The sequence below is a fragment of the Uloborus diversus genome, chromosome 6 (assembly GCF_026930045.1).
Source record: "Uloborus diversus isolate 005 chromosome 6, Udiv.v.3.1, whole genome shotgun sequence".
Classification (NCBI taxonomy): Eukaryota; Metazoa; Arthropoda; class Arachnida; order Araneae; family Uloboridae; genus Uloborus; species Uloborus diversus.
Window position 1 is genome coordinate 150,403,853 of NC_072736.1, and position 144,179 is coordinate 150,548,031.

At 33.7% G+C, this 144,179-nt stretch overlaps 2 protein-coding genes across 2 annotated transcripts in view; one reads left to right on the top strand and one right to left on the bottom strand.

Moving 5' to 3' along the window:
- The first annotated feature begins 5,613 nt into the window (after window positions 1–5,613).
- On the top strand, window positions 5,614–105,644 carry LOC129224119 (uncharacterized). Its single transcript, XM_054858529.1, has 9 exons — window positions 5,614–5,904; window positions 80,816–81,038; window positions 86,096–86,178; window positions 87,529–87,627; window positions 91,317–91,421; window positions 95,677–95,742; window positions 96,433–96,565; window positions 103,983–104,207; window positions 105,125–105,644. The coding sequence occupies exons 1-9, from the start codon at window positions 5,845–5,847 to the stop codon at window positions 105,163–105,165; spliced, it is 1,035 nt and encodes a 344-aa protein (XP_054714504.1). The 5' UTR covers window positions 5,614–5,844; the 3' UTR covers window positions 105,166–105,644.
- Window positions 105,645–117,215: 11,571 nt separating this feature from the next.
- LOC129224034 (TOM1-like protein 2) overlaps window positions 117,216–144,179 on the bottom strand; it is a 40,535-nt gene continuing 13,571 nt past the window's right edge. The window contains exons 7-16 of the mRNA XM_054858432.1: window positions 144,051–144,179; window positions 139,979–140,057; window positions 138,417–138,520; window positions 136,432–136,504; window positions 132,128–132,236; window positions 130,322–130,364; window positions 130,169–130,219; window positions 128,640–128,679; window positions 126,024–126,150; window positions 117,216–120,165 (exon numbers count right to left, since the gene is read on the bottom strand). The exon at window positions 144,051–144,179 is cut by the window's right edge and continues 24 nt beyond it. Coding sequence (XP_054714407.1) covers window positions 120,162–120,165; window positions 126,024–126,150; window positions 128,640–128,679; window positions 130,169–130,219; window positions 130,322–130,364; window positions 132,128–132,236; window positions 136,432–136,504; window positions 138,417–138,520; window positions 139,979–140,057; window positions 144,051–144,179 — 759 coding nt within the window. The 3' untranslated portion in view covers window positions 117,216–120,161. The remainder of the gene's footprint in view (window positions 120,166–126,023; window positions 126,151–128,639; window positions 128,680–130,168; window positions 130,220–130,321; window positions 130,365–132,127; window positions 132,237–136,431; window positions 136,505–138,416; window positions 138,521–139,978; window positions 140,058–144,050) is intronic.

The following is a 144,179-nucleotide window of genomic DNA, read 5'->3' on the forward strand; positions in this document are numbered from 1 at the left end:
ACTATTGCAGTTTTTTGCTTTACCATTTTGTCTTTGATTTAAATATAACAGAAATGAATTTTTCGAAACGTACTCAACTGTTCATTACTTCAAGAAAAACTAAATCCCAAACAGGGAAAAAGAAAATCTTGTGAAATCTTTTTCTAACAAAGTTGTAAAATTTATCGTTCCTGATATCATACTTTTAGCGACTTTAATCTTACGTTGATCTATACGTGATATGATTTTAATTGTTTTTGACTTAATATAAATGCATGTGAATCGCTTTACTGTATTCTTCAAGGACAAGACAAAATATGATCTGAATTTCTTTTCCCCTGTTCCGACTTCAATTCAAACTCTGTGTGGAAGTCTCTTGAGACTTCCATTAATTCCCCATCCCCTACACCATGGGCACCCTTATGGAGGGGGGGGGGGGGCAAGTGGGGGCTCATGATACCCCCTAGAATATTGAACTTCCTTGCTTTTAGTAACGTTTTCTTTGCAAAAATGTAAAAACATTTCTTCTCCAGCCATTAATGTATAAGTTATTAAAAATGTCAAATTTTAATAACTCTAAACTGTACTGAAATAGGATTCTATGGGGAAAATATGTCAGGCTTTAAGGAGTGAGGGAGGTATATAAAATTGTGACAGTTTGTTACAAAGGGAGGGAGGAGGATACAAGAAGTGTGATATCACATTTTTTTTATCGGAATATGTTTATGAAAATAACGACACATGTGACGAAGAAAGAAGGGCATATAGGCGGCGCCCATATGCAAAAATTTTAAGGGGGGCTCAGATTCCCCCTGACCCCTCCCCACCCTTAAAATTTTCGCATATGGGCACCGCCTATATGCCCCTCCTTCTTCATCACATGTGTCGTTATTTTTCATAAACATATTCCGATAAAAAAAAGTGATGTCACACTTCTTGTATCCTCCTCCCTCCCCTTTTAACAAACTGTCACAATTTAATAAACCTCCCTCACTCCTCAAAGCCCGACATAATTTATTAGCAGCATCTAACCAAAGCATCACTACACCGTCCGTCCTAAATTAATTACTGCATTCGAATGCTTTTGCCCTCATTACTGGGATAAATGCCAACAGTCTTGTCTAGTGGTCAGAGAAGTTTGAATGTGACGGGTAGGTCCCGGGTTCGAATCGCGGCTCGAACATTGATGTATATACTTTCTATCTCCTTGTCCTTCCTTTTTGTGAATGTGTTCTTGTGCTATGAATGGTTGCCGACCCTTTAAGCTTTACAGCAGGAATTAGTAAAAAGTCAACCAATTAGTGAAAAACCAGTTTTATCTCTTCTCAATGCTATAAAAGGGTCCTTATGGCATGTGTATGCTGTGAAAATTTGACTTCACACCAAATATATAGTACAGTTGGAAAAATGAAGCAGAGCACCCCAAATCGACTGTTTGGCTGGCATATGACAACAACAGCACTGATATTGATAATTTTGTGTTTCTTCCAGGTTTTTCAGAGCATAGTTTGTCAAAAAGGCAAACGAAAAATCTCACCTTCATGGTCTTAGAAGTTTTTGAGTTTAACATAATGAACTAGCCAAAAATATCACTTTTTAAAAAAAAAAAAGAAATTTGGCCCCCTCCGCCCGTGTCACAAAGCGTCATATATCAGAACCAGAAGACCCAGTAGAGAGGAAAAACTTTCTTCTGACGCATGCAAGGGAATGGGCACGCGCTCTTTTAACCCTGGTAAAAAAAATTGAAAAGATTTTTTTTTTTTTAAGAATTACGTTCACATGGCTCGATGAGGGATAGGCTTCTACACACAATGCACTAATAAACAGAAAATTGCAATTTTTGGACTTGCATTCTTCTGACTCTGAGGTACAGATACTTCACCGTACCATTTCCCTCTTTGTCACATGTCACGCTATTTTTTATATATGTAATTGTCATAAAAAATGCGTGATGTCATACTTCTTGTTACCCCCCCTCCAAATGTCACAAACTGTGATAACTTAACAAACCTCCCTTCCCCATTCAAACTGTGACACAATTGTTGACGGTTAAAATTCTGAGAAAAGTAAGCTACAGGCGTATTTTTGTTTTCACCCCGCCCCCCCCCCCCCCCAAAAAAAAAAAATCTACAGACTATCAAAGAGAAGGCAATCTAGGATATATTTTACGCTTTTGTCACTAGCAATGTTGACGAATTTTTTAAACTGCTTTTTCTGTGGAGCAGCTCACTACAGGTATCAATCGTATAACACGGTTCAATCGTTCCGTGTAGTATCGAAAACGTGTTATACGAGACTTTTTAAAAAATAACATTTTTACTTATTTTTAATACTAATTATGCATGTGCATGAGAAAAACCAGGTTAAGATGCATCGTGCTATATCGAAACCATGTTCTGTGTTACATCGAAACCGTGTTATACGACACTTAGAAATAATGTAAATCGAGGGATGTGTATCGTGTTGTATCGAAACCAAGTTTCATAAAACCAAAGTAAAAATTTATTAGAGTTATCCACCATTAACAGAATGTATCAAACAAAAATGAAAATCCATCTTTTTTAAATATAAAATTCGAGTTATATCAAAACCATAAAGTATTAAATTTAAGTTTCGTACCGTGTAATATCGAAACCGCGTGTTGGAATAATCGCAAATTTGGTACCGTGTAATATCGAAACGGTGTTGTAAAAAGTACCGTGATATACGAGGGATGCCTGTATATTCTGATGCAGGGTTTTTGATGTGAAAGATAATGTTTCTTTTTATTTCAACCAAGCTGCACCATTTAGGATATGATGGAAATTTTGCACTCTGAACTCTCATCAGAATTTTGTACTTCAAGCGAAACTGAACCACAGCAAATTCCCTATTTAGGAGGTTCAAAAGTCGCAAAAATGAACTTAATGTCTGCAATTCCAGTTTGAATCTTTGTGAGATCTCTTGTATAGGAAAATAACTTGATGTTTGTAATTTGATTTTGAATATTGATGAGAGCTCTGGTATAACGAAAGTTCAAAAACCCGAACTGATTGGGACCATAAGTTGTTCGAAATTTCGAAAATAACCAAGGAAATAATGCTTAGGAAAGTAGTATGTCAATTAGTTCAATAACGTGGTCATGCAGTATGAAAAAACATAACCTGTAGTGCAGCACATAACGCAACAGTGTGTAATGACATTTTTTAACAAAAATTGATTTTCATTGCTTCGAACATAAAGGAAAAAGTAGGGTGTGTCGTAAAGACACAAAAAGAAGTGAATATTACAGGGAAACATTTTAATTATTCATGAAGTTTTGAATAACAAAGATTGTGTTTATCATTCATTTAGTTACTTAAAATCTATCCACATGTGTCACTGTGCATCATTTTCTTCGTTCTTAAGAAGAGAAATGATCGTTTTAGTACACATTCTAATGTTGCCGCACTGCACAATCAAATTGATAATCACACTGACTCAATTCGGCAGAGCGCTAAGCGTCGAACCCATCGGACCCCGGGTCAAGTTTCGGCCAAGACGTTTCAGGCATATTCACAACAAAATTGTATATTTTGATGAAGAAAATAGATTATAATCAACGAGAACACAAAAACAATAGAATTGCGATGGTTATACACACGTGTTTCAACAAATGCTCTGCTGATTATTAACAACTATACTCAACGCAGTACACGCAACCACTGTCAACGAGAAAGAAAAAAAAAGTGAGAAGAGCACATGGGCGACTTTTCGTCACGCAAAAGAAAACTATGCCACTACTGTCTCAAAAAAGTTCACTAATCAGAATTTCAAAGCCCTCGCATAAATGAGAAATGAAAAATTTAAAGTGGAAAATATTTACAGCACTGTATATGTACTCTGTGAGAAACTATTAAACAATAATTAAACAAAGAAAATTAAATAAACGTATAGAAAATACGAGTATACCGACTCCACATAAAGAAGGTTAAATTAATTTTTGTCAGGAAAAACTGAATGAAATTCACTATAAAAAATAAACACTTTTCGTCTGAGATAGCTTTGGAATGTGCTTACGAAGTTTTGACGGTGCAAATTTTAGACTTTCGGATTCTCTACTTTCTACTGTAACATCGTTTTTAAATCCGCGAATCCTTTGGGCGCACACCGTATGTGAACAAAAAAAAAAAAAAAACCAAATCGAAAGTTCAACGTCACTTCAAATGACAGGGAATCATGATTAATTATTAAATAACTTAATAATTCTCGCTCAACATTGACTTCATCGAATGTGGTCAACAGCTATGCATGCTCAGAGGCGTTCGTGAGCTCCAAGCGGGTTAATACCCCGCGTAATGATTAATTTACTTCTGTATGATAACAAGATATCATTTTCATCGCCATAATTCATCGAAGATGAAGGAAAAAGCGCTCACGATGAATGCTTGCATGAATAAATTAAAGAAGAAAAATGTCTTCAAAAAGAATTCCCTACCAAACGAGGAAAAATAAGAAATCTCGGCGATTTTCAATGCTGTATTGGAACATACACAGCGGTATGCAGTGTCGTGTATACCTTCTAGCTTCTTTCAAAAAAATAGTGCATTTTCTTACTGATTTTTACTTTTTGTATTTCGCTTGCATAATTTTTTCAAAAATAGTAAAGAAAAAATATCGCATACCATTGTCTGATAATATAAATGTATTTTGTCTTTTGTTATTATGATCATTTATTTTTCATTACATATTGAAAGTTTTTCACAGTTTCCTCGCACGTCTGCATAGTCGGAGGGAAAATTACCGACTCCGAGAGTTTTAGAGACTCTGACTCCACAGCTCTGACAGAAATGTGGACTTTGAAGGAAAATTATCGACACTGACTCTGACTCCTGGAATTTTAACCCTTTCAACACTAGTTTTTTCTTTTTAAAATAAATTAAAAAGAAAATTAATTTAGGGCTTTAGTAGGTCAATTAAAACAGGTAAAATTGATAAAACGTTACACTAAAGTGTCAGTGTAAACATAGAAAACCAGTGGGACATGCACTCCATTAAATTTCAAGTTCATTTATCTCATAGGGTGTTTTGGAAATATCTACGGGACACATGTCCCGGTGGGGCCGAAAGGGTTAAAGCCTTCGACTCCCGACCCCTTTACTCCATAAACAGTCCGACTCCGACTCCACAGACCTGAATTTTGACAAACATGCATTTTCAGATGAAAAAAAAAAAAAAAAAACTATTATCACCTATTTTCTATGTTTATAAATTACCCTCTAAACTTTCAACGTATGCCACCCGCTAGTTTTTCTAATTTATTTTGAAGTATGCCTTCTTCTACTTTTACGACTACAGCACTGGATATCATTTTCACCACCATAACTCATCGATGATAGAACAGAAAGAAAAGGCGCTTACGAATGGATTCATCATGAATACATTAAAGTAGGAAAATGTCTTCGAAACGAATTCCCTACCCAAACACAGAAAACGGGAAAGAAAAAGAAAACTTCAAAAAACCCAGGGAAAAAGGGAATTCACGCAAACGTGCACCTTTCCAAGCAGAAATCAGGCTCCGCCTACACTCCGTTTTCGAATGTTATCTCGCGGCAAACCATCTGTTGCACAATCGGTGACGTAAAAAAGCCGCCCATCAGAGCAGGTATGACTTTACGTCGTCGTTCTACCAGATCAAGTGCAAGTTCCACCATGTGAGGTTGGAAGTTATTCTCTGGTCCATAATTTGTTACGTTCGAACACTGTTTTGGTGAATCGCCATGCTGATCGAAGGTGATCGCTGGCAGGTGGGCTTTTAAAGGAAATAGAAAGTAGAATTTGTTAAATTGGAACGTGTTGGAGGCAGATTTTTGTTGGTGTTTTTTTTTTTATTTATCGTCTGCAGCAATGGGTTGTTGTGGCTGCTCTTTAGCTACTTCAACTGTAACAGCTGTCGTTCTTGGGTTGGTAAGTACCTTGTTTTATTTTGATTTTCCTGAAATTAATAGTCTGGAAATTAATTTAATTCTCTTTTCGTGTTACCTCATTGAAGATCATGTTCAAGGTTATGTGGAGAATTTTTTTTTTTTTCATGTTTAGGATAAGTTGTGAAGAATTCATTTACGTGTGTATTCAACAAAATCATTTGAAAAGTAAAAAAGTTTCGAAGACGAAATAATCTATATGCATATATTTATTTTTTAAACGTTCTGTAATAAACTAAGCCTCCACCAGAAAAGTGACCGTTCTACTGATAATTGTGAACAATATAATGGAAACATTTTGACATTTGCTATACCAAATTTCTTTCAGCTACATGAAAATTTTATTTTTGATTTTTTTTTTTTAATTTTGTGATTAATGGAAAACAAAGAAAAAATTATGGCGTTTTTAAGATCATAGACATGAAGATGGGGGGGGGGGGGCTTTTACCCTAAAGTTGTTCGGCTGCATATCGAAGAGCAAAAATTTGTATGCGTCGTCCAGTCCTTACACCGATCAATATTTTATGCTATAAATTTTAGCTAAAATTTTTGGGAGGACGAAAATTTTCAATTTCCCGAATGAAATTATAATTTTACCGAATGATAAAATACTTTATCCTACATGCATAACATCTAATGAGAAGCAACATTAGGCATTATTAAAAACAATTTTTAAAACTTTTTACAAAAGAAAACAAGTCTCAAGGTTGCAATATTATTTCGAAATTTTCCGAATCTTCAGCAAGATTTTGCCAAATAAGGATGTTTTGGGAAGTCACAATGACCTCCCTTCCGGCCGCTCATGATGAAACCAATTTCAAATACCCAAGTGTGATAACTGCCCTACCTTCCGCTATTTTTAACAGTTAAAATTGTAACCATGCATTGAACATGTATAGCACATTCCCTGTATTTCCATAAGAAAGATTTAATATATGATGTAGTGATTACTTGAGTATAAATTTCAGTTTTTGGTTGTAACTCTTTCGTTAAATTTTATGGCACGCAGCACTAATAATCATGTTTATGATTAGTACTACTGAAGGCAAGGGGCGGATACAAGGGGAGAATCATGGGGTCTTCACCTACCCTAAACCACCGACAATATTTTTCCTGCGTCATTTTTGTTTGTCAACAAAATTTAATATTTGCATTCAAGATGGATAGATATAGAATAGTATGCAAATATATTACTTCACATTGTGTTCAATACTTTATGAATAGAATGTTAATGTTTTGCAAAAAGTAAATATTTTAAATAATCCTTTCATAGCTTCTGAAATGAATTAACGAAGTTTATGCCCTACTAAAGCGCCTTATTCCTTTCTGATTAGGTGTTTTCTGTTGACACTCAAACAGTTCCATAAATTTTTCGTACCAAAAACTCAATATTTTTCGTCAAGAATACCTAAAAAGCTAGTCTGTATCCGCCCTTGCTGTCAGGGCCGATCCTAGGGTGTCGGCCGCCCGTGTGCAAAGACCTAATGTCCCGCCCCTCAAGAGTAATTTGCATATTTTGACTAATCTTTAACGTCTATATAAATCTTTCTTTAAATTTCTATGCCAAGTTCGAATTTAAAAAAGGGGGAGGGGGAAACAGAAGAATGATCTTATAAAAAGGAAGAAATTTTTTATAGTAAGAAACTCCTTAGGTACAATTAATATCTTTGAAGAAAGTAATAGATACCAAAATTTACTAGTCGTAAAAACGCATTTTATAATCTTTCTTCGGTGACATCAGAGAAGGGACGGAGGAAGGGGAAGCATGGGGGGAGGTGTCAGGGGTTCAGGAGAGGAGGATTCCTCCAAGAAAATTATCGAAATTGGCGTATGAAAGATATTTTTAGTTAATCTTTAGGACAAAAGAGTCAAGTATATTCAAGGTGCATGGAGAAATTTTCGAAATTGACGTCAAATATCGCAATTTTAGGAACTTTTTCGAGACTTTAGGTGAAAGTAATGTTGCAGTTCTTTCCTAAAATTCTTTCAAAATTGAATTCAATTTGAAGCTATTTTTTAAGACCGTAGCTTAGGAAGGATCGGCGTTCTTCCCGAAAAATCTCCGAAACTGAAATTTTAAACCCGCAATTTTGGGTTACCTTTGTTGACGTTGCAAGAGGGAGGGAGATTCAATCGTCTCCCATCGGAAGATTTCGAAATATAAGTTTAAAACGCAAATTTAGGCCGTCTTTGGTGACGGTAGGGGATCTGGCGGCTATCCTCCGACAATTTCCAGGCACTATTTTTTCAAAAACCCGTTTTTGACTAGATTTGAAAACAATAGGGGAAACGTGAAAATATTCCGAACCAAAATATTTTTCGGAACTGAAATCCATTACAGGCTATTTTTGGGGAGGAAGGATTTTGGGGCACTTAAGCGGATATTTCTAAAATCGCAATTTTATATTATCTTTGGTGACGTTAACAAAACTGGGTAGCTTCTACGGATCTTTCGGATATTTTTCAACATTAATACCTGAAAAATATAACTATAGACTTTTGTCCACCTCACCTCGACGATTGATGGATATGCCCTAGCGCCGTGAAAAGTTACATAAACCTAGCAGTTCTCCTCCGGAATTCTTTAGAAATATAAGTCTCAAAATCGTATTTTAAGCATCGTTTGATAACGATGGGACTAAGAGCGGGCGGGGGTTCAGTGTGCCCTCACGAACTGTGTTTTTGAAACTGAAGTCAATTTCAGGCTAGTTTAGGTAGGAAGCTGTGGCTCCACGGAACCGTCTAAAAACGAAATTTTCAGGTATAGTGATTGCGTTGGAGAAAAGGGGGATCCGGGGTCTTTCCCCAAAAGTTCTTGAAACTGATGTTTGTAAAACGCAATTTTAGTTCGTTTTTCAATACGTTAAGTGAAAGGGGGTGGAATTAGGGGCTTATCTAAAGACGCTAATTGAGACTGTCTTTGGTAGTAATGTTTGTGAATGGATTTCAGGGTCCTCCACTGCAAATATTTCGAAAAATGCCAAAGCAATTTTATATGACGTTTGATGATAGGATGGGCTGTCGTCTGAAAACACGTTTCGGATTTTGGCGTCAACAATTTTAGGCTATGTTTGATTAAGTTAAGGTGGAAGAGGTGAATCAGAGACTTAATTGGGTCCTTAAGATAGATGGTTCAACCAGCGAAATTTTCCGAAATTAAAGTCCTAGAAACGCAATTTTAAGCCTTCTTTAGTTTCGTCAAGGAGGTCGTGGCATCCTTTTGGATCTTCGTTTTGGAGCTACATTTAAATTTGCTTCCCGGGGCAAGGACGCTGTCCTCCTACCTGATCTGAAACCTGGCAGTTCAATCAACATTTTAATCGGAAAAATTGTCGTAAAGGGAGAAGAGTACAACAATTTAGTTCATCATTCATATATGTTATTCTCAAGGGAGTCCTAATTGTCCACTTTTTCTCCACGCATCCACGATTGTTAACCACAGAGTTTGTTACATAGTTTGTTTGAAATGCTTGCGAGAGTATCTAATCAGTATAGCTTTTTTTTAATAAATAAAATATGTCTTCATTGTTTAGGTCTATAAAAGCTTGGGGGGGTAAACATTAGTGGCCGTCCTCGGAACTCCTTTCAGACGTCACCATTTCATGCTTCAGAAGGGGGCCTTTCCCCTCCCCTGCATCCATGCCTGATTACCGGTTCTGTCACAAACTTTGCAACCAACACAATGTTCCCTAACTTTCTATTTTTCTTAAACTATGCTATGCTGTCGGGAAATCGACACATACTTTGACAATAGAACATTTAAAAATCAGTATATTTATTCTACTTATTATAAGTTATCTTGTGAGAAATTCTAGAGGAATTTTGCTTGATTATAAGAACTATGTGATGCGACCTGCGGCCGCCCCTTGCTTTGGCCGCCCTTGTGCGGCGCACACTCTGCACACCTGCTAGGATCGGCCCTGCTTGCTGTAAGGGTAGATAACCGGTAACTAGTATAATAAAAGTGTAGTGCTATTAGCACTAGGCTGTTATTGGTACCATAAGCATTCGTCACAATACCTGTTTACATGGTCGGATTTAAGAAGTGGGGTTTAAGGGTTCAAACACCCCCCGAATTTTTTAAAACTATCTCAAAGTATGTTTTTTATCACATTATTTTGCTAAAAAAATGTATTATTACTGAGTTTCTTTCTTTCTTTTTTTTTTCAATTTCATTTAAAAAATGACATTATTATTAATGAAAAATTGTTCAAAATAAGAGCTTTGTCTCCAGTATTTATTTTTATTGTAGTTATTGCGAAAATCATCTTTTGAAAAACAATAGAGTGTTTTCGTTCAGATTTTGAATACCTGAGCACAGAAACATCAAAATTCTTTTTATTTAAAAGTGCCTAGCTCTATATTTAACACATTTTACAAAGGTAAAAAAAAAAAGCATTACTTCGTATACTCGTAAATGAGTACACACATCCATTCTTTTGAGTTATTAAAAGACGCCTAGAATTTAATGTGGGTAAAGTTAGGTGATCTGAACATTTTTTTTTTCATTTCATTGACACGTCACCTTTTATATTTGCTAATGTTAAATCCCGTAAAGTAGTCTCCCATCATTCAAATAATTTATCGTTATAAAAATCAGTAGAATATACGAATGAAATCGAACTTTATTGATCATGTAGATTTCATGAGAAATGTGTTGGTAAAATCCTCCCCGAAACAAAAGTCTGGTTACGGCCCTGCCTGGTTATTAATATTAAACGTAGAAGTAACAGATTCGAACTGCATACCATCATGTGTTAGTACACATGATCGTCCTTTCCCTTAGGAAGAGAGTGTCCAGATTTGGCACCATCTCGCCGAAGAGCGATGACGACCCCCCAAAATATTAGAGTTTCAAGAATAAGAGCCCCCCAAAACGAAGAACGCAGCCAAAAACACTTCCTCCCTAAAATGTCGTGTGCCCAGTCTGCGCCAAGCTCCCCCCCCCCCTCCTTTGCAGGCACACCTGTATACAGGCCCGACGAGGACGAGAGGCCATGTCAGCCAAGTAGGAAACTAGGGGCCCGGGACTTAGGGGGCGGGGAGGGGGGGGGGCGGCGACACTGACGCAAAAAAAATGGAAGAACGGAAAAGGGAGGGAGGGGGGGGGGACTCTGAATAAGAGAAAACGTAAAATGTACTCTTTTGATATTTACTGTTGCGGCACTTAAAATAGAGTCAATAGTTTTCTAGTAAGCAGTTTTTATTTTTTTTTTCTTTGTTTCCCCACTTTGTTTTTTTCCCCTTTTCTTTTCTTTTCCCTCCCTTTTTCTTCTCCCCCCCCTTTTTTTTCTTTCCCCTCTTTTCTTTTTTTTCTTTTTTTGGGGGGTTGGGGGGGGGCGGGAGAGGCCCGGCGATATATAACTGACAAGGGGCCCGCCTTGAGTCTCTGCGGTGTAAATCTTTATATTTTAGTCAAATTATCGAGTTCGGCGTTTGTCCAGACAAGCTCATAAATAACTCGTGACAAGAGAAATGTATCACGCCTACCAAATAGGTACCAATAGCGAAGGAGTGCAATGCAAACAGTCTACATCCTACACTCACAAAGTTTACTGACACGACAGTACGGTCATTTAGGATAAAACTGAAACATCTGGGTTGACTTTGCATTGCACCACTCTTTATTTTCTGGAGCAATCAGGATGATTGTTTATTGATCTCACAACGATCTCAGCTTGGCGCAAGGGCGCCCATATAGGGGGAAAGGGGGGGGCTCGAGCCCCCCTTAGAAATTAGAACTTCCTTGCTTTTAGTACTTTTTTCTTTGCAAAACTGTAAAAACATTTCTTCACCAGCCATTAATGAATAAGTTATTAAAAATGTCAAATTTTAATGACTCTAATGTGTCCTGAAATCTGCTTCCATGGGGAAAATATCCTACTAAACCATGGTTAAAATATCTGAGCCCCCCCCCCCCTTACAATTTTGCACATGGGCGCCCATGGCTTGGCGTAAGGAGTAAACTATTGTCTTTATGATAGGCCAGACCAGTCGCATGACCCTTTTTGTTAAATATCAAAATTTACTGGAAATTTAACTTCAGACCAATCACATGAGCTTTTTTGTTGATTATCAGATTCAAAAACAATCATACAACCTTAATTTTACGTCAAATTTCGTCGGAAAAATTATTGTCAGACCAGTCACATGAGCATTTTTGGTGAAGATCAGATCCAAAAACATTAACACATTCTTTATTTGTATGTCAAAATCCATCCGAAATTTTGCCTTATTTTCATTATTAAAAAATTTAAAGTTCTGTAAGAGCTTTACGGCTTCTGAAAAAATAACTATCTTTCAAACGTTAACACAAAAAAGTAACGCTATTTCTACCACGCCATTACAGAGAAAAGGTGATTTTTCGTCTTAATATCTTTTCATCATAAAACCTTATTCACAACATGCGCATATGCACAGTTGTGACTGGTGATTGTAACTGATTTTTAAAATATCTCCAAAAATCTGAGTGCAAGTCTCGCAGTATGCCATTTGGTTGGCATAATGTTTTGTAGTTCATGCGTTTATTATAAAAACCAACTCAAACCGGTTATCAGGTCGAAAACCGCTGCCAAAAAATCGGTTGTCTTAGAAAAAAATCTTAATCCGTAAATGGTTTTTGTCCCCTGTAAAATTTAAAAAAATGGATTGTTCTAGTTTTTATACAAAACTCCTCAATTAATCTCAAAAAATTGCTACAGAATAATTTATAGTGCTTTATTTTTTAAAATTTAAAAATCCAATGTACACAAAGACCACGTTATGTTGATTTCCTCCCACCGATTGGTTACAGCAACAAAACGTTCGTCGCACCCTTAAAGCTCACGTCATTGGTTCTGCATAGTTAAATTTAAATGCCCTCGTCTTTATTAATTGGTTGTAATTTATCCCGTCATTAAAAATTAATTTCGGCCAGAGATCTCGGATTTGTCGGTGTCAATAATGCGTAACCTAGAATTTATTAAATCATCTGTATCCACACCCACTGCCACTATCGATGGCAAAAGACTTATTTTGCTGCCATAATGATAATCTAAAATCAGCTTCTGAAATTTAAAACAGCTGGTAAAATCAGTTCAAGACAATTTGAAAAAAAAAAAAAAACTTAACGGTCAGAAATGTATTCAAAAAGTAATAATTAATTAATATGCTAAGGTAAAGTTTTTGTGCAAGAGAGAGTGCAGATGTTTTAATATAATACCAAAAAATATTTTGATTTTATGCAGTTAACTATATATTACTTCAATTGGGGGACAAACGTCATTTAGGGTCTTAGACATGGCTCGTTTGAACAAGAGCTCACGGCAACTGAGCTTCTACACTTCAAAATTTAATGCAAATTATAACATTTTTGGCGAAGTTGTTGCGGCTATTTACGAGTAAAAAGAAGTTGTGGGGACTGCAGGGCTGCTCCACTTTTTTGGGTAGAAGTTAAGCCCTGGTCTTAACTAGAATATCTTCAAAAGAATTCGATGTCTTAGTAGGTATCCTTTGGTTATTGAGGAGATTTAACAGTTACAAACGATGAAAATTCCTCTAGTTCCTTGACATTGAGGGTTCTTTGCGCTACGACAGATTTCGACACATTTATTACATGTTCCAACTGTGAAATTTTACAATGCCTAACGACAATAAATTATGCTAGTGTCCGTTGCGTGACGAGAAATAGAATTTAAGAGAACAAAACTAAAAGAATCAAGTCTTCAGCGTGATTGAAATAAAAGAACATTTCGATTTCCTGTTGGATACTTTGATCTTATCTTTCCGTACAAGGTTTCCAGTCAGAGCGAAATTACTGCTGGTGAAACAAAAGGCCTTCTGTTACCCCTAAATTACATTGTTTTTTAGATGTCTTTGTTGTAGGAGAAAAGGAGTTGTCACACAGTTGAGCTACAAATTAGAGAATAATGTTTCACTTTCGAAGTTCTCTCTCTGTGGAGTATATATCACTCACATTTTTTGTGTAGCTGGACGAAGAATGCTATTATTATCAACGGCGACTATAATTATAACGAACCGGACGAAGACTATATTTATCAATATAAATGTAGTTTGGGTGTATTTCAGATAATTAAAACTGGGAAATGCTTTTTACCCAGTTTTACAAATTAAAACAGTCTTAAAAATTAAAACCGCAATATTACTATAAAATCTCTAGGAAACTGGACTTCCACATGCGCACGCATATGCAAAATTTTAATGAGGGGTGGGGGACTCAGATATTTTCCCCATGGTTTAGCAGGATATTTTTTACCATGGAAACCGATTTCAGTATAGATTAGAGTTATTAATGTTTGACATTTTTAATAATTTATTCATTAATGGCCGGAGAAGAAATGTTTTTACATTTTTGCAAGGAAAAAAGTACTGAATCAAGGAAGTTCTAATTTCTAGGCAGGGGGGGGGGGGGGGGCATAATTCTATATGAGCGCTCATGGATTTCTATAAAACTTTCTGGTAAAGGTTGAGACCAGTAGTCACCACTACTAGCCAGTGGCAATTTTTCTGGCGACAACAAGTTTTCTTTGGCTACTAAAAAAATGTCAAGGCAGTCGCCAAAGCTGGCTAGCAACAATTCCAGATTTCTTTCCACTGAATGAAAACGACGTAAGAAGCAAGATGACTCATTATGTACGTTGTTTTCACGTTTTGTTTGTATAATGTCTTTTTTACTTTTAATTTTAAAATCTTATTGGAAAAACAAATTGCATTTCTCAAAAAAGATTTGCTATGACAACTGAATGAAGAAGCCTAAGATATAAGTATTTAGGCAATGTAGAATTACATTGCAAAATGATGTAGTGGGGGACAAAATTAGTTTCGGAACATGGTTTGAAGTGGCTACTAACTTTTTTGGGTTCACTGGCCACTCTCAATTTTCTTTTTTTTTTTTCTTTTTTTTAGTCTGAAGCATTACTTTCTAGTAACGGTACAGCTTCTTCAGTACTGTAAGTTCTGTAAGTAAGTAGTGTACTTACTCACTTATACAGAAGTTATTAACAGACAGATTACAGTTGTCATAAACAAGAGCTCCCGTATAGGAGGGCAAGTGGGGGCTCAAGTCCCCCCCCCCCCTAGAAATTAGAACTTCCTTGCTTTTAGTACTTTTTTCTTTGCAAAACTGTAAAAACATTTCTTCTCCAGCCATCAATGAATAATTTATTAAAAATGTCAAACTTTAATAATTCTAATCTGTACTGAAATCGGTTTCTATGGGGGAAAATATTCGGCTAGTCCATTGGGAAAATAGCCGGCTAGTCCATTGGGAAAATATCTGAGCCCCTCCTTAACATTTTGCATACGGGCGCCCATGGTCATGAGTAACTTAAGTTCCTACCAAAGTTACTTAAAAAAAAGCTGTATGCGTAGAAAAGTTTATGAAATCCCAATTTCCCTAGAAGTATTTTAGTCGTTTTTTCTTTTTTTTTCTTTTTTTTTCTTTTTTTTACAGTGTAGCAACAATACATCTTCTTCTTAAGTGAAGTTGTAGTGATACAACTTCTTCTTATTTCATGTTACTTTAGAAGGGACTATAATCGTTGCTAGAAAAGTTTTGAAATGGCATTTGTTATCTAGAGATTTTCTAGTGAACGAGTATTTTTTATTAGTGTGTACTAGATAGCAAAAAATAAATAAATAAATAAATAAATAAATAAAAAATACAAATTTGGAAAAAGCTTGATGGGGAGGGGGGAGAACTTTTCACACAACTGCATAACAGATATGCCTTAGACAACAACAGAAAAATTTAATTTTTGACAATATAATCGTTTGTTACAACTTTACTAGAAAACAATGTAGATCAACAAGACAATATTGTGAATAAAGAAAAACCATGAAAACATTAATGAATGTGAAACGTAATCAGAAAAATATGTTGTAACTAATCATGATAAAGCAATAAATTTTGCTACTATTCAAAGATGTATCTTTTATGAGAAAGTGATAGGGGAATTTTATTATTTTAATACGAAAATTTTAGCCGATAAAGTCGCTAAAATGCATTGAGTAGTAATTGATAAATTATTCCTACAAATCTGATGCACTACACACTAAAAGAACAGTGTTATCTTTCAAAGTCGTCACTGTGGAATGTTTCATTTTCATTCGGAAAGGCGTTCTGAAATAAATGAAGCTTATGTCAATAAATGGAGATTCTTTACCTGTTGTTAAAAAATTGATGTTGGTATTAGAATGTAGGCTCGTTTAGCTCTATGCAGAACTTATTTTTCCTTTTCTCCAAATAACTCGATACTTCTCAATCTTCTACATCGTCAAAGATTCATATCGTCTGCCAACCTCGTCTAATGACTAATACCGTGCCGATTAGAAACGTCAACGACACGCGATCCATTTTAAATTTCATATTATCTAATCGGACATTGAAGCCGCGGAATACAAGTTTTAGAAACGTGTCCTGTACGCTTGGGGAATCAAGCGTCCTATAGTCTAGTTCTATCACCTCACTCAAGCTAGACGAAGACTGGAATATTAAAATTATTTTGTTCTGTTTTCTTCCGTTCATTGTTGTTTTGGTCTAGCTTTTTTAACTCAACGCAACCCAGATGCTCTGAGTTAATGTCGTTGGAGGATTCGTTTTAATCTGAAATTGAAAGTGCGGGTTTAGTTTTATCCCTAAGATATATTTTAAATGTTCTTAGAACACATTCTTTTTTAATTTTTAAGAATGGTATAATAATTACTCCTTTAAAACTAAAATACGTTCACAGTTAAATGGTAAAACTGTGAAAATTCTTTAGTCGCTGGTGACCGAAAATGTAGTTCATCAAGGTTGCATCTTGATTTTGTTGAAAAGGGTTTTGACAATTTCCTTGTACCTTTTATGCACCTTAATGTCACTAATTAACTTTTTGAGATTAAATGCATTAAATAATGAAATAAATAAATTAGTTCATCAAGACTGTATCTTGATTTTGCTGAAGAAGGTTTCAACACTTTCCTTGTACCTTTTATACACCTTAATGTCACTAATTTATTTTTTAAAGTTTAATACATTCATTAATGTAAAAATTAGTTCTTCAAGACTGCATCTTGATTTTGCTGTAAAAAGGTTTAACAAGTTCTTAAGATATGTAGGAATCTTTCTGCACAGTCAAGCTGTTCAATATTCTAACGAACAAAATTTCCCAGAGAAGTTGAAAGAGGTGATCAGATTTTAAAATATTTCACATGCACACAAAACGAATTTTTTTACTAAATATTTCTAGTAATAAAAAATTTTGACTTCAAAATGTAGTTCTTAATTGTTAAATTCATTCGAACATTTATTTCCAATCTGCAGCCATTTATCTGATGTGTGAGACCACTTTACCCCATTGACTACTATTCCCCACCAGATCCTGCATAAAAAACATATTTTAACGTAAAGCTTATTTAGATAATGATACCTGTATTTTTTTTCTTCAGGAAGGCTACTGAATAGCTTCAAAAATGCAAAATCCAGATTTTATTGCTCAGCATTTCAGAAAAAAAAAAGAGAAAGTCGTTAGTCGTATCTGAGAAACTGTTATGATAGCTGCTACGCAGGCAAAACGCAAAACTCGTTTTTACCTTTATGATTCACCTTTAATGACATCAATCCAGATCCAGTCTAATGGTCTTTTGGAATGACGACATAAATGATGGCCGAACGGCACCATAGAATTCATATTGTTACTACTAATTTAAATTTATCGTCTCTGCTGTGCTTTATACTTATTATTTATCAATTTATTATCGTCTGCAATATTTAATATTTCTTTGCATCATTTAATTTAATTAACGTTTGCGATGTTTATTGTTTTTTGTAATGGCAATGATTGAAAGAAATTAGATGAAATAATTGAAATGTTTTGATGGAATGAGAATGTTTTTTTCTCTCTCTCCATGGCGGAGAATATTCTTATATATTTTTTGTAAATGTGTAATTGAAAGTATTTTTTATACTTATTATCGGTACCGCACGACCTTGCCTGTTTTAGAAAATTAAAAAGTTATTTGGTTCGCTTGTTTATTTACAGGTAACTTCTGTTATGCGTTCAATATCATCGTTTTTCAAGATTACTAATCGTTGCCTCAAAGCAACAGCAGGATATCTTACTGTTATTCCTGGGCTTAGGTGGCGGTCTTACTGTTGTTCTTAAATGGCGACATATTGGGAAAATTTGAAAATTTGCCACCTACGACTGTCAGTTGATTAACTTCTATTTCATCAACAATTCTTTTTTTTTTTTTTTTTTTGCGAGCAAATGCAAAAGAAAACAAAATCATGATTGCATGTATTCTTGCAATCGTTTGAGGCATCATTTCCGGCTTCAAATATTTCGAGGTGTCTCTAAGTTGTCGTCAAATACTCACCTAAAACCGCCTCGGATTCCGATTTTCTAAAAACAAGTCTCATAGCTCTCCTAATATTCGTAGAAACTTCGAACAAACTTCATCTTAAGCAAAAAATTTCAAGCTTACGAATGATCTAAAATTTAAAAATGTGCATGAAATAATTTCCCCCCATATTGTCAAATTTGTGCGAAAAATTAGCTTAAAACTGGGATAGAAAAAGAACAAAATCGAATTTTCGAAAAATCGCTTCCAGGTGCTCATTCTGCGATGCAAACTAATTTTGTGCCGAATTTCATGAAAATACACCAAACAGTCTTGACCCTCTGCGCGTAACAGACAGATATCCAGAAATCCAGACAAAACTGTCTGCTTTATTCGCAACTCCAATAAACTACAGGGAGCACTGCAGCCACAGTCTAATGGCAGATGAAAAAGGTAAAACAAACGCGTGCCGTAGCGTATAAAATGCAAAAAGTCTAGTAACTTTTGTTTTTAGTATGATTTTTTTGTTTTATTCTTTTGAAATTAATTTTTAAAGTCCTGTGGATATTCTGGCCCACGTAGAAAGAAATGAAAAATCAAGAAGCATTACTGAATGTTGGAAATTAATGCAAATCACGCAGTTCGTAGTTCTAAAGCAGCCATTTCCACTATGTTGTATTCAATTTTTATCAATTCTTGATGGAACTACATTTTCATTGTGGCCCTCACAAGAACAACATTTACTTCTAGATAATTTAGTTCTATGACAATACGATTGATTATCAAAAGAGAAAGATGACATATCTTTGTTTTGTTTGGCAAGCGCTAATTGTTTAATATTGTAGCTGAGTTATTTCTCAAATTGCTGAATCGGTAAATTTTAATTTTTCGGTTCCGCAAGTTTCTAATTTCTCGATTAAATGATTTAATTATGTCATGTTATGCAAATCATCAATAAAATTCTCACGGATATATGGTGGTATTTTTCTTTTTATTGAGATATTCCATTATTTCTTTAAACTTTTCGAATTCTGTAGTCTTCCATCTTCCTACCATTTTTATCCACTCATAAAAATGATTATACTGATAAGCGAGATCTCGCCAACGTTTCTTTCCTTGCATAATACTAAAACTATAACCCTAAACAATTTTTTGGAGTAACTGTTCAGCCGATAATGTGAGTAATAAAGTAAAGTTGGCGCACTATTTTAGGGATTAAAACTCTCAGCTTTTGTTTTTGCTAATTCAAATTCTAAACGTTCTTTCTCGGTTAAATAGTTTTAATTTTATTTTCAAGAATATTTTTTGCATACTGTTCATTCCAACAAAATGCTGCAGTGAAATAAGGTTAGTTAAATGAATTATTTTTAAAGAAGGCGGGGGTGGAAGCCTAATTCTTCAGCTAATGTTATCAAATCGAGCTTTAGGTTGAAAAAAAAACATGAGCGTACAAATTCACACAGAACAATTTAAAAAATGTTACCTGGTAAAACTTTATCCTCTTTCAAAAAAAAAAAGAAAGCTTCGAACAGACGAGTATATTTGTTGTTACTTTTATGCCAATGTGGAGTTTGTTAATCCAGAGTTTTCTTCTGTTTACACTTTCGCTATTTACGGCAATCAACTGACTTTTTATTTGGAAATAATGGAAAGTAATATTATTTTGAGAAGCTCGAGAATACCATTTAGGGACAAAACGATTTCTGTTGCTAAAAACAATCTAAGACACATCGAATGGGAGAATGTGTTAATAAATATTCATAACAAACTGCCAATGTTTACCTCAACAGACACACGTGGAACGCAATGATTCACCTTTTTCTTTAATTTTGTAAATCACCTGAAGATAGCGTATTCGAGCGCTGGAGTTGCGAATTATTAGTAGAGAAGAGCAGAAATTCACTTATTTTAAAATTTAAAAGAAATGGAGTAGAAGAAACACATATGCTTGTTCTGAGATTTTTCTTTGAAAAAAAATATTTTTTTCTCAAAATAAATTGGATGCTGAAGTTGCGTATATAATAGCTTTAACACTGAAACATATCAAATGAAAAGTAATCGAGTGAAATATGACGATAATACGAGCAATATAGTTTCCTTTCATGTTTTGCGAATAATAGGATATTTCGGGAAGAATACAGTAAATACAATTGAATTTCTTTCAGTTTTAATGGCGGTTTTAATGCTCCGTGGTAAATATGCTATCTACTTTTGTTGGTAAAATATTTTTAAATTAATCCAACATGAATAAGACGGTTTGAAAATTTGTGTTATTTGCACTGGATTTATTCAAAGGTAAATGCTCTTTAGTGTCATGATTTCATTTAGTACTATAGTGGCACCCGCACGGCTTTGCCCGTAGTAAAAAATTAAAAGGTCTTTTGGTTCGCCTGTATATTTACAATTAATGCATGATGAATTTCTCGCCAATTGGCTTGCCCATGTTACTGTTCCACGTTATGATAACTTGGTAATTTACTCGTCCATCTTATGATAATTTTGCTCGGGAAAATTTTCTTAAAATTGGAATAGAAAAAGAACAAATCGAATTTTCGAAAAATCGCTTCGAGGTGAACACCCTCATGCTACAAACTAATTCTGTGCCAAATTTCATGAAAATCGGCTGAACGGTCTAGGCGCTATGCGCGTCACAGAGATCCCGACAGACAGAGATCCGAAGAGAGAGAGATCCAGACAGAGAGACTTTCAGCTTTATTATTAGTAAAGATAAAGATGAAGATACTTGAGAATTTTCATTAATATTTTTATAATACTTTTATTTCATTAAATGATTTTTATTTGATCATTGATTGTGTTTTATATAAATCGTATACTTGCCTAATTTATTCAATTCATACTCATAACTATCAAAAATCAATAACTTATCATAAGTTATATCATTTTATAGTAAGAACGTGCGAATTAAAGGAATATATATATATATATATTTTAAATTATCGATTTGTAGAAAAAGCTTTAAATTTGTAATTATCATAGTTAGTTAAGACCAAAATAAAAATGCCGTGGTCATCGAAACAAAGATAACTCATATGGTGCAATGCCGGGCGAATATATTCCAAGGATTGTCAACAGAAAAGGTGTGATTCTGAAACATCACGCAAGATCAACCTGGCCCTGAAAAATAATGAATTTTTGTGAGTTGCTTCATCCACTATATTCACCCGACATTGCACCCGATGGTTTCTCTTTATTCCGATAGCTATGTGAGAAAAAATAAGAAAATTTGTTTAATATGCAAAAGGTCATCTCCAGATGTTTTGCTCCAAAACCCGAGCCGTATCTTGGATTTTTCCGAAAATCCTGAAACTGTTACCCTTCCCCATCTTCCTTGAAATTAAACGAAAAAAACACTGAAGTAGGATGAATTTGCCGCCCGGTGCAAGTGCCCTGACTTCACTCCCCCAGATCCGGCACTGTCCGATACAAATTGCTTTATATCGGTCTGGGACTGAAAATGTGTTAAGTACATCGAAAAAGGTATCGTAATTACAGTTAATTCTTGATAACTCAAACCTTATAATATAACTCGAATATTCTTTTATCTCAAAGTTTTCATTGAGTCCCTAACTCTTGAGAACGCTGTTGGAACTTCCCACAACTCGAATTTCAGTACAGTCTCGTTTATCCGGACTAACTGGGACAAAAGGCAATACGGATAAGTGAAGTTCCGGATAACAAGGGTAATAAGCAAAACATATTCTTAGATAAGCAGACTTTTCGTTTATTAAAGCAAAGTACAATGCTTTCTAACAAAATTGCATAGTATCGTTTCGAGCAAATACTTTATCACTTATAGTTCAGTTGCAATATATCGGACTGGATGTTCCAAGCCCGCCATGTTGTTTGTTAGATTAGTAGGGGAACATGGGGTAAAGTGAAATAGAGGGGCAAAGTGAAATGGTGAAATATTTACTATGCTTTTAGCTCCACCTATCTGGTATTATTTTAACTCTATAGTACCATATGTAGTCTATTACAGTCAGAAAAAAAAAAAAAAACACTGAAGATTAAAACATTTGGTAATACAGGCATTTTTGTTTAAAAATTGATACTCATACTGTAATATTTTGTTGTAAGTCAACAATTAATTTTCTTTACTAATAATAAAGCTGAATGTCCCTCTGTCTGTCCGGATCTCTGTCTGTCAGGATCTCTGTGACGCGCATAGTGCCTAGACCATTCGGCCGATTTCCATGAAATTTGGCACAAAGTTAGTTTGTAGCATGGGGGTGTGCACCTCGAAGCGATTTTTCGAAAATTCGATGTGGTTCTTTTTCTATTCAAATTTTATGAACAAAATTAACATAAGATGGACGAGTAAGTTACGAAGTTATCATGACGTGGAACCGTAACATGGGCACAAGCCAATTGGCGAGATACGAAATTATCATAACGTGGAACTGTAACATGGGTTCAAGCCAATTGGCGAGAATATTCACCATACATTATTTGTAAATATACAGGCGAACCAAAAGACCTTTTAATTTTTCTATTACGGGCAAAGCCGTGTGGGTACCACTAGTGTTACTATAAAATAATAAAGTTCTTGTTATTAACGTTTTATGTAATAATTAAGACCTACTAATGCTCAGTGCAGTATGAATTTAGTTAATATTAGGCTTATTTGTATTTTAAATAAATTGTACTATTAGTCAAGTACATGCGGGGCAAAGTGAAATAGTTTGTTTCATTTAATCACTCAATCATTTAATATAAATCACACACGTTTTCATTTTTTAATTAACTCATTTACATTCTTTCATTCACTTATTTATTCATTCATTCTGTATTTTCTTATTCTTTTAAGGGTATTTGTTTATTGCTTTATTATCTTTTCATTTATTCATTCAACCTTTTAATTACTGATTATTTTGTTCAAAAGTATGTTTTATAATCGAAATAAAATTATTTCATTAGAAAAATATCTTATTTTTCACTTTGCCCCATGAAAGAAACAAGCAAAAAATTTCCACTTCTTTTAAGACTCAAATTTGCAGCCAAAAATTAAAAATACTGTTTCAACACAAGTTTATTTGCAAAATACAGTGTTCTTTCTTTGTGCACTGTAATTTTCAAAACAAATTTAAAATTTGTTCATTTTGAAAAAACTCGGCCATCTTAACCATTTCACTTTGCCCCACATTCCCCTACTATTATACTTTACTAGAAAATCGCCCGTCAAGTCAAGGTATGACGGGTGAAAATTGCTTCTACATTTGAACGAAGTCATTGCCTGTTTGGTGATATTTTGATAGTAGAAATTTTAACTCTAACTCCAGTGGATGAACCCTAAACTCCAGAAGGTAGCATTCATTGATGACCACTTTTTTGCTTCTTCATTCTCCTAAAATGACAGTCTTACCACCAGAACAGCAGAACAGTTAAGTTACCGGATCCAGTTCAGCCTCGTCAAAGTAAAGCATTTCCCTGCAAGTCAAACATTACTAAGAAATATTTTCATGTCGTGGAGCGAGTTTCATTGTTGATGACGTCAGGAGAATAACTCGATCATTCTATATTATATGTATATGAGGAATTTTGTTGTGGCAGGAAAAGAGCAATAACTTTAAATTGCTCATGTTTTTGCATTTTTGTCATCTGTTGTTCGTTATTAGCTTTATTGTACCAGCATTCATATCTGGTTTCTTCTGAAGAAAAGTAAGAAAAAAATATTTAATTCCAAAATTTCTTGAAATCCAAAACACGTTTCTTCAACTATCAAGAAAATTCATTTCTACAGATACTGCCGTTTATCTGCCCACGGCAGTATTGCACTATGCACGAGTTGTTCGTTTAATCAAAACAAAAACGGCATATTTTAGCTTATTTATAGTTCCGTTCTTGATATCATAATTTAAAATAATTTATTTTAGTAAATATGCATAACTTTTTTAATTCTACAAATTTTAACCGGATAAACCAGAGAGATACGGATTAATAAACGAGGTTCCAATAACTCGAAGGTTGTAGCCGATCTCTTGAGACTTCGAGTCAACAGAGAGTTCACTGCGGAGTCGGAGGGAAAATGAAAGACTCGAACTCCGGAAAATTTTGAACCTTCGACTCCTTTACCCCAAAATCAATCCATTCTGCCTCCGGCTCCGCAACCACTGGCAGTGTTGTGGACTTTGAAAGAAAATGACCGGCTCCGACTCTTGGAACTCCAAAGCTTTAACCAACCACTCCGACTCCTTTATTCCAAAATCAATCCGACTCTGCAAGCCTGATAAAAACTTAAGAAACATTTATTTGTTTGAAAATGTAGACCGAGCGATGAAATAAAAAGATATTACTTTCGAGTCCTACTAATCTACATACATAAAAGGCTACTTCTGTATGTAAGGATGCCCGGGGTAATCTTCAAAACTACTGGACGGATTTTAACAATTTTTTCACCATAGATAGCTACATTCTCGGGAAGAAACATAGGCTATAATTTATTCCTAGAAAACTTAGTTTAAAAAAGTTATGATGGAAAACAGTAAATTTCATGTAATTTCCCCACTAAATGATTAAATATAAAACCCATTGTTACCGAAATTCGTTGCCTTACAACAGCAATTTTAATAGTAATCATAATGAAAATTTTGAATCAAGGCTTCTCCGAAGCAAACATAAAGTTAAAGTTATTTAAATATTTTGAAACTGTACTTTTTGCACTCTTTGGGAAACATAGTAGAGACTTTTTTGTGGCGTGTGTGTGAGTACTATTTAATTAAATAAATAAAGTACACGGTTTTTTTACAGATCTTTGTTTTTGTTAGTTCATATTTTGGAAATTCTTCAAATTTTAATATGCTTAAATGTCGTGCTTTCGTTTCTGACTGAATACTATTTCGTTCTTTATACTTATTGCTATTTTACTTTTATGGGTAAGGAAGAAGCTCGATTTTTAATCACGTCAAAGCGGTGTGTTTTAAGTTCCTTCAGTTGTAACAAAAAAAAAAAAAACGAATGAAAGTAGCGATTGTTTTTCACAATTATTGCGGACCCAGGCAACGCCGGGTATTTTTGCTAGTATTTCTATTAAGAATTTTTAAACGTTCCATTTACTTATAGATCACTGGTTCATTCGCTTGTAACAACTCTTGTATCGCAAATTGATCAAAATTTCAGTTCAAATTAATTATATTATTGTCAGGAAGCATATGGGTCACGAGAGAAAATTACATTAATTAACTTAACGAGACAGAAGCGTTGGAAGCAAGTAGCCAGAGAGAACGATAACGGTAACGGTTGAAAATTGAATTGCTTATATGCTGAAACCATTTTGCACACTTCAGTTGTTCCGTGCGCAAGCGTTTCCCTAAAACTGTTTTTGTTTAGCCGTTGCTGTAGGGAAGGAAATCGGAAATTTTTCGTCGTTCGCGGTTCACTGCAATTCTTCAAGAGTTACATATTTAGAAAGTTTCTGTCTAGAGATTTCCGAAATTAATGTGTGGCCTGTTCTAACTCTTCTTCCGTTGAACCACGACGGAAGAAATGAAAGCGGTTGCTGCGTCAACTGTCCTCAGCTTTAAGTCACTTTAGAGTTCCTGGTTCATAGCTGTTCTTTCCCTCTTCTGCTTAAAAAGGGAGTGAAGTTGAGTAGTCTTTACCGATGATTTTTGTCGGAAATATTTCACCGTGCTCATTGAAGGGATACATATTGTAAATAACGGGTTCCGTATTTTTTTTCGTTTTGTCAATTTTTTGAGTTTTGTTCTGCCTTCTCCAGAATCAAATGGGAAGCATCTCTCAATCAGGGTTGGCAAATCTTTGATGTATGACAGTTTTAACCATGGTTTAAACTGTCACGTCAAAAACCCTATGTCGAAAATCCCACGTCACAAACCTATAGTTTTATAATTATTGTAATTGGGACCTCTTGATTGTAAAGTTGAAGCTATTGCTGTGGCTATACAGCTAAAGCCCTGAATCGTAGAATGAAGTAGCGATACGTCCGCCATCTTGGGACTAAACGAGGCTTTCTTCCTATATCTGATATGGTGGAGTAGCGTTAAGGAAATGAAAAGCAGAAAATCAAGAAACATTGAAAACCAAATATTTATGAGTTTTCGAAGTTAAATAATGAGAGAGCTAAAAAAATCGGAGAAATCGTAGGAAAATTTTGAAAGTATTTTTGGTTCCAAAATATGCTATAGGGCCAGTTAAGCATTTCCCCGTGACAACATACCAGAATGCGTTACCAATATTAATGAATTTATTTTAAAATAGAGAAGTTTTTTTCACACGAAGCATTTAGTGTTTTTTGAATTTTAAGAATTTCCCATTAAATATGTCACAGAATACTAAGCAATAAGATATTTCATCTTTTGGTTACCAAAATCTTGATTTTGACAAAAAATACTCCGTTAAGATGTTTTAACCTTAAGCAAATATTACCAAATGCTAATGTGAACATTATCTAATTCTAATGTAAACATTAACTTATGCTTATGTAACCTTGTGCAAACATAACCTAATGTGAATGTTTTTTTTTCATAAGACTATGAATAAACAATTAAATCAGCCAGTGCAAAAAAACAAAGGGGATTGGACTGAGGCTGGATTTTTGTCTTGAAACACCTATTTTTATTTCTTTAATTGCTATCTTTATAAATTTTTTTTCTTCGTATAACAGAGGACCAAACAGCAAAGTGCGGTGCATTCAACCTTTTTCCACGTAAAAATATGTTATACGTGTATCAAAAATAAACCGTCTAATACCTTTATATTTTGTGTGTTTAGCTCTACCAATATCCCCTTTCACTTTTCCCCATTTAGTTACGCATCAATATTCATCTCTTTTAAATACAAACGTACCAATAGAAAAACAATTTTCCTTTCAAAATGCTGATGGGAATGAAAAAGCTAAGTTCATCTACTGATGCAGTAAAAAATGATGGCATTAATTCGCCAAATATTCAACACTAAATGATATTTTGTCAACGACTAGTTTGTTGATAACCTCTTTAGTTGTTAAAAGTAATTTTTAGCGTTCGTCCTCTTTTAAATAAAAAGATTTGATCTTCTGCCAAAGGCTCTTCTTTCTTTAATTGCATGAAAAGTGCGTTGAAACTAATCAGAACAAAAATTATGTAGTGCACTTGTTATAAGTAATAAGCTGTTTCAATAAAGTTTGTTCGGAGTACACCTGTCTGTTATATCAGGACTTCAAAATTCCCTTTAGATAAAATTGATTTATTATTGTTATTTTTAATTTATCTTTAATTAATTAATTTATTTATATTCATTAAATTTATTTTTATTTATTTATTTACTTTTATTTGTTTATTTATTTATTTTCTTAACTGCTCAAGAATGAGCAAAAAATTGTTCAAATTCAAAATTGAAAATACGTGAAAAAGGTGTCTTGTAGCTGAAATCTTTCGAAAAAAATGAAAAAAAAAAAGAGAATGCCTCCTTCGAATGCCTCCTTTGCCTCAAATAGCATTAGAAGAGGAGAGAAGAGGAAACAGAAAATCAGACCGACAAAAACACGTTTGCTCAAAATTTATTATTTTTATTTTTTATTTTTTCAATGTACAATGGTTTATTTGAGTTTGACCTTTTAGCAATTTTTTTACGATACATTAAAAATTTTTATGCTTCATTTATAAACTACTGTTAATATTTTTACGGAAGAGTAGGCAAAAATGAGTTGTGTGAGCTAAATATATGTAAAACATGTACGTGCAAGGTGAATATTTCTTCCGTTTAAAAATAAACATTTAGCACGGAACGTTTGTACTGAAATTTGAAACCTGCGACAGAAAATAAAACATGTCATCAAAACGCTGCGCCTCAGTGATTTTGCTGAATCAGGTGGCGTGCCGCAGGGTACAAATCAAGTGGTTTCGATCCATCTTTCATGTCAAAATAAATTTGGAAAAAACTTTTAAAGGGCTTATCTTACACGCATTCCATCTTTTTTTTTTTTCGTTTCATGATTTTTTATTTTTTATTTTTGGAAGTTTTGCGAATGCAATGCATGTAATTATCATGTTCTAAATCAAAACACCTAGCCGACACAACATAATATGCATAAAACATTTCGTAAATACTACAAACAGCTCATCTATCTTTGTGTACTTAGTATGGGGTCGTGCACAAACGACGTCATGCTTAAAGGGGGAGGGGGGCTCTCAGTTCGTGACAAGGGGGATGGAGAGGGTAGCAGGAGGTGTGACATCAGGCATTTTTTTGACAACTAGGAGGCTCCGCCTCCTGCTCGTTTTGCTCACCAACCTCCCAATGAGTGAATAAAATTGTGAATAAGAAAAAAATGAATGAGTGAATGAATAAGTGTATTATTAAATGAAGCAATGTAAATTAATTAACTAATAAGTGAATAAGTAAGTGATTTAACAAATGATTAAATTAATAAATGTAATGAACTATTTCACTATGCCCGCAAATACATAAAAAATTTTACCAAACATTAAAAATGAAAATAAGCTTAACATTAAAATTTTTAATAGTACACCGAATATTTGTATGTCTAAATTATTATTTCAATTGTTCATAACAAGAAATTTATTACAGTATAACAAAAATAATATATTTTGACTAACCACAAAATATTTTAATATGAGATTTAATTTTTTAAAATAGCTTGTATATCGTGCTTTGATCATCAGTGACAACTTTTTCTGACTAGAATCAGGCGCGGATCTAGAGAGAGGGGAGAGGGGTCATTAGACCATGACCCCCCCCCCCTAAATTGACCAAATATTGCCTAAAGCTGCATTTTGAGGTCATATATTTCAAACAAAATTATCCGAGACCCCCTTTTTGTGCACGAAATTGCACGTTGACCACTCCGTTTCCGATAATGACCCCCTACAAAACGGCCCGATCCGTCCCTGACTAGAATAGACTACATGCGTTACATGTTCAAAGTGTATTCCCAAACTTCAGATATTATCAAAAAATAACTCTCTGCCTTGTAGTGCATAACAGCGTCACTTTTATTCTTTTTCAAAGAACATTTTTATTGAAGAGCAGAGCAATGAGTCACATTTGCAGGTGCAAAAAGTTCAGTCCGGAAAAAAAAAAAAAATCCGTCAATGTTGACATTCCAAATGTGTGTGTGTGTGTCAGGCATATTATCGTTATTATCATTAATATACACAGACGTTCTTGAAATAACTATATATATCAATTCGTTTCCAGAAAATTTGGTTTCATATTCCGCATACAAGACCAAGATTAAGCAATAAGTATTCCAAGGGGAGTAGATATGTATAACTTTCTCATCTATTCTAACCAAATTAATGTGAGAGTCTGAAAAATAATCCATTAGATTGCATCAGAGAGTGTGCATGAAAAAAATTCTTTCGTTAAGTAATGAGCTTTTGATAATGACATTTAACTTTTTCGTATCAATTGTTAATATACCAAATGACATTGATGATTATCATTATACTTCATTTTGTTCAGGTAATTTAATTTTTGTATCCAACCTGATGGATAGGTATATTTTTCGTTGATTGGGCTTTTCTTGTCAAAAGCAGCTAATGTGCTTTTTTTTTTTTTTTTTTTGCTTTGCAACATAGAGAGAAGACATCTTACACAAAAAAATCTTTTTTTTAACGTAGTATTACATCGTTGGTATTACTACAAAGCCATCCGAACAGTTTGCAATCATCTATTATGCATGATATACTGCATAAAAGTTTCAGGTTTTTTTTAAAATAGTTTCTTTAACTATACCAAAAAAATCAAAATCTGATAGACGCTAAGTGATAGTGCTGAAAAGTTGCCTTTTGTACAAATGTTTTGTCATGCAAAAGAATTTCAGCAGCAAAAAAATATCATTAGGTTCGCTCGCGCCTTGAATCTGACCAATATTGCATGAAAACCGGAAAAAGTTATAATGTTTTCATCAAAAATCAAAAATTGGTAAATTTGATGTAATGTTTCGCAAGAGTAGACTTTTTGTGAGATTATACTCTGCATACGATCATTTAAGTAAAAAACTAGATTTTAAAGATCCACGCATTTTTGGAATTTCAAAAAAAAAAAAAAAAAAAGCAGTTTCGCTGTTCTCAGCAGAAGGTATATTTGGATCATAGCATTTTCTTATAAAAGCAACTGTTTTTAAAATGTAAGAATAACTAAAATAACAATAGACAAGTGAAGCAAGTGATGTAAAGGACACTAACACTTTTTTGCACATAAAATGCACGCCCAAGTTAAGGCTGTCTGGTTGGCTCCCTTAGAAGCGCGTGGATTGCGTACCGATCACCACCGCGTAAAATGGAACTCTGCGTTTAAGGGGGCGTGGCAAAGTGCCTTCTCGTGAAAAACCGACAATAGCAGGATTAGTATACGAAAAACCTGGGACCTGATGAAAAACGTGAAATGTGGGGGAAACGTAGATTCATTAAAACGTAAAATCGTGGCTTCGCTGTATTTTAAAATTCAATTCGCTGATTTAAATCAGCTTCACTTAAATCATGATTAAAATCATGATTTAAATCAATTGATTTTTTAAAAATTATTGATTCAAATCAATTAATTTGAAGTGATTTTTTTAACAAAATCATTGATTAAAAACAGTTGATTTTATTTTTAAAAATTAATTTTTCATTTTTAGAATGTGTTGCTCTAAATTTAACGACACTGCATTTTACAATCTAAACTTCAACCTGGCAAAACTACATAGATCCCTCTTTTTGTGTGTGCGACAGATTTTCAGACTCTTACAATATTGTTTTTACTCTGAAATTAAAGCTCAGAACAAAATAAAAGTTTGCAGTTTTTCTTATAAACCATGTCTAATATAGTTAAGAAAAGTAATTGTTCAGCATATTATTTTACATTAAAAAACATGCACGATGATGGAAACCTTATCTTGAGAAGCATAAAACAGAATCACACCTTACCTGAAAATTATAACGTATTCATTAATCTTAAAAATGATTGAATATTTAGAGAAATTATCCTAATTTTAAGAGTAAGCGGAATGGATTCACATCTATTGTATGAAATATATTATGTTTATAAATGGGAAGTAATTAATATTATACAAATTTTTGAAGATAATTTTTTTTTTTTATTTAAATCCAAAAAATCCGACTTAATAAAAAAAATATGACTTTTGTGATTTTTTTGAAATGATCGCTTACTCTATTTGAAACTAAATCACATAAAACTACTATTTTCGTGAAACCTTGATTTTCTCCAATGCTGTTTTCTCTCTCTCTTTCTCTCTTTTCTTTGAGTTGTGTCACTTTCTTTGCAGGGGGTACGATATATTCAGAAGAATACAGATTTTCCCGCTTTTTTTTTTGTTACAAATTCAGCCTTAGTTGTACCAGATGTTTTGTTGTATTAGTATTTGCTTTGATTAGAACTCACTATATAACTCTATTTCGAAAAACTAATAGAATTAGCTTTACGCGTTTTCTGCATTGGACTATTTAGTTGAACCAGAACTCCTTCAAAAACTTTCCATAGGGCAACTTTTTTCTCGTGATCGAGAACGTGATTGCGATCACATAGATTTTCGAAGCCTACTTTTCCCACGATTCCAATCACCCTGCCGAACCCTTTGCCTCCAATAACGTTCCATCAATGAAAGATAGCGATGGTCAAGAGGAGAAAACACATGGCTGCTGGGAGAAATTTTTTCTTCCTGTAGCCTTTGATTCTTTTGAAAGTAGAACAATAGGTATGTGCATTTCCTTTTAAGCATCTTTAGTGTTTTTTTTTTCTTTTATTATTATTAGATGTTTTCCTTTTGGTTTTTGAACTACGTGGAATTCGTTTTCCATTGTTCGGTGGGCTATGGTTACTTGTAATGATAGCTCAGAAAGGTTCTGCTGAAACTTCCGGACATAGAGCCATGATTTAGAGATCATTTACGAAAAATTGTGTTGAAGCTCGGAAGAAGTTTTCCTTTTTGAAAACGTTTTCTTCAGTTGTTTTACATCTGCTGTTAAATAATGTCACGCTTCTTCTGAACATTTTTGACCCCTCCCCCTTTGTCACTTATCACGCTAATTTATCATAAACGCATGCTGACACACTGTTCAGAATATGCTTATGAAAAACATATTCTGAACCCTTATATGTCTCCCTTCCCCCAAGTTCAATGACGCAAATCCCCCCCCCCCAAAAAAAAAGACAAAAATTCTGAACCCTCTTTTCTTTTTTATTTTTAGCTCTCTTTTTATTTATTTATTTTTTTTAAATATTTTTATTTATTTATTTTTTAATATATTTTTTTTATTTTTTTTATTTTCTTATTTATTTTTTTTTTTGAAAAATTCTGTGCTACGCTAATAAACTTGCAAACACAAACCAAATAAATAAATGAAATAAAATATAAACGAAATAAAATAAATAATTTGAATTGAAATTACATCAATGAAAAATTTTTAATTAAAAATAAATCAATAAATTTAAATATCATAAATTTAAAAAAAAATTAAAATCTAACCCAAAATTTTATATGGCGCAGCTTGCGCCATAATTACCTCTGTGGGCACCCTTGTTCTGACGACAAATGCGTGATTTTCCTCAATTTTTATGTTTTACCATACTCTTAGTTTTTTTCATTGTTACATTATCGTATGTTTTCTTGGTTAAAATTACTTTCTTGTTGTAAACCTATGTAATTATACATTGTTAAATTTTTTTTTGTTTTATTTATTTTATTTTTTATTTTATTTATTTATTTATTTATTGACCATTGAGTGACGTCCGTCCCTTGATTTTATTTTCAATGCTTATAATGCAGACGTCCATGTGCCTCGGAATCGAATTATTTATAAACGACCTTTTCGACTTTACACAATCCTTGTTACACGAAAATAGTATGCAGCACACAACATCCAGTATCCAGCCCGTGGCATTCGTTTGAGTTTTGACGTCTTGAATTAAAATTTTGGTTACGATAAAAGCCATTAGTAGAAACAAGAACTCCAACGATTAAGGTCCTATTGCAATTTGTGATTGCGAAAAACATAATTTGAAATCAAAATCAAAAAATTCAAACTTTATCTGTACAGTATAACCCCGATTTAACGATTGTTAAGGGATTGAAAAAAGTGATCGTTAAATGAAGGATATTGTTAAATCGAGGAGCTTAGACATTCAATGCATTCAAATTCGGACTAATGAAATTTATCATTAAATTGAGCAAATCGTTAAGTCGGGTATGGTTAAATCAAAGTTATAATATATATATATATATATATATATATATATATATATACATATATATATATATATACTAGCATTCCCGTACCCGGCATTGCTCGGGTAATGGAATTAGTAGGGGTTAACAGTGCTTGGTGCACCTAGTTTCGAAAATCCCCATTAATAATTACTTATTGCCTATAATTTTTTCTAACTTTGGGAGGATCCCGGGCCCCTGAACTCCTTATATATATATATATATATATATATATATATATATATATATATATATATATATATATATATATATATATATATATATGACTATGAACTGACTTTGGAGCAAGCTACATAAAATTAGCCGTATGAAAAAAAGTCTTCTCTTAAATTGATCCCTGCTACTTTTAATGTCTGTCCTTCTGATTTATTAACGGTTATTGTAAAGCAAACTTTTACAGGAAACTGCACTCTTCTAAATTCAAAAGGATAGTCCGCCTGTGACGATGTTCTTAAACACTTCGTTTCTAGCTTTGAAATAATAAAAGCAAAGGACAGAAACATTATTATTTGACTTGTGAATCACGTGAGAAACAAAAACAATATCAAATTCAAAATTCGCTATCGACCAAAAGTTGAGATGAAGTACTGAATAATGATTTGAATGGAGCAAAGCCTCTGAAAATAAGGGATTTAAATTTCAACGACAGGTTTTAATTTCACAGATATTAAGGGGTTTTAATTAATTTCTCCCGAACTAATAGATATTTCTAAAAATCCTTTCTTAGTGGATACTTTCGTAATTATGTAGACATGTCTGCCAAATTTAAAGTCTGAGGCTTCAGCGGTATTGGCTGTGCGTTGATATATATACAGTGGCTCCCAAAAGTGTTCGTACACCTACGACTTTCAATGAAATAGGCCCTTATCGATTCGTTAGAATTAATATTTCCGAATAGGTATTTTATTATAAGATCTATGATCTATTTTTAACAAAACTACATAAAAACTTTTAATAAAACATTAAAACTTAATTTTTTAAAAATCAAAAACCAAAAAGTGCCGGAAATTTTATCTCACAAAAGTCTTTGTACACTTTGAAAAAACGTCAAAAAATTAGTAAATAATCTAACTTTTTACTAAGTTATTATTTAGTAGAATATCATGCAGTAACAACAACAGCTTTTAAACGTCTGGGAATAGATTTCATTGTTTTTTCTTTCTTTTTTTGTGCAATTTCTGAGTAAGTGTTCAGCCGCACTACGAGTCTTACTGTTTCTAGTTCGTTTTTCGTTTCAATGGTGTATTTTCGTAATCTAGCCACCAGATATCTCCAAATATGTTCCATTAAGTTTAAATTTGGTGATTGAGGAGATATTTCTAAGCTTAAGGATAAATTTTGAGGCACCAAACGCGAACGTGTGCTTCTTATCGTTATCTTGATAAAAAAACAAAGTTGTGTCCGATTACCAAATTTGGGCCAATAGTTTAAAATTGTTTTTTTAAATATTTAAATGAACAGCATAATTCATTATTTCACGAAAAAATTCCAAATTTCCAAGTCCTGATGCTGAGATGCACAGTCACACAAAAACACCTCCACCGTTCTGATTAACTGATCCAACTAAGTTCTTAAGATTAAATTCCTTATCTTTTTCTTCCATTTAAATTATACAACAATTTACCCCAAAATGTTGAATTTATTTTCATTTATAAGTAAGACGTTGTTCCAAAACCTTTTGAGCTTATTTATCATTGATTTTACGACGGAAAGCGTAAGCTTACTGTTTTTCGCACGACCAAGAAAATTTCTGCGGGAAGAGGTCCCATTTAATCCAGCTAATCAGAAAAGTTGGCGAGCAATTTTAGGTAAAAATTAAACGTAAAATGTTTCATTCAATTCTGCAGAAACTTTTTCAGTTCTGAAATGTGTATTTTTCATGTTTTTTTTAACTGTAAACCTCCGATCACGCTTTGTTAACTTTGCCAGTTGACCTTTTCTTACCTTGTTTTCGATCCTAATCTTAATTTAAAAGCATTTTATCAAGCACTTCAGTATAGCATGGTATAAATTAACCAACTTAGAGACATTTCAAACAAATTTACGGCTACTGTGAGGGAAAAAAATCAAATTTCGAATCGTGTTTGTTGTTTTCTACGCATACCTGCCATTTTAAAATAATAAGCAGAATATTAGGGAATAAATACACAAAAAATTAAAGGCAAATTACTTTATAGTATCATTACAATGCAAAAATAATAAAAAAAAACACATATGATAATTTTAATTATGAATTTATTCGAAAATATTTCAGTGTGCGATGACTTTTGTGGCGTATTTTTTCTCTGTCTCTTCGTTTTTTGACAAATTTCAAAAATAAAATCTGGCAAAATTATGAAAAAAACTACTGGGTTTTTATTTAGAATGGCATAGGAATGGTGTGTGTGAAAAAAAAATTGGACTTCATATTCGAATTTAGTTTTGGGTTATTGTGGTTTTACTACAAAATGTCAAGGTGTACGAACACTTTTGGGAGCCACTGTATATATATATATATATGTTATCTCAGGACATTGATTTTTATATATTAAGATATATATATATATATATATTATGCTAACAAGTTTGATTCTGATTATCTGAAGACTCGGATCAACGAGCTCCGGAAAAATGATATTCTACTGTATAAAATGAAAATGGCACAAAAAGCAATGAATTTTAATGAATGAAGTTCCAACTGAAGCATCGTTTAAAAAATAGGAAACTTCCTAATTCCTAAATGATGTCAGCTCCGCCAGTATTCCATCGTTTGTTTTCACTTTCGAAGAGGAAAAAAAACGCTAAACTACTTAAAAAGATAATTCATTCCACGTTCTTTGTAGGAGAATAATGGTGTTCTGCGCGGCATTATTACTAAACGTGTTTCGCTCAGGGTGTGTTTTCATAAGCGAATACGTCATAAAACAAAATTCATACGTTATTTTCTGTCTTGATGTTGCAGCAGCATTTACCATAACCCATTTTCCCATCATGCAAAGGGGAAGCGCTGTGAATTATCATACACACAAAAGGAATGTTCTGAATTTCATTAATTTTATTTTTCTGACAGTTTGTAAAGTGCTTGTAGTTTTGGAGTTTCTTTCAAGTAATATTTTGTTGTTTTTATTTATGATTCAGGGGAAGAATGTGGGTTTTAGTTAATTGCTTTGGGATGAAGAAACTGAGGTAAATAAGTGTCCCAATTATTGCATCTGAATTCGGAATACATAAATATTTCATAAATAAGTACCTTTTTAAAGTTGACTTAGAGTTGATCGAAGAATCCAAGTTGTTTGGTTCTAGCGGGGCTGCCTATTATTTTCTCGCCGTATGGTTTTTTTTTTCTTTTCAATAAGGAGAATTAATAAATAATAATAATACACTAAAAAAAAATTTCAACATGTACGTCTGTAAAAGAAATTCAACGCACACACACACACACAAAAAAAAAAAAAAAAAAGAGAAAAAATGACGGCGAAGATTTTAAATATGTTTTCAGGTTTTCTTTCTTTTCCTCGTCTTTTTAATAAACGGTGAAAAAGTTGGGCTGGGGGGTAGTGGGAAATTTGAATCAAACATAAATTGAACAGATGAATTTGCTTCAAATAGGCTGTACTGTAAAGAACTTATGACAGTGAACGTGTACGAAAAAATGTTTTTTTTTTTAAATTTAATTATTTAACTGTACTTTTGAAACAATCAAGAAATGTTCGCATTTGCATTTACGGTACAAGTTTTGAACTTACTTGACAAGAAGTGCTAGTTTCGAAGAAATGACAACAATGAAGCTGATCTTTTTAGAATGATAATTTCATATTAAGAGAAAACTTACTCTATCTATGAATGAAGGAAAACATACGTCTTTGAAATTGAGACTTAAACAAGTTTTAATTCTTAAAAATAGGTTTCATTAAAGTTTAGCTTCTAAAATAAGATAGAAAATAAACACAAGTCTTAAAAAAAGCAAAAACATAATTTGCTGTTGGATAGTTAGAAAACAAAATCCTAAGGTAAACTCACTATTTATTACAATAAAAAACTATCTTTTTTAACGAATTTTTTTTTTTTTTTAATTGTCTACAGGACATCAAAAATCCTTTAAGTAATTATTCACATCATTTCTCAACGAAAAATAGGTGCAATGTCTTCCATTTCAAACGTAAGTGGCATTTGATTGGAGCAGGAGCACGGAAACGTTTCATCATCAATAGATAACAAAAAGGGGGCGAATGTTTGGGGTACTTTTAATTACAATCTTGCTGTCGTGATTGATTTTTTTTTTTATTTATGTGTAACATAAAACTAGAAGAAAAACAAATCTTCAAATTCAATTCGGATAAACGAGATTCTACTGTAATGACAAGAATGGGCTAGTGATAGTTTTGGAATTCGATGGTTTGGTTCAGTGGCAGAGCTAAATGGAAGCCGTGAAGTCCCCATTCGGGAGGCCACGCTCTTGTTCTTTCCGCGCCTGATTTAGGCATATTCGCAACAAAATTGTATTTTAATGAAGAGGGTAGATTATAAACAACGACAAAACTAAACAATTATCGAAATAAGCTTTTGAATTGTGACCAAAAACAATGTAAAATAATAGAAATTATAAAGTTAATTTTGTTAATGAAAGTTAACAACTTCAAGGCTAAATTTAAGCAATGTGGATTATGTTTTTAAACAAATGTCTTGACTTGAAACAAAGGAATCTTCGAAAATCCTGCATTATTTAAAAAATTTTAAATGAACAAAATCCACACACATACATGCTTAGGTTTGGCCTTGAAATTAATTTGTAAATTAATTTATTAAATTTATTAACTAAACTTACTTAAAATCACTATTATTTTTCATTGTTTTTGGTAACAATTAAAAAACAACTAGTGCGTTTCTTCCGTCACACAAAAAGCATACAGATCAGAATTTCAAAAAACCCCACTTCAAAATGAAATAATTACTAAAAGTGGATTTTTTAAATAATTTTTTCCTTTGTCATTTTCAACTCAGTGATATTTTCCTTTCAAAAATGCATTGCACGAGTTTTTAACAGCTAAAATTGTTGGAAATTCGAATTTCAAAACAGTAAAAAATAAAGAAATTGAAAAATATCTCGGAGTTTTACACTCGTGGTGTCTTTTCTGCATAATAGCTGACTTGTCAGAAGTGCGAGGGAGGGGGAGGCTCAAACAAGTTTTTTTTTTTTCCAAGTTTTAGTTGAATTCTAGTGATTTTTTCGAACTAAACTAGGAGAATTCTTAAACTCTCTACGAGAAATTAATTTCTATTTAAACACTTTTTAACTTTTCTTCATTGGCCGACAGCTTTGAATTTCCAGATTATTTTGAAAGTTTCTTCTAAAAGTGTTTGCGGTGCTTGATCGATATTAATATTTTTTGATTGGGCATATATATATATATATATATATATATATATATATATATATATATATATATATATATATATATATATATATATATTAAATGTTTATTCAATGTTTATTCAAATATTTTGCATTCAAATCTACACTTCACGTTTAAATGGTTGGTTTTTTACATCAGCCATTTTCATGGAACAAGGGGGGAGGGGACACCATCGATATTCGCTCCATATGCCACCCAAGATAGCTACGCCAGTGGTTTGATTGACTTTTTTCTTGGTCTTTTATAAACACAGGACTAACATATTCAGTAAGTTACCGCCCTATAGCCAGGGCTAAGGCAGAAATACGTGAAATACACCGCCAGCTCAGTCATTTCCAGCCGAGGACTGCAGTTTCGTGCTTATTAGCACTCATCAGCCCGGCATAGGAAAGTGACTGAGCTGGAGATGGAAAACCTCTTAAGGAAGCCAAGAGTGCCAAACAAACTGGTCACGAAACTGCAGTCCTCGGCTGGAAATGACTGAGCTGGCGGTGTATTTCACGTACAGGACTAACATTTCAGCTTCAATTGATAGAAGTTATGCAAAGCCTTGAACAATGAATATTCAACACAGTGATAAAACATAAGCTTTTTTTTTTCAATTAATAGAAGTAATATTTGCTGATATAAAAAGTTATTAAAAGCTTAAACATATCCTCCGAAATAATAAATTACTATGACATTGAAAGAATTAGTCTTTGTATGTGGAGAAATTATTTCTTTGAACAAACCTCAGCTAATCGCTTCTCACTTTATGTGTTGGATTTCTCGCCCAGTGTTCTTTCCCTGAGGTGAATCTCTTCAAGGTCATCGAAATCTTTTGAATCCTACTTAAAAGCAATAGAGAAGTGATAATGTCTAATTGAAGGTCATCAAAATCAACACAGTTTCAGCCTTGTTTATGCAGCCGGTCAGACTGCACACCTGGGGATTAAATCATAGAAAATAGCCTGTAAAGTATGTCATGACTTGCATAAGTTATTACATTGTGAAAACGCGAAGCGTGTTTGTGAATGAATGAATAGTAGAAACCATTATACGAAGTAAAATTTATGATCTTTTTTTTTTTTTTTTTTTTGCAATAGGTAAAAAAAAAACTCACTTTTGTTCCTTTACACTTGCTATAATCTTGCAGTCTCATTTGTCACGTGAATATCAAATGACTCTTTCATAAGTTACCTTCCTCCTCAAATTACTTGACGATTTCGCTTTTTAATTATTTCCAAAAACAACGAAAAATAATAGTAATTTTAAGTTAATTTTATCAATAATGCTAACAAACTAATTTCCATTCCGAACGTACGCAAGCATGGCTTTGTGAATTATAGGCATTTGGAAATTTTCAAACTTTATGCTTTTGATGCTTTGTTTGTTACAAGTCATTAGTTAAAAGCGTTTTGAATTTCAAAACGAAAAAACTTTGAAATAATATATATATATATATATATATATATATATATATATATATATATATATCAATACAAATATTTGAAGCCACATCTCTCAAAAACTGCAGTTAATCTTAATATTGTTATATTTAGATTAATTATTAAGCCTCCAATGAGATTCAAATTTAAAATTTGAGAGAAGAAATGGGTGTTATATACCTATTCATGAATAGCGTGTACTGTACTGCCTTAATTTTTAATTTATATATATATATATATATATATATATATATATATATATATATATATGTATATATATATAAACTTTCTATAAGCTTGGTTCGCAGAAAAAAGCACGAAATAAATTAAGTTTGTGATTCACATCTCTCAAAAACTGCAGTTAATCTTAATATTGTTATATTTAGATTAATTATTAAGCCTCCAATGAGATTCAAATTTAAAATTTGAGAGAAGAAATGGGTGTTATATACCTATTCATGAATAGCGTGTACTGTACTGCCTTAATTTTTAATTTAAACTTTATTGGCTGCTTTAGAATCAAGCTAAATGTTACGACATTAAGACTAACTCCAATTTTTGAATGTTGTAATCAAGAAATCATAGACTTTTTTTTTTAGTTCAAACCAACAGCATTCGTACTCTCCTTCAAAACTCCTCAGATTCTCCTTCAATTACGAAATTTTTTTGAAGGGCCCTTCAGATTGCTTCATTTTGGTTTTAACTCCTTCAAAACTCCTTCTTTATTAGTTCAAGACTACATAATTTTCCTCTATGTCTATGACAGTGACTTAAAATACTTCAATCGACAACTTAACATCGTCACAAGGGCAAAGATATAAGGACGGTTTTGATGTAGTAATTTCATACATTTCTATCTTTTTTTTTTTCATAAAGATGTGATTTACAAATTGAGTATAGAAGACGTAAAAGTTGAAAGTGAAAATATTATTAGATAACTAAGACATTTCATAAATGAAGTAAAACATGCTTAAATGGTGCTTGGCTATTTTTTCAAGTTTTATTATTATTGCTTTTCCCTCCACCATACTCTCAGCAGCAAAAGTCAGTTTGTCTAGTTATTATTTTTAACTATTTAAAAATACATAAGTAGATGTGCTATATTAAGTGACTGTACTAAAAAAAAACAATTGTTTAGTAAATCGCAGTTACGATATTGTAAACAGGGTCATCCACATCCACAAGTGATGTCATGCCTTGAGGCGGAGACAGGTTCATGAAAATGTGACACAAGGAAGAGAGAGGGTGACAAAAAGTGACATCTCGCAGTTATTATATCAATATGATTATAAAAAATATGACATGTGACAAGAGGAGGAGTAAGGTGAAGTGTGACAAAAGGGGAAGGGAGTCAAATATGTTGAAAAAAAGTGCGACATCATTTATAATGACAGCCCATTAGTACTCCTTCAAAATCTAATTTTACTCCTTCAAAACTTCTCCAAAACTCCTTCATTTTATTTCTGAAATGGAGTACGAACTCCAAGCTTGTTAAAATAGTCTTTAGAATGAAAAACCATTTTTTTTTTTTTTTTTTACATTTTACAACCTATTCGACTTACATCCGAATGAGTTAACGATCATTTTTTCAAAAGCAAATGCACCAACAAATTCTTTTAAAAAAAAAAACTAGGAAGCGTCCTGTATTAAAAGTTTCGTACAACCATTTTTTTAAAGCAAAAATAAAATTTCTGACACTTCTGCAGGCTAAGTGTTAGTCTGTTATGTAGTACTATATAGTTAGCAGTTAACCCACGACCTACTCGACTTACGTCCGACTGAATTTACAACTAATTTCACAAAATAAAATCGGTCAAAATTTTTGTAAAAGTTAGGAAGCACGAAGGATTTTTTGTTTTTAAATTAATGTCAAGATAATATCTAATCGACAGATATCATATCGCCGCAGTCATAATCGAGCACCTCCAGAACAGAGGTTTTCAACCGATGATCCAGCGCCAGTCCGCAGAAAATTTTTACCAGTCCTCAGAGATTTTTGCTTGTCCAGCACGTTAAAAAAAACATTCCTTTGTTGAAAAAAAAAAATCTATGTCCGGTTAAAAATGGTCCAAATTAATGAGGGTACATCTTTTTTTACTAATAATAAAGCTGAAAGTCTCCCTGTCTGGATCTCTGTCTGTCTGGATGTCTGTAACGCGCACAGCACCTAGGCCGTTAGCTGATTTTTATGAAATTTGGCACAAAGTTAGTTTGTAGCATGGGGGTGTGCACCTCGAAGCGATCTTTCAAAAATTCGATTTTGTTCTTTTTCTATTCCAATTTTAAGAACATTTTCCCGAGCAAAATTATCATAAGATGGACGAGTAAATTGCCAAGTTATCATAACGTGGAACCTTAACATGGGCGAGCAAATTGGCGAGAAATTCACCATACATTATTTGTAAATGTACAGGCGAACCATGTTCTTTTTCTATTCCAATTTTAAGAAAAATTTTCCGAACAAATTATCACAACGTGGAATAGTAAATTACGAAATCATCATAATTTTGAACCGTAACATGGGCGAGCCATTTAACATAGCAAATTGGCGAGAAATTCATCATCCATTATTTGTTAATATACAGGCGAACCAAATGACCTTTTAATTTTCTTCTACGGGCAAAGCTGTGCGGGTACCAATAGTTGTAAAATACATTTGAAACAAATGTAAACAGCTCAAAATTTGCTGCAGCTTAACTACTGCAACCGATATTTAACGAGACTAAACCATAAAGAAGATGAAAAATAATAATCACTCATTAAATGGCTGCGACTGAGGGCAAGGCGTGGCTCACGTGTCTCAGCCAGACACTTATCCACAATCCTGAATTTAGTAGATTAGGAATCTTAAAACGCCACAAGTAAGAAAAATGCGACTCATTAGCAGGAACTGAAAAAAAAAAAAGAAAAGAAAAACTGGTATGGTAATTAAAGCGGTAGTTAACCTGGAGTGTGCACTGATAAAATGCACGAAGATAAAGAAGAAAATGTGTCAGCGTCATATATTGCTCGAAGTCTAGCAACAAGAAAGAGACACCTTCTTCTTCAAAAAGCATCATTTAATAAGCCGCAGAAGCAGGATTTCGCAGAATGTGGAATATTTCTGCTTGAACGGCAAGTGCTTTCTTTGTGATAATGGGGTCGTTTCCGAAATTTTATAAGCATTTTTTTCCGGAAGAGCATGCTTAAAAACATAGGATTTGACCATATTTGTAAACAATTTGACTAAGTTTAATATTTTTAAAAATTATTTTAGTCGGTGCGCAGATTCAATTTTATTTTTTACATTTCTGCGCATAACATCACAAGTGATAAACTGCCATTCACTGATGCCATTAGCGCTGAGCGCAATATTTAATTCACATCTTTTCCCGCATGTACTGACGACGATATGGTTGATAACAAGCTTCGAGCGCAATATTAAATTCGCTTCCGAATTATCACAAGCTGGAAACGCGGTGGACACTAAGCGTAAGCATTAAGCGCACCAGTGGAGTGCGCGCCAAACTTCATCACATGTGACATCATAAAGACCACGTCTTATTTGAAAATCAGACTTTAAAAAAATTAATTAAAAGTTAAATTTTTAGAAAATAAAAGATTTTCCTCACTCCATGTTTTTTTTTTTTTTTTTTTTTTTGGCTCATTCTATCAAGTTTAGTGACTAAAAGTAGGACTTTTGGCCAACAGAAACACCCTCATTGGCTACGGCTGAGGTGCGACTTTTTTTTACCCGAGGGTCGCAAATCATATTGAATAACTCTCACGGCCTAGAACTATATAAAAATACAGGTATAAAATTTTAAAATAGTTTTCTAGTGGTTGTCTATATTTTTACACTAGTGGTACCCGCACGGCTTTGCCCGTAGTGGAAAATTAAAAGGTCTTTTGGTTCGCCTGTATATTTACAAATAATGTAGGGTGAATTTCTCGCCAATTGGCTTGCCCATGTTACGGTTCCACGTTATGATAGATTGGTAATTTACTCGTCCATCTTATGATAATTTTGCTCGGGAAAATGTTCTTAAAATTGGAATAGAAAAAGAACAAAATCGAATTTTCGAAAAATCGCTTCGAGGTGCACACCCCCATGCTACAAACTAATTCTGTGCCGATTTTCATGAAAATCGGCCGAACGATCTAGGCGCTATGCGCGCCACAGAGATCCAAACAGAGAGACTTTCAGCTTTATTATTATTAAAGATAATCATAAGTCGAAATCCGTTGAATTTGTCAATGTCTTGCCAGTGGGAGAGATTAGAGATGTTTAATATCATTCAAATACGAAAAATGTGGAAAATACCAGAAAATAAATCTACTGTTCTGCAAAAGGCATTTCTTTGGGCCCCATTAGTATCATATCACAATCCAGGGTCCCCCGTACCTACCACTATTTGCGGTATTACCAGTTGGATAAGGCCCTGAAGACAGCTGTTTTTTTTTTTTTTTTTTTGATACAGACCAGAAGTCGAACAATCATTGGTTCAGCACCCACAGAGGTGTTAATTCAATTGGAGGAATTTGTGACCACGACATATTTAACGTGCCCTAGTCACCATTGATGAACATGAAGGTTCTTCGGCCTGCTGGCAACGAACCTGGGACTCTTCGGTTACGGTCCCGTTTTTCGATGTGACGGACTGCCGACGAAAACAGGGTAGCATTCACATACGATCGCCGTACATCAATCACGTCGCGGAATTCACCCACCAAAAAGAGAAGAGCGCGCTGCTTGGCGGAAACCAATAAATTGCTGTCCTAATTTTGACGGCCGTCAGATATCAAGGCTCTTCTGATCGAAATCGGTCCCATCCAAGATGAGGGCAGTTCACTTATCGGCCATCCGTTCCGTCCATCCCGTTTTTTGACGTGACGGACTGCCGACGAAAACAAAGTAGCATTCACATACGGTCACCGCACATCAATCACATGGCTGAACTCAACCACCAGAGAAAAGAACGCGCTGCTTGGCGGGAACCAATGAAATGCTGTCCTACTTTTGACGGCCGTTAGATATCAAGGTTCTTCTGATCGAAACCGGTCCCGTCTGAGACGGCTTGCTGTCATGGCAACCAGCAAAGAAAACCTTTTTCGGGAGGAAAGAAAGTGATGGACGGAACGGACGGCCGATATGTGAACAGGCCCTTTACTGTCATGACAACCAGCTAATAAGAAAACCTGTTTCGGGTGGAAAAACTCGGCGCGGACGTGACGGACGGCCGATGTGTGAACAGCACCTTACCGATCAAGTCACCATGGCCATTGAGTCAGTAGTAAGGTGACCATACATCCCGTTTTCCAGGTACCCTGTCCCGTGGTCCCCCTCACATACTGAAATGTCCCTCTGTTTGAAGTGACGGAACAGACCACTGAATGCTTCAACCAAAAGTCGCTGGATGGAGCTGTTTGAGTATTTGTCAAGCCAAAAAGTTAAGTCATGCACAATGGGGTTTCCTTCCGCAAAATTACTACTTTTAGTTTTGAAATTGATAGAATAAGCTGAAAATAATAATAATAATAACATTGGAGCCAGAAAATACTTCTATTTTCCCCAACAGTTATTTTTTATTTAGTTTTTTTAAGTTCGATATTGTAAATAAGACGTAGTCGTTATGACGTCACAAATGATGCACTTCGGCGCGCTACTCCATTGCCACGCTAATTGTTTACGCTTTGCTGTCAACTGTATTCAGGGTCGGCATTTCAGCATTTCATTTGGGGGGTCGAGTTTCTTAAATACGAATTACCTCAGTATGGAAAAAACACATATGGGCTAACAGCAAGTAATCATGATATGGGAGGAGATTGTATAGTTAAGGAGCCCCCAGAAAAGATATTTGTTGATGTGAGATATTTTTTTCAAAAATAGTATGTATTTTTAAAGAGTATCTGTGAAACCATACTATGCATTGAGCAGCTGAAATGTGTTTCTAGCTTAAGAAAGTGATGAACACTCATCAAATAGACACACTTAAAGTATGAACGTAACAATGAATGTAAAATACCACACCATTGCACGGGCCTCTCATAACTATCGTTACGCAGAGCTCACAAGAACGAGATATTTGCCCATATGTGGAAATTACGTCTTTTGTTAAAATTAACCATGATTCTTCATCAGTTTTTTTTTTTTTTTCTGTTATGAAAAGGCCAGTAAAGGCTTCATGAACTTCTAATAATTTAAAAATGGGGAAATACTTGCTCTTGTCTGGAAATGTGTCAAGTTTCGTCAACCAGCAAGATTGTTTTTCTTCAACTTTGATTGGTGATTTACGTAAATTGAATTTGCTCACTTTTTATCATTCCTCTTTAAGAATTTGGGGGTGCGACCGCCCCCTCTTGACCCCCCTATTTGCCGCCCCTGACTGTATTGCTAGGTTATGACAATTTGCTTTGTACGCTAATGGTATCAGTGAACGGCATTTCATGACTTGTGATGTCATGTTCAGAAGCGTGAAAAATGAATTTCAATCTGCGCACCGATTCAAATAATTGTTAAAAGATATTAAATTTTGTTAAACTGTTTAAAAAATGGTTAAATCCTATGTTTTTAAGCATGCTCTTTCAGAAAAAAATACTTTTAAAATTTCGGAAACAACCCCATTGATTAAAAGACATTAAGACAACCCCATTATCCTATATATTTTTTGTTGACCCGAGCAATATATATATTGCACTTATAGAAAGGATATTTTCGCTTATGGCAAACATGTGGGCTACCGAAAAAGCACAATTTTCAATTCGCAGTTCTAAAAGCTTTGCTGATTTTAAAAGTAAATTGTATGAAATTCTGCCAAAAATGACATTCTTATTTAAAATTAGCACCAAATTTATGCAAACGAATTTCATTAAAATTACATTAAAAAATCTACATCAATTCTCCTCTTTTAGGTGCTCATTTCTGTTTTGTCGATACAACCAGTTCGGCTCAAGGTTAACGGGTACCGCTCTATCATTTTTGCATTTAATCGAATTTTTCACTCTTTCACACAGGAAATCTTCGGAGGAAAAAGAAACAACAGTTTTTTAAACAAAAATTCATTATTTATTTATTCTTTTTTCAAGTTGAGAAAAGTTTCGGAAAACATTCACCCTGAATATTCATTAACTCTCTGGGAGGTCTCAAAAGCTGGGTGTTTTTCTTCTCTACCAATATCAGGCAGGTCCTAGCTCAACTGTGGTTTCGTAATACCTGCATTTGATAGCAAAATTTGCGGCAGAGGGGGTAACACCACAACAGAAAAAGTTTTTTTTATTTTTTAAATCTCGGTGCAATACGGTTTACATTAAACAAAGACGTTTCAGAAGTGATTTTTGCGAAAGTTGTCTTTACGTAAACATATTATTTAAAAGTACTTAGAGAACATAGGAATGCTTAAATTTAATATACATTTGAGGAAATTAAATGTTTTCGTTTTAATAATAGTATTTAGAAAAACAAAATAGAGGAAAGAAGTGATTTTTCTGTCTATAGTTTTACAACGCTTTTAAACAATACCCGTTTTCCAATGCACGAAATTCTAGTCAAAAGTGATTTCATTCCCAGTTTTCAAAATTTTGATCTATCTATAAGATGTTTAATCTGACTTGTTTGTGTGACTTCAAATGAAAGGAATTCCAGTAAGCTAAAAGTTCTTAAAAATTACTTGAGAAATAATACCTCTGTCGCAGCGTTTCTCAACCATTGGACCGGCAGGAGCTTTAAAAAAAAAATAATCGTGGATCAGCGATGTTTTCATTTTCTTCTTTTCCTCCTTCCTTTCTTTCTTTCTCTATTTATTTATTTATTTTATTTTCTGGATTAGGGGCCATTCATTAATTACGTAAGGGTCCCGAGGGGGAGGAGGTGAAAAAATCTTTACATACCCTTACTTTGGGGGGGGGGGGGGTCAGACCCATTCTTATGTAATATTTTTCAAGTCGATATTTTATATTAGAAATCGCGTGGCAAGGAGTTTGGCAATGTAAGATATAAGTGTAAAATATAATAAAAGAATCGCACTGTGTATTAGTATCGCATCATATAACAAAAAATATTTGTCGAAAAAACATTCAATCTAGATTCTTTTTAGTAAATATTTCTTTGCACAAAAAGGTTTTTAAATTTTTTTTTTTAATAGTGAATTTAATAACGATTTCAGTGATGTAAGATACGCTATTTTGTTATTTTGAAAAACGAAATGTAATCTTACGTAAGATAGGGGGAAGGGGTCTGAAAAATCTTATTTTCCCTTACATGAGGAAAGGAGGGTAAAAAATTGCCCGTAATTAATGAATGGCCCCTTAGTAAAATGACCTAAAGTGTCATCTTGTGATGTAACATTAAATGAAGATCGAATACTTTCACTGTAGCCTTTGTCTATCACTTGTACCACTGCTTCCGTTTTAGAAAATCTTCAAATTAGCTTATCTGACTTCCTTTTTCCAGGTATGTTCAAATTTGGAAATGAGGAAAAATATTATTACATTTGGCACATTGCAATGAAACAATAAAAAATTATTTTAATAGAATAAGTATGAAATGGAAATATGTATGTGACACTGAATAGCAATAAAAGTCATAATTCCATTCAAGCATCCTTATTTTGATGAGGCAGGACTTTCAAACTTATATTATTATTATTTTCATCAGCAGGCTAGTTGTAATTAAATGTAGTTCAATGTATAATTCCTCAACTTTTAATAAAAACGTGCCACGGGAGCAGAGAGCAACGAATTAATGGTGTCTCACTCAGGGTTCGCCGATATATATTAATCGATATATATCATGATATATATCACGATATATACCCGATATTTATTTTGAAAAGATCAAGACATTTTAATATTTATTTTTCGAAGTACGACATTTGAAATATAAAAATTGCATGTATTTCTCATATTAATATTGCTCATTTATTATTAAAAATAATCAAAAGTATATATACTTTATTTATATAGAATATTAATTTATCATTTATCTGATGTAAGTAATATAACATTCCTTCTTTATTTTATATTCATAAAACTATTAGTAATGTAACAATTTTAAAATAGATTAAAAATCCTTAGTTGAAATTAAAAGTTGGTCAGAAAAAAGGAAAATGTCTAATGGATGTACACTGACTATTGTATAATTTTTAATTTCTGAACTATATAAATTCTTAAAAGTAGTTAAACAAAAAAAAATGAGTAAAGCAGCTAATGCTTAAGTAATTCAATTAAAATCAAGAGAAATTTTAAGTAAAATATTAATTTTAAAATACGAGATAAGTATTACACATTACAATATTACACAAAAAATAACTTATGGTTTTGAATACCTTTTTCATGTTTTAATTTTACAAGGTATTTTAAATTTATGAACATGATACTGTGATGTTTATCTATGGTTTATTTACAGGACACATGTATATATGTGATTAGTTTTACAGAGTACATGAATATGAAAGTCAATATTCAATATAATAGCCAGTATCAATGTTAGTTATGTTACATTTTATTTCTACTACATTAAATTATCACATTTCACAAATGATTGTAAAAATCATTTATGTTTAAATGCCATTCAAAGTACATAAATTTTTTCATAAAATGTATTTTATGAATATTAATAATTAATGAAACATTAATTTTAATGTTGATGCATTATGATTATAATATAAAAAAAACAAACAACACTGATTTGAGGAAGCAGTTACTATTTAAACACTTAAGTTAGCACTGATTGAAAATATCGGATATGTAGTAAAACCCCTCCTAACGGATACCCTTTAAAGGCGGACACCCCTCTTATGCGGACAATTTTTAACTACCCGGTTTCAAGGCAAATAACATTATTAAACAAAAAAAATTGTTCCGTTAGTGTCCGCATTAGAGGGATTTTACTGTATATCAAAATATCCGATATATAACATAATATCATATATTTTCAATATTTTCAAAAATATCATATTTTCGAATTCTGACTCACTTTTCCCTGATTGCAAAATATAAACTCAATGAGTGCCGTTCTCAGACAAATAAAATTAACGACATCATTTCACTCCTAAAATGAACGTTAATTAATAAGCTATTGTAAGAATAATAACACCAGTCTGTACAATTTATCAAACAGTTTAGAAACTCCAACAAACAATGTAGATAATTTTACTTCGATGGGTTCAAACTATGATGACAGAATTTCTTTTTTTACATGGTACTTGAAAGCAAACTTTTTCTATAATATTGTTCACAGTATGTCGTCGTCACTTTTCAAAAGTTTTACCAGGCTGGAAATATCCAAACAGAAAATATATTACTGTTCCCTCTCTGTTCTTCATGTCTCACTGTGCACACTTTTCCCCTAAATGCTGGCAAGGGCGCCCACATAGGGGGGCAAGTGACGGCTCGAGCCCCCTATTAGAAATTAGAATTTTCTTGCTTTTAGTACTTTTTTCTTAGCAAATTTTTAAAAACATTTCTTCTACAGCCATTAATGAATAAGTTATAAAAAATGTCAAATTTTAATGACTCGAATCTGTCCTGAAATAGGTTTCTATGGGGAAAATATCTGAGCCCCCCCCCCCCCCCGTACAATTTTGCGTATGGGCGCCCATGAATGCTGGTGTTTTGCCGTTTCTTATTATGATGTGTCCATTTTTAATTCAAAGATAATACGTTTGTTTGTTTGCATGGACGCCCGTTGCAAAGTTGCAGGGGGGGGGGGGGTCCTCAAATATTTTCCCCGTGGTTTAGCTGGATATTTTCCCCGTGGAAACTGATTTCAGGACAGATTAGAGTCATTAAAATTTCACATTTTTAATACCTTATTCATTAATGGCTGGAGAAGAAATGTTTTTACATTTTTGCAAAGAAAAAAGCACTAAAAGCAAGGAACTTCTAATTTCAAATGGGGGGGGGGTCGAACCCCCCCTCTTGCCCCCCTATATGGGCGCCCTTGTTTGTTTGTTATTTTGTTAAAGGTATTTTTTGCTCTTATAATCTATGAGCTGGATGAGCTTTGCCTTTCAAATTTTATTTGCATTTTTATTAATGTTTAACTTTTTACTCTTATGGAATGAGTTTGTAAAACGAACGTTAAGTATCACAGTCAAAATATGAATAATTTTCTAGAGGGACGGCACATTATGTCTTTGCACGTGAGCAGCCGGCCCCTTGGGATCGGCCCATCTCCTATCTCACTTACAAATGCGAAAAGCATGATTTGAATTCAAGACATCAAAATTCAAATCATGCCAGGGGCTGGAAGCTAGATGTGTGCTGAATGCTGTTTCTGTCTTTTGAGGATTGTGAACAGTCGAGAGGGTCGGGTATAAATAAAGTAGATTCCAGGGGACATGGACATCACCGCCCAGGAGGAGTACCCTCGCGCGGAGGCCGGTGTTCCTAAAAAAAGTGGCCCTGAACAGCAATCAAGTGAAGACAATTAGTAATTCGTGATTGCTCAAAACAAAATCAAAAAGTAATGAAATAAAAAGGAATAATTACCAACTTATGTTATCAGCAGTCGTTTGACGGTTAATTTGCTTGAAAGTTAATTTAAAAAGCAAGTCTATGCTAGTTCTAAAATTTATTATTCGCCACCGCCGGGAAATCAAAAAAAAAAAACCTAAGAGTTTCCATGTAGTACATTTTTTATTTAAAAATCTTCGGAAAAACAATGTAGTTACATTTGCATAGTGAAATCATTTTTCTCTCGAGAAAGAATAAGTCGTAAAATTGCTCTATTAGAGGCAAAACGAAATTAAGTTCTTGTTTAGTACTTTTTACTTCCTTTTACAACAAAGTAAGTATTGTATTCGCAAAAAAAATTTCACTCAAAAACCGGCATTAATTTCCATTTTGCTCACCCCCGAATGAATGTTGAAATTTTTTTTTTCGACCCGACCACACGTGCATATATACCTAAGAACGTATAGACGCCCGAAATATCCATTTTGACGATTCCCGAGTTAATTACAACGAGTTTTCTCGTGACGTCTGTATGTACGTATGTGCGTATGTATAACGCATAACTCAGGAACGGTATGTCCTAGAAAGTTGAAATTTGGTACGTAGACTCCTAGTGGGGTCTAGTTGTGCACTTCCCTTTTTGGTTGCATTCGGGTGTTTCTAAAGGGATCTTTTGCACCTTTTTGGGGGGAAATCATTGTTAATTTCGATGCAAACTCAAGTGGTGTTATAATTTGTTGGACACTTGGCGATACATTGCCAGTCTTTTGGTCGCCAAGTTTTGTCGCCAACTTGGCGACAAATTTGGCGTTAACGATTTTCTTTTTTTTAATTTGGTTTCAATCTGGGCACTGGTGATATTTAGAGAGTTAACTATTGAATCACATTAAAATTGCAATAATGGAGAAATAACATTAAACTGGTGTAAAAGAAAGTCATGTGATACACACATCAGCTCGTTTTTTCTTGTAAATAAAAGAAAAAGAAAGATGGTTTTCGGGGTAACTTTCTTGAATTTCATCATACTTTTTCCACACAGCAATTATTCTTACGTCACTTCGATTTTAAACAGTTTAATGCAATTTGTTACTTTGAGTTTCAAAATGCTAATTTTACATTTATATGATTTTTATGATCTTTTCAAACAATTTTTACGAAGAGGGAGGAAGAAAAACGAAAGAGAATTTGAAAAACCAATCTAGTTATGTAAAAAAAATTTTTTACTCCGAATGTGGTTCAAATCTCCGACATATAAAACTTATGAATACTGATTCCAAACATTGTATTTTCAACCACCAATATCATTGCCTTCCGCGGTACAGATTATGATGTAAATTTAAATTTACATCTAAATCCTCTTAAATGATAACTTCAGATGAGCAAGAGCAACTCTAAAGCCACATTAGAACACAAAACTTAGTCAAACACAGAATCTAACGGACATTTATCTCTTCGAACGAACACCGCAGACTTATTTAGAATATCCCAGCCGCGGGAAAATTCATTAGAGCGGGAAATATTTCTCATCTCTCTTCTCTGGATTCAAAGAAAATAAAATGATGATCCTCGCATCGTTGAATCTACAAATCAGGCATTTTGTTCTTTGTCTCTCTGTCAATTGTTTCTGAAGTCATTTATTTTCTTACCCGTGCATAAGACTATCATTTCCCTCTTGAACTTGGATGCATTTGAGCATGCGCAGTCGCCTCCGAGGCGCGTAGTGACCTTAGCGATGCTCATCGCGGAGAAGTAAAAGTGAATATGAGGAAAAGAAAAAGGTGGCAACAGATAGTTTTCCTCGCTAGATTTACTTTTTTTTTACTTCCTTTTACAAAAAAGGAAGTATTGTATTCGCGAAAAAATTTTCACTCAAAAATCGCCCTTAATTTCCATTTTGCTCACCCCCAAATGAATGTTGAGTTTTTTTTTCGATTCGACCACATGCGGAAAAGTGCCTAAGAATGTATAGACACGCGAAATATCCATTTTGACCATCACCGAGGTAATTACAACGACTTTTCTCGTGACGTCTGTATGTATGTGCGTATGTGTGTATGTGCGTATGTGCGTATGTGCGTATGTATCTCGCATAACTCAAAAATGGTATGTCCTAGAAAGTTGAAATTTGGTACATAGACTCGTAGTGGGGTCTAGTTGTGCACCTCCTATTTTGGTTGCATTCGGGTGTTTCTAAAGGGGTCTTTTGCACCTTTTTGGGGGGAAATCATTGTTAATTTCGATGCAAACTCAAGTGGTGTTATAATTTGGCGGTCACTTGGCGATATATCGCCAGTCTTTTGGTTGCCAAGTTTTGTCGCCAACTTGGCGAAAAATTTGGCGATTTTTTTTTTTTTTTTTTTTTTTAAATCTGCTTTCAATGTGGCCATTGCTAGTGATATTTAAAGAGTTAGAGAGAGAATCCCATTAAAATTGCAATAATAGGGAAATAGCATTAAATTGGTGTAAAAGGAAGTCATGTGATGCACACATCAGCTCGTTTATTTTTTATTCTTAAGTCCTTTTTTTTTAATTAAAAATCCCAAGTTCTGTTTACAAAACTCTTCCGTCAACTTCATTTGGATGAGATTATATAAAAATTGAGACGCATTGTTTTACATGCAAGTCCGCGTGGGTAGGTAGCGTGTTTTAAATTACGTTAGTTATTGAATAATAAATGGATTACATTATGCATTGTGTTCTGGATAGTTTTCACGAATGGTACTAATTTCAATCTTTTTTTTTCTATAGATAAATTTACTTTTTTAAAGGAGTACTAAATCAATTTCATTTGATTTTGGTGTCGGCGATTAAAATTTTTCAATTTCAAATTTTTGTTCATAAAATCACTTTTTGAAAGGAGTACAAAACCAATTTCATTTAATTGTTTGAATTGAGTAGTTGCAATTATTTTTTTAAATTATTTTTCCTGTCTAGAGAATATGGAGAGAAAAACTCTTTATGAAAACAATTTCTCATCGGTGTCTGCGAACTTTAAAAATATTATGCGATTCAATAGCAGGGATGGGATTTTTTAAAAATCTTATCACTCAAAACTACTTTTAACCCGTCAACAATATACAATTAATCATCAATAGTCGCAGAAAAAGAAAGGAAAAAGTGCACAATTTTTAAGGTGATTCGAAATTGTTATTGTCATTTAAAGAGTAATTTTTAGTAACTGCTATTCTAATTTTGATCATCCAAATATTTTCATTTATTTCATTACCTAAATAAATCTGATTCCCTAACGTAATCTATATGTTTGTAAGGAGGAAAAAATGTCCTTAATAAAATTTTTAAGAAAACGTTAAATTTAAGAAAGAGGATCCTATTAGTTAAACAACAAATGTATCTAAACATGATTTCTTTCCAAAATTTACACAAAATTGAACTAAAATCTTTACATTAAGAAAAATTGGGATGCAATTTTTATTGAAACTTTAAAAACTCGGTACATTATAAAAGTCAATAATGTCAGAGAAAATTTCTATATAACATGTACCAATACCAAAACAAAAAATAAATAAATAAAATGAAAATAAATAAATAACATCAAATAAATAAATAAACGTACTAATATGATTTCAAAAATGGAATAAACTAAAAAAAGTCTCTATCAAATGAAACGAATGTTTAGGGTTTAAGAACAAAAATGTTAGTTCAACTTTCGTTGCTAGTAAATTACTTATATTATTATTTTTTATTAATTAAATGGGTTAAATGTAGGCCACTAATTTTGTTTCATACTGCGTAATACGACGGTTGCAATTCATATGTGTTGTGTTAAAACGATCAACGAACATACGAATTGTGTTTAAATGATAAACTTAAATTACACTCGTTACACAAGAAATGACCATTTGCCAGTGCCAGCAAATCATTCTATTCTACTCCCCAGTTTATTAGTGTGTGTGAATGTAAATGAACCTAAAATCTGAAAAAGTAACTTAAAATTTATGCAAAATTTTATAACTTTTGGAAACACAGACCAAGAAGCTGAATGTAATTTTTTGATTGCAAAACTGCAATTTGTCCGAGAAAAAAATCAAGTCCCCCCCCCTCCATTTATTATTTTACTTTTGGGGTGGGATAATTATATTTTTCCTCATAAGAATTCTCCTTAAAACGAATCTATGGCATTACTAATTCAGTAGTAAAACTATATGGAAAGCTCAGTTGCCAAATCGATTAACTCCTCTTTTTAAAAAAATCATCATTTCTGCTTTAATAGTGCTTAATCAATGCTTAGCATGTGAATTCATATTAAAGTTTTGGTTCAGTACATTTCTGACCACGTGATGGCAGAAAATGTAACACGAGGTCCTATTTACTCCTAAGGAAAACACTATTCGCAACTCCAATAAACAATAGGGGACCCTGCAGCCAATGTCTAATGACGGACGAAAAACAAACAAATGCCGTAACTTATAACTTACTTTGAAGCTTAGTGATTGACAGTAATATTTCGTCGTGTTTGTGGGAAGCTTTCTTTTCTATTCATTTGAAATTAAATTACATCATTAACTGTCTGAAGCCTCTAATTTAAACCAAAGAAAACACGTGGAACGGAATGTTTTACCTTTTTCAGATGTATTGTTAATCACCGCAAGGTAGCGTATTCGAGCTCTGGAGTTGCGAATCTTCATCATAACTTGTCTCTACTTTTTGCTTTATGGAGCTAATCGATTTAACAAGTGAGGCATCCATATATCGTCGCCTCAGAGCAACAGTAGGATATCTTAGTGTTATTCCTGGGACTAGATGTCTTAGTGTTGCTCTGAGGTGACGGTATCAAAAAAGGGTTTTTCGATGCTTAATACGGTTAACTAATGCACTGTACTTTTATTGAATGTAAAAAATCATATTAACTCCAAATATCCAGGAATAGACTTCATATATTTATTGTGTATTTTCCCTAAATTGTTGGAGTTGATAATTTTTCCCCGTTTTCTGAAAAATATTTACTTTTTACTTACAACCTTTGCGATCCTAATATTTTTATTCAAATAGTTTTATGGCGGATTTCATTGTTCACATATTCATTCGCTAATTTATTGAAAACCATTTTTTTTTCGTAATTTATTTCATTTTATTCGTTCACTTTGGTTTACCTCGTAAACATCTTGAATTTTCATACAAAGTACGAATCCTGTTAGCTCATATAAAAGCGATATTATACAGGAAGTAGAAAAGCAGCAAGCAGTCAAGAGTAAAATTTATTTCACTAAGCCTAGTTTTACATTACAACATCCATAATCATGAAAGGAATGAAATTCAAATTGCACCGTTCGAATAAAGACACCGATTATAAACGCGGCTCGATAGAATAGAATCCGCCATTGAAGACCTGAACGAACATCTGTAGAGCTACAAATGTGACAATCAAATCATCAGGAAGAATTAGAGTGTAAAATGGCGGTAATAAGGCTTGAACTAGCCGGCTCGATTCGATTCGAGATTAGTTGTTAAGTTCCTGATTTTTCAGAGATCGCTTGTCGGTTTGCATCAACGAACATCAAATTCTGCTCATCTTCCTTTTCCTCCGTTGATGTTTTTTAATTCATGTTATGGCTGGTTTTCAGAGTGTGAAATGTAGTTTGGAAAGCTGACATGAACTCTGGAGTTTCTATATTCATTTGAATCTCTTTCAAAAATGAATCGATTTTTGTGTCACATGGAAATTTTCCTACATTAATAAATTATTTATCTGTAACTTTTGTGTTTTCCTATTTTGTTCCAATTTCAGTCGTAGAGTTCCTGCTTTTTTCTTGCAAGTAATATTAGACTTTAAACATTTTTCACGACTACAGGTCTGACCTTAATAGTAATGATCTGTTTTTAGTGACTTCATGTTGAATTTTCTTAAATATTACATCCGCACTAGTGTTTTCAAATCGCAAAATAGTTCAACCATTTATTATGTTAAAATGGTACAATTCAGTATCAGATTAAGGTTTTGTATACCGAAAAAGAAAATTCACTTCAATATGAAAATATGAAAATTACATTAAGTGCAAACAAATGTATAATTCATCTAAAGGGGGTAGGGAAACACATTGACATCCCGGCGGATATCCGGTTAAAGTTTTTGTCGGATATCCGGTATCAGGCTAAATTGATATCTGTTGCATCACTAAACGATATCACATCTCTAATTGCTAAGTATCAGTTGCTCCTGAAGAATTTGATTTGTCACAGTTTTAACAGACTGTCAGTTTTTAACTAACAGACAAGATTTTCACGAGTATTTAATGCGCCAGATTTTATTGTTAAAAGATGCATCATTGTCTAATGACAATATTTAATAATTTTTTGCGTGCTTTATTTATGTACAGTGAAACCTGAAAAGTTGACCACCATTGTAAGTTGACCACCTGATTAAGCGGAGTACTAAACTACTGAAATGCAAGTGGTCAACTTACACAGGTTTCAATGTATTTTGTTTGAGTGATGAGTGCGTTTTGTGCGTTTACATATGTGTTTTGTGTGCTTGTGCATGTGCTGTGACACAAACGCACACAACAGTTTGTGTTAGAAGATTTGCTGCCACCTTATTAAATGCTCATCACAATAAATACAAACTGACTTTACTCAACATAAATTCGAGGTTCGTTCTTAAGATCGTATTGACAAGTTAATTTTTAAAATGAATAGGAAACAGGGCCGGGCACAAAGGGGAGAAGGGACATCTGTTGGCCCAGACCCGAGCCTGATAGGGGTCTGAGATTCTTAAAATGAGGGATTAAATAGGGACTTAGGGATGAACAATGTGGAGGGGGCCCGAAAAGTCATTTGTGACGAGCCCCGAAATTTCTGTGAACGCCCTTGTTACGAAATAGCTATTTTAATGTTGCATTCAAAAGCCTTTTCAACAAAAACATGACATAAAATCCTCAGTTTGGTGCGAAACGAAAGCTATCAAGCACAATGATTTGGGGATTCGATTGATTTTATCTATGAATAGTTTTATGCAGGAGTTATCAGAAATCATTGCTAGTGGCTAGATAGTTGTTTCCCAACATCTTTGATTGTGAGATGACTCATATTTATTTTGGTAGTTAGATGTTTTCTAATTTTTTGCCTCAGTTGATATGAATGTGAAGAGAAGATAATCTTTTTTATCTCCCTCTCTCGCACTGGGCGTTCATTGGTGCTGATTTCTCTCGAAATCTCGAAAACAGTTGCTAATATTCAATAAAAAAGACCATACTGTTAAATCATCTCAGAGTCTGTCTATAAATGATGTCACAGTTTTTTCAGCATATTTGATCCCCTTCCCCTCTTTGTCACAAAGTGTGACACTTCGGGTCACTTCTCCTCTCCCCTCAGAGACGTAGACTGAGTGGGGACTGTCGAGACAAATCCGCCCCCGAAATTTTGGTCTCTCTTCAAAAAATAAAGAAACGAAGACTATTATATCTATGAAAACTCTCCCCCCTATAGTATCTATAAAACCTCTTCCGCTCTTCGCTCCTCCACACCCGCATACAATTTTTACTTCCTTTTACAAAAAAGGAAGTATTGTATTCGCAAAAACATTTTCACTCAAAAATCAACCTTAATTTCCATTTTGCTCACCCCCGAATGAATGTTGAGTTTTTTTTTTCAACCCGACTACACGTGGATAAGTGCCTAAGAACGTATAGACATCCGAAATATCCATTTTGACGATCCCCGAGTTAATTACAACGAGTTTTCTCGTGTCGTATGTACGTATGTATATGCGTATAACTCAAGAACGGTACGTCCTAAAAAATTGAAATTTGGTACGTAGACACATAGTGGGGTCTAGTTGTGCACCTCCCTTTTTGGTTGCATTCGGATGTTCCGAAGGAAGTCTTTTGCACCTTTTTTGCACCTTTTTGGGGGGAAATCATTGTTAATTTCAATGCAAACTCAAGTGGTGTTATAATTTGGCAAACACTTGGCGATATATCGCCAAGGGGGCTTTTGGTCGCCAAGTTGTGTCACCAACTGGACGACAAATTTGACGACTTCTTTTTTCAAATCTGGTTTTATTTTGGCCACTATTGGCAATATTTAGAAAGTAAACCATTGAATCACATTAAAATTGCCAATATTGGAAAAATTAATGCGTATAAAACGTTACGAAAGGCGCACACATCGAACATTTGTGAGTGAAAAAAAAACTTGGACAGTTTATCTTTACTTTTTTGTGTAACTTTAAAGTGTTTCCTTGCTTATTATAAGGCACTATTAGTATTAAATATGTGTAAAAGGAAGTCATGTGATGCACACATCAGCTCGTTTTTTGAAAAATTTCAAAAAAGTCCTATTTTTTTAACGTTTTGACTTGGATCTTCACAGAATGTTAATGATTCTTGTTACGGATAACATTTTAAAAACATTCTTCGGAATACACTTCAACAAGAGACGTAAAGTATTTACATGATAAAGACTACCATTTTTAATCCAATCATACTTTTAATTAAATGCTTCATTTTGTAGAAGTTATTAAATTAAAGCTAGTTAATGCATATTTGTAGCCTTTAAGAATATTAATTAATTTTTTTGAGGTGGTAGATTACTTTTCAACTGTGACTATTTTCAGTTATTTGCCTGAAAGTTATTCTAAAAACCCCCGTCTCATGCATTTGTAGTTGTAAACATGTAATAAACACTGTATGATGAATTATAGACCGTATAAGTGTACATAGTCCTCTTATTTTGTTGAGTCTCGTATCGTCATCAGATAGTGATTGTATAAAAAGAAAATGTCATTAATCCTTGATGAATAATTCTGGTGTAATACAAATTAATTATCAAACATTAATGAGCTAATTAATTAAAATAATTATTTGATTCACATTTTTGAATTATAGTTTAGTTTAATTTTTGCAAACAACACAATAAACATAATTTTAAAATGCGATTCCCCCCCCCCCCCCTGTTTTCATGTCTGAAACCACCTTTGCCTTTTCGACCATGTCCCTCCCCGAAAAATATCCTGGCTACGGCCTTGCCTCTTCTTGTCACATATCACGCTCATTTATAAGAATTTTGTTACAAAAAAGGTTTCTATTTCACCCAAAATGTGTAATGTCGCATTAATTGATTCTCCCTCCTTCCTTCTTGTCACGAATTGCCACTATCTCTCTTTCATGTTAGTCAACAACAGTGGCGGCGACTCGGGGGGGGGGGGGCAAAGGGGGTTAGACCACCCCCTCCCACTTTTTTTCATTGTCAAAGATTGTCTGAACGTTCTTAAGATTTTAATTTGAAAAAATTTCTGGCGAGATCACCTGAGCATCATCAACGATAGATTAAAACGAATTTTTTTTTCTAGGAAGAAAACCCACTTGCTTCACGCTTCTTACAACAGTAAAAATGTGTAAAAATGCGTTTTTAAGATCCCAATTACGGGACAAATTCGGGGGTAGACCTCCGAATTTTCCTTTGAAGTCACCAAAGGAAGTCTGAAATTGAGCTTTCAAGGCTTTATCAGTTCCAAAGGAGAACCCCCGAACTCATTCTTTCCTCATTAAGTCATTCAAAGATATCCTGAAATAGAGTTTTTGAAACGATTAAACTTTGCAAAATTTTCGGGAGAGAACCCCGGCACGACTTGTCCTCAGTTTGCTAAAAATGTCGTAAATTTGCCTTTTTAAGACACCAGTTTCGAGATTTTTTTTCGGGAAGTTACCTTATTTATATCACCACAAAGACAGACTAAACGTTTCTTTTAATACTTCAGTTTCGAAAATTTTTCCGGGAAAAGTTTCCAAAAAGCCTTAAGTCACTCAAAGATAACCAAAATTAAAATCTTCAGCATTCAAAAACATTTTGCCCCCGCACTTATTATCTCTAATCGCCGCCTCTGGTCATCAGTCATAATGGAGAATAATGAATTTCCATATTCACAAACATTTTTCTTATTATACACACTGACATACCTATTTAACTAGATGGGCAGCCACTTTGCTCTTTCTCCCGAATTATGGTCAAGAAATATTCTAAATATATAATAGTCTCATGACGTCGTGCACTCGCGACGCGGGAGCGCTCAATGTGCCACCAAACGGAGCATATAATCTTACATAATTAAAAACTGAGCTTATGTATCTATGTATGTTTCTATGTCCAAGTTACTTCTCCCGAACGCCAATGAACTGACCATCGAGCCAGGTATCGGAAGATTTCTAATTTTCCCGTCTTTATGTTTGGCCATTTAACATAATTCTCCGATAATAATTGGCGGAGATATCAATTAAAAACTATTAATTATGACACTTAGATTTCGACATAAAATCCCTATTTTTTGAAGACTTTCCTCCATTCAAATTATTATTCAGCGCTTCATCTCAACTTTCCGTAACAATGCTTTTATTGAAATTTGTAGCATGAAGAAAATCATTGAGAAGAAAGATCTGTTGCCATTTTTTTCTCGAATATCAACAATTAAAATTCTGGGTTTTGTTTTGAGGCTTTTCCCGAAATCGGGGAATTTGAAATGTTTCCTTTTTGGTTATTTTTCCGCAATCTACCACAAAGTTATACTGATTTTTTGTTTTTGTTTAAGCCTGATTGTTGAACACGCGTCATTTGACATGACTTTTATTTTCAAGGTAGACCGTGCGAAGCCGGGCGACGCAGCTAGTTGTGCCTATAAAATTCGCTTTTACTCGTTTCCGAATTTACCCAAAAACTTTCTCCATGATAATACTAATGTTATGGGCTCTGTTCCTGTATTCTGTAAACTACACAATAATGCCCCGCGACCCTGCAAGTAATATGTCTTAAACGTCATTTTTTACATCATCAATTTTTATCACGATAAAAGCGACATTTATGCCTATCCCTTGTCGGACTCCTAATGCAGTAGGATTATTTCTTCCCGACAGTGTTCTATACTAAGTTTGATTTATCCTTATCTCCAGAGTTACCTAGAAATCTTTCACCTGGCTTATACTAATGCTATGCGTTTCGTTCCCAGATTCTACAGTATGCGTAAAAATATTCTGCCTGTATTTTGTTTTTCTACATCAGTTTTTACTACCAAGCACAGAAGCGTACTGTATTTTTTAAAAAAGAAATATAGTGATCAACATACATGTCTTTCCTAATCTGAAATGAGAGGCTCCGCAAGCACCCATTGAAACTTAAGAAAAAATGATCTACCAAACCAAACCTAAATCATACAGAATTTGTGAACAAAAAAGAAACAGATTGGGAATATGACACCATATTTTTTTTTAAAGAAATCTATGGTGGTCAACATACATGTATTTCCTAATCTGGAAATGAGAGGCTCCGCAAGCACCCATTGAAAGTTGAAAAAAAAGATCAACCAAAACTAAATCATATAGAATTTGAGGACAAAAAGCAGATTGGAAAGATGACTTTCACATCGATCACAGATTGCTTGCTCAATGAGATAGAAAACGGCTTTCCTCTTCCTATCTCGAAAATCACAACAATCCTTTTCCTCGTCGCAATGTTCTGGATATTATAATCTCTTTGTTTTCAATCCCGTTGTTCGTTTTTCGTGATCTTATTATCCGGAATTTGCTTGTCTGAGACTCGGAAACGGTTCGGTACTTCAAGGTCTTCTTGATGACACTGAACCACCACTGAACCGAAACGCCCGTTCAAATTAACTCCGCTAGTTTGTGTCAGAAGCAATACAATAAGTAAAACACAACTGTAACACTTATTTTATTCTAGAAGCGATTTAGTGCTACATTGAAAATGCAGTATCCGTTGGTAATTTAAAAATATATGCAATATTCCATTGTTGGATAGCGTCTTTATTTTTCATCATTGAGGAGTGGTATAAAAGCAATACTGTGCATCCAACTTCCTAGACTATCAAGAAATCAGCTTCTTCTGTTGAAAAGTTATTTTGTCTTTGAGCCTTTATGACTTTTTCTACATAGCTCCAATGATTTTTTATTTTCATCATTTTCTTATGTGTTTTATTTCCTCAATTGTATCTAGATTTTTCCTTACCTGGCACCTCGCATCAGAAATATCCAAGATCCGGCACGGGGAGGGGAGGGGGAGGAGAACTAAAAATTTTCAAACTGTTGTGCTTTGCTTCCCCCTCTTTGAGGTTCTGGCGACGCCTATGAATCCTAGCTACACTCAGGGCCTGATTACTGAATAGGCTAACTAGGCCGTGGCCTAGGGCCCTCACTTTTTTGGGCCGCCAAACGGCTAATTTTTTTTAACCAATAACTAAAACTGTTTCCGGCAATGGCTAAAATTGCAAGCGTTAATAACACAGGAGCCCCAAAAAAGTGTATGGCCTAGGGCCCTCTGGTATCTTTATCGGACCCTGGCTACACTCATGTATAGTTCTCTCAGCATTTTATCTTTCATTTTATCACTGACCTATTTTCTGAGTGGAAACTCATAAAAATTCACTTCATAGTATCGTACATTGTACGTGAAATTTATTTTTCTTATTAAAATTTTGCTCTTATCTCCACTAACAATTCAATTTATTAAAAAATGAATTGGAGAATTTTAACTTCTGATGAGCGTGAATGAGTCTACGCAACCATTTTTAGTAGAGATTTATGCATGAGAAAGTATTAATAGCAAAACATTTCTAATCTCTTGTGAAAGGTCTTAAAAATGTAACAATAGAGCAGATAAATGAATTTTCAACATCAGGTTATCTTGCTGATTTGATCCACTATCTCGTTTTCCAAGAAATATTTTGCGTTCTGAAACGTTGCAGCGTCTGTTCATTGTTTTTATTGCTTTAGCGAGTGTTAATATTTTCTCAGTACCCCAGTACTGCATTAGTAACATAACAGGTTGTCCACGTAGATCCAGAAATCTTTCTACGAAGAATGATTTCTTTTTATTTCTTACACATGTGGGGGGGAGGGAGGTTCACATCGCATTTTTATTAGAAACAAATCAAATATAGTGATGTAGCCAATGAGGGAGGATTGAGGAAGTCCCGAACCTATTCTCTTTGTTTTACGTCACAAACGTGATCCTCAAAATGCGTTTTTAGAACTTCAACATCGAAAAAATTCTGGGGTTGATGTTTCGAAACCTTTTCTCCATAACATCATTAAAGGTCGCATTAAATTGCGGTTTTGAATCTTGTTTCGAAAAATACCGGAGAAAAGTCCTTGAACCCCATTTCTTCTCTTAACATTACCTCACATGGTCTACTATCGCGTCTTTACTGCTTCCGTTTTGAGAAATGTCTAGAGAAAAGCTCTGGAATCCTTATTATTATTAAAATCACCAAAGATCGTCTAAAATTACCTTTTTGAAACTTCAATTTCGAAAAACTTCCGGGAGAGAGCTCCGAACATCATTCCTTCACCAAACGTCAACAAAGATGTCCTACAATTGCGTTTTAGGGCTTCAGTTTCGAAACATTGCTGGTGGGAGGGCGATCACCTCTACTCCCCCCCCCCCCCCGTACACGCACTTGACTTGACCCACCTGAATAACCTTGAAAAGTCATGGGAAAGTTTTCATAGACCTAGAAAACCTGGAATATTCAGGGAAATATTCTTTCCTGAAAAAATGCCAGCGATATTTTTAATTCCAGTGGTGAAGATAAAACATTTTCTGGTTAAATATAAGTTACAGATAAAACGTTCCCGGTCCTTTTTTTTTTTTTTTTTTTGACTGGAGCATTTTTACATTATTTCTACTTCCGATTGCTTTTTTATGAATTTATTTATTTTTTTTATATCAGTAAAAAACTCATAGAAATTATGTATTAAAGCTATTTTCTTTTTTTTCTTTCTTTTTTTTAATGCACGAAAAAATACATGGTGTCCGTAAAGTCCTTGACACATTTAATAAATACATAGAAAAGTAACAAATTGTCGTATCAATATCGGGGGGGCATGGCAGTGCCCCCGCCAAGTCGAGCGCGAAGCAAACACTGCCGTATTATCCTTTACTGAAATCATTTCGCCTCATTTTCAGGCCATTATTTGAGAACCTCTGGATGAGACCAGAACGCAGAAACTTTCGTCATCCAGTAAGCTATAATTACATACTTAAAATCCAAAATTTCAAGTCTGTAGGTCATTTAGTTCCAAAGTTAAGCGAAAGCAAAATTTCGCATTTATGACACTCACTAATGATCATCAAAATAGAACTAGTACTTCTCATAAACTCAGGGAGGTGAAATTTGGTACAGAGTTAGGGTTTAATGGCCATATAAAGGGAAAACTATAAAAACTAGGTTAATCGAAGATCTGGAGTGACCCTAATTAGAAAACACAAGAGCCCAACCAAACTATTAGAGATCAACATACCGCCTTTACAAAAAATATTCAACTTGGTGGGCCGCTTCATTTGACGTCAAAAATCGAAAGTCTGAAGTATCTAATGAAGAACCCTCAGCTGGTCTCAGCTGTATTAGTGATATGGTAATGCCCCCTTCTACTATTGGTATATAAAAAAATCGACTGTCATTGCAAAAGTCCAGCGTAGTGGGACACATCTTCTAATTTAATCTAGCCTAACTTTAGTCTACTCGAACGTTACACAAATTAAATGTTTCCACAAAAAGAAGTGAAATCCCACTAAAAACATTCTGTAAAAAACTAGACAAGTCTCGATGGAGCTGCTTGTTTATCTCTAAAAAGTAATGAAACTAGACAAAGTCATGACAAGTCTAAGGTTCCTTACTGCGATTTCTTTATTATTATAGTTAATGTTGTGTGACTTGGCAGTTAAAGGGTACAGAAGGGTACAAAACTAGGTGCTCCATGACACCATTGCACCAATCTGTCGCCAGAACCGCTACCCATTGACGATGGAAATTTGCCACTTGGAAAACGTGTAAACAAAATTGACTTGTACCCACTAACGTATAAAGAATGTTTAACGGCCAAGTCACACAACATTAACTATAATAATAAAGAAATCGCAGTAAGGAACCTTAGACTTGTCATGACTTTGTCTAGATTTCATTACTTTTTAGAGATAAACAAGCAGCTCCATCGAGACTTGGCTAGTTTTTTACAGAATGTTTTTAGTGGGATACGGTTTACTCCATGATACTTCATAGGTTCAGGAACTTTTTATGGCGTCGTAAAAAAAAGAGGGAAAAAAAGAAAAATCAAAAAGAAACTTTTAACTACAAGTAATTTTGACGGCTGTATCGTCACAGTAAGAATTTGTTTTCTAACTAATGTGATGACACAAATTACTTATGATTACACTTTTTTCCCCCTTTCTTTTTTCTTTTCCGTTTTTTTTTTTTTTTTTTCTTTTTTCTTTTTTTACGATGTGATAAATTCTTGAACCTGTGAAGTATTATGGCGCGAACCGCATATTGATGCAATTTTTTGCTTTTCTACGAATTTTTAAAATGTATCAAGGACTTTTCAGACACCCTGTATAATTTACGTGCTTACATACTTTTTTTTTTTTGGCATATAACACAGGGGAACAAAAAAAAAATGTTTTTTCTTTGGTGGCCAGAGTTTGAGAAGTGATTTTAGATATGTTTGGGGCTCTGAATCGAAAAAGAAATTATCATTTTTTTTTTTTTTTTAGCAGCTATACTTTTTTAGATAAGTGCTGTTGTTTTACCCAAAATGTGGAGTTTTAACTCCATTTTGCGCACTTCTAAAGCAATTATAGGCTTCTTAAACAAGGATTGCTTTTGACATGTTTACCCTATTGTCAGCCTGCAGTCTTGTAACTTAAAGGGAAATTCACCAGATGCAGTAAAAGTTTGACAAGTTTAGAAATAACGCTTCAACAAGTTAAAGTCAATTTGTAAGTTCTTGGTTTGCATATATCCGCTTCGCGCGATGTGTGATGAGCTAGATCCTGTATACAATATTTTTCAGGGCCCGATTAATATAGTGGGTGACCCGAAATGAACATTTTTTGGGGATCCTCTGAATTCAAACCTTATAAACAAACATTAATGGAGAACCACCCTTTCAGGGGTGTTGAGGTGTTTTACCACTCGTTCAAAATATTTGTTGGCAGGCAGAGTATCCTACACCTAAGTACAGTAAAAAAGGTAAATAAATAAAAGAGAAAACTTAAGAAAATGGAAGAAAATTAAGGTAAAGTTTTCTTGACTAAGACTACAATTTTAGTCATTTTTTGAGGCTTTTAAAAATTAGGGATTCATTTCCAACAGCCTAATTGGCCTGTTTGGTAATCAGTCTGTTATTATTTGTACAATACAATAGGAATGAAAAATCCCTGTTATGTGTTTTATTTGATCTATAGATGTAACTTAAACCTATTTTATGTATATTTAAATGTTATATCTTAGAAATTTGAGCTTCTGGGCAAAAACTGATGTCATATTTGAACTCAGGGTACCAAATTCATACGAAATCAGTTCCAAAAACCCCAGCACCAAAATCACTTCCCCTGTGTAATATTTATATATATCGTCGCCTCAGAGCAACAGTAAGACATTCAATCCCAGAAACAACAGTAAGATACATGAAATACACCGCCAGCTCAGCCATTTCCAGCCGAGGACTGCAGTTTTGTGCTTATTAGCACTCATCAGCCCGGCATAGGAAAGTGACTGAGGATACGGATACGGATCATGATTTTTCTTCGGTGGAGAGCGGGAGCTCTTTTGCCGGATGTGAGGGTATGGGTCATTAATGGAACACATCATTGATGGTATGAGGGGAGGAGGAGGATAATATATTAAAAAAAGGAATTTTTTCAGGGCCACTTGAATATATACAGATGGAAAACCTCTTAAAGAAGTCAAGAGTGCCAAACAAACTGGTAGCCAATATAGAATTAGCACAGACCAGACGAGTGACCGAAGCAATGGTTCGGTGTATTTCATGTATTTCTGCTTTAGCCCTGGCTAATTGGGCGGTAATTTACTGAATATAACAGTAAGATAGCCTACTATTGCTCTGAGGCGACGATATATATATTTTTATTTTAAAAATTATTTTTCACAAACACCGCGAGTTGTATATACTTTTAAAAGAATTTTTTATTGTTATTTATACATTTATTTATTTTATTTTTGCTAATTTGTATTTAATGCAATAATAACCTGTGTTTGAATCTCGATCGTTATTTATTGCTGCGTGAGTTTTGCACAAGCTCATGTGTTGTAAGTTCTATTCATGAAACTGAAGCAACGCTGAAGCTCAAAACCATGTTTCAGTGGAGAACGAAATGTCTTCCAAGCCAGTCAACTCTAGTTATAGGAACTAAATCTTAGTTCGTCTGAAACGCGTATGAATAACCTATCAAGGACTCTTAGCTTTTCAACTTTTTAAACGTTATTCATTACTGTCTACTAAGTCGTGCATTAGCTCTATAAGTACGCGCAATCAAGTTAAATTTTTTATCAATCACCCATTCATGAAAAAATAAACTCTCTCTCATAAACCATGCGATTCTGAAATAACGTTTTTTTTTTAAATAAAAACTATTTCGCTTCACAATAACGACGCTCAAGTCACTCAAGTAGAACCTAATCCGTCGATCAAGTTTGAACATCAACATAAGAATTGAAGGTTGAGGAAAGCTTTTGAGGCATTAAGTTAGAGAATTTTTCACTCCCTTTTTGAATGATTCAGTAACTTTAAATTTTTTTACCGCATATTCAGACACTATGAGTTTTCTGAATTGGAAATTTATTGCACGTGGTTTTAGACTATTAATGTAAGCTGATTTTTCGTTTGGCAAACGAAAGTCAAATTCATTTATTGCTTGTACAATTTAAAATCTTTGTCGTTTTATTTTCGAATTCTAATACTTTCTGCTAAAAATTAATACAATGCATAGCCATGATATAGGACTGTTTTGTTACCAGAATTGATGTTAAACTGTGTAATGAACTGTTTTGTTACAGGAATTGATGTTATAAATTCCTGTTATGAAGCAGGCTTCATAACAGGAATTTATTCCATTCCTTATGTGAAGAAGAGAATACAATGGTTGATAGGATATTAAATGATTTGATTAATCAAACCACAATCTATCAAAGAAGCTTGTTTTTGTTGCCAACTTTTCGGCTAAAGCAGAAATGCCGAATTCTGTATCGGTTGGGCGATATAGGCAAACTTATCGATATTTAAACCAGAGCTATGGAGTCTGAGTTGGACTGATTTTAGGATAAAGGAGTCTGAGTCAAGGGTCGAAGGTTTAAAATTTCAAGCGATCGGAGTCGGTCATTTACCCACAAAGTCCTCAACTCTGCCTGTGCTTGTGCCGCAAGCCTTGCGGAATCAGTCAGAGTAGGACTGATTTGGGGGTAAAAGAGTCGAAATCGTAGTCGAAGGCTCTAAAATTCTCAGCGTCGGAGACGGAGCCAGTCATTTTTTTCTCCGACTCCACAGTTGTGATTTTCCGATATGCATTATTTATACTTTGATGCTTTTTGTTATTTATTTGTCTCGTGTTTAAAGGCAAAGAAGGGTAGGAACGACATACACCATTTGTTTGTGCCATGAAACTGCCTTGAAGATCCTGAAAATGCAAACGATTCAGGCTGTAATACCCTTGAAAAATAGCCATGAAACAAATAGCGCCGAAACATCTACCTCATCTACATTTTTATAACCCAGCAGTAAACAGCGTCCGTCTGTAAATATACGTCCCCCGACGAAATACTTCATTTACACCTGGCTTAACAGTTTCATGCAGCTATCATGCGCAGAGCAATCTGTCCAAAGGTTGGTATGCGATTATGGAAAAGCAGGTAAAAACATAAATGTGACGCAGAGTAGAAGATAAAATCCAGAATTCTTACAGCGTTATCGCAGAGATTTAGTAAATACCTATTTGTCAAGTTTCATATTTTGAATATTTGAGGTATGAGTTGGCATGGAAATAGGTCTGTGATTTTTCCCCCCTGTGATTTATGAGGTGAAAAAAGACTTTGCGCTGCAACTTTTGATAAGAATAGTAACGCTATTAGTGTGATATGACGCACAACCTTTAATTGGATGTTCGGGAGAAATATTTAGCTAACTTTTCGTTTGGTGAAATGTACAAAAAGCTCTTTTAAGCTTATTATATGCATATTCGAATTTGACTATCTATCAGATACAATTTTATGCCTCTCAAATGTGTTGTTTCAAATACATCCCTACACTTGGACCTTTTTTTTTTAAAGCGGGAAAAAATAAATCTGTACCTTGGAACAACAGCAATCAAAGTCAAATTTTGCGAAATTTAATTTAATAAAAATCTGCCCTGAAGTGAAATTTTTGGTGCAGCAACAACTGGTATGATACAGCGCCCTAGAATTGAGAAACCCATTCACCACATTTATTGTCCGTTTTCCACGAGTGCACTTGACTCCTCTTTCGTCACGTAATATCCGATGATTCTATTTCGCTGTTTTCGGCAGAAGGTATATTCAGGTCTTAGCATTTTGTTGTAAAAGCAGCAGTTTTTGAAATTTAAGAATAACTAAAATGGCAACAGACAAGTGATGTAAACAACACTAAGACTTTTTTGCACATTAAAATGTACGTCCAAGTTGAGGCTGTATGCTGGTTGTCTCCTTTAGAAGCGCTTGGATTGCTTACCGATCACCCCCGCTTAAAATGGAACTCTGCTTTCGAGGAGACGTGGCGAAGTGCCTTCTTATGAAAAACGGACAATACCAAAATCCTGTAATCTGTTTTCGAACAATGAGAACTTTCATTTAGAGCTACAACAACCAATGTCACTTTTAATCCAAGAATAATTAAAAGTAATTTTAAAATTGTGTGTACATTCTCAACGTAACACAAGACTATCCCTTGAAGTGTTCAAGATTTTACTAGGCTCGGGCGTAAAAGTTTAATAGAGTCAGAAAATAACTAAGAAGCTTTATGATCTCTCTTTGTAAAACTGAATACATGGAAGTTAACTAGACAGCAAGAAAAAGAGCTTAATGTCTTTCAAACTAAAAGCCTGAGAAAAATATTAAACATATACTGGCCAAATAAAATATCGAATTTAGACCTGTACAAACGTACAAATTGCAAGTCGATAACCACAGTGATAAAAAAGCACAGATGGTCATGGATAGGGCATGTTCTCATAATGCAGGCAATAGACCCTACACACTCTCAGAAATGGACTTTCAAATTTGACGAAATTTTCTTCGTTTTTGACGAAACCACTTCCAGGGATATGCTCCGAGCGAACATTTCGTCAAATTGAAGAAACTGCTTTTGTTAGTGGTTTGAGGATGCGAATTTCGTCAAATGTTACGAAATATTTCTTCATTCTAGTTTCGTCAAATTAACAATCATTTTCGTAGTTTTGAGAGCATTAGTTTCGTCAAATTAATTTCGTCATATATGAGAACATTAATTTCGTAAATTTTTAAGAAAATTTATTTCCTTTTTTTTTCTTTGAGCACATTAGTATTTTTTATTTTTGAGAATACAGTCGAACCTCGTTAATTCGAATACTCTTAAAACAAATAACTGCTGAAATGAACATTTTTGCAATCCTTGTCTTATCGTTTATTGTTTTTCGGATAAAGCGAACCACGTTTTTTTAATCGATTTTAATGGTCCCTTTAAGTTCGTTATAACGAGGTTCGACTGTATTTTATAAGATTCGTGTGCGTGTGATCAAATCGTAACTTCAGAATCTTACCACCGTAGTTTCCCACTTTACTGCGTATAGTCACTTTCACAGGCCCGTCATTTACGGGGTCAGGGGGTCAATTGCTCCCCCCCCCTCCCGTCTTGATTTTTGAACATTCATTGTTTAACACATGACTGGCCGTTGTTTTAGTTGGTTTTCTGTAAAAAAATTTATTGAGTACAGACTCTGTCATATTTGGGAAAAAATTGAAACAACGGGCCTGCAGCCCCCCCCCCCCCATCAAAAAAAAAGACAAGTAATTGTTAAAAAAAGAGGCACATAAAATATGTCAAGCAAATTTTTATGTATGTAAAAATGCAAAAAAACATCTTCTTAAAAAAGGTAAAACAAATCATTGCAGATTAAACTCCCCATAGTATGTAATTAACCCCCCCCCCCATAATGGGGGTTTTTCTTCAAAAAATCTATTTTTTGTCGAATATTTTCCAAATTTGGCACAGAGGTTCGTTCTTGGAGGCTAGGGAATTCACACAAGGTCGTTTATGTCCCTCTACGTGGGGGCGGGGGGGGGGACAGACAACCCCGCATTGGGGGTTCTCCGTATTAAAAAAAGGTTTTTGTTCGATGTTTTTTTAATTTGCCACAGAGGTTCTTAGATGCTCAAGAATCACGCAGGGTAGTTTTCATCACTTTATAAGGAGAGGAGGGGGGGGGGGGGGCCTTGAAAAAAATCCAATTTTTGTCGGATCTTTCCAAAATTTGGCACATAGGTTCTTTGATGCACAGGGATTCACGCAGGGTAGTTGTCGGTCCTCTATGGGGGGGGGGGCAGCCCCTATGGTAGTTTTCCTACAAAAAATCCAGTTTTTGTTGGATTTTTCCAAATTTGGCACAGTTTCGTTCTTTGATGCTGAGGAATTCTCATAGTGTGGTTTTCTTTCCGCTATGGGGGACAACCCCCATACGGGGGGGGGGGGTTCGTATGAAAAACCAGTTTTTATCATATCTTTTCCAAATTTGGAGCAGAGGTCCTCTGATGCTCGGGAATTCACACATGGTAGTTTTCAACCCTCCATGATGGGGGGGGGGGGGGAGCAACCCCGCATTGGGGGTTCTCCTTATATAAAAAAAAGTTTTTGTCCGATCTTTTCTAAATGTGCCATAGAGGTTCTTTGATGCTCAGGAATTCACGGAGGTTAGCTTTCGTCAATGTATGGGTGAGGGGGGGAGGGGCAACCCCGATGGGGGTTTTCCTTGAAAAAAATCATTTTTTGTCGGATCTTTCCAAAATTTGGCATAGAGGTTCATTCATTGATGCTCAGGAATTCTCATAGGGTAGCTTTCGTCCCGCTATGGGGGACAACCACCAAATGATTGGTTTTCTTACAAAAAACCAGTTTTATCATATCTTTTCCAAAATTGTCACAGATGTCCTTTGACGCTCGGGAATTCCCGTTTTCGTCCCGCTATGGAGTGGGAAACCATGTGTGTGTGGGGGGGGGGGGAGAGGGGTCTTATAAGAACCCGGTTTTTGTCTGATCTGTTCCAAATTTGGTACATTTGTCTTTTGATGCTTGGGAATTATCATTGTGTGGTTTTCGTCCCGCTATGTTTGGCAAACCCCATAGGAGTTTTCCTTATAAAAATCCAGTTTTCGTCGGATCTTTTCCAGATTCGGCCCAGATGTCCTTTGATGCTGGAAATCCACATAGGATAGTTTCCCATGGGGTAGTATTCATATGGGGTACTACCCCATGTGATTAAAGAACCTGTGCCAAATTAGAAAAAGATCTGACAAAAGCCTGGATTTTTGTAAGGAAAACTCCCCTAATGGGGGTGCCCCTAAAGCGGAAAGGATATTTCAAACTGTTTGAACTACATCGCTACCTCGCGATGTAAGGATGGCGATGCATCATGATGTAGGAATTCTTACATCGCCCTGCCCTACTGGGAATATAAAAGTGCTATTTCCTCAGCAGACATTGGGTTCTGGAAAAATAAATTATGTGCCACGTTTATGCATAGTTAGATCGATATATGCTCAGGAGAAAATTGCTGAAACGTTTCTTCTTCATTGCATCGCATGAAAAAATTCCAGAAAAAAAAAAGATTTTCATCCAACTTATACCACAAATTTCAAAGAAGTACAATAAAATGGACAACTCTTAGTTAGTATATATTACTTCTAAAATTAGATAATCTTAAGAAAAAGCTTACCTTTTTCTTTTTCCAATCAATTATTTGTTTTATTAATTTTGCTTGTACGTAGAACATTTATTTGGCCAAATTTATGTTTAATACAGGAACTTTATTATTGCATGCATTTCATACTTCATACTTTGAAAACAATTCTCTGCCAAAATTGCAAAAGGTATTTGAAAATATAAATTTTAAAAAAATGCAGATGTGAAATAAATCTTTTGGTAAAATTAATTTAGTGTAATGTTTGTTAAATAACTTTAAAAATATACCTTTGCTTTTTACCCTTAAGTTTTTATTTTTATTTCCAAACATGTGTAACATGAAATCAATGTACAATATACGAACATTTAGAATATTGTTATAATTATGAAAAAGTCTTCGTCTGTTCTTGTTCCAATTATCTCCGTGATGTTGGATCCATCCTAAAAAAGTTTTAAAAAGAGATTATATACATAATAAGTAAAGGTTTAAGTCCATAGGTGTATGCCCTCATGCACATGGATCTTTTTTTCTACTTCGAGGAACGTTTTACGATTAAATTCAGCAGTTTATTTCTGAAATAAAACATGTTTTCACGATTTCTTTCAAAATCTGAGTTTTTTTCCCTTAAGTTAAAAAGCTACGATTCGCTTGTGACTTTGAAAAGCATCTGATTTAATTTTCTATTTTTCAAAATATATGATTATTTCGATGCTGACAGCTTTTTTTCAAGCAGATTGCAAGAATGAGTCATTTTTACAGCGGATGAACAAAATTTTTATTTAGGCAGCTAGACTCGCAGTTAGTTTCTGAAATTAATTTCTGAATAATATTCTAGAATTAGAGTTTCTTCAATTTATCGAGAATCAGCATTATTTAGAGATTAAACGAGTTAATTCTTTTGCACATCAAGTCGTGAATTTTCATTTTTTTTGAACTATAAAAAAATCAAGGGTGCGAAAATTGTTGATCTGTGATTTTTTTTTAAATTTATTTTTTATTTTAACCGATAGCCAAAATACACCGGTTTTTTTTTTCCGATTTTCGTGTTCTTCACGAATGTTGTCTGAAGTACTCCTTCCCCCTACCCAAATTAGTTCCAATAAAGTACTTATGAATTAAGTGGTACTGAAACTGGTGATTATGATTTTATTTGCACTTTTTTCAGAGATTTCATTGTGCTATGTTATCAATAAACAACATTTACTTACCGAGCTTTACTTCCTTAAACCACTATCAAATTAGAGTCAAAAATCCAGGGCTCCAACACTCGAAGCCACGCTCCATTTCATAAGTTAACTAGTAATTACATAAAGCTATCTTCTAGCTGATGGATAGGGATTTAGTAGAAAAAAAAAACTGATTTTTCTGTTATACTGGGGGGTAGAGTACTTACAAAATGGGGCGTAGCGTAAGGGCGTGTGTACTTCGGATTTTTTTAAACTCAGCTGGTAATGATTTTGAGAGGGAATGCTTGCCAAGTAAAGTTGTTAATTGATAGTATAATACCTTGAAATCTTTAAAAACATATTCGAACAAAATCATAAAATCATCAGAATCAATCACTAGTACAAAAATATTCAAACGTAGCTCTACTAGTGTCGGACGGTGACGAAGGGAGTATCACCTTTTAACTAAGCATATTTGATTTTTAAAATATGCAATTTTCACGCAGTAAATAAAACCCACCAAAAACATTCTGTAAAAAACTAGCCAAGTCTCGATGGAGCTGTTTGTTTATCTCTAAAAAGTAATGAAATCTAAACAAAGTCATGACAAGTCGAAGGTTCCTTACTGCGATTTCTTTATTGTCATAGTTAATGTTGCGTGACTTGGCCGTTAAACATTCTTTATACGTTAGTGGGTACAGGTCAATTTTGTTTACACGTTTTCCAAGTGGCAATTTTCCATCGTCAATGGGTAGCGGTTCTGGCGACAGATTGGTGCAATCGTGTCATGGAGCACCTGGTTTTGTACCCTTGTGTACCCTTTAACGGCCAAGTCACACAACATTAACTATAACAATAAAGAAATCGCAGTAAGGAACCTTTGACTTGTCATGACTTTGTTTAGATTTCATTACTTTTTAGAGATAAACAAACAGCTCCATCGAGACTTGGCTAGTTTTTTACAGAATGTTTTTGGTGGGATTTCACTTCTTTTTGTAGAAACATTTAATTTGTGTAATGTTCGAGTAGACTAAAGTTAGACTAGATTAAATTAGAAGATGTGTCCCACTACGCTGGACTTTCGCAATGACAATCGATTTTTTGATGTACCAATAGTAGAAGGGGGCATTACCATATCTAGTACAGCTGAGACCAGCTGAGGGTTCTTCATTAGATACTTCAGACTTTCGATTTTTGACATCAAATGAAGCGGCCCACAAAGTTGAATATTTTTTGTAAAGGCGGTTAGCCTAGTTTTTATAGTTTTCCCTTTATGTAGTCATCAAACCCTAACTCTGTACCAAATTTCACCTCTCTGAGTTTATGGGAAGTACTAGTTCTATTTTGATGATCATGAGTGAGTGAGTGTCATAAATGCGAAACTTTGCTTTCGCTTAACTTCGGAACTAAATGACCTACAGACTTGAAATTTCGGATTTTAAGTATGCGATTATAGCTTACTGGATGACGAAAATTTCTGCGTTCTAGTCTCATCAGAAGGTTCTCAAATAGGGGCCTGAAAATGCGGCGAAATGGTTCCAGTAAAGATGGTACGGCAGTGTTTGCTTCGCGCTCGACTTGGCGGGGGCACTGCCGTGCCCCCAAATAAAACGCCAAAGGAGAAGAGTTGCCAAAGATAGGGGAAACCCAATAACAAAGTGCATTTTCTTGTTTGTTTGTGTCTTGAGAACTAATTGACTGATATCAATGGATTTTTTTTCAAAGGTATATAATGAAAATAGGGACTAGTGTGGTGAGCAAAGCTTGTCACATATATAAAGCTTATCATATATTTTCATTATCCTTTTAATTTTTCAATTGAAGTTCGGTTAAATTTTCAGACATTTTACTTTATATCCAGCAAAATCACAACTCCAACTAAAAGATTTCGATTTATTGAAAGTTCATCTATAAAATGCTTCTTAGTCTGATTTAATGTAGACCGGGATTTCTCACTTTTTGTTGACAATATCTTGAGGCGTCAAATATGGCAATAAAATTAATGCTGCATTTATTTTAGCTGTAGAAACTATGTATAATTTAAAAATTCATAATTATGACAAATCATGTAACACAAATTGACATAGAAAAACTTATAAATTTAATGCATGAAGTGGGAAAATAAACAACAAAAAATGCTTATTATAGTTATTACAATTTTCAAACATGCTATACTATCTTTTCTTTTTTTCTTTTTAAATCAAGGTTAAACATTAAAACTTCACTTCAATAATTTATTTTAATTTGCGGAAAAATTGAAAAAACATTGAAAATATTTTGCTGAAATATCAAGCACAAAGATAGAGTTCTTTATGGAAATTAATATTTTCTCTATCTTAAAATGATTTTATCAAATTGATATTTACTTTAATTCATGTTTTATGCAAGTAAAAAAAGAAGGCTGCACAAATAATGAACATAAGCACTTATTGCTAGAAACATCTGCCGCAGGGAAAGAGATTATATAAACAACGTGGGGTAAGCTGATAAGCATATTGGGGGATTGGTATATAGTATTTGTTTAAGAAAATAAAAATGCAGAATGAAACTAATTTGAACTATTAAACTAAAAAATACACTTCCTTTAACAGAATTATTTTTGTAAAATTCATGGAGAAGAATGAAAACTCATAACCATGTAATATGTTCCATGTTGAAATTAAAAGCTTCAAAGTTCTATGCCTTTTATAAAAACGCTGTATTTATCATCTGTGTTGGTTAAGCTACGGTGGAGGTTTTTTTTTTTATAAGTTTAAATTCGTACAAACTCTTTAGTGATGTTTGTAATTTTTTTAACGAAATAAAGGAAGTACGCTTTTGGAAACAAATGTCAACGAACCAACATTTTCTTTTACAAATAAAAAAAAAACAACGCTAGCTAAGCCTAACGTGGAGGTGACTCAAAGTTAACACACACAGAATTCTAAACCTAATCGAACCGTTCGTTTTCAATTTTAATGTGTTTTAAATACAACTATAAACACAACACTAAACAAAAATGTAACAATACATAAAAGAAGGCACATTGCACATACAAATTTCAATAAATACTAACCTTTTTTATGAATCCGTTAGAATAATTGAGGTAAGATAATTTAACGAGCAAGTACAAGATTGAAACGAAAACTCCCAGAATGCACTGCAATGTGACGAAATCGGGACAAAATAATTTCGTGAAAAATTTGAAATTTCTGGTTTCGTCAAATATCACGTGATTCGGTGACGAAAGGATCGTCGAAAATAACGAAATAGTGCTCGAGGATTGCCGAATCGTCAAAATTGAGCGTTTCATTTTTGACAGTGCAAGAACTGCTCTCACGTGGACCCTTGATGGCAAGAGGAAGCGCGAGCGTCCAAAACTAACCTGGCGTCAGATGGCTATGCAAGAAAGAAATGCCTTTGGTTGGCCTAGCTGGGGGAGTGCCAGGGAGGCGGCATTAAACCGGTCGGGATGGAATGCCAGGCTAGCGGCCTCATGCGCCAATGGAATGCCACTCTAGCGGCCTCATGCGCCACTAGGCGTTAAGAGAATCAAGTCAAGTTTGTAAAACTGATATTTTTGACACCGAGTGTTGTTGTTCTAAAGTACGAAAACATGGAAAACGATTTAGACTCGAAATATTTCTTAAAACTATGCAGAAAAGTAACGACATTAGTCGGGTGATTTTCAAACCGATTGACCGTTTAATGTACTAACTTTATCCGTTCATTTTTGTGTTGATAAAATTATTTTTTTCGCATTGCAAAATCATGTAGTAAGGCATTGTTTTACACTCAATTCTTTGCATTCAGTGCTTTTTTTCATGATCGTAGATTAATAACAGATTAATTCAGAGCCTCAAACATATCTAAAATCAGTCCTCAGATTTTGGATACCAAAGAAAAAACATTATTTTGTTCCCCTGTGTAATAATCAAAACAAGCTTAACTGGTTTGAACAAGCAAATTCTTGTTAAATATCTAAAACGTCTCATTTTTATGAGAAGACTTACATGTTGATAAACCTAACGTACCAGAATATTCCTGAGAGAGGGTGACAGCAGTCCTTACAGTTATCTTTACTAATAATAAAGCTGAAAGTTTGGATGTCAGGATCTCTGTGACATGCATAGCGCCTAGATCGTTCGGCCGATTTTCATGAAATTTGGAACAAAATTAGTTTGTAGCGTGAGAGTGTGCACCTAGAAGCTATTTTTTGAAAATTCGATTTAGTTATTTTTATATTCCAATTTTAAGAACATTTTACCGAGCAAATTATCTCAACGTGGACGATTAAATTACGAAATTATCATAACGTGGAACCGTAACGTGGGCAAGCAAATGAATGTAGCAAATTGGCGAGAAATTCATCATCCATTATTTGTAAATATACAGGCGAACCAAATGACCTTTTAACTTTCTACTACGGGCAAAGCCGTGCGGGCAACATTAGTATAGTATATTTAGATACTAAAATTGATAATGTGTCTTTAAAGTATATTCTAGGTTGTAACTCCTCCCTTTATCTACGGCCATGGTTTTTTACTACGTAATATAGAACTGCTAAATTGATTCTTTTTAGATTGAACCAATTTTTTTTTTTTTTTTTTTTTTGTAGTAGGATTAAAGAAAAATATGTATCTTTCATCGGGGATAAAATGGTGACACATATCGAAGATTTTTAAAAACGTATTATCGTTATGATTGATTTAAAATTTTATTTTGTTCCTACAAAACTCGCTTGAAGTGTTTGAAGACAATAAATCGGTTAAAAGCAATATTTCGTAAATATTAAGTTAAAAGCAATATTGTCCGCGGTGAGCTGTATAAAAATTCCTACAAAAGGAAATACAAATGTAGAAATTTGCTCATTATCATACGAGGCAGTGAGAAGCAAAGGGATCTAAGTGACAGTGAGAAGCAAAGGGATCTAAGTGACAGTGAGAAGCAAAGGGATCTAAGTGACAAATTAAAATTTCAAAGGAATCAGCGCAAATATTGGGAGAACCTCTCCTCTGTTTTAGGGCAAGAGATGTCACTAATAGGTAGCTCTGGTGGGTGCTGCTATAAAACATTATTTGAAAAAAAGAAAAAAGAAAAATTCAGTAAAAGCCTACCTTGTATAGCCAGTTTAAAACGCGTTTTACTCGAAACTTGAAAAAGTCCACTTATCTCCTTTTGTTCCTCGCTGCCTCATATGTGTTACAAAAATCTACCTTTAACTAAGATTACTAAAAATGTAAATCATTCATCTTTGCAGTTGGAGAGCATCATTGGCCTTTCATGGAACATTCTAGTCATTGTCGTCATGTCCCAGAAGACCAACTTCAACGAAACATTCGAAGATCACTTCAACCTCACCACAACAACAGCACCTGAAGTCGAATACTCAGCAGACGATTCCTCCACTAGTCAAGAATATTACCTACTTTGGAGGAACCTCAATGAAAAACTCAAATCTGATCCTCAAGTCCAGCATGAACGTAAGATATAGTATTCAAACATAAAATACAATAATACGTAGGTCAGTCAGAAATTTAGTTGCACTACTTCGTAAATATGTTTCGTCTGAGGCAAATTCGATGAAATTCTGTGGCAACTCTTCAGACATGTACCTTTTTCGTGTGACGTAAAGGCTGCCCCAAGGCCAGTTTAGTTTTTCTGATAATCAATCGCTCGACAGTTGCAAGTCGCGTCCAAATTGGAGCTGCGTGCAGTGATTCGATTTTGTGGGCAAAAAAATGCAACTGCATTGAAATTTATGGGCTTCAGCATGAAGTGTATGGTGAAAATGCAATGTTACGTTGAGCTATCGAGAAATGGTGCAACATGTTTGAGAATGGACGTACAGATATTGACGACGTTGAGCGCGAGGGAATACCAAGTTTAGGTGGGAAGTGTGGGATCACCCTCCCTAGCCGCCTAAATCTTTCACCTCCTGACTTCCATGTTTTTTGGTCCCATAAAACAGAACCTTTCAAAATATCGATACCATTCGGATGCCGAAGTGAAAGCTGCAACCCAGCAATGGTTAACGGACATTGGACGATATTTCTTTGTAGAAGGCATCGAAAAACTTGTACCACCCTTCGATGAAAGCTTAAATAACAGATGTGATTGCGTTAAAAAGTAGTTTTTGAGTGTAATTTTAGAATAACAATAAAGTTATTGTAAAATTTCAATCCTTTTTTTTTTTGTTTTATTGAATAGTGCAACTAACTTACTGAGTGACCCTCGTAATTAAATAAATTCCCTTGTGCTGAAAAGTAAAAGAAAAGCAAACAACTTTAAAAAGCACAAATTTGCGGGTGCAGACACGTGTTTTGGGATTACAGTGGCCGCCGCTTTTATGAATCACGTTTGTTCTAAACAGGTTCGATTCCATAAAGCGGCTGATTCAATATAACGGCTAATTCAATAAAGCTGGATTTCATTCTGTTTTTGACAATTTGATTTATTAAACAGGTTGATTCAATTATCCACTGATCCAATTAACCGGCGTACACTGTACAAGGCACGATAAAACCCTTGCACCCCAAGCAGTGTTGTCCGCATCAATTTTTCTGTGGTCATACTCCCAGTAATCCACTATGCACAATATATGTGTGCGATTATACAGGGTGTTCCGTTTCAACCTGCAAGACCTTTATTTTCGCAACCGTTAGTCCTAGATATATACTTCCAACTGCAAAAATGTTCTAAATCAGATGCAAAGTTAAGATATTGAAAGTTTGAAGTAAAAATAAAAATAACGCAAAAAATAAAAATAATAATAACTTTTTATACGGACCCCAGTTTCTCTAACTTATATTTAGGAAAATAATCTTCATTGAAAAATAATTCCAACACAAAAAGTTGAAATTGGTACGACACATATTCACCGAGATATGAAACGCAGCGTTTAGTGACTTACACCACTTTTCACTCGCCGTCAATAACACCTTTTGGGGGAAATATAGCGGTTTACAAGGGTTTAAAATTATATGTGTGCATAGAGTTGGTTTTACAAATTGTTCGAGTCTTAGTAGTGGGTTTTTGCGTATCATGGCATAACTTTTGCATTTATTTTTGAATAGCAATGAAAAACCTAAATACTTGGTGTTTTAACTTCGACAATCACACATTCTTCTGAAAGAACGATACGTTCCAATCTCATCTTCTGTATGGTCCCTAAAAACTTTAAACTCGAATATCTCCTTGAGTTTTGGTCGCACAAATGTCAAATATTTTGTTTCAGTAATAGTTTTCAATGCGGATTATTTCTCTAAATATTTGTTAGGGGACCTAGGGCTTGCATAAAAAGTTAAATTTTGTATTTTTTGACTCATTTTTATTTTTACTTCAAACTTTTAATAGCTGAACTCTGCACCTGATTTTGAACATTTTTGCAACTGGAAGTATACATCTAGGACTAACGGTTGCGAAAATAAAGGTCTTGTAGGTTAAAACGGAACTCCCTGTATACACAATATGTCTAAGAAAGGTTTGAGAGTAAACGATGTATATGGAGTTACATCTTTTGGGAACACCCCTGTCGTAAGTTGACCACCTGTCTAAGATATTTTTTACAAGTACAGAATTAGTCCTATGTCATATATGGGTCATTCCGACGAAAATGGTACATTTCATATCCGACACTTTTGGATTTTTTATAGAAAATTTGATAGTTAATATAAATTAATCAAATTTTTTTCTTTATTCTTCATGCAATTTTGTATCATGAGGTATTTTTGTTTTTAATATTTTGATTTAGGAATTTTTTTAAAAAAAAATTATGTTAGCCAAAAAGGCAAAATCTTGATGTCCCAGATTCAAAACAGTCACAGTTAAAAAGTGATTTAAGTAATTGCTTAGATGCAATAACAAAAAGATTTCCAATTATATTGCAACACTTTTATTGTAACAATTTAAACAATAAATTTTTTCAGGAAAATATTTTTTTAATGAAAATGCAGGGAATTTACAATTATCCCTACAGTTTACAAATTTTGAAATGTCCACTCTGTTACAGTCATTAAAGAATAAAAAAATATTTTTACAAAAAAACTAGCAATATTTTTGAGATGACCAAATGGTAAAAACTCCATGTTTAGCTAACCCTAGTAGATTCAACAGTAAACACAAGCAAGGTAAGATTCATTCTTTGTCTCTGATAGTAAATTTGAGTAACAAAATGTCCACTATGCTACATTAATTTTACTAATTAAAATTTAAAAAAGAAATCTAAATTACATATAAAGTAGTGACTTTAGAGTTACTCTTTGCTTTTGTATTACTCTTTTAACTGTTAATTTATGTTTAGGTTTAGAAAAATTTTTTTAACTACTTATATTTGTCCACTCTGTTACATGTCCACTCTATTACACTTCTTGTGTAACGGAGTGGACAATATTTATGGAAATAGTAAACAAGTCCCATATGCAATTGATGTTTTTCAAAAAGCTTAGTTGAACAAATTTATAGAAAAATTGAATTAGATACAAAATTTTAAAAAATGAAACATTGTGTATCTATTTTCTCTGCTTAAACATAGAGATTACTTCTATCTTCAATAATAGTGTCCACTCTGTTACAGGTATGTCCACTCTGTTACAGGAATATTTTAACTGATTTGATTGTAATTTTTTTTAAATATTTAATTTAAAGGTTAATTTGCATAGAACTACACAATTACTAACTAGAATAATCCAACTTCAATATTTTTTCAAGTTTGTTTCATGTAATAATCTAACTTTTACAAATGATTTTTTAAATTTTTGTATTTTTGTGTAAGATAATTAGCAATAAAACTTAAATGTGCCTTTCACAATGACATTTTAAGCATTTGTATGAAAGATAGGTTCCATTTTTTTATATTAAACAAAAAAAATTCCAAAAATAATTCAAAATTTTGAATTTGTTGTTGTTTTTAAATGTGTAACAGAGTGGACAAAATCTTTCATTTCTGATAAAAGAACTGAGAAAATTGGATATTAATACCAAGTTGAGCTAATTAATTTTTATAGTTCAGATAAATTAAACCCTTTTGCCATTATTTGACATTAATTTTTGTTGGATTAGATAACTTTGAAAAAAAAGTTTTGAAAACTGAAATGTACCATTTTCACCGGAATGACCCATAATCAACCTCTATAAGTTGACCACCTGTTTAAGTTGACCACTAAAGTAGTGCACCGCAAGTGTTCAACTTACTCAGGTTTCACTGTACAGTCGACTCCCGCTACAACGCGAAATGGCTATAACGCGAGTTTTTCACCAGTAAAGAATTTTAGACATAACGCGAATTCCTCGCCAACAACACGAAAATTATCGGAAGGGAATCACGGTGGCCGTATCGGCTTTGTTATTGGCTACTTAAAATGTTTTTCGTTAATGGACTGTCATCTCATTAGCATCACTGACAGCGGAAGTTCCCACACCGTACAAGTCTGATACATCGCTTATAGAAATAATTACTCCTCATTTTCCTTTTTGTTTCATTCTAAATGTGAAAGTTGTTAAAATATAATGACACCTAAGAGCGCAGTTTCAATTTGTGAATACAGAGAGAGAAAAAGCGAAAGTTTCTGACAGTTAAAGAAAAGCTTTAGATTATGTGCTTGAACAAATGCGTCGAAGGTAGCATGACAATAAGGTATGAGAGAATCTTCCATACGGGCAATTAAAAGTCAAGAAAAAGGAAGTTCGTAAAAGTTCATCGAGTAATTTCTAAGCAAAATGTAAAAATTCTGAAAATGGAAGCTGTTCTTGTATTGTGAATTTAAGAAACCAGGAAGAGGGGTGTTGCGTTGCCATAGATGGAAAGGTTATAAAAGAACTAGTGAACTGTGTTGTGTATTTAAAAATATATAAGAATAACGGTTTGATCATGCAGCATAAATCATCATATTCACTTTTTTAAGTTACAAACATCATTACTGGATCCACTGTACAGTAAAACTATAGTGCATTTGTTTTTCTTACTACATACTATACGCACCATACTGGTTTATTGTATGTCTTTCTTGTCCATTGATTATTGATTTTGTGCATCGTAGCAGCATTTTATGTTGAATAAAACGTTATTTTTAAATTTAAAATAGAAATAAAAATTCAGTTTTTTATGTAAGAAACAGTACTGTATAGTTAAGAAATGGTTTTTAACAATTTGATATGGTGTTTACAAGTGTCTAAAATAATTGGATATGTTTATAAAAGTTTTTACGCATACCCTTTTCCACAACGCGAAATTTCGACGTACGCGAGAGGTCTTGGAACGCATCCCTCGCGTAAGTCAGGACTCGAATGTACTCCTTTTTCAATGTAGAAGGAGCTTATGGATGAAGACATCCAATAAAAAAGTCGGATTTCTTTTGTCGGATATCTTCACCTATAAGCTTCCTTCTTTTACATTGAAGAACTGAATTCCTTGTAATCCTGAAACACTTGTCTGCAGTTTCCTGCCAACTTTTCATTTATAAGATATATTGTTCTTACACTGATTGCACGACTCGATTTGTTTCATTTTATCAAATTATTAAAAACTAAATATTCTTTATAGATATTTTCGAAGTTGTTGTGGCAGCCCTTGTCTTAAACTCTTTGTGGTTAATTACAACACTAGGCCTTGCTGTTGGAAACGCTGTAAGTATATTTATTTTTAAAAAATAAAAATCATTTACTTAGAGTTATTCTTTGGTCGTTATTCTGTGTTTTACCATTTGTTTTATTGAACCCACTTGCACGCAAAATTTAATCAAGTTTAGTGAATATTTCAATATTATAACAAAATTGCCTCACGTGGACATATGCCTAGGAACGTACAGATACCCGAAATATCTATTTTGACGATTCCCGAGTTAATTACAACGAGTTTTCCCGTGATGTACGTATGTATGTGCGTATGTACGTATGTACCTCGCGTAACTCAAAAACGGTATGCCCTAGAAAGGTGAAATTTGGTACGTAGACTCCTAGTGGGGTTTAGTTGTGCACCTTCCCTTTTGGTTGCATTCGGATGTCTTTTACACCTTTTTGGGGGAAATCATTGTTAATTTCAATGCTAACTCAAGTGGTGTTATAATTTGTCAAGCACTTGGCGATATATCGCCATGCTTTTGGCCGCTAAGTTTAGTTGCCAACTTGGCGAAAAATTTGGCGATTTTTTTTTTTAATTTTCAAGTCTGGTTTTAATTCGACCAATGTTGGTGATATTTAAAGAGTTAACCCCCGAATCACTTTAAAACCCAATAATGGCAAAATAAATCTGTGTAAAACGTTTTTTTTTTTTTTTGCTTCGGTTCGCAAGAAACTAGGGGTGAAAATATTTAGTGTTTCCTTGCTTACTCCAAGGCGCTATTATCATCAAATTGGCGTAAAAGGAAATCATGTGATGCCTTTCTTTTACGCCATTCCCCCCCCCCCCCCATCAGCTCGTTTCCTTTCTTTCTTCCCCCTTTTAGATGATACTTCAGAAACTAAATCCTTCTTCCTTTTATATTGACTGCTACTGACTCAATACGGAAATTTCCCCTTTTCCCCTCCTCAACTGAAAGTTGAAACAGATTTTTTTTTTACAAAACATCTTCACATCATATCTAACGATCTATCCGGGGCCTTAATCCGTGCTAACATGGACACAACTTTTCAAGATCTCTTAGGCGGAGCAAATTAAACAGACAAAAATTAGTGGACAACACCGGCCACAGGGCACCTAAATAAAAACAAGAAGTTCCTTCCAGAACTAAACGAGCCAACTTTCCCGTACGCCAACATTGAAATTCTATCATCTGATCAATATTCTCTTGATTAGCCCAAATTGACCAAGGAGGGGGGGGGGGAGGTTCAAGGGTTGTTAAAGTTCAATTTATTAAAAGCGTTCTTAGCTTATCATTTTTTATTCATTTATTTTTCGTTTGAAAAAAAGAGATTCTTATTATTGAAAAAGTGTTCTAACTCTGCTTTATCTTCAGTATGTATTTCTATTGTTTTCAGGAAAAATGCAGAGACATGTTGAAGCCTTGGATTGGAACGACGCTCATTATTACTGTAACTGATATAGCCGCAACTGTATATTTTATAATTAAAGCGGTGGTAAGTCTTCGTTTTTCTTTCTTATTTTAGCCTCAAACTCGGAGTTTACAAAAACACCTTTTCTTACACTTTCGGAGTTTGAAGTTGCAAAAGGAAGAAAGAAAGAAAAAGTCCCAAAATCATGTTGCTGAGGCCTTATTGATAAGAAAAATACATATCAGTAAAATATATATATCGTAAAGTGGGCATCTCACTTATGCCCACCTCTGCATGCGTCTCGTTTTGAAATTTCCGAAACTTCGAATTTCGGATTCAATGTAGGATATTGTTCAAAGATTTACAAGAAGTGGAAAAGGATTAATCATTTTCATTGTAATGCATTTCTACTTGGCTCTTGGAATTTTTGAAACTCGTGTATCAAGATATCCTAAGTGGAGTCAGTGCACTAAAGCCTTAAAAATAATATGTTTTCTTTTTTTATATATTCAAAAAAATAACTTTCAAACGATATAAAATTGGGTTGTTTCAGAAATTTTAAAAGTGTTTTTTCCCGAAAGAGCATGCGTTAGAATTTAATCATTTTTTAAATAGTTTGACAAAGTTTCATATTTTTTAACAACTATTTTAATTGATGCACAGATTTAATTTCATTTTTTACGATTCTGCACATGACAAACGTGATGAAATTCCATTCACTGATGCAATTAGCGCAGAGCGCAATATTTAATTCGCTTCTTTACTCACATGTAGTGCAACCAACGATATGATTGATAGAAAGCATAGAGAGCAATATTTAATTCGCTTCTTAACTATCATAATCCGGAAACGCGGTAGACAGCAAGCGTAACCATTCAGCACGCCAGTGGAGTAGCGCGCCAAAGTTCATTACTCGTGACGTCATAAAGACCACGCCTTGATTGAAAAGTCGGACATTTAAAAAAATTAATTAAAAATTAAACGTTGGAAAAATGTTATTTATTTATTTATTTATTTGCTTATTCTATCCATTTCAGTAACTAAAAGTAGTACTTTTGAGTGAAGGAAACCATTCATGTTTCTCTGTAGATTGAAAGTAACTCGATTTAAATATTAATGGGGCAGGAATGCATCAAAATGTACGGACAATTTTACTTTCAAACGATTTTTTTTTTTTTTTCAAAACATTAATTCATTTCATTTTTTCGAAAACTCATGTTCGTTTTTCCGGAAAACTACTTTACATAATACTTTTAAATTTACCCACCGCATTTTATGTATATGTTTATAATTATACTGAAGGGAAATCTTTGCTTTAGGAGTCACACTTTTTAAACAGCTGTTTTTATGGTCAAAACGGTCTCTTCTTTTTAACTTAAAAAGTAACTATCGTTTAAAACTTGGTAAATTATGAAATAAACAGAATTTCCTTATAATTTAACTTAGGTAGATTCTTAGATATCTCTTGAAAACACTGAAAATTTCAAATTTTTAAATAAAACTTTTTGAGAAAAAGATACATAAAGTTTAACAATTTAACATTACGTGTATACAGGATACCGACTCACCAATAAAGTTTGTTTTTGTGATTCCTACGCGATGAACTCCATAAAATCAGAATATCATCAGCAAGTTAATAGAATTTCTGCGGACAATTTTAACAAATTTTGCTCAAAAATTCAAAAATTTGGTCTCAGTTCTCACTTAAAAGTTATATCTTATCAATGCAGTTTTAATCCGTTTTATTTATAACAGATAAACAGTTATTTTATAAAATGCCTACTTTTAGTTTTGATATATTTTATGATAAAATAGAAACTTTAGTTAGAATGAAAGACTAAAAACATATAGGCATAGTCCTACCAAAACTGAAATCTTTGGCGCCAGGGAAAAATTTTAGTCGCCAGACAAACTATTTTTCAGAATTTATACTTCAACTCTGTACAACATGGCTTTTGAAAGATTTTTGTTTACAAAGAACTAGTCAGTTAGGATTTTTTTTAGTACCCGGCCTTTGTCGAACCCTGCGTAAATGTACATTTATTTTCTTATCATCCGATTCGGTTTCTAGTTGACTTATCAACACATGTGCAGAATCAGATCTTTGCTTTCAGTGTTCGGGCATCCATTCAAATGTAGAGATGAATTTGAATTATTTGGTAAGTAAGAATCGATCACAACATTTGAAACACACAGATATCATTAACAGAGCTTTAGTTTTCATGCTAGAGTTTTTTCAAGGCGTGAAAATATTCCTTGACAGGTGTGAAATTCATTTTGGAAGAGTGAAATGTGGGACAACAGGGAAGAACAATATTGATCAACTCCATTAAAAAAGTAATTGTTATGAAATTAAAAAAAAAAAAAAAACATGGCTACTAAAAATAGATTCTTTGAAATTAGCAGTGTCCCAAGGTACAAATATCCCAAGGTATAACACTCTCCCCAACCCTGCATGCTATGGCGGTTCCTTCTGGGCATTGCACACATAGACACGACAAACGACAAAAAAAATAAATAAATAAATAAAAAATAAAAAACTTAATTTGAATTTTGACATCTTGAATTCAAATTATGTTTTTCGCAATCACGAGTGTGTGTATGTAGGCGTGTGTGTTTGTGTGTGGGGGGTATGTGTGTTTGTGTGTAGGGGTATGTGTATGTGTGTGTAGGCATATGTGTTTGTGTCTGTGTGCAGGCATGAATGTGTGGATAGTTGTGTGTATGTGTGTGTGTTTGTTTTTGTGTGTGTATGTGTGTAGGTATGTGTGTGTATATGTATGTGTGCTTGTGTGTGTGTAGTTGTGTATGTATGCGCGTGTGTGTAGGACATGGATGCAACCTGGAGACGGCTTTCGCTATAGGTGCAGCATCGTGAGGAGCCGGTCGACGGTGATGGTGCGGAGGGTGGCGGTGGGAAAATAAAATGATAGCACGCCAAAAACAGTCAAATGAAAGCAATAAGCAATCGTGATTGCTCAAATAAAAAACGAACTATCTATCTATGAAACGGATAACTTAAGGAAAAGAAGACATGCGTACTATTTTGATTTTTAGCAATAAAATATTTCCATTTAAGGAAATAACAAAACATTCGACTGAAATATTTTTTAAGTTCTATTTTTTATTTTTTAAATTGATTTAACTCTGAATTCTTATTTAAAATTCAAAGAGTAAAAATGCTCTTTACTAAAAGTTTTAGGCTTTTTCCTACTTTCAATTCGTGAAATAAGCTTGTAGATTAGAGACGTTGAAAATATCTCGGAAGGCATTATTTTTCTGTTTCATACTCAACAGAGTCCCTTTGTAATTTGATATTGCCAAAGACACTTACATGGCACGCTTTGTGATGTAACAGAAAATCACCGCACTCTTACAATTCAAAAACTGATCGTGATTCTTTCTATTTCTTTGAGCAACTTTTTTCTTCGTGACGTGTCAAAAAAACACGATAAAAGCTGCAGTGTATGCTAATGAAATTCTACATCCAAAGCATCTGTAAATGGTTTTTAGAACCAAATGTAGCAGGCAATAGAAACATAATTTATTTTGAAGTTACAATACAACTGAAGAGTTGTAAAGAAACGAAACACATCAACTATGTATACGCTGCTGATTAAAAGGAATCAAGTGTAGAAGTATTTTGAATTTTGTACGTTTTTAATAAGATGGGGCTCGGATTTTTTTCGCCTTTTTCTGCTTTTAAATAACGGAATACTTTTTTAAGCCTTTTTTAAATTAATATTATTATGAAAGTGTTGTTTTTCCCCTAGAAATCCGAAGATGAAATGGATGTAAGAACAGCATTTTTTACAAATTTGTTTGTGTTTTGTGCCGTTATGTTTTCTAGAGGAGGCATTGTCATCTGGATCATTAACGTGAGTTGTTTTTTATTTATTATTTTTAAAAATATCAGGGAGGTTTAAAAGGGAACTGCTTATGATGTAGGTGACAAATCGTAAAATAAAGTCTACTTTTGATTATACCAAACAAAAATTCAGTATGGATCAAATATTTTTGATGATTTTAATGTCGTACAAGAAATTAAGTGGATTATGAAAGAATTTAATATAAATTCATTAAATGAATATAATAAAACATAACTCCGTCGAAAATATTTTAAAACATATCGCTAACCAGAATGATATTTCAGATCACTAGAACACACTATCTATTTCACTTCTAAAAATGTTTAATATCAAAACAGTTTTAAAAAAGAATTTCATTAAATGTTGTTTTCATAAAACAAAAAGCACTGCCAAGGAAAGCATTGTTACCTTTACATTTGCGATCATTTTTTGACAAAAGCGTTGTCGGTTAGCGAAAAGCGTACTAATTTCTAATTTAAAAACTAAATTTACTGTTCTATCTTGCCACAAAACTCGCTACCTTACGTAACGAGGTGCGCGGTGGCGTAAAAACGATACAGTCGGACACCGATTTAACAAATTCACCGGGACCGAAACTTTTACACGTTAAATCGGGCTTATTCGTAATATCAGGGTGTGAGAAAAATTCAAAAAAATACACTTACGTTATCTAAAACCCGTAATAAGCAACTGCGCAAAAATATATCCATGATTAGAAAGTTTACACTTTTTATTCAGCATTCTGCAACTTATCACACGCTACTTAATTTGAAATTTTAAACTACTGAGTAATAGAATATTTGACAATTTCCTTGATACTGGACTCGAAATAGTTCTTTTTCAACTTTATGAAGAGAAGAAAATACTGTGCCTTTTACAGCTTGCTGCATGAGATATGTTTTTAGTTTCCAGACCATGTAAAGCAATTGAAAAAGTAACAGTTTTAATGGGAGTTTCACTATCGCTTTCAGCCTTAGAATCACTACTCGTTGGTTGCTCAATCGCCCGTCAAAACTCGCTGATTCCAAGAAAGGTCTTTTTCTGCTTCGGACGATATGGATGTAACATTTGGAAAACAATCCAATATTTACAAACTCAAATTAACGAAAAAGAAAACGTTTTCCGACTGTTAAAATAATTCGTTATTTCGGGGTTTATTATTCGCTAAATAGGAGTTTTGGCCTTTGTTTTAGTCGGAGAAAAGGAGAAATTCGTTAAATCGCGAAATTCGTTAAATAGAGGTTCGTTAAATTGGGGTCCAACTGTATAATCAATCGTGACACATAAGTAAGGTTTCATAATTTAGAAGAAATCATTTCGAACTTTAAGTATGGGCGTTATTGATTTAGACAACAAAAACTGACCAGTAGGGTAACGGCACCAGTAACAGACATGCTTAAGACATCGCATTCAGGTTAATTCAATTTTCTGAGCCTTTCAATGTATTCAGACTTTTTAAACTATTTTTCTCTCATGGAACTACCAAGGTTTGACTGCTCCTATGTTTATTTGCTCTATTTCAAAAAAAGGTTCTGACCCCCAGTAACAGACACCTACAATTCTGATGATACCCGGCCAACAGACAGGATGAGAAAAGGATGAGTAATGGACAGAATTTCCCCTTTCTCTTCAAAATGTGCAAAAGTTCTTTATTTTTAGATCTAAAACCTTGTTAAATTCAAATGAACATGAAACACCGGCAGACCTCGTTGTGGCTGTTGCTAACGTTCCACCGCTGTCTTGTAAATACTAACTGTCTCATAAAATTCACTTTGATATTACTAGATGGTTACACCGTATTCGTGGGTCACAGAACATCAGTTTTACTCGCCTAAAATTCTTATCATTTAAATCCAAACTTACGACTGTCTGTTACTGGACCCTTGTCTGTTATTGGTGTCGTCACCCTAAACATCGCATTTTAATTGTTTTACGCGTGTCGTAATATTTGAGACCAAATCACTTCAAAATACTATTGCGTAAAACCTTGATTTTCTCCATTGCTGTTCCCCCCCCCCCCCCCGAGTTGTGTCACTTTCCTTTCCTGAACTTTAGTAAGTTGTTACTGTAATAACTGCAATATGTAACTTTAGAACGGTAATACTAACTTTAAAATGACACGGTCGCTGAGTGTTGTACTAATTTTGGGATACAGGACTCAGAGCTGTTCATTTTCTCACTGACTCCGCAGTCCTACTTATAACATTTTAGAAAATACAACTTATTTAAATTTCTATCTAATTAAAAAAAAAAGAAAGAAAAGAATAACACTTTTGGAAGTAATTTCATCATGAAACAAGTACTAATATAAGATTATGTTTCGTATTTAAGCTGTAAATTATTTTGAAAAAAATATGTAACTGTTAAACTTTTATCATTGCTTTTTAAATTTTATCAGCTGTTTTTGTTACCAGATAATGCCATGCACTTGAAAATCTCATTTAAACTAATGTTGATAAAACAAATTTTAAAGAATCTTTTTAAAAGTAGTTGAACGAAATTATCGTATTTTTATACAATACAAAAAACAGTTTTATTTCAAATGAACGAAGTTTGCAAAACAACAACTTGTATTTTTAAATAATATTTTAAATAAAGTGTTCTATTAAAAATTTGGCAAAAGCAAGTGTATCTGAAAATAATATTAATGCAACTGGAATAAATTGGCTGGTGTAGTTTGGATTATAAAAGGTAAATCGCAATATTTGGAAGTATTTAAACCACTAGGGGAAGCTGCTGTACCCGCGGACGGTTGTACGAACGTTGGTCGGGAAATTCTGGGTATCGTCGAGAGAGATCCTAATTGGGGTTCAACGTGTGTATCACAGCCCTCTCCAGTACCCGAGGAAGTTTCAACGCCACCAAACGAACATTTAAGATTCTATCACATTTTTTCGGTTTTAGTAGGATATAAGTAAAAAAAGAGCATGAGCAATTTCTTTTTTTTTTTCGTCCGTCGTGGATTGTATTATTCATTTTTGTTGTAGGTATCATCATTCCCTATTTTTTGAAAGGTTTTTTTTTTTCTGCTTTTTAATGTTTTTTTAAAACTGTGGTCCTTTCGATGTGACTGGCTTGCAAAACCAAAATGGCGTACCTTTGCACCCAAGGACACATAACCATATGTACCCACGGACGGCAATTTTTAGTCTCCTTGGGACCTTGGGTCACACGTGAGTCTTCTTACAATGTGAAGTACCTCAAAATGGTGCCTTGTCATCAACGTCTGAAATTTGCTATCAACAATGATGATGAATTTGAAGTAGGGCTTGAAGTTATAGTGTTAAAGTAACTCCCAACTGTTGTAGGATCTGCAGACCGTCAATCCCACCTGTTTTCATTTGAAGTCGACTTTTATAGATTTTTGTTGGTTTAATCTAAACTGAGTATTTTTGTAATGGGTTAATTTTGGTTAAAGGTTTCAATTTGCATATAAATTGAGGTTATTATGTAGGTACATAGAGAGCCACAATATCATGAATCTAGTTATTTTTTTTTTTTTTGTTTAAAAACATATTAATTATTCATAACATCATTAACTCTCTTAAGAGTAATAACTTTTTAAAAAGTTCACTGATGTTAAAAATTAGGGAAAATTAAAAAAAAGGGGGAAAACCTTCGATGAATTTTCAAAGTTTAATCTCTGTTGGATATTTTATTTAATGTTATTTTCAGTGGATGTTTGAAGTATTTCAATATAAAATGGCTTATGAAAATGTATTGAGTATAATTGAGTTCCTCAGACCTATTTATATATATATATATTTTTTTTTTTGTATGTCCATGGGTACAAAGGTACCTGTCCACGGGGTGTTGTACCCGCGGACAAAAAAGATGGTTTTTAAGAAATGTTTTTTGAGGTTGAAAGCTTTGAGATTTTCACCTGACAAAAATTGCCAAATTAGATGATAAGTTGTAGTTTCTGCCAGAATAATTTTCCGATCGATTATCCATTCCCAGAGATCAGCAGCTAAAATTGAAAAGTAAATTTTGTCCGTGGGTACAGCAGCTTCCCCTATTCATAAATAAAACATAATAGAAAATTACTTTTTCCTCTAACTAGTAGCACAAATGATGATAACACACGATTGTCTAAAAATGCCATACAAAAACAAAAATCCACTCTCTGGAGGGCATAGCCGTTTCGAGTTCTAAAGACCCCTGTTTTCAGCAATTTGAGTTATTTCTAATATTTTTTACAGTTAGAATTTCTTGAACTTGAGATTTTATGCAAACAAATGGCATTGTTTTAATTTCATTTCAGATCGCATTGTGCGTTTTTGTTGCCCAAAGAGTGAAAGAACTCGGATCGATGAAGACTAAAAGAATGGTAAGCTTTTGCTTCGGATTTTTAAAAGAATAAAACATTTTCCATAAGTAAGTTCACTCAAAAGACAAGAATGTTTTAATTTTTATTTTTAAACCTAAGGGCAACTTCGTTTATTTATTTATTTATTTATTTTATTTATTTATTTATTTATTTATTTATTTATTTTTTTTTAACAATCAAGAAATTGCTTATTGTTCTTACTTTGACCTCAGACGTCGTAATAAGGCAAACTGTTTTGTTTTTTATTGGCCCGGCCAGTCCCTTTACTATTTTCTTTGCATATCCACTCGAAAAATAATCACGTGAACTTGATTTTTTTTTTTTTTTTCGAAATTTATCTGCAACTCAGCGCTATTTTTTGATACAAAAAAGGCCAAAATTTAATTAAAGCAATGAATTGTGAGTTTTGGGGCTGTAAAGTTGTCCAAAATATTTTCGAGAATGACTTTGTCTCAAAAACCACACTTCGTTGCACTGAAAAAGAGGTTCCTTGTAAACCCGAAACACGTGTCTGTGATTCAATTGCTTATTTGTGCTTCATCTACTTTATTCACTGCTATGTATTACTTTGTTACAGAAAGTTATTTATTGATTTTGTAAAATAGAGAATATTCAGAAAATGTGGAAATAAACAAAAATTCAAATTATTTTAAGTTTCAAATGTCCATTATGATTTTTCTCCTTTTAAAGCCTTTTGATTCGGACTTCCACATTATGCCGTACTCCTTGAACTCTCCTTACGCTGCCTTCGAGACAGAGACTTCCTCCAGAAACGCAAAAAATTTCAGACCACACACTCCACCTCCAGACTACGAAGGTCCCGGTAAGTGAATTTTTAACTATAAATTTCAAAATCATATTCCTTCATTATCCTAAAAAAATAACTGTACGATTCTCTTGACCAGAAAACCATGCGATAGTGTCATAACTAAAAATTTTTAATGAGTAGCTATTGAAAGAGCATTGTGAAACATATTTCTTGACGCATAAATTATTTCCCGTTTTTCCCCGGTGTCGACGAGGTCTTAAATTTAGCCGAAAATTTAAAAAAAGGTCGCCAAATGTAGTGAGTTTCGGTGAATAATGGAAGATATCTGTTACATGCTTCGCAGATGGATGTTCTGCCACATAAAGACGGTGAAATCACTTGGTACCTTCAATTTATCGCCAAGTCTTTAAATTTGGTGCTTTTCTTTCAATTTCAATTGACTTTGAGACTTTATATGTATCTCGATTGGAGGCAACGAGGGAAATAATTTTTGCATTGAAAAATGTTTCACCATACTCTTTCGATTGCTACTTATTTTATTTATTTATTTCTTTATTTATTTTCTATTACATTTTTCGTCTGGTTTTCGTGATGAACAATACTTCTGTTAAGAATACCTTTGCGAGATAATAAAATGATTTTCCTGCAATTCTCCGCAGAAAATTTTTCCGTCAATTAACAGGACAAAAAATAATATTTTACACTAGGATTAAAACATATTTATGTATTTTGCATTAATTATGAAGGCAGGAATGAAAGAAGTCTGATTTTCTTGTTAAATTGTACGATCACAATATCAATAAATTACCAACTTCATTATATGAGCTACCATAAAAGAGACGATAAATATAAGTTATTTTCTTTCTCCCGTCCTCATTTGGGAATTAACAACTTTCTCCTTAATTTTGAACATAATTTCTCAGAATAAATTACCAAAACATGCTACAATAAGAGTACAGCATGTAACATGCCACGGTGTCTTGTTTTCACAGTATGTGGCCGAAATTTACAATTATAATGAACGAATCATTTTTCAAAGGAAAAATCATTTACCTCGCTTATTTGACTGACTTCTACGGTCATTTGTGCGCAGTGAGATACTGGGAAGGTGATTTAGCCAACCAGTGTGCAAGTCCCATCCAGATAATTTCTGCATAAAATTGAAATAAACATCAGCAAAAACGGTTACTAAAAACTAGAAGATCAAGATGGGAAAGTAAAAAAGGGAACATTACTTCTTTCAGGCTTCCCAGCATGGACACTAACAAAGAAAGTAGCTCGCAACTAAATTGTCCACAAAGTGACTAGTAACATAATTAAATCACCAGAGAGAACAGCGTTCTCAAACTATTGGTCCCGACTTACAGGTGATTCGCTAGTCAAGTTTTAAAGTGTCTATGAATAATAAAAAAAATCGCGTACTGTGAAGATTGCTTTGCTACTTCTAAAATTATTTTTTGAAATAAAAATATCATAAATAAAAAATTATTAAATAAAAACAAAAAACCCCGACTGCGTAAAAACCAAAAAAACTAAAAAGAAACATGTATAAATCCAGTAGTTTAGAATGTTATTAAGTACTACTGAATAACTACACCGTTGAAATAGTTTTATATAACCGTACACAGATAAGGCAAATCATAAATTCAAAGCAGAATAGAAGGATCAACAGTCGGGGACCATTCAAATTTTACGGGGTTCTTTGAATCAGAAAGGAATGTCTGTATCGTGAGGTTTATTAAGTAACTTGCGGGGGTCTAAACTACTGATAATTAGTCCCTCTAGGGAACTAACTCGGCTTAAAGCTACATGGGCTTGACCTTCGGCAAAAATGCGTGAACTTAAGTCAACCACAGCACAGCTATATAAACAGCCTGTATAACTCATGATGACGCGAAATCGGAAACGTCGTCAGTCAAGTCTTTCTCGCAAAACTAAAAAAGCCTCTAAAGAAAGTACACGTCACGAAACTCAGCCCCTTGAATCAAGGCAAAAACAAATGCAACATGTTAGAAATGAAAATCGGATTAGTAGACCCTCTTTCTTTTAGTGCTTATTGCACGGGTTTATTTTGATGAGGACTACAATCTGAGTGTCTTGCCTTCGTTACGCATAATATATTTTTTATTACAGTACAAAATACATATGAAGAACACATGAAAGAATTTACATCAAAAAGAGGGGAAAGTTTATCCGGAGCGAGGGGCGCTTGATCCACCGCCTCAAGTGGGAGAAGCAATCGCTTAGACCACTCGGCCAATGAGACCCCAATTAGTAGACTTCCTAAACAAAAATTTTCAGGCAGCGAAAACAACCTGTGTCGCACGCTACCTGCGTGCGACACAGTGTACAACATCCAACGTGTGCCGATCCCAAGCTGACAAAATATGGCAACTGGTTGTTGATATGGTGAATTTTGATCACTGTCATGTGTTTAGTGACACTCCCGAGGTTAAGACAAATCGATTGACGTAAGAATTACCAAAATTGGCCAAGGCTTTTAGCCTGTAGAACGCCACATAGAAACAAACATACATACATAGACTTATAAACACATTAACCTCTTTTGCGTCGCGCACTCACAGTCGGGTAAAAATTCAGGCAGCGAAAACTACCTGAATTTGTCACACGCAGGTAGCGTGCGACACAGTGTGCGACACCCAGCATGCACCGATCCCAAACTGACAAAATGGCAACTGGTTTTTGAAATGGTACTTTTGATTACTGACATGTGTTTAGTGACACTCCCAAGGTTGAGACAAATCGATTGACGTAAGAATTAACAAAATTAGCCAAGGCGTTTAGCCTGTAGAACGCCACATAGAAACGGGCATACATACAAAGACTGATAAACACATTACCCTCCTTTGCGTCGCGCACGCGCAGTCGGGTAAAAAAGCAATAAGACTCTTGCTGAAGCAACTTTTTTCTCTTGAGAAAAAAACTCTTTCATGCCTAATTCAAAAATAGATTTTAGAAGTTAGAAGAAAAAAAAATGATCGGGGCGCCCGTGGAAAGAACATTTTAGCCCAGATATTATTAACTCTACAAACGTATTTCATCAGTGCCATACATAGACTTCGGTGTGCCTCCCGCCCCCTCCATAAGATTTTTTTTTTTTTAATTTCAACGTAATGTTATTTTTTCAGAGCATGCGCTCTCATACCTCTTCGCCCCTCCCCCCCCCCACATGCGCCACAGGCGTTGCGGGAGTGTCATGTGCACCACTATAATTTCATACATTGAAATTCGGAAATACGCTACAAAAATTTAGTCCGGGAAAACTTAGTCACTGGATAGAGCTGTTTCATCATTTTCACACCAATAAATTTAATCATGCAGAGTTATTTAACATATTAAATTTTTGCTCGGGCCTAATGCAGAAGAAAGCATATTTTCGCTTTTGCTCTTAAGCGATATATAAAATATGATAGGAAGCATATTTTCGCTTATGACTAATTTGCGGGTCAGCGAAAAAGCACAACTGCAAATTACAGTTCTTAAAGCAATTTCGATTTTAAATGTATATGTTGCATGAAATTCTGTCAAGGATAACATTCAAATTTAAAATTAGCACCAAATGTTCTGAAACAAATTTGTACATTAAAATATTACATCAATTCTGTTTTCGTTTGTCATAATCTAAAAAAACGGGGAAGGGGCTCTTTTTTTTTAGTATACTATACACGTCAGATGCCAAATTTTCGTAAATGTACCATTCTGAGGGAAAAAAATGGTCATCATAGGTTTGCCCTAACTATAGTTGCTGAAAAAGTAATTTTTCAATTGATAATTCGAATGTTATTTGAAAATTCCTCGCGCTTTCGCAAGTGCATAGTACATTAAAAAATAATTTCGTAGAGATAATATTGTTTGACATTAAGCTGTTATATTTTTATGAAAATTGTTATCTTTATCAATAGACGATAAGTTACGATTTAACTGCTCGAATGTCGATTTCAGAGCTATATTTATACACCATTTGAGGACTTTAGTAAAGTCAACAACGATATAACTCAATAACCGATAAGAGAAGTCATCGATTTTTCAGCTATCTGCTTGTTTGTAGCGTAATGTGAAAATGAAAAAGAAAATAAAATCCAGCTTGGGATCGAATTTTTGAACCTATGCTTCAGATTTGCGTAATTTACTCTAGGTTGCAAGGCTCCAAAAATATCAGAACAGTGCTGCAGATTAAAAATTTGCAAACAAAATATTCTAAGTTTCCATTTGGGTTTCAAGGGACTGTATCTGTACGAATATGTTGCATAAAAAGAGGTGAAAATATACAACGAGGTTTTTTTTTTTCTTTCTAACAACGTGCAGGGCCGGATTTGGAAGTCTGGAGGCCCCGGCGCAACGAAGGAGTGGAGGCCCCTAATCAGGGTTCGAAAAGATCATCATATTTTCGAAATTATCCGATACTTTGATATATATCCGAATATTTTGATATATATGTATATATCCGATATTTTCTATCAACACTTTAATAGTAAATACATCCTGAAGTTACTGCTATTTATTTTTTAATATTATTTTTATTATAATTTATAGGGGAGAAAAAAATCTAAAATTTGCTGACCCGTGAAAGTTAGGATATTTAGCAAAAATTTTATTGCGGAGGCCCCTTTGTTGTGGAGTAGCCCCGCCTGCCCTCCCCTAAATCCGGCCCTGCCCAAGGTCCAATCGGTCTGGAAATGGAAACAAAAGTGAAATCGAAAACTGTTGCATTTCGAAAGTTTTGATAAGTCTCCACAGTAGGGTGGTTCAAAAATACATGTAAAAAAAAAAGTTTCTCCTAGATAGCGAGACATCCCTCAGTATTTTTAGACTTGTGGATAGTAATATACTGGAAGAATTTTAGCTTCCTATTTCAACTGGAAGAGGGTGCTCAACCCCCTCCCCCAAACTTCATCAGTATGGGGAGGGGGTTAAAAATACATTGAACCGAAAAAACAATGCTACATACAGTGAAACCTGTGTAAGTTGACCACCTGCAATGCGCTACTTTAGTGGTCAACTTAAACAGGTGGTCAACTTAGAGATTGATTTGTATGATAAGGGTTAATTCCGTGCCTGAAAAAAGCAGTCAACTTAGACAGGTGATCAACTTCACTGGTTTTACTGTATTATAATATATACGAGTAATATGCATATACATTGCAATAACATAACTATTTACAAAAAAACAGCTGGGGAAATTAAATATTTCTAAATTTGTGATATTTTCTATGCTACGGCTAATGTTAAATTGAGGGGTCATTGAGCAACCTCTTAAAATTTGAGTAAAAAGCTAAAATTTTTACAGCATAGTACTATTAGTAAGTCTAAAAAAAGGGGGGTGTCCTGGACTCCAGTTGAAAAAAAGTTTTTTCGAACCACCCTACTCCGCAGTCTATGATCTGAGACATCTGTCATCGCGAGGAAAAAACTTTCCCAACATCGTTAATAAAAGGCAGTTGCCTAATTTAACAGCTAATTAATGACGTTAATCCGAATCGAACTTATGTCCTCCGAGTGAGAATTTCATGTGGGAAGAAAATTGGAAATCATCAGGAGTCAAGCCAGGACTTAGATTGGTCGGACATGAAACATCTGTACGTCTTTCTTCAAAATTTCAACACCGTTTCTGTACGTTGCTGTTACTCAAGACACACTTTTCGACCCCGAAATCCCCGTTCTGGCTCCGCAAAAAAAAAAAAAAAAAAAATGAAAAATTCCCCGTTTCCATGTAAAAAGAGGTTTCCCATTGTACCAGAGAAAACTGTTTTTACCCAGCATCCTTAGCGGCTAAACCGAGCAGGTAGACGAACTAGTTTCGCGTAATGCATTCTGGGTAAAAACTCCGCTTTTACTCCAGAAGGGAGCAGGAGGAGAAAAATTCCACATATACCCCGCAAATAACCGGATGCGATGAAAAGCAGGTTTTTTCCGGGGTCGAAAGTGTCCATGGAAACAGCTCTATTTGTCGATTAATTTCTGCAGCATTGCGCCCCTCAGAATAAACAAATAAAATGGCAACAAGCAGTTAAATTTCGCTCGTGCGATTCTATTGATCGAGGTTTGTTAACGCGGCTCACTAAGCGTTCGGAACTGACAACTGCAACCTGACTTGACAAATGGGTATTCTAGAAATACTAGAATATACACATCTTCCATTTTTCCGAACCGAGGCAAATATTGAAACTGCCGGCCGTCTTCCTTTAAGTTTTTATATCGAATTGCAACGAAAAAAAATTCAGAAATGGAGTGAATTTGTTCGGTCAAAGAAGATTGAGCACTGGGAACACTAGGTGCCGGGAACGTTGGTCACTGATTTTTTTGGGGGCCGAGCACATTGGGCCAAATGTTCCCGGCACCCAATGTTTTCGGCGCCTAATAATTGACCGCGCGCAATCGACGGCGCTCAATCTTCCCATTTCGGAATTTCTCGCTCCCTTGAAGTAGTCTCCCGGGGAAAGGGCACTGGCTTGCTCCACCTTTTTCAATGTAAAAAAATGAGCTCAAGAATGAAAAGGCATCCGACAAACCGATAAGTTTTTTTCGGATCTCATTTCATCTATAAGTTCACTTTAGCAAGGAAAAAGGAGTTCCTTGAAAAAGCCGAGACACGTGTTTGCAACAATCTGCAATTTTGTGCGATTAAACTTTATTTCTTATTTTACTCTATACTGTGATAGTCTCACAAAGTTATTCCCAGTCGAGACGTAAGAGAATAAATGCTGTCTTTCTTGAATAGCCAGGAATCATTCTATTTCTCCCCCCCCCCTTAAAGTACTCCATCATTTGTTAACAACACGTTACATCATATGAGGCAGTGAGAAGCAAAGGGAGTGTAAGTGCCAAAACAAAAATTTCGAGATAACTAGTGCAAATGTTAGGAGGATTTTTTCTCTGTTAAGGAGCAAGATATTGTACTAGTAAGGCCTAGCCTACCTAGGATTTGAACTTTAAACGCGATTTACTCAAAACTTTAAAAAGTCCACTTTTATTCCTCTGCTTATTCTCACTCTCTCGTATCTTGTTTGGGAATTTTGCTGACACTGGTCATATGAGGCAGTGAGAAGCAAAGGGAAGTGGACGTTTTCAAGTTTTGAGTAAAACGCGTTTAAAGATAACATCCTAGGTAGGCTTTAATTGATTTTTTTTTCTACATCATGCTGTATAGCAGAAACTACCAGGGCTACTAGTACCATCTCTTGCCCCAAGACACAGGAGAGGTTCACTACCACGTGAACTGTTTATCTCCAAATTTTTAATTTTGCCACTTACATCCCTTTTGCTTCTCACTGCCTCATATGTAAATCTAACAAATATATAGCCGTTTTCATTAAGTTACGAATTTTTTTAATTCTTGCTTGATGTAGTATCTTGTATTTCTTAAGTATATATTCGCAAAACACTATGTACTGACAAAACGTTTAACTTTCACACTTCTTACTACTATACGTGTGGTTTTCTCTTCCAACAGGCAAGCATCGTCGCCCTTCCTTCTCCTCGGAACCTGAAACAATGACTTTGCCAATAAGCATGACCAGCAGTCATGGTTCATTAGCTCAACGCCCTCTCAGCGCTGGCAGCTACATCTATGACGATCGCGTTGAGCTACAACATCGGGCCTCCTGCGCTGCTGAAACAGTTCTGCACCATGCCTACGAGAACAAAGGCCTAGTGATGGATGCCGAAGGGTGGATGGGTGTGTATTAGAAATAGAGTTAATGTAATTGTATGTTTTCGTCGACAGTTCCAAATTTACTTTAATTTAACTGCAGTGGAATTTAAAGCAGTGTATTTGGATCGGTCTCTGACACGGTCTGTCTAGGAAGATTGGGCGCCGAGCATTTTGGGTTCCAAGCACATTGGGGCCCAAAATGCTCTGCGCCCGAAGTTCCCGGCGCCCAAAGTGCTCGGCACCCAATGTTTCAGGCGCCCAAAATGCTCGGCGCCAAAAGTTCCCGGCGCACAAAGTGCTCGGCGCCCAATGTTCCCGGCACTCAATCTTCCCATTTCATCTCTGACACGCTTAACTCATGGTTTCCCCTAGTTGGTCCGGGAACTTAAAACTTGACTTCAAAACGCAATAAAACCCACTTTGTTAGTCAGAATGTTTATGGTTGTTTTTAACAATGCAGGTATGTAAGTAAATTTGGTTATGCAGTTTTGAGAATTATATCAAGTAGATGACGTCCCCCTCCCCCCATTGCACATACACTGAAAACGTCGCTCATTTTCCCCACAATTTGATGAATTCGACTTGGGAGACATTTTTGTTCCAACAGAACGAAGAACGGTTGACATTTCAAAGGACAATAATGACTGTTTTAAGGTAACGTCTTATCTCAATAAGGGGCTATTTGGTCGTGGAATGCCCAGTTCTTTCTTCCAATTTAGCCCCACGTGACTTTTTATGCCCCCTCCCCCTCCACTGCGCTTCTGTTACCCTACATGAATTAACGCTTCCCATAGTATGATTTAAAATTGAGTACATTTTTTTCCTACATAATTAACAATATCTTTTTAATCTGCTTTTCCCTGAAATAGACAAGTTTTTTTTTAACAAACTTGAAAAAATAAATACTGTTTCATTCATTTTGCATTTTTCTTTTCTTACAGGTATTCCAAGACCAACCTTAAAGTCATCGTCTCATCAATAAACCTGTGTATGAACATTTTGCCAACAAACTACATGCTGCGCTTGAATACGAAACAGCATTCAACAACGGCTACAAAAATCTACATTTAGACAAGACATAAACAGAATTGTTGAATATTCGTAGGAGTCTCACCCAAAGACGGATCTAGCTTCTGGTTTTGGAGGAGTTCATTATCAAAATATGAAAAACATTAGAAGCGGGAGGTGCCATAAGCACAATAACTCTGCTACCTTAGGATTCATCCCTGGCAATCTCTTGAAATTCAAGTGCCCAAAACAGTTTAGGGGGTTCATAACCCAAGTAAACCTTCCTAGATCCACTCTTGGTTTTATTACTTTCAGTGTCCTATTTTAAGGTTTTCTCATGAATGTTGAAGAACTTATTGCAAAAATACTCTCATTTTTCATATTGTAGACATAATTCACATGTTTATATGATGTGTTTTTATTGTACATTCATGATGCTATTAAATTTTGTAAAAGATCAATTTTGTGAGTAATTTCTATAATAGAGTACAACTAATCGATCACACATACGCACACACATCTAATACAGTAACAGATTACAGAATCTGCAAACTGTTATTGTGTTAGCCGCCTCAATTTCGCTGCGTACACACTGCATGCACAAAAAGCCAGAAACCCTTGGATGCAAATCAGGTCACAAATTTTTTACACAAAGATGATTTTCCACCAGAGGTGCCGACAGGGGAAGATTCTGGAGCAAGTTGCGCCATCTAAATTTTTGAGGGGGGATTTTTAATTTTTTTTATTGATTTATTTTTAATTTAAATTATTTATTTTATTTTGTTCTATTCTATTTATATTTTATTTCATTTATTTATTTAGTTTGTGTGTGTGTGTGTGTATGTATGCCATTGGCATAGCACACAACTTTTCAATAAAATAATAATAATAATCAAAAATAAAATAAATAAATTTATTTTTTAAATATTTTTTGTTCATTTAAAAAAAAGAGAGCAAAAAAATGAAAAAGGGAACGAGGGTTGAGAAAAGGTGGGGGGGATGGGCACTACACTTTAGTTTTAAAGAGAGTTTTAAAGTGACGGTCTGTAGCTCTAATACACGCGTAGCAAAGACAACACAGCAATTAGTGAAAGCTTGTAAGAATGGCTCGTCGTTACGTTGTCATTGTAACGTGAACTACAGGCCGCAAATTTCAGTCCCTTCACAACAAATTTCAATAATGTGTAGGTACCGAGGTGTCTTATGCTACATCAAATTATCTGACCTATACGAAACTGTTCTTCAAAATCAGAACAAAAAAAAAAAAAGTTTTCTACCTCAAAAACATCAATTGTCACAGGATGAAAAAAAAAACCACCCTGAGCATTAGATGTTTTTATGCCTTCCCCCCCCCCCCTCCTAATGCTTTGAGAACTTTTTCTTTTTCGGATTGTATTGTACTTGTCATCAGAAGAAAAAACAACTAGAAAAATTAACACATAGAACTACAGTCAACTCGAGAGTTTTCATTGGGTCCCAAACTCTTGAGAAGGCTGTGGACACTTCCCATAACTCAAACTACGTATGACTCGAAGGTTTTACCTTCGTCCCCTTGGGAATTTGAGTTATTAAGAGTTGACTGTCTAAAAACAGTTGTATAATTATTAAGCTTTAAAAAGTAAGATTACTGTAAACTACTTTAAAAAAGAAAAAAAACTTTTTTAACCAAACAGAAGCATGAGAGAAAATAATAAAATGTGCAGATTTTTTGAGCCAAATATTATCTGCTAAGCTTTGAGCAAGGCAACTTTAGTTGCCTCTATTTTTACGTAAATAACTGGTTTTTTAAACCATAATTAAACAGAATTTTTAAAAGTTACACTTAACGAAGTCATATTCCATTAGACCAGTGTTGTTCAGTATTGAAATATCATGAAAGTTTGGCCGCATTTTGGAATTGAAACATTTCATTTACATCAGCATAATGTCCTTATACAAGGTGTCCTGAAAAAGACTGACTGTTTTCAAAAATTTATAACGGGAAAATGGTTAATGATAAAAAAAATAATTTTTGCAGAGTGGTGGGCCGCAAGTTTCGTCCCCCCAGAGTTCCAAATTTTTTCAATAGATGACGCTGCAGATAGTAAGCCGTTAACAGGGCCGATCCTAGGGTGTCGGCCGCCCGTGTGCAAAGACCTGATGTGCCGCCCCTCAAGAGTTATTTGCATATTTTGACTAATCTTTAACGTCTATATAAATCTTTCTTTAAATTTCTATGCCAAGTTCGAATTTTTAAAAAAAGGGGGGGGGGACAGAAGAATGATCTTATAAAAAGGAAGAAATGTTTTATAGTAAGAAACTCCTTATGTACAATTTATTTATTTGAAGAAAGTAATAGATACCAAAATTTACTAGTCGTAAAAACGCATTTTCTAGTCTTTCTTCGGTGACATCAGAGAAGGGACGGAGGAAGGGGAAGCGTGGGGGGAAGTGTCAGGGGTTCAGGGGAGGAGGATTGCTCCAAGAAAATTATTGAAATTGGCGTATGAAAAATATTTTTAGTTAATCTTTAGTTGTGTTTGGTTGCAAGGACAAAAGACACAAGTATATTCAAGGTGCATGGAGAAATTTTCGAAATTGACGTCAAATATCGCAATTTTAGGAACTTTTTCGAGACTTTAGGTGAAAGTTGCAGTGTTTTCCTAAAACTCTTTCAATTTGAAGCTAATTTTTAAGACCGTATAGCTTAGGAAGGATCGGCGTTCTTCCCGAAAAATCTCCGAAACTGAAATTTTAAACCCGCAATTTTGGATTACCTTTGTTGACGTTGCAAGAGGGAGGGAGATTCAATCGTCTCCCATCGAAAGATTTCGAAATATAAGTTTAAAACGCAAATTTAGGCCGTCTTTGGTGATGGTAGGGAATCTGGCGGCTATCCTCCGGTAATTTCTCTGCACTTTTTTTTCAAAAACCCGTTTTTAGATAGATTTAAAAACAATTGGGGAAACGTGAAAATATTCGTACAAAAATATTTTTCGGAAATGAAATCCATTATAGGCTATTTTTTGGGAAGGAAGGATTTTGGAGTTCTTAAGCAGATATTTCTAAAATCGCAATTTTATATTATCTTTGGTGACGTTAACAAAACTGGGAAGCTTCTACGGATCTTTCGGATATTTTTCAACACTAATATCTGAAAAACGTAACTATAAACTTTTGTCCACCTCACCTCGACGATTGACGGATATGCCCTAGCGCCGTAAAAAGTTACATAGGCCTGGCAGTTCTCCTCCGGAATTCTTCAGAAATATAAGTCCCAAAATCGTATTTTAAGCATTGTTTGATAACGATGGGACTAAGAGCGGCCAGGGGTTTAGTGTGCCCTCAGGAACTGTGTTTTTGAGACTGAAGTCAATATCAGGCTAGTTTAGGCAGGAAGCTGTGGCTCCACGGAACCGTCTAAAAACGAGATTTTCAAGTATAGTGATTGCGTTGGAGAAAAGGGGGATCCGGGGTCTTTCCCAAAAGTTCTTCAAACTGATGTTTGAAAAACGCAATTTTATTTTGTTTTTCAATACGTTAAGTAAGAGGGTGTGGAATTAGGGGCTTCTCTAAAGACGCTAATTGAGACTGTCTTTGGTAGTAATGTTTGCGAATGGATTTTGGGGTCCTCCACTGCAAAAATTTCGAAAAATGCCAAAGCAATTTTATATGACGGTTGATGGTAGGAAGGGTTGTCGTCTGAAAACACGTTCTGGATTTTGGAGTCAACATTTTTAGGCTATGTTTGATTAAGTTAAGGTGGAAGAGGTGAATCAGAGACTTAATTGGGTCCTTAAGATCAATGGTTCAACCAGCGAAATTTTCCGAAAGTAAAGTCCTAGAAACGCAAATTTAAGCCTTCTTTAGTTTCGTCAAGGAGGTCATGGCATCCTTTTGGATCTTCGTTTCGGAGCTACATTTAAATTTGCTTCCCGGGGCAAGGGCCCTGTCCTCCTACCTGATCTGAAACCGGGCAGTTCATTCAAGGTTTTAATCAGAAAAATTATCGTAAAGGGGGAAAAGTACAACATTTTAGTTCGTCATTCACATATGTTACTCTCAAGGGAGTCGCAATTTTCCACTTTCTCTCCACGCATCCACGACTGTTAAACACCGAAACGGGAAGATTGGGCGCCGAAGATTGAGCGCCGACTATTGGGCGCCGCATATTGGGCGCCGGGAACTTTGGGCGACGAGCATTTTGGGCGCCGGGAACTTTGGGCGCCGAGCACTTTGGACGCCGGGACTTTGGGCGCCGAGCATATTGTGCCCAGTATTCCCGGGGCCTAAAATGCTCGGCGCCCAAAGTGCTCGGCGCCCAAAATGCTCGGCGCCAAAGTTCCCTGCTCCCAAAGTTCCCGACTCCCAAAGTTCCCGGCTCCCAAAGTGCTCGGCGCCCAAAGTTCCCGGCGCCCAATATGCGGCGCCCAATAGTCGGCGCACAATCTGCGGTGCCCAATCTTCCTAGACCGTTAAACACAGAGTTTGTTGTTTGAAATGCTTGCGAGAGTATCTAATCAGTATAGCTTTTTTTAAATAAATAAAATATGTCTTCATTGTTTAGGTCTATAAAAGCTTGGGGGGGGGGGGGGTAAACATAAATGGCCGCCCTCGGGACTCCTTTTAGACTGCACCATTTCATACTTCAGAAAGGGGGCTTTTCCCCTCCCCTGTATCCATGCCTGATTACCGGTTCTATCACAAACTTTGCAACCAAATGAAGCATGTGTGTTAAGAGTAGATATTAATGGACAAAATAAACTAACACAATGTTCCCTAACATTCTATTTTTCTTAAACTATGCTATGCTGCCGGGAAATCGACACATACTTTGACAATCAGCATATTTATTCTACTTATTATAAGTTATCTTGTGAGAAATTCTTGAGGAATTTTGTTTGATTATAAGAACTATATGATGCGGCCTGCGGCCGCCCCTTGCTTTGGCCGCCCTTGTGCGGCGCACACTCTGCACACCTGCTAGGATCGGCCCTGGCCGTTAAGTCAAAAAATAATTATTGGAATTCACCAATTTTCCCTCTGATTGCGACATATTGTTGCAGCCGGCGTCAGGCATTTTGAAAATACTGTTGCGTAATTTTATTTATTAGAAACATTTTTCGAAAAACTATGATGTATTTTTCTATCTTTCTATGATTTACGGTCATACGATCTGCAGCGCCATCTATTGGAAAATTCTTGAACTAAATTTTGGAACTTTGGGGAACGAAACTTACGGCTTACCACATGAATTTTCTGCAAAAAGTGTTTTTTTATCACTAACCATTTTATTGTTATAAATTTTTGAAAACAGTCAGTCTTTTTCAGGACACCCTGTATGTAGCTTGTATCAAAATTTTATACTGTAGTTTTAAGCTCATATTTTTAAAAGTCTAAGTTTCAACTGAAAAAATGCAAACAGAAAAATATTAATGGCATAGACTTTATTATTTGTCATTTTACAAATTTCAATTAATAACATAATAAAATGAAAATAAACCTCCAGAAAGTAGTTTCGGCAAACAAAATGCAACACAACAATGTTAGCTTCATTTTCAAAACAGCGTTGCAAGTCAAAACAGACACTTGTGGTTCCAAAATGCATGGAAAATGATATGCCTTATGGGTAAAAGAATGACTATGAAAATTAATGCAAGTATAAAAATATTTTCCATAATAGCATAAATTATAACAAGTACACATAAATAGTAAAATAGATATTCATATATGGTAAGCTTTGACAAATAAGAAATTAGGTAAAACAATAACAGAGATTCTTTTACTTGACTTAAGAATGTTTGCAGAATGATGTCCTTTCTTAAATCTCTCTTACAGATGAATAGAAAACACATATAAAACTTAGGTTTGAGGTTTGTATTTCGCATACCTGCTAGCTTAAGTTCACGGTGAAATCAAGTTTAAAAAAATAATAATAATTTGTGGAATGTTGTTTTGAAACCTTTGGATGAATTACATTTTTATGTAAGACTTAACTCACTTATGAATTTGAAAAGGTATATTTCACCACACATTTATTACCCTATTACATCGCATTATCTGGCATGCTGCTAAATTTGGGGGTCACTAGATTTTCAATAACACTTACCTGGTCCTTTCCAGCATGCCGGAAAAATCGAGGTTAGGAAAAAAATAATACTATAAAAAATATATGTTCTATACATATCCGATTAGCACTAATAAAGTTTAATTTTGTAAAACTATTAACTAACAATGTCATTTGTTATTTTAACAAGAAAAATATTATTAAATAACGAATAACTTTACAAAAATTAAATCAAAACTAAGCAAACATTTAAGCAGTAAACTACCGCCCCTAAGCCAGTGATAAAGAATTTACCAGAGCTGTTCAATAAATAAAAATTAAACTCACCTCTCTAAAAGGAACCTAAAACAATTTATTTAAAAAAATTATGAACTAATTGTAGTAACAATGATTGCTTCTCAATTGATTACTTTGTTGGCATATAATAAAATCCATTAATAATGACCTACCATAAATAACAAGTGCATATTTTTGAAATACACAATTGGAACTGAATATGGAAATTTGCTTTTATTTTATGCAAAATAAACCTCAAATTATCTGGCATTCTGGAAAATTCTTATTTCCCGGCATGCTGGTCAACCTGGCTTTTTTCCGTCATGCCGGATAATGCGGGGTAATATGGTAATTAGTTCATTAAGTTTTTAGAACTTTTACTATTTCACTTATTCAAGTATTTTTTATGCAACCATTATTTTTAGATAGCATATGGGATTGCTGCCCATTCATAAAAGTTTTGAAAACTAGTCCAAAGCTATAAACTATCGACATATGCAGTGTAAGAAATCTTAAAACTATTGAGGGGAAGAAATAAGAATTTAAAAATTGAAGAGAATTCACATTAAAAAGAAAATTTAAAACTATGAAGGAACTAGTTAAACCATTACTTGTTAACCTTCCTGAGGCAAGCTCAAGTATAGTCGTGCTGTTCTACGGAATTTAACATTGTGTTGGCGTGGCCCTGTAGCTAGGAGGGTTAGTAGAAAAAATATTGGTTACACCTTTGACAATAAATTTCACTGGCTTGAAGAAGTCAGAAGGGTTCCTAAGGAATGTGAACAAAAACAGAATTTGCAATATATTATGTTATTTTTGAGTTTTTAAACAATGGTAGGTAAAGAAACTGCATTGTTTTGATAATATATTTGTTTTGAATTTCTTACCAGTATATATGTTGAATAGGATATTTACAAAACTAATAATTGTTCTACTAATGAATCAGATTTTAACACCATTCAGTGATTGTGTTACACAAGAAATGAAGTGTCTTATCTAATTACCTTGTCCAATTTGAATATAATAAAAATTATTTCATAATTTTTTTTCTTCCTTAATAAAACAATGTATACATATTTATCTGCTGCGAACATTTATGAAACTTATAATGTGTCTAGAATTAACCAATGAAAGTTTTAAATTTTTTATCTGCACAAATATCAATTGTAATAAGTAAAGTTTTAGTGAAGAATTTTTTTTTTTTTTTCTGACTGCTTCTTAAAGAAAAAGAAACAGACAATTTCAAAATTCAATGCAAATTTATATGTTGAACAATCAAATCAAAATTGTGAGAAACAATGATCACATAGAAACAACAAGTTTTGAGTCTGCTTTTACAGAGATTGATGGAGCATTATCTTTTTTTTTCGTTCTAAAAACAGATGTAATGCACATGTTTCATCAATATAAAAAAAAGATACATACATACATTTATACAAATATATAACTGTTAATTTTACAAAAAATATGCAAGCAACAGAAACATTTTAAGATGTGGTTTATTTATTTGACAATGTAATGTGCAAGCTTTTTTAGAAATAAACTGAAACTATACTTTGATCAGTTTAAAAAAAAAAGAAGAAGAAAGAAAACAGAAGATAAATATTGATTTCTCAAAAACAAAGAAAATAAGAAGTACAACATAAAGGACATAAATCAACAATCGTAACACTTTTTAAATTAAAATCTTTTTCAAAAATAAAGTAACAACAATATAACTTTGATTGAGAAGAGGTAAGCATGTGTAATTCAGAAAATTGCACATCTATCAAAAGATCTGATTTTGAGCAGTATAACAAAATATATATCTTCTAAAAAAGGTTATGAATAAAAGAAACCCTGATCAACATAGCTGCACGGAAATGCAGGGAAAACAAAAACATATGGACAATAACTGCAAACGAATTTCAAGAACAAAAAGGGGTAAAATCTTCTTTGGAATTAAACAAATAAGATAATCTGTGATAGCATCACATATGAATCATTTCGGGATGGGCGTGACACGTATTGCCCAGCTGTGAGCGTAATCTCACATCTGGGTGCGACACACATGGTTATCCAAATTTGTTTTGGGGATAATGAGTCAGCTAAAATAAACACATACAGGGGTGTCCCTCTATAACACAGTTAATTCATTCCGTGTAGTATCGAAATCGTGTTATACGAGACTTTTTTTAAATAACATTTTTACTTATTTTTAATACTAATTGTGAATGTGCATGAGAAAAATCAGATTGAGATGTATCGTGTTATATCAAAACCGTGATATATCGAAACCAAATTTCATTAGAATTATCAACCATTAACAGAATGTATTAAACAAAAATGAGAAATTCCATCTTTTTTAAACATAACATTCCAGTTATATCAAAACCATAAAGTACAGTTGACTCTCTGTTTAACGACATTCTATTTAACGACTTTCTCCATTTAACGACGGCTTTTCCCGGTCCCAGATGGTCCACTATAGTGTTAAAAGCATTCTATTTAAGGATACTTTCTACTCAAGGACAATTTTTTGTGGTCCCTTGAAAGTCGTTAAACAGAGAGCCAACTGTATTAAATTCAAGTTTTGTACCATGTAATATCAAAACCGTGTTATAATAATCGCAAATTTGGTACCGTGTAATATCGAAACTACGAGAGATGCCTGTAGTTGTATTCCAAACATTTTTGTCAATATAGGAACGGGGGGGGGGGGGGGGATGTTCTGCGAATTCAACTGCTTGATTCATTCCATTGGATACTGACTGTTATTCAGGGGAACACTGCTGCAAGCAGGTAAACAACAGAAATGAGTTCGAGATTTTTAGTTTGGATTCAATACCCACAATTGGGAAATGTGGGAAATAGATTTTTTTTTTCTTGCTTTTTGGTTCAGCGGAGACAAATAAGCGAACATGTACAATTAGTAACATACAATAACAAAATACAAAAAAAAAAAAGAGGAAAATTTTGCAGTTACTGCCCATTTTCTGCCTAAGGCAGAATATTTTGCACATCATTAGGAAAAATGAATACACTATTTAATTAAAGAATACACACAAGAAATAAATGAATCATTTTCAAATGAGGTAGTATTAATGATTATGATATTCTGAAAGAATTGAGAAATAACAGCAATTCTAATGCTGACACATTATACAGTCGGACCTCCATATATCGAAGTAGCAATTGCCAGAAAAAAATTTGATATATAGAAATTTCAATACATAGAAACAATCCTATTTTATCATAAAAATCTCCTAAAACATAAAAATCTCCAAAACTCTATAAAAATCTCCAAAAAGCTAATTTTTGTGTATGAAGCCCAATTTCTAATTTATACGAGGATCGGATTAAATGAAAGTTGATAATTAAAAAATTAACAGAAATTAATTACATTTTTGCGCCTTCATACATCTTCATTCTTTGGCAACTCAACTTGATCTGCAACATTAGGGAATTTTCGTTTTGACAAATCGAGAAAAGTAAAAAATCAATCTACTTAACTTGAATAATTTTCACAGAAGCTAAAAAGACTAGTAATGATAATTAGCAGACAAAAAGGATAACTTGAAACTGATTTTAGTGTTACTGGTTACAACTAAGATTTGAAATAAACTTGAGGGAATTTAAGAACTCAATAACGGAACAACGACCTATGTACACACCACTCAGCCCCAGATTCCTTATCAGATTCTTAGCAACTTTTAGTGAACATAATTTTCTCCCCTAAGTTTCATTTTCATGAGACAAATAGTCTAAAGTGGAAAAAAAAATCTACGAATTTCCCGAATTTTTTTTTTTTTTTTTTTTTGATATACAGAGATTTTTTTGATATATAGAAGCAATTTTTCTATGTAATGAACATAGAAATTTGCTGGGGGATTTCGATGCATAGAAAATTTCGATATGTGGAAGTTCGATATATGGAGGTTCGACTATACTATGTTTCAAATGAAATTACACACCATTTAGATTTTGCAGCATTGCTTTCATTTAGTCATCGACTTGCGAACAATTTGTCCTCAACGTTGATTTTCATCTGCATGCTGTGTGAATGTAAAATAAAATAGATTTGAATATATTGTTCAAAATGTTGTTTGATGTAAGGGAAAATATGATGATAAAAATGTAAAATACTCCAAAACACCACCAATGTGCTTCTCTCTTAATAAGTTCCTGAATAATGGAACAATCTAACCACACAATGCTGTAGCCAGAATTTACATTTGGGGAGAGTTCCTTCAATTTTTTCCTGTGAACATTTCCACAAAAAGAAAAAAAAAGGATGTGTCTGTAGTTCATGAACAAATAGGTCTAAAAGACAGCCTCCTTAAAATGAATGGTGCAGTACGCTCTCCTAAATAATGGACAGCCGTTCTTTTGAACAATAAGATTTATTTTTATCTATACTGTTCTATAAGTCTCATTTAATTCTTGATATATTGATTAAAACCACAAAAATTAGCACTTCTTTGCAATTTTGGTAGTGACTGGTACATATTGGCACCGAAAGAAAGAACAATTTTTTTGCATCTGATGGAGTTTGTTTGGAATTTCCAAGTTATAACTGGAATTAAATAACTTTCTTTACTAAATTAAAAAAAAAAAAAAACTTTTAGCCTTTATTTATGCGATTGGTAATAATTTCATAGTTAAAGGTGAGAAAGCTTAGTCATTCAAAATATTTATCTGTCGCTGTTTTGTGTATTTTTTTCAAATAAAATACTTACAATTGGTTTTAATATGTAGGCTGCTCAATAAGTAATTAGACTAATTTTACTGCTGCCAAACTACCCATCAGAATTTTTTTTGGAAGAAAAATGTCTGTTGCCTGTATTAATAAAAGCAACCAATAGTTGGCATATACAGACTCATGTTCCTGAGCATCACATGACTGAATTGAAGCCTGTTGGTGGGAGTCCACAAAATACAGCCAGTTGTCAAAATGGTAGCTTTGATGGAACAAAGTTATGCAATTAAAGTTTGGTTTCGTCTGCAAAAATCAGCATCGGAGATCTTTGATATGATACATGAAGTTTTTAACTTGTTGGAACTTTTTAGAGTAGGTACTCTTTGCTGGCATAAAGCTTTTGAGGAAGGCAGGCACAATATGGAAGATATTGAACGTGAGGGGCAACCTTCAATGTCCATCACAGAGACAATGATTAACACTGCTGCTATTATCATTAGGATCTTAGAATTATTTTACAACAGTGATTTCTGTCTGTTTCCTCAACTTAAGAAACCATTACGAGGCAAACATTTTGAAAGCAACAAAGCATGTCTAAACTTTGCGGAGAGGGTTTTGAAAAAGCTCCCACAAACTTAACGTTCACAAGTTGTTAAGAAGTGGACAGAACATTGGAATAAATGCATTTAGTCCTGCAAAAGTTATTCTCAAAAAAAAAAAAAAAAAACATGTAAAATAAGACGATTAAAGTTGCTCTGTATTTTTTATAAATTTAGTCTTATTACTTATTGAATGGCCCTCATATATAAATTCAAGGCTTATAAATAGATTTTCTATTGTTGCTCTTCATTCTGCTATTGTGACTAGCAAAGCTCAGTAGCTGTGATTCTTTTTCTTGTCCCCAATTTTTAAATGTCAGCTAGAAAAAAATAATAAATATCTTTAAGTAGGATGCGTGTTCTGGCCTGCAAGGCCTATTTTTAAAGGAGGTAAGGCGGACGGTCTTTTTTTTATTTTTTTATTTAACACGAGTTTTTGTGACCATTTCGCATGGTCTCAAAGTGTTTAAAAATAAGTCTCAACTTTTTAACACTTTTTAGAAGTCGGAAGATTCAGAATTTTGGAAAAATAGGAATTTGGAACTACACACACAAAATCACAACTATGCCTGTGATTAGTTAAACAAATTTGAAAAGTTATATCTGTAAGACATTTTACACATTGTTCTCTTCGGCTAAAGGTGTGCCAAGAACCAGCAGCTGTAATATTTTTTGATTTAGTCCACTTTCATTTTTACAATTAAAATGCTTTGCATTTTTGATAATCAGTTTTGTTTTACTTACATTTCGAATTTTATGTCAATTCAAACATAATTGAATTATATTTTCTTCTTGTACTGAAATGAAGTCAATATGGAAATGAAAATTTGTACCTCTAGGTCTCTTTTGATAGAAAACCTAAAATCCACGCGTCACAAATGAATTGGAATGCAATGATTCATAACATTGCTTCTTGGAATGCTTATTTCAATTTTAACAAGCACAATTCTTAGAGATTTGGACACCAGTTCGTATTGGAGACAAATGAAGCTTAGCAATGGTATCTATCTCGTGGAGGGGGGGATTAAGTACACATAATGCATTTACTTTGTTTCAAGAAAGTAAAACATTCATTTTCACTTTCTTTAGAAAAATCATCTTCATTGACTAAATTAAATGCATTTCCCATTGAACTTACTTTCTTTGAATACTTATATAGCACCTGTGATATCAAACTATATATAATAATAGTAATAATAATAAAACAATTGCATAATAATTTAATACATTCGGTTTTCGAGCTATTGTGCAGAAGATTTTCAGTGATAAATTTAATTTTTGCTTATCTAGAAATTCTGAAAGCTCAGTGTAGTGGAAGTGATAGCTGTAATATGCATATATATATTATATACATACACACACACATATATATATATATATAATATTTCGTCTAATAAAATAAAATACAATACATATTATAACTGATATATTCTACTCTGATAGATTTCATTTCAATATATAGTTAATTTATAAATATATCACAATCTATAAACAAAACATGTTAAAGAATAAAAACAGGTATAGGTGTCCCTCGTGTAACATCGGTAATTCATAATGTGTTATACAAGACTTAATTTTAACATAAAATAAATCAGGGTAATACGTACTGCGTTGTATCAAAACTGTGTAAAACAAAACTTTGAAATAATAAAACATATTGAAAAAAAAATTGACGTTTTTGAAAAAAAAACCTATCAACTTCATTTACAAAGAACAAAGCACATACTATTAAAGAGAAAATTAGAATTTCTGCAGCTAGTTTGTCTGAGCAACAAAAAATAAATATATAAATAAATAAAATAAAACAAATAAATAAGTGGAATTATTCTATTCTACATTTTTTTTATATATATCTAGCATCTGACAAATTTAGCTTAATGTTATTTTTGTTATTTTAACATTGAATTAAAACAAAACTATATTCACTTATTTTAAATCGCATTATATCAAAACACAGTGCAATAATGCATTCAACTTTTATACCATGTAATATCGAATCTGTGTTACAATAATCCTAAATTTTATTTCATGTCATATTCTCCATGTAGTACAAATACCATGTTGTACGAGGGATGCCTGCATAAACATTAGCGCTCGTTTTTTTAAACAAGAATTACAACACGCAGATACAGTAGAGAACCAATTATCCGGGAAGTTCGGGACCATCGCTATCCCGGATATCTGAATTTCCCGGTTTTCTGAATCGCTAAAAACCTCTGTTGGCCGATTGTTTATAAAACTTAAATTACTGTAATAAATAGTAATACATATTAAAATAAGAAGAAAACAGTTCAGAAATGCTTATAAATACTATCGAAATATTAAAAACTTCTAGTGAAAGAATAATTTAAACACCAAAAAACTTCAAGTTATTCATAAGACCAGAGACCCTCACATTCAATCTGAAAAAGAAAAAAACCCACCACTTTTCGATGTTTTAAAACGAAAAAAAAAATGAAGGGAAGGGCTAGAATCAAGTTTTTGAACGGAAATGTGCGAATTTCCTGCTATTCTGTATGAAAAAATTTGTTTTCATGAACGCGCTTTGTTTTTAAATTTTTTATAAAGATTTTGTGTTTGTGATTACGGCGGTTATCGATAACTATTGCTTTTTGCAATATCAACAGGAGTAAGATTTATGAGTTCTTGCAGTATTATTACAGTCATGCGTTTAACAATTTCTAGATTCCACCATTAACTATTCGGAAAATTTGCGAATCTGGTTTTTGGCGTTTCCCGCAATTTCGCTACATCACTGACGCTCTAAACGGCTTGAATTTTAAAGGAAATTCAATAAAATATTGCATTAGAATTCGACAATATTCATTTCTTCATTTCTTTAGTTTTCAGTTGGAATAAAACAAGAAAATCTCCCATCTTAATTCAAGAAAATATTTTGGAAATTTTGCCCTGCCCAAAAGTCAACCCTTTAAAGTTCGTTTTTGTAAACATTTTCCCCAGTTTTGTGTAAGTAATATGGTATTTTTTAAGAAACAGTTCATATTCTTTTAGGTATTTCAAAAAAAAAAAACTTGTTTTTTCAAAAATTGCCAAAAATGCATATTTTTAAAAAATGGCGGGAAAATCTGCAAACAGTTGCCGGTTTCCTGGTTTCCCGGTTTTTTGGTTCCCGGATAAAAGGTTCTGCACTGTATATAAAATGAAGTGAAAAGTCCTCATTTTTGAACAACTTCATCACTAAGAAAAAAAAGAAATCTAAAAACTAATTTATTATAGGACTATATCATTTGTCATTCTCTTGTATATACAGTCAACTACAGTCAAAACTATAATTCGCTTATTAAATTGTTCCCACACATGGAAAAAAATAATCAACACTTTCATCTTGTCTTTCACTTTTTCATAGGACGTTAGCTGAAATAAAGAGAAAAAGAACATTATTCCAAAGAGAAATTCAAATGATACTTATATTAGATCTACTGAAAAGTTCTGCTCTTTTTTTTTTTTTTTTTTTTGGCAGTAGCACTTGAACATAGGACTTCATTGACTGCACATATAGTGCTGGCCAAATTATTAGACTAAAGAGTTTCTTTTTTTGTTTTTTGTACACTATTTGTACTAAAATACTATTTATTTTACTGTTAAAGTACAGTACACACTGTACACTGATTATTACGTTATTGTAGCATAATTTAATGTTTGCAGGTGGCAGCACTGTCTGCTTTGTTTATGTTCTTTGTTTAGCTACCTACCAGGAACATAATCTCAATCAGCTTAAACAGTTAGTTCACTAGTTCTTTTTATAAGTGTGTTCTGTTATATTTAAAGTTAGTTTTATGTAATTAGTGAGTATGTGTCAGGGTTGTTTGGTTTAAACCACGTTGGTTTAAACCATGGTTTAAACCAATTGTTTTTTTTTTAAAAAGCCAAAAAAAAAATCTATTTTACAGCTTTACATTGATTTCCTCACACATATTGAAAAATGTAAAACACCATTTATGCTAAGTTCCTAGCTAAGTTGCAGAGATAAATACTAAAATTGCAAAGTTGCTTCTTCAAAATGTATTACAAGCTTTAATCGAAAAAAAATATTAACATATTTTTTATTTCATATATGTGCCATAAAGCAGATTTCAGTCAACTTCCATCATTATGCTTAATTTGCATGATTAGTTAAGATTTACTAAGGATTGAATCTTTTATTGTAGATGCAATCCATTATATTGATCACTCCTGTTGCAGGGGTGTGACATTTTTGCCCATTTATTTGCACTTTCCTGGAATTTTAACCTTGACTTGTAAGGTAATCAACAGACTAACTTAATTGTTTGCACCTAAAAATTAAGATTTGTTCTGTAGGTGAACACAAATAATATTTTTTGAATCTAATTTTAAAAAAAAGTTTATACTTCATATTATGATACATAATAGTTCCTTATATTATAATGTAGGAAGATTAAAAGACAAATTTTTAAATTCCCAGAATAAAATGCAAATGTATGTGTAAAAATTGATTGAGAAATATATAAATCTTCACATATTAACTACACTCTCCATTGGTGTTATTTTATTTTTTTTTTTTTTTTTGGATTCTGTGTGCTCAAAAGATTTTGATTGGCTATACATCTAATCTGCTTTATGACTATTGGGTGCAGATAATTCTTAGTTTTTTCCCCCTTTTGTTCATTGGAATTGGGATTTTGGTATTTGCTTTGCCTTAGCTAACCTGTGCAGTTTACAAAAGTTACTTACTCATATTGTTTTAAAAAGAATGTCTAATTCTGGTAGAAAAAAAGACCTAATCTGGCTTTCATTTGATGAAATCAAAAATGAAGCCAGTATTTCGTATCATAAAGGGTCTATATATACATGCATACTAATATGTTAATCAAGTCAAACATTTCAATCAATATTTCCCCGCAGAAAGCTATTTTAATTATTTAATTTAGTTACAAGATTTTGTTCTAATCTCTTTAATTAATCAAGAAATTAGGTATAATGTGACTATTGAATAACTGTTAATTACATGGAACCTTAATTACCTGCCGAAAATTAATTGTTTTTCTCGCAAATAGTATTTAAACCAAAAAAAAGGGTTTAAAACCAAAAAAAAACCTGGTTTAAACCAAAAAAAAACCGGTTTTTTTGTTTTTGTTTTTTTTTTTTTTTTTTTTTTGAAAAAAAACCGTTTTTTTTTTTTTCAGGGTTGCCACGGAAGTTCAAGAATGAAATTCCCCGACATTTCCAGGTTTTCCAGGTGGTTTTGAGAAAAATTCCAGGTTATCGATCTCCATCTTCATTTTGCAACATTAATATATACATCTCAAATTTTGATAAAACTTACCTCATTTTCAAACTTTACAAACAATGACTACCAAATTTAATTTACTCAAGCTGAAATAATCAAAAATATGTACTAAGGATGGTTCTTTTTTTTTTTTTTTCTCTCAGCTCGAGTCCAAGACACCCCTTATCTTTTTAAAACTTACTAATAGTATTGTGCTTAAAAATTTTAGCTTCTTACTCAAATTTTAAGAGGTTGCTCAATGACCGCTTAATTTAACATTAGCCCTAGAATAGAAAAAGTCACAAATTTAGAAACATTTAATTTCCCCAGCTCTTTTTTTTTTTTGGATGTAATTATTTTATTGCAATGAATATGCATATAACTCGTGTATATTATAGTATGTAACATTGTTTTTTCAGTTCAATGCATTTTTTTTAACCCCCTCCCCATACTTACGAAATTTGGGGAGGGGGTCGAGTACCCTCTTTCAGTTGGAATAGGAAGTTAAAATTCTTCCAGTATTTTACTATCCACAAGTCTAAAAGCATTGAGTGGTGTCCTGTTTTCTAGGAGAAACCTTTTTTTTAGGTGTATTTTTGAACTACCCTAATGTACTAACACAAGTGAAGCAAATCACTGTAATAAATAATGTGAATGTCTGAATGTAAATCTAGCATATCTAATTTTCAATAGCGAGGAGCCACTGAATTACATCAAGTGAAAGAACTGCGAAATTAACAATTGTGACATCTGTATCACAAAAATAAAGTTAATTGCTAAAATAATCTGAACTAAAAAGTTATGAAACATAAACTTTTTCAATTATTGCCTACCACCCCTCCAATCCGTTGAATTCACAGCGCTTTTAGACTTTGGCCTGTAAAAAAATCATGCATCTTTTAGCTTCACATATTTCCCCTGTTTGTTGCTCATAAAACCGGGTGCTCCCCCCCCCCAAGTTCAATGGCACCCCCCCCCCAATATTTCTGAACGCCTTAGCGCTTTTTTTTATTTTTAACCCTCTTCTTTTATTTTTATTTTTACCTATTTATTTATTTTTAATTATTATTGTTTTGGAAGAAAAGTGTGCTCGCTCCTCCACAATAAAATACACATACACAGATGAAAATAATAAAGTAAAATAATATGAGTAAATAATTTGAATAAAAATAAAGTAAAATAAATAATTAAAAAATCCCCCCCCAAAAATTTTGATGGCGCAACTTGCGCCATAATCACTTCTGTGGGCACCCTGTCATAAAGTTAAATTTTGAGCAATGATCAGAAACTTCTCTGATGTGCAGATTTTTTTTTAATCGGATTACTTTTATTTTGAAAGAAAGAAGCGCATTGAAAGTCTTTAAAGATCACTACCAAAATACTAAAAGAATAGCGATACTTCCGTAAAAAAGAAACTTCCCAAGTTTAAAATTGTATAATGAACTAAATTTACAAAACAAAATTGTTTAGAAGAATACGATTTCATTAATTAATTTAAAGAAATAATATAAAACATGAAAAGATTATTGCAGCTCATTAAGAACTTCAGTCGCACTCACAGACAAAACAACGTGCTGTGTATCATAACAACTTCAGAACTGCTTAAGTAAACAAGCAGCGTTTAAACAGAGCCCGCTCAAACTAGGAAGAAAAGAAGTACCTTCTGCGCATGTCCGCCGCCGACTGCTATGGCGCACGCGCCAATGGCAGAGAGTTGATAAAAAGAACTGCAGGGGGAAGAAGAAAGAGGGGAATGACAAAACGAGGAATGGGAATGGCGGCGAAAAAAACAAGGTTGAAAGTTTTGTTTTTTTTTTTTTTTTGAGGTCATAGACCGCGGGCCGCGCTAAGAACGATCGGAAATATGCCGTTTTTCATTTTCCCTGACATTTCCCTGATTTTCGGCCATTTTCATTTTCCTTGACAATTCCAGGTTTTCCCGGTGCGTGGCAACCCTGTTTTTTACCAACCCTGGTATGTGTATGTGAGTAAATACAAAAGTGAGTATAAACAATTTTTTACCTCCTTTTTTAAAAAGTTAAGAAATGGTGTAAACCTAGTGAAAAGTATGCCAAAAAGACTTAAAATGCTCACCAAGAATGAACAAGGGAATGCATACTAAATATTAGATAATTATTTCACTGGTCATTAATGTGTCTATAGTTATGTAATCAACAAAGAATTTGCTTTCAAAACAGTCTTAGTCCTGAATTAGAATCCTGAGTCATTAGAATCCTGATGGGAAAGATCGGGGCAGAAAGGAGGTGGGGGGGGGGGGGGTATTTGCGCGATCGCTAGAAAGAGGCTATGAAATGTGGCAAAACAATGAATGTAAAAGTCTTCAGCAAAAAATAATTACATACAAGAAGGATTGAAAATAATAGTCTACAAAAAGTTATAAACGTTTAAGTGATAAGATGGCATAGTAAACAAAAATGAGCGAGTGTTGTGGAAGCGGATGCAATCGGATTTCGAAATGCATAAACGCTGACGCTTTCTACGTCATTCTCGAGCCTTTTTCCCTCCCCACCCACGAAACGAAGTTCCTTTCCTCTTTCTACCTTAGAAAGAACATGTGAGTTAGCAAAAATGCTGACGGGAAGAACGCGATCGCGCGATCACTTGAAAATGCTCGGCGGCCAGGAAATGAAAAAAATACAAAAAGCGGAAAATCGCGGATCCGCGGAAGATTTTTATCCCTGCATATTGATTTGTTGTTTATTGAGCCTATTTCAAAAACATTTTACTACACACATTCATTGCTTACTTATACCTAGAACATCGCCTGTCAAGATATGACAGGTGAAAATTGCTTCTACATTTGAACAAAACAATTCTCTGTTTGGTGACATTTTGATGGTTGAAATTTTAACCCTAACTCTAGTGGATCACTCTAAACTCCAGTAGATATGTGACTGACAGAAATGACAGTCTTACGAGCAAAACAGTTAAGTTACAGGATCCAGCTTATCCTTGTCACAATAAAGCCTTTCCCTGCATGTTAAACATTACCAAACATATTACCAAATTATGCGGCAGCGCAACATTCATTGTTGGTGACGTCTGGGGTGTTACTCGATCATTGGCTATTATATATATATATATATGATGATAGTTACTGATCAATTATTACATGTTATCAGTTTAATAAGAAAAGGAATATTTCTCCCTGTAATGAGCGATGTTCCAATCAATTTTTCTGACGGTATACTCCCAGTAATCCAAATATGTACAATATGTGTATGTGATCATATACATAATATGTCATAATATGAAAGTTTTTGAAGTTTGAGGTTATTCGCTATATGTCTAAAAAATGTTTGAGGGTATATGTCGTATATGGCAGGGGTGATTGTAAGTTCATCAAAAAATACCTGAAAGTTTCAAAGCGAGAACGGGGGGGGGGGGGGGGGGGGGGGGGGGGGGGTAATCTTTGGCCCCTATTACTTAAGTGCACCTTTGCCATAGTTTTAAATAGTTCTGAGTCAAAATATTGCGTGCACATTTAATTAAATTTTTAATGGATTACAAAGTTACTTTTCAGCTGGTGTTATACAAATTATCTTGACATTTGTCCATCTTAAGGGATAGTTGTCCATCTTAAGGTTCTTGCAGGTATATTTGATGAGTATTATATAATTTAAAATAAATTGCGGAGGTAGGGAGATAAAAGCATAACGAAAATAGAACATAATTCCGGTATTTTCGGACATGAAAATACCGGAAATGCGTCCGAAAATACCGGAAATTCGGCAAAATACCGGAACACAATCACCCCTGGTATATGGAGTATACCCTCTGGGAACACCACTGCCTATAATGAAAAACCCTGCTTAATCGAGTATTATATGTTGGAACCCACAGTATCAGTTTAAACAGGAAACTTTTTAAAAATTTTATCGCATTTATAATTCATCAACAACTTAAGAACATTTTTTTTCAAGTTTATCGAACCCCAAATAACAGATATCTCAACAAAATTTACCTTTTCAAAGGAGATAAAGGTTTCCCTTCATTCTGGTCCTTTTCAGTATCATTTGGAGTTGCAAGACTGATAGTTGGCAATCTTTCAGCAGCAGCAGCTCGAGATGCTAGAAAACGGTCAAATTCCTCTGCACAGAAATATTTAAAACAAAAAGTTAATAACACTGTAAAGGTTGCTTTATTAATCTTTACTAATAATAAAGCTTAAAGTCTGTGTCTCTGGATGCCTGTTACGCACATAGCGCCTAGACCGTTTGGCCGATTTACATGAAATTTGGCACAGAATTAGTTCATAGTATAGGGTTGAGCACCTTCAAGCGATTTTTTGAAAATTTGATTTTGTTTTTTTTTAATTCCAAATTTAAGAACATTTTCCCAAGCAAAATATTCATAAGATGGACGAGTAAATTACCAAGTTATCATAAAGTGGAACAGTAACATACGCAAGCAAATGAACATAGTAAGTTGGCGAGAAATTCATCATCCATTATTTGTAAATATACAAGCGAACCAAATGACCTTTCAATTTTTTACTATGGGCAAAGCCGTGCGGGTACCCCTAGTATTTTATTAAAAAAAAAAAAAAGCACTACTTTTGACTCTCCTAGTCTCCGTAGCAAGGCTGGTTGAGCAAATTTATCAATCCCCAATGAAGATCAAGAGCCCTCTTAGAACTATTCACCCCATTGCAAGTAACAGCTGCCACTGGTAAATTATTTCAAATGCTTACAACCCTGTTGAAGTAGTAATTTTTCCTGGTTTCAAAATTGACTTGGGAATTGAAAAGCTTAAAATAATGACCCCTGGTTTTGCCATATATACACAAATTTAACCCACAAACATCCTCCATTGTAATAAATTTAAATAACTGAATCATGTCCCCTCTTACTCTCCTTTGCTCAAGAAATTATATATTAAGCACTCTAAGCCTAGCATCATAATCTAAATTAGAAAGCGCATTTGCTAACCTCACATCCCTTATATATATATATATATATATATATATATATATATTTGAACTTTTCCCAATAAATTCATATCTTTCTTAAAATAAGGAGGCCAAAGATGAACAGCATATTCCAATTGAGTTCTTACCAAACTTCTGTACAAAGGTAAAATAACTTCCCCAGTTGTTCTTTTGCTTTTTTTAAATAAGAAAAGACAACGTAATTTGAAGGGAAAAATTAGTTTTTAACTCTCTGATGGTTTTGAATGTCTTATCATGCCCTACTGAGCACGTTTCAAAAGCCTTTTAAACTTATCTTTCTGAAGCTAAATGTTTGTTGTCAAACGGTCCAAGGTGCAAGGTGGTAGCTAGGCATTGATAGAAGGTAGGACACTTGATTTACATGGCAAGTTACTAAAAAAAAAATTTCATGGGGAAGAATTTCGCGCATCTTACTCATGATCAAGGAACGTCCAGAGAGTTAATTAATATTTCTGACGATTACCCCTCACCCCCCCACTTCCTAACATTGGCGGTGTAATTAAAAGATATGATCTTTTTAGTTTCCAGGTTGTCTAACACAACACTTATATACATAACTTTTTCCATTCATGTACAAAGCTAATTCCGTTTAGATGTTTCATTTTGCCTCCAATGTGAACTTTCTTTGGAGGAAAGAACAATGCTTGAGAATTGAGTCAAAGCACTTCCCTTTAAACTTCCTTTTAACACTTGCCTATTTGAGTGATTACAGTAGACCCTCGTTTTACGTAGGTTTATTTTATGCGGTTTCGATTATACGCGGTTTAAGATTTGACACCTTTATTTTATTTTACGCGGAGGAGTTTCGGTTTTAGGCGGATGCGGCAATGCAAACAGATAACATTTTCCCCTCTTTCAAAATTTAAACTCCTAAAGATTGCAGATTAAGCGTAATAAACTGCATTTTGGCGTGCTAATAATCGAGCTTGTACCCCTTGAGACATTTTATGCGATTGGTTCCAGAGTTCTTTCCAGAAGTAAAGTTATTAAACTCACACAGTTCAGAACTCACTGGAAGAAGAGCTTTTAGGAGTGACAAAGGAGGCCAAAACCAAAGAGGATACCGACGTCGGTGACGCACAAATAAAAATGTTCACATTGAAAATTTTGAGCCATTCCTAGACAATAGAAACGATCTTTCTGATTTGTTAGTCAAGGAAGATTCTATCATGGAAATGATGCAAGTGATTATGGATGTATTAATGCTCTTCAAAGAATTACAGAGAAAAATTCTTAATAACTGCTAAAAGATATCATAGCCAGCTCCTCTTTATAAACAGAACACAAAATTAATTGACGTTTTCTTTATAGATGTTGTGCATAAAAGTCGATATAAGTACACATTAAACTTACTATACAATTAGTCATCACTAGAATGAAGTATTTTGTTATCTGCGGAACCAAACCCTTATTTTAACACTAGTATTAGGTCTCAATTAACGTGGTTTCGATTTACGTGGCATTTCCAAGGAATGTAACCCCCGAGTGAAATGAGGGTCTGCTGTAGTTCGTAATAATAATAATAAATAAATGATAATGAATAAGCAATAATAAATGCATAAATAAATAAATGCTGTTAAAATAAATATTGATAATGTTTGATTATTTTGTAATATGAAACACATATACCTGTCTTTGGCTGCGCAGATGCATTTACAGAATCATCAGGCTGGAAAATTTAAATTAGAATTAAATTCACCTTAAAACTTTAATCCCTAAATTACTAATTCAAGAGCATTTAATTCTTTTCATCATATTTTGTCAATTTGTGATGGCAATAACAATTTAATAGCGGAAAAAACTTATTTGGCAGTGATTATATTTAAAAATTGGTTGAGATAATGAAACAGTTCAAGATGTTTAGCTCCAATTCGTTTCAGAATACAAAGAGAGGAATAAGTATAGGTGCTCACCATATTGAACTGAAAATTGAAAAAGCAAAGTTTTAAATATTAGATAATATAAATTTTGATTTATTTTCAATCAGAATTTACAATAGATAAAATAGCGATTTTAATAAGCTTGAAATCATGCTTGAAAATTCATAACATTATTCCTGAAGACAAAATTTTAAAAACAATAACAACTCTAACTATTGCCAATATATAGTCGCAAACTTTAAAAAGTTAACTGTAAACATATGATGCATTTTAAAATATGCTACTTGAATCATTTTATTCAGTTTTGTTTGTATTATATTTAAATTTTTGTTTAGAATATTACTCTTTGATAGTTGACCATAATTTTCACCTAAGCAAAATGATTGAAGTTTTTATGTAACTGCAGTTGCTAACAGCTTAGTGCAATTAAATAAAATCATTTTTTGTTTTAAATTATTTCACAGAATGGCTGAATGGTTTTCAGATGAGCTTCAACATTTAAAAAGTTAAACATGGCAAAAGTATTATTTTCACACAACAAACATCTTATATAATTAAAAACTGAGTGTATGTACCTATGTATCTATGTCTGAGTTACTTCTCCCGAACGCGAGTGAACTGACCATCGAGTCAGGTATCGATGGATTCGTCATTTTCTCGTCTTTATGTTTAGCTATTTAACATAATCATCTGATAATAATTAGTGGGAATATCAATTAAAAACTATATGGATGATGACACTTAGATTTTGACATAAAATCCCTGTTTTTTGAAGGCTTTCTTCCATTTAAATTATTATTCAGTGCTTCATCTCAACTTTCTGTAACAATGTTTATTAAAATTTGTAGTGTGGAGAAAAATCACTTAAAAGAAAGATCTGTTGCCATTTTTTCTCTCGAATATGAGCAAATAAAATTCTGGGTTTTGTTTTAAAGGCTTCTCCAGTATTCGGGGGATTTAAAATGTTTACTTTTTGGTTATTTTTTCAAAATTTGTCGCAAAATTTTACTGATTTTCATTTTTATTTTTTTAAGCCTGATTGTTGAACACGGGTCACTTGACATAACTTTTATTTTCGAGGTGGACCGTGCAAAGCCGGGCGACACAGCTAGTCAACCATTAAAAAGCTGTAAACATATCTTTTTGTTTTGACACACAGAAAATTATAGTTTAGTTGAAAATTGAATGCAAACCAAACATTTTCCAACAATATCACAACGATGAGATGAAAACTCATTAGAATCTGTATTTCAAAAATCCAGATATTTTATAACTTACTTTTTCTTCTAGCCATCTCGCCACTTCTTGAATATCTTGTTCCCTGTGAAACTGAAATACACAATACCCGAAAATGTAAATAATAACTTGAACAGCTGAAGCTAAAGTAATACTATTAAAAATGATTTATCAACAGATGAAAATTAATAGTACCTGTTCAGTTGGCAATACTTCGGCTGTTGGACCATCACCTCCCCTACAAATATTTTCATAAATATCACTCTTACTCAACTTGTTGATAAACTAGATATTTTCTTTTATGCATTATCAATCACAAGAAAGATTTATCAATCTATTTGAAAATAGCAAAATAATAAGCACACACATATATATATGTATATACAGGGGTGTGTATCCCTCGTATAACACGGTTAATTCGTTCTGTGTAGTATCAAAAACGTGTTATACGTGACTTTTTATAAATAGTTTTTTTACTTATTTTTTAACCTAATTAATCGCGTACATGTCATAAATCATGTCAATGTGTACCGTGTTGTATGAAAACCATGTTCCGTATTATATCGAAACCCTGTTATAACAGACCTTGAACTAATGTAAATCAAGGAATCTGTACTGTGTTATATCGAAACCAAGTCCTAAGTTGAAAATTTTATAAAAACTGAAATTTTAGCACAATACAACATACACGCGAAAACTGGGTACCAGATCATACAAAGGCCCACTGATTTAAAAATAAGAGTTGCTATAAACAATAAAACTTAATTATTTTACATACCTCAAATAAAAACTGTTATGCATAGCAAGAAAAAACTTTCTCTACTTACTAAGAGCAAAACGCATTCTATAAGAGAAAAAATTCTGAGGTTTTCGATAGCAATAAAGTTCGCCTAAGCAACAACAACACAACAAAATATAAAATAAAATAATTAGAATTATTCTATTTATTTTATTTTATGTTTCAACTACATTTTTTAATTATCGTTTGCCAAATTTAGCTTATGTGTAATCCTAGTGTTATTTTCTTACAATGCATTGGAAACAAAATATAACATTCATCTTTTTGCTTTTAGAACACTGATGAGAAAAATAAAGTACTTACTTAAAAGTTAAAAGTAATTGTTATTTGGGGAAACCAAACTTTTGAGCTGAAGACAGACAATTTTTCGTAAAAGTTTCATAAAAACAAAGTAAAAACTTATTATATTTATTTTCACACATAACAGTGTATTGAATAAAAATGAAATTCCTTCTTTTAAAATTTGTGTTACATCAAAATCGTGTAGCTATAAATTAAAGTTTTGTACCATGTAATATCGAAACCGTGTTGTAGAAGTACTGTGCTATACGAGGGACGCCTGTATATGTATATATATAAATATATATTATGCAGGGGTGCCCACCTAGGCAGGGTCATGGCCCAGACTGCACAATTGAAATTTTCAGGGAGGGGGGTGTTTAAAGGGGTATTTCTCTATTTTAGGGAGGGAACTCCCAATTTGGAGGGTCTTTGTGGTATTTAAGGGGGGGTGCCCTTGCTCTTGGAGGGGGGAATGGACACCCCTGTATGACAAAAGTAAAATGTTATTCACATATTCAAAACAACTTAACAGCACAGATTAAGTCTATTATTTAGTTGCAATACTATGCATGTGTGAAAATTGCAACACCATGAAAGAACCAATCAAATTCAGATATTTACAGAAAAAACAAGACATGGATCGTACAGATGCAAAGCACTGAGGAACAATTGCATATGTATGGACGTAGCAGCTTCGGTTTCAGCAGTTTATACAAGTTAAATTCTGGAATATGATAACTGCTTGCGCTAAAAAAAAGCTGATCATAAATATCCCTCATGAGTGCTGTATGATAATTTGGTCATTATGTAACAATTTCCAAACAATAACACATAAATAAATCATGGTAATCACATGTCAATCTGGACATGTGAAAAGTACAAAACAAAATTATACTTATATGCAAGTGAAAACTGTTTACATTGGAGGCGGCTGTTCTGTTTTTCTTGATTGGGCTAACATGTCAAACTCATCAATAGTAGAGTCAAAGTCATTATTCTTTGCAAATGCATCCTCAGTAGGGTTCAGATCTATATGTCAAAAATTAAATACAAATAATTTGCATTGAAAAATACATATAAGTACACTTAAGTGTACATATTTTTAGTACACTGACAGAAATAAAGCTCCATGAATCAATATGATCTGATTTACAAAACAAACAAAAAGTTTTTCAAAAAATTATTATAAAATAATGCAAAAGAAATGTGTTTCAATGCAAAAGAAAGATTAATAGAAACTAAATAAAATCCCCTCTTATAGTTTAATTCCTTTTTTTTAATTTTTTATATATGACTAAAGAGATCAATTAAAAAACTCAGCTTCAAAATATGAACAAATAGCTCAATGAATCCATATTTTATCTGTCAGAATATTGAAATTCACATAACAAAAGAAATTACTAGAAAAATTAATTTGAAACAAAAACATATTAAATTTTCATGAACAGAAATTCAACAACATAATATGCAAAGAAAATAATAAATTGAAACTTCTAAGTAATCTAGAACAAAACCAAGAAGAAATTAAAAACCAAAAATGATAATTCAGAGCTGTAATTACAATTTTTAAAAATGTAAATAAGTGACAAAGAGAATTAATTTATGCCCCCCAAAAAAAAGTGTGAAGAATTGATTGCAGTACGACTTACATGTGTTAATTGTAAATAGTGTGGCTTGAGATATCTCAAAATTTGTACATTCTAGAAATTAAATGCCTAAAAATATTATGAAAGTGCATATTAACAGTAGTGGATTAAGAGGAAGGGGATGCAGGTAGGTCTCAATCAATATTTAATGTTAATAACATGAACTTTATCACTTCATAATAACAAAAATAATTTTTGACTTATTACAACACAAGTACAAATTTTTAAATATTGCTTGCATTATTATATGCTTTGATTTTTGCTTTTTCTGACAGGAATAGACTGCATGTGTTCCTACATAACTTTAATATTACCAGATTGGTGGCACTAAAAACAGAAAGTATTTCATTGACTCACTTTGCGCTAGAATCCCTTACCATTTAATATGGCAAAAACCTGAGGGATCTAGGTATTTTTTACAATAAAGTACAACATGTTTATTTTTCGGTAAAATATTTCTTGATTAATTATTTATCTACCAGGCCAGGCATGTAAGGGTGGAAAAACCAAATGCCCAATCAGAATTTTTACACATCCTCGACATGTCAGGCAGTATAATTTCCCAAGCTATGGTAAGTATTAATTTTCTTCTTGGAAACTCTAAATGTAAGCCTATTTATCATTAGGGATAGAACTAAAGACTGCATTACAAATGCAATAAATATTAACAACAGAACTTAGTTTCATAAAAATTTTAGAAGAAAAAATATATGTGCAATGACAATCCATGTATCAGTGAATAGCTACAGGGGAACTCCTGTTTGAAATAAAACTGACAAAGCACTTATGGTGGAGCTTTTATTCCAAGCATAAACAGGCCATTGCAGATATAACATGCAGATTTGATAGCATTGCAAATAAATAATTCCTTTTCTCGAAAAAACTATTTTTCAAATTACAATCAAATTGCAAAAAAAGAAAAAAAGAAAGAAAACCAACATGCTTTTATTCAATATTAGCATTACTACATTTTAAAGTTTTTCCTGTTTGAAGAATCTCTTAACTATGGGTTTGCAACTACCAAGAAGAAAATTTTGGCTAAAGAACTGAAAAATACATCAGCAACTACCTTGATAGCTCCAAATTAATGCTATAACTTCATATACAGTAGGCGCCGCTTAATGTGATCACAGTTAATGTTATCAGAATCACGAAGTCCCGGAACACTTGTATGTTAACACACGTTAAAAAAGTCGGATATTGTAATCAGCGTCTTCGTTTCTTGTTATCACTTTTTCATAAACTTTCAATTTTTCCCCCGTTTTTGTTTCTTAATTAACAGAAATACATAGGCAAACCCTGACGAGACTAACTTTCTGTGTAGCATTTTGTGGTTTTCAATAGCAGTTCAAAATTTTTTTAGGAATGAAGCTACAGAAAGTTCGCCCCCAGTGACCACAGACTCCACCTAAAAAAATTTCTTTTGCACCTAAAAAAATTCAGTCGCTGGACATGTCGCAGGCATTGATGTAGGACCTCCATTGTTGCCATTACTTTGTAAACTATTAAAGAATTGTGTCGAGATTGAAAACAAAGCGAAGTTAAATTAAAATTTAAACAGCAAGCAAAACCATGCTGGAAAAGATAGAAAAACTGAATGTGCTTTGAAACTGGTTTACGAATGTCAGGGAAAACGGCCATATTTTACTTCACCTATTACTGTGTACTTAAAAATTGCATAATTTAGATTTAACTTTTTATAATTCAGATATTTCCATTCTGTTAATTTAATAATTTATAATTTAAAACTGCGTTCAGTTGAGTCATTGTGATTTTAATTTGAGGTTGCCAAAATAAATGCACACTAATCGCGGAAAAAATCATTATTTTGTGTCTCCTGGATTCCTTTCGGTTATTGTTATCAAATTGTATTTGTCCCAAAGTGATCACATTAAGTGGTGCCTACTGTATACATATATATTCTCAAAGGGGTGCCCCAGCACACAAACTAACTTGATACAGTACAGTAGATTTAGCTGGGACAAAAAAAATATGTTAAATGAATATAACGTACTTAACTTACTTAGGACTTTTGATTTTTAAGTGCATGTACTTCTTTTGAAACTGAAGTATAAGCTTTTTGTTGCGTAGTTTTTAAAAAAATATATATTTTTTGAGCAATCACGATTGCTTATTGTTCTCATTTGACAGTCCTTGACGTTGGGGATTATTTTTCAGCTTTGACCAGCAGCACCACCGCCCACCGGGGCGGCGCCGGCACGGCTGCTCTGTTCCTGAGCACTGTCCCCCGGAATCCACTTCTGCTGGGTGGTGGCGTCCATGTCCTTCACACACATGCTCATACACACTCGCCAACGCGTGAGCGCCTTTACACACATACACAGGCCTACGTGCACACACACAACTATACACACATAACCACCCAGGAGGAGGGACATGCTTGGGGGGGGGGGAGCCATTTCTAGAAACAATAACTCTAATGAGTAGGGTCTTGTCGCAACTCGTGATTGCGAAAAACATAATTTGAATTCAAAGATTCAGAATTCAAATTAGATTTTTTTATTTTTTCTTCTTTCTGTCTTTTTACTTCTTTTAATAAAAAAAGGAAGTATTGTATTTGCAAAAAAATTTTCACTCAAAAATCCATCTTAATTTCTATTTTGCTCACCCCTGAATGAATGTTGAGTTTTTTTTCGACCCGACCACACGTGGATAAGTACCTAAGAACGTATAGACACGCGAAATATCCATTTTGACGATTCCCGAGTTAATTACAACTAGTTTTCTCATGACGTCTGTATGTACGTATGTAGGTGCATATGTGCATATGTGTGTATGTATGTCGCAAACTCAAGAACGGTATGTCCTAGAAAGTTGAAATTTCGTGCGTAGACTCCTAGTGGGGTCTAGTTGTTCACCTTCCCTTTTGGTTACATTCAGGTGTTTCTAAAGGGGTCTTTTGCACCTTTTGGGGAGCGGGGAATCTTTGTTAATTTGGATGCAAAGTCAAGTGGTGTTATAATTTGGCGGACTTTTGGTGGTTAATCTTTCGGTGGCCACCTTAGTGACAAATTTGGCGTTTTTTTTTTTAAATCTGATTTTAATTTAGCCACTGTTGGTGATATTTAGAGAGTTAACTATTGAATCACATTATTTTCAAATGTGGATTTGAAAATCAAATTCAATACGATGAAATTGGTGATCAGTTGCAAAGAGGCACTTAGAAGTTAGGCGCCATTACCCCTAACACAGATCTGCGATTGCTCAACGAGCAGTAGATGCATCATCAGTCAACGTCACTGCTACAATTTGAATATAAGGTAGGAGGGGAAGGAAATTATCTCCAGCCTCCTCAAATCAATGTAACTGCTTAATGACCAATCACAGGACTTTAGGGTCTACAGCTTCAATTAGCATTTACCCTGCATGCACTCAATGGCTCTTTTATGAACTCTGGCATTCAACTTGGGATCCACCTATAACAAGTCTGATGGTCTAATCACCAGCATCCCCTACCCCCTCCTTGTAATTTTAAAGGAAAATGATAAACTTTATCAAATTCATTTAGGCGTAACTGCATAAATTGTTAACCTTAACTGTGAGCAAAATATACCTACTTAAACCTTGCAATTGCTGTTCAGCAGATATGCTTTCATCAAGATCAATCAGTGGTTTGCTCTCTGCAGCAGGCTAAAAAAAAGAAATTTAGGAAAATAAAAAAGTAACCCTCTACAGTTCAGTCCATTCATTACAGGAAAATTTAGATTAGATTCGCCCTTGGAGGGGACATCACTGCAAGGACGGATACAAGGGAGGGACGATCGTCCCCTCCTTCAGCCAAGATGCAGGAACTCACCTTCGGAATATTTTAGGTACTGAAGTTCCAAAAACATAATTTTATACGATCTTCGTTTATGTTACAAAAGAGAGGGCTCTCCCTTGAAATTTTTTCTGAATTGTAGTCTTAAAACCGTGATTGGGGCACATCTCATAACACTTTAGTGATAGAGATCAGAACTTTGTACTTGAAGTTTTTCAAAATTCCAAAAACTCAAATTCTAGACGATCTAAGCAGTCATTAAATGGGGTTTGGAAGACTCTTCTGGAAAGTTTTTTAAATTGAAGTCTAAAAATAAGCAATTATACAACACCCATGACATTAAAGTAAAAGAAGGGTGGGATTTATTCCTCCGGAATTCTTTAGAAATAGAAGTTCCAAAAAAAAAACTTAATTTAAGACTATCTTCCATGATGTTAGTAGGTGAAGGTTTGGGAAATAGTAAAAGGGTAAAAAAAAAATGAAATCAATTGAATACTTTCTGGACCCGTCCTTGCATCACTGTGTTTGTTGACTATGATAATGACACACACTATAAAAAAAGCTACATGAAGATCAACATATTTGTGGAAACGAAAAAGGACACTACCTCACAACTTTAAAAGAACACTAAAAAGAAAAACAAGAAAAGAGACAATTAAAATTCTATAAGATCATGGCAGTTCCCATTTTGCTGTATGGCTGAGAGACATAGACTCTAAGTGCTTGATATAGAAATAGAATCCAGGCAGATGTGGTACCTGAGATCTCTAAAAGGTTGCACATTTATGGACAACATGAATGAAATACAGATGTTTTTAGTTGGGGCAAACCTAACCTGGCAGCATTGTGAAGACTACACATCCTAATTACAGTATTGCAGGTCTGCCAGGTTAGGTTTTTCTCAACTATAGAAGAGAAGGCTCAGGCTTTTAGCCTATGTGGAAAAATTAACAAATGGGTCATTCCACGCCAAATCAACAAACCTTTGAAAATGACCCATCGTCGATTTCTACAATATTTACAGGAATGAGCCTACCTTGTGCTGACAGAAAAAAATAGTTTTTTTTTTTAATTTTTTGACCGTTAAGTTTTTTGTGTGAGACCTCCCAAAGTGGCAAAACAGGACATTTTGGTAGTTACAAAAATTTCTTTTTCTCAGCACCTTTAGGAGCTAGAGTGTCGTACCGGGTGTCATTTTAAAGATCTTTTAATAGGCTTTCAAATGATATGTCACTTGGCAAGGTCACGTGACACTAATATCTCAAGGTCATGCAAAACATTATTTGACCTTGAATAAAAGTAGATTTTTTTAAAAATCTGAAAAAAAAATATATATATTTTTTGCTTACTAATGTGGTCTACATGTGATAAAAATTTCAGAATGGGACAACATGGGATCCTACTGAAAATTAATTATTCCTTTTCAATTAGCAACCGCGGAATCGAAAAATGTATGTTTTCAGTATGATGGGATGATGAAAAACTTCCAAAATTTAATTTGCAGAAGAGCTGTTACATTTTGCAGACCAAATAAAGTAATTTTTTAACTGGAAAACGCATTGTTTACTTCTGAAAAGCTGTGCATTTTATATAGAACAGTGTTTTACAGGTTGGTATTCTAAAGGTATTCTACCATACAAAAACATTTAAACAGAAAGCACATTTACAAAAAATATCAGTATAGTAATTAATGTAATTTACTTTAGCTGAATTAAGTTACTTTGAAAGTAAAACCAGAGAATGGAAACACATATTTTGATGATAAATAAAGCATTAAAATACCTGTGGTAAAGAACTTGATTTATCAACGGTAACTCTCTTCTTTTCAAATCTTTCATATCGCAAAAATAAGTTATTGAGATCATCATTAACTTGAAGTAAATCCTCTGAAACGTAGGTATAGTAACAAAAGTTATAATCAGTAACAATGTTATGAAAAATGTCATAGAAAAATTGGCCTGAAAAATTAGTTAAAATACAATAAATTGCAAACTAATAATAAACTCAATGCACCATAAATATTAATTAAGATTTTAAAAAAAAAATAAAAAAACATTACACACGTATTCACATTTGAAAGTAAGGTTTTCTACATATACTTAATTTTATGATACAATGATCTTAGTTTTCTTTGGTGTGTTCTTTTAACATTCATATTTTACTACTTTTTAGACTAATAATTTAAAAAAATGCAGAAAAAATCAGCAGTTCTATCAAATTTATTTATAAATTTTGAATAAAAATGCAAACAAACTTAATGGTCAGTTCAAAATGGACGGGCAGGTACACTTTCCCCCTTTTGAAAGTAAATGGCAGAGGCGGGAGGGGAGTATCCACTTGCAAAAATATACTATGTGAGAAGAAAGCTGTTTTTTTTTTTAATTCATTTTTGAACAATAGTTTTACAAGAAAACTTTTGAATAATCCACTAGAACAGCTAGAATTAATTTTCTGGGGAGAGTGGGGTGTATAAATAACAGTTCTTACTTACATGTAACTGATTGTATTAGGATTGGCAATATGTTCTAAAACCAAAGGTTAACCTTTTCAAAACTCCATTTGAAAGAATTTTGAGAAGAATATTCTCAGCACAAAAGCTTTTATGGATAATTTTATTAAAGAACTTGAAAGAAATTTTCACATTCTGATCAGGCCAGGAAAATAATTTAAAAAAAATAACAATTCATTTCAACAGTTTCTTTCTTGAGAACAAGTAGAGAATTCATACAGCAAAAAGTATTTGCAAATTTTTTCGATTTTTAATTTTATTTAATTTATTTGAATGCTTAAAAAGAACTCAATTTTTCTACTTTTCTTTCTTTTTTTATTAAATTAAAATTTACAAGCTAAGCTACCAAAGCATGAACATTAAAACATTTTTAAAAAAAACAGGCGACTACCTATCTTTCCCTTAAAGGTAGGCTTGGCAGATTTTTTAATTTTGGAGATTTTATTTTATTTATCGCCATTGCAAACAAAAAATATTGTAGTTGGCGACAGTCATCATCTTCAATTTCTGAACTTCTGAGGGCTGCCACATAATTGTAGATATTGCTAATTGCTTCAAGCAGTTTTGCAGTTTTTAGTTGTCGCCAAGCTAGAAAGTAAACAAGTCGCCAAACCAAGAGTTGTACTTTTAACGGAAAAGCAAAAAATATAACTATTATTCTGAGTACAATAGTACTTAAAAACATACAAGTGATTGTTCGTTCACATAATAAAGCACAAAAGAAAATCAAGGATAGCAGGAGAGTACAGTAAAATTTGAGACAGAAACAAATATATTTATGCAAACATATTTAGTTAGCTTAACAAAACACCAAAATTAACATTGGTAAAATTACCTGTAATTTTTTCATTTCCTACTTTGTCTAATAACTCAACAATTCTACTTTGCATACTTTGACAAGTTTTGCATAGGTCCTAAAAATAATTCAAAAATGCAAAAACTACAAAAATGTTTATTAAAAAAGAAACTAATGTATACTTATTGTAAGCAGTACCTTTCAGTCACATTTAAAGTTTCAGTTTATATAATGCTCATCAGTTTCAAAAAAACTTAAAAAAAAAAAAATACCCTTTAATTTTTGATTTAAAACATTTCCAAAGACTTGAAATGAACTTTTGTTTCATTTTAACACCAATTAATTACTGATTCCGATATAAGTATACATTTCAATCATCGTGTTTTTCATCTGCTGTCACTGGTATCAAAAGTAAAGTACATTCTAAACATCAGAGCCTGATTACCACAGGGGCATGCAGGGCACAGGCCCCTCCTCTTTGATTTCAGGGGGGCCCAAAATCCCCTTATTTATCATGCTAATTAAAAATAATTAATGATTTCACTCAGAATCTAGAGTATAATAATATAATTGATATTTTTGCAAATGCCTAGACAAAGAAAATAATCTCTTATTTGTTGATAAAAATTCCTCTTAAAAATTTGATCTCTTTGCAAATCCAAAAACCACTCTAAGTTTAGTCTGTATTTACTATTAAAAGTTATAGCATAGATAATTTTGATATTTACGGTTTACTGCAACGGGCAAAGTTTAACCACATCTTATATAACTATCGTACACTATATCTCTTCTACTTTTTAAATGTATGGGATACCACCAAATTTAGCATGGTTGTGTTACTACGCAAGCATCGAAATATTTTACAGCATCATTATATAGAATAAGCGGGAATGGGGGGAGGGGAGCACAAAATGAATTTCTTGCACAGTGTCTTCAAAAATCTTAATCGAGCCCTAGGGGGGCCCTGAAATACAAATGTGCCCCATGTGCAATATCAGAATGATCAGGCTCTTCTAAACATGTGTTGAAGCGCCACCTATCTTTGGTTAAAAACCCTGACTGTGAACTGATAGAGCAGTTTATGGTTCCAAGCGGCTGAAAGCATGTTGTTTGCGCTTGTGTGTAATAAGTTTCAATAAAAATCTTACAGTCCACTTGTTAATATGTTAACTAAGTTAAGAGCGTGGCCAAGTTGAGCCGGATGTTTAAAAAAAGTGACTCATGAAGAAATGTAACGCAAGTTTAAGACGTACAGAGTGAAATAGCTTATGCATTACAATTTGAATCCTTTACATGAAAGGAAGTAAGTAGCAATTTCAAATTCAAAATTAGTGACTGTTAAATAGCCGAAAAAATGTCTAAAGACCCCAAGGAAAGTGAAATTGAGTTGACCTGCATTAAAGCAAAATGTTCTATCATAAGAAGAGCAGCGACAAATTACGTAAAGAATATTGAAAGCAATCTAAAAGACCAAGACATTAACTTTGAGGAACTATCTGAAAATTTAGAACTGTTAAAGGCAAAAAGAATCTGAATTGAAAGATATTGACTGCAAGATTGAAGCACTAATTGAAAATCTTGAAGAACTAGATAGCAAGATAGAAAGTGTTAATGCATATAGCGAAAAAATATTCTAATTAAATTTCGTGATGAGAAAAAGCAAACTTTTGCTCATATTAAACGCTTTTTGGATCTTCTAGGCATTCAAAATGAATCCGCTTCTGCTTTGTTGACCTTGGTAGATAATGTCAATGAAATAATTTGTTCATTAGAAACGCTGGGTCAAATGGTTGATAATTTTGGGGATACCTTAATGTTATATTTAACATTACAAAAATTAGATACTTTCACTAAATTATGGTGGGAACACAGTTAAAGAATTCTGAAATTCCAAAACTTAGGGATTTAATCGAGTTTCTAAAAAGTTAAGCTAGAACGCTTTAAAACAGTAAGAGTTCATTCGGTAAAGTTCAAAAACCTACGAAATCTAAAGTAAACGCGTTGGTTGCGGGTTCTGTAAGTTCCTATTGCAAAGTTAATCATTACTTATCAAAGTGTGAAAAATTTCGTAATCTATCTGTGCCGCAAAGATATGATTTCGTAAAACAAAATAAACTGTTTCAATTGCCTCTCAAATATGCATCTAATTAGTAAATGTAAAAGCGGTAATGCTTGTTTCAAATGTGGGAAAAAGCACCCTAGTATGCTACAGCATGAAAATAAAAATAGGTAGAAACCTAGTTTTCTTCTGTAAGTGCTAAAGAATTTATTCTCAGTTCAGTAGAAACAGGTTTAGATTTAAATCATAAAAATTAAGTTACACCTGTAGAATGTGCAAATAATTCATATGGCAATCAATTGGGAACTAGTATTAATAATAGAAATTCATCTGTTCTTTTATGCACTGCTGTAATTAAGACAAGGAATTCTCAAAATGAAGGGATTAGGTGTAAATATTTGCTTGATATAGGATCCGAAAAAAAAAAAAAAATCATTAGGAAAGAGTGTGCTAAGAAATTGGGATTGAAAATTAACCCAGCTCAAATTTCAGTTTTTTGTTTAGGAAGTTTTAACATGCTAAGCAATGGAGCAGTTGAGTTAATATTGTCTTCTTATTTTGACACTGAATTTAAGATAGCAACCTCGGTTACGTAATTGATAAAATTTGTGGGGAATTGAATATCCAATTCAACTAAGCCTGAAATTTTTTAATGAGTATAAGGACTTATTGTTGGCAGATCCTTCTTATTTTAAGAAAGATAGTATAGACATTCTGTTTGGGGTAAATATTTTTTTCGCTTGTAAATGGTGAAGTCATAAAACGTGGTGAAAATCTTTCATTCGTAGTAAGTTGTTCTAGATTAGGGTGGATAATTGCAGGAGCCACAACATTTAGTTGTTGTAACTTAGAATCTAAGTCTGTTAATAGTTTTAAGTGTTACTACTGATGAGCTAGTTAAGTCATTTTGGGAATTAGTACAAATTCTGTCAGCGCAATCGCTTACAAGGGAGGAAAGGCTTTGTGAAACACATTTTGTAGAAAATTGTACGTGCAATGAAGAAGGAAAGTATTCTGTAAACCTAAGAGAAAACTGTTAGGTAATTCCAACGCCAACGCTTTTAAAATGTTTTATGTAATGTAGAAAAAAAGACTCCTACAAACACCTGACATTTATTTGCAATACAAAAGGTTTATGACAGAGTATCTCGCTCTATGGCATATGGAAGTTGACACCAACAGGGTATGCAAAGAAAATGCTCATTATTTATTTTGTATCATCACGTAATTGATGAGTCTAGTTCCACCACAAAATTAAGGTTTGTTTTTAATGCTAGTTCAAAAACTACATCAGGTATATCACATTACATAAAACAGCTTCTGAAAATTCTTTTAAAAAATGTTTTCAATCATTTTTTTCCCTCTACAATGAAGTTGAAGCTTCAAAAACAAATATCTGATTATAAGTTTATTTAAAATCTCAATTTTAAATATGCATAGCTCTTCATTGAAATTAAAAATTAAATATATGTGATGGTTTAAACTTAAAAATCACTTTTCAGATTAAAAACAGAAGAAAATTAATTTAAAAAAAAAGGTTCAAACTGTTTGAACATAATAATATACTTTAAAAGGCAAATAAGGTAATTGCAAATATATTTTGCTAAAACAATGTGGATCAATAAATATACTTTTTTCTTCTTCTAATGGGGGCTAGGATGGCTTTTCTTCTTCTAATGGGGAATTCACAGCCCTAGTATAATTCCCCAATACGGCATCCAGACTTTCATGTGCCATCATTAAAGTGCAAATGTCAATGGCACAGAGAATTTTGATACCCAGTTCCCACCAGATGGAAGCACCTGGGCTCTGCTCCAAGGATTTAATTTTGTCGAGGGCATTCAAAGTCAAGACAAGTTTAGACAATTACATATCTTGAAAATAAATAATGTGATTAGTTATATCCAGCAACTTTTCAGAGAATGAAACACTGCTTTATAGAAACAATTTAACCAATACATATGGAGAACAACTTAAACAGATGATTCTTCACAAAAAAGTGAAAGCCAAGAACAAAAAATATCATGCACAGAATTTTTAGAGGTAACTCACTTGCAATAACTCTAAATCACTTTGGTGCTCTTTCCCAGGAGTTAATTCTGTTAGCATTTCTCCAAAAACTCTCATGTTCCCTCGCACAATTTCAAGTTCTTTCTTCAATTTCTCCATTTGCTGAGGATG

Excerpts from the sequence above, each read along its gene's own strand:
- LOC129224119 (XM_054858529.1), top strand. The coding sequence starts at position 5,845 with ATGGGTTGTTGTGGCTGCTCTTTAGCTACTTCAACTGTAACAGCTGTC. Across the intron at positions 86,179-87,528 it reads GCCTTGCTGTTGGAAACGCT|GAAAAATGCAGAGACATGTT; the intron begins GTAAGTATATTT and ends TATTGTTTTCAG. Across the intron at positions 96,566-103,982 it reads TCCAGACTACGAAGGTCCCG|GCAAGCATCGTCGCCCTTCC; the intron begins GTAAGTGAATTT and ends CTCTTCCAACAG.